General features: G+C 43.3%; 3 protein-coding genes and 1 pseudogene across 5 annotated transcripts in view; 2 read left to right on the top strand and 2 right to left on the bottom strand.

The window, feature by feature from the left end:
- Window positions 1-209: 209 nt before the first annotated feature.
- Window positions 210-60,168, top strand: LOC311143203 (glutamate receptor ionotropic, kainate 4-like; the record flags this gene model as incomplete). Its single annotated transcript, XM_084178995.1, has 19 exons — window positions 210-291; window positions 1,910-2,074; window positions 9,178-9,275; window positions 20,033-20,198; window positions 21,505-21,683; window positions 25,146-25,199; window positions 25,673-25,837; window positions 27,337-27,489; window positions 29,335-29,439; window positions 40,730-40,837; window positions 43,470-43,673; window positions 50,064-50,177; window positions 51,812-51,921; window positions 54,128-54,301; window positions 54,586-54,751; window positions 55,077-55,302; window positions 57,567-57,695; window positions 58,169-58,287; window positions 58,837-60,168. The coding sequence occupies 19 exons, from the start codon at window positions 210-212 to the stop codon at window positions 59,200-59,202; spliced, it is 2,883 nt and encodes a 960-aa protein (XP_084035121.1). The 3' UTR covers window positions 59,203-60,168.
- Window positions 60,169-60,256: 88 nt separating this feature from the next.
- cenatac (centrosomal AT-AC splicing factor) lies at window positions 60,257-68,101 on the bottom strand. 2 transcript variants are annotated; one of them, XM_084178996.1, is made up of 11 exons: window positions 67,685-68,101; window positions 67,365-67,531; window positions 67,059-67,157; window positions 66,893-66,959; window positions 66,460-66,522; window positions 64,962-65,026; window positions 64,022-64,139; window positions 63,877-63,907; window positions 63,666-63,764; window positions 60,793-60,925; window positions 60,257-60,622 (listed from the first exon to the last, which is right to left on the bottom strand). In XM_084178996.1, exons 1-11 carry the CDS (start codon window positions 67,799-67,801, stop codon window positions 60,520-60,522), a joined length of 1,062 nt encoding a protein of 353 aa, XP_084035122.1. In that variant the 5' UTR covers window positions 67,802-68,101; the 3' UTR covers window positions 60,257-60,519. The 2 variants fall into 2 exon arrangements, with proteins under 2 accessions (XP_084035122.1, XP_084035123.1); XM_084178997.1 differs by having other exon boundaries at window positions 64,022-64,136; window positions 67,685-68,092.
- Window positions 68,102-97,480: 29,379 nt separating this feature from the next.
- On the bottom strand, window positions 97,481-102,038 carry LOC311142709 (uroplakin-2-like; annotated as a pseudogene). The gene is made up of 6 exons: window positions 101,928-102,038; window positions 98,705-98,891; window positions 98,288-98,431; window positions 97,933-98,074; window positions 97,778-97,836; window positions 97,481-97,623 (listed from the first exon to the last, which is right to left on the bottom strand). The product of its transcript is annotated as a uroplakin-2-like (transcript).
- A 5,587-nt stretch (window positions 102,039-107,625) lies between these two features.
- The window catches only part of ncf1 (neutrophil cytosolic factor 1), a 15,895-nt gene continuing 1,624 nt past the window's right edge, over window positions 107,626-121,896 (top strand). The window contains exons 1-10 of the mRNA XM_084178365.1: window positions 107,626-107,730; window positions 108,055-108,135; window positions 108,357-108,432; window positions 110,814-110,979; window positions 111,623-111,681; window positions 111,840-111,962; window positions 114,243-114,350; window positions 114,971-115,088; window positions 115,276-115,389; window positions 115,561-115,736. Coding sequence (XP_084034491.1) covers window positions 107,659-107,730; window positions 108,055-108,135; window positions 108,357-108,432; window positions 110,814-110,979; window positions 111,623-111,681; window positions 111,840-111,962; window positions 114,243-114,350; window positions 114,971-115,088; window positions 115,276-115,389; window positions 115,561-115,736 — 1,093 coding nt within the window. The 5' untranslated portion in view covers window positions 107,626-107,658. The remainder of the gene's footprint in view (window positions 107,731-108,054; window positions 108,136-108,356; window positions 108,433-110,813; window positions 110,980-111,622; window positions 111,682-111,839; window positions 111,963-114,242; window positions 114,351-114,970; window positions 115,089-115,275; window positions 115,390-115,560; window positions 115,737-121,896) is intronic.

The following is a 121,896-nucleotide window of genomic DNA, read 5'->3' as shown; positions in this document are numbered from 1 at the left end:
TAAATGTAACCTTTTTTTGGGGGGGGGGGGCAGGATATAGTCCACTCAGTAACAATTGCCATTGCTTCTCAGGGAGTCCTGGGATACCGCAGCGTTGATGAGAACAGAATAGGTCTCTATTCTATCTATGTTGACGGTTTCTTCTTGTCGTGTGCAGCTGGCTGTGAGAGGGGCACCCCCAAGGTAAGCCCCATGAGGAGTCATAGAAGATGCACCCGGTGTGGGCCGCTCTGCTGCTCTTAGCCATGTGTGCAGGGAGCATATCCAGCAATCCATTCACCTTGAGACTGGGTAAGTAATGCACCATACTATCCCCCTGCCTGTGCAATTGCAGTGCACTATCATGCCAACACTCCTCTTAAGGATTTGGGATTGTATGAATGTGGAAAATACAAAATCGGTGAGAGAGGTATTTTTGCTTATACCACAGCTTGCTTGGCTGAATACTCAACATTGCTTTAAATTAGACATTTGCATACATTGGAAATCGTCCTATTTGGAGATGTGAGAACTGGCTTAATTGAACTTAATATGATTTAATACTAGTCTACTGCTTACTGTGCTGTATTAACTAATATAGTTTGTGATGGTGACAAAGGACTTGGCACCTTCTGCTACAATGTGGCTTGTGTTGCTTTTCTATTAGCAATCTCAACTTGAGCTCCTGTCAGTTCCTTGCATGCTCTAGTGACTGAATATATTTGTGAAGCAGAAAATTGCTTTTTATCTTAAAGGGAAAAAAATAGAAAAAAACAGGGCATTGTCTGACCCTGCATAACGTGTTTATTTAACAGCAACATTCACTATGACAAGCTTCTTCTCATACAGCTCAACATTTCACTGAAAGGTATATGAAAGATAACCAAAGGTTTTTCTGTGTATCCCTCACTCCTTGGCAGCCATCCAAGCATTGGCTTACCTTATGAAGTGAACCAAATCCCACTGTTGGGGGTCAAAGAATTTAACATTATTGGAGAGCAGTAAAGCCACCATTGCATTTCTGTTAGGTTGCACTACTTTTGAACTCCCTCACACTGGACTCAGAGTGTTATTTCATATTAACTACATGACATTTGGGGAAAGAGAGAAAACAAATATGTCAGAGACAGAAAATTATGACATTTAACATCAAATGTTTATTATCACAGACAACTGCAGTCTGTCTCTCTCCTTGGTTCTAGCGCTGCCTCTAGAGAAAATGCATAATGGGCGACATTTTGCATGAGCAAACAGCAGTGAGCAAAATAACCAATATTTCACATAGGCGGGAAGGGATTAATATCCATTTTGAGTTCCAAATACTGCAACTCACAAATGCATTGTGTGTATTGCATGCATATTTTAGTGATTACATAACCACATCCTTATAATGCACAGTTGAAGAACATTTTGATTAAATCATGCTGCAGATTATTATCATTTTGACAGTATATGGCTCTTTTGCCTGTCAAATACAGCCTGTGCCATAGAAATATAGCAATCAAAATGTCCACTCACTGATCATGCTTGGGAGAAATATAGCAAACAAAGTTGTTCATCAACAAAATAAAAATGTCAGCTCATTGCTAAATATTTTCCCAAATGTGTTTATTATACCAACAATCAACACAAATGGGAGAATACTATTGCAGTTCAACTGTAATGTTTGGCATGACAGTGACCATAGGAGTTGGCTATACAGCACAAACTGATCTAGCACCAGGCTGTGGCATTCATGGTGTAGTTAGGGATGAAAAATTCTGGTAACCTGGTTGGAGGATTCCTGATTTTGTGCTTATTCCCTCCTGATTCCAGGAATATTCCAACCAGAATTTCTGGAAAACGGAATTTGGGGAAAGTTACCAAAACTTTGCAACCCTAGGCGTAGTCCTCAAAATGGCAGAACCATAACACATCCTGTGTCTTGTAGCTGCTGTTCTGGATGACCCGATGGAGTGCAGTCGTGGTGAGCGCCTGGCTATCACCCTGGCCAAAGAGGGTATCAACCGTGTTAGTAACCTCTCTGTGATGGGCAAAGTGGAGGTGGACATCTTTGAACTCCTGAGGGACAGCGAGTACGAGACAGGGGACACCAGTAAGTCAGGATAATCATGTATAGTGCTAAAAGCTGAAGTATTTTCTATGTGGCAGGACACTTGGAGGGCAGTGATGAGAGACAATTCAGAGAGGCTCGACACAGAGGCAAAGCGGGTGTGTTTATTAAAGTAAAGGTTTTAACACAAAGGTTGAAACTGTAACTGGAACCAAGTTCCCTCAGGGCATAGGCTAATGAACTTGATATTTGTTACTTACTGCATACATTTTTACTAAACAGTACATTCTAAATAGTATGTAGTATGATTAGTACAGTATGTAGTTTTAGTAAGTAAACTAGACAGATTTCGGATATGGCAAAGTCTTACATGCTGACCAGACCACGTGCGTCCGCGTGAGCCATCGCGCGCATAGTGATTTTGTCCACCCACACCAGACGCGATCAGGACACGCAGGTTGAAATATCAAAACGAACTCTGAACTAACTATATTAATTTGGGGACAAGCATTAAACATTTATGGCAATTTAGCTAGCTTGCTGTTGCTAGCTAATTTGTCCTGCGATTTAAACATTGGGTTGTTATTTTACCTGAAATGCACAAGGTCCTCTACTCCGACAATTAATCCACAGATAAAAGGGTAAACAGAGTTTGTTTCTAGTCATCTCTCCTCCTTCACGCTGCTGCTTCTTCTTCTTCTTTGGACTTATATGGCGGTTGGCAACCAACTTTAAGGCACATTACCACCACCAACTGGACTGGAGTGTGGACCTCAATTCATCTTTCAATCACCCACCTGGGTATATGCTCCTAAAAACCAATGAGGAGATGGGAGAGGCGGGACTTGCAGCGCGTCAAGCGTCACAAATAGAACCAAGTTCAATTTTAGAGCCTGGCCACGCAAATGCTCGTTGACGCGCGTGAGCGGTGTGGTCATCATATTACAGCTAGAAACGAATCCCCTTGTCCTAACAGTCTCATGTCAGAATTAGATGTTCATCCATGTTTCTGAAACATCAAATTTCAAAGTTGTTCCAAACGTCAAATTTCAAAGTGTTACGTTTAGGCATTAACTCCAAAATCTTAAGGTTAGGCATTAACTCCGAATGGTTAAGGTTAGGCATTAACTCCGAATGGTTATGGTAATGGTTAAGGTTTGGGATAGGCTTAAAACAAAAATCTCAAAAACTACTTTCTATTGCTGAATTCGAACATTCAACCTTTGGCACTAAAGGCAGATGTTTACGCCCATCCGCCATCCCCATCCACAATGCCTTAGCAAAACTGAAACCTACATGAAGGTAACATCGCTCACTGTTGCCCCTAGTAGCCGGTTTCCACGTCATCGCCCGACGTCCTCAGACATGGATGGACGTCGAATACTGACTTGTAACACGGTGACCTGGCTGCAATTACATCCACTAGACTAGAGCAAGAGACAGCACTAGAAAGTTTTTTTTTTTTTATCTGAACATATTGGTTGGGTCCCAAATGGCACCCTACTCCCTATAGTATACTATTTATGCACTATGTAGGGAATAGGGTTCCATTTGGGATGCAGCCCTTTAGACAACCGGCAGGAAGGAAATGACAAATGCATTTCCCCAGTTCCGAAAAAGGCCCAGGCCAGTTTGGCCTCTCCACAGCTGGTTGGCTGTGGAAATGGATACCTCTGAAACAGGATTAGAAACGGACTGCTGACTCATTGCTGGATCCCAAACGGCACCCTATATAGTGCACTACTTTTGACCAGAGCCCTATGGGCCCTGGTTGGGACGAAGCCATTGCGGGAAATGTCAAGCGATTTTTAAAAGTGTAATTCTCCTTTTCAATACTTGATTCAGACAGTAGTGAAGTAGACGGGGAGATAGATGAGAAGGGAAGACAGTAGGAAGGGTGGACAGTGGACACACAGGGATTGAACCCTGGTCTCTGGTGGGGAGGTATATACCCTTCTAAATGGGAAAATAAATTGCAAACATGGTATTGATTTATCATTATCCAATTTGCACTACAATTTGAATTATGGAAGCTATATGCTTCCATAGACCACGGGCTCTGCACAGGGTTACACAATTCTATAAGAGTTCTCTCTCACATCATCCCTCAGTTTGGGTCGTCATAACATCCCTAACATGTCAACGTGTTAGCTACGGCAGGAAGAGACAACGATGGGACCCCTAGGGCTGGAGATACTGCCCTTTGATACGCCTCTCAAACCTAGACACGCTTGTCAGCCTGATATGCAAAAAATAAGTGTTTCTTCCGGAAGATGATTTGTTTTTTGCATAAGTGTTGTGATATCCCTCCATATTGAGCCAATGTAGGTGACACTACAGTATGTCTAGGCTGTGGTTTTTAGTATTCAATGGAAACCAATGGTAGATCACACTGGTAGGGTATACTGTTTATTAATGATACACAAACTGGAAAAACAAATCTAGTGCAAACAAATCCGAAAAGCAAATATACACATTGTGTGGGAAAAATATTTGTATATAATAATAATGTAGAAAATTTCTATAGCGCTTTTCAAAGCAATCTCAAAGCGCTTCAAAATAAAAAAAACAAGCAATACATCATGAGCAGCCTAGCTATAGTTAGCTACAGTTGAAGTCGGGAGTTTACATACACTTAGGTTGGAGTCATTAAAACTCGTTTTTCAACCACTCCACAATTTTCTTGTTAACAAACTATAGTTTTGGCAAGTCGGTTAGGACAGAAAGGTTCAGAACTTTTGTAAAACATCACAGTATGGTTGAAATATATATGGCAAATAGAAATCCTATATGGATGGTGTTAAGAGATAGATGGGAGGTATTGAATAGAGTTGAAGGATGGGACTAATAACAAATAACAACAAATAATAACAAAGATAGCTAATAATGTAAGCATACTGTGTCCATAATAAGTATATAGGTTGTATGTTGGGAGCTTTTGGGAAAGAGCACAGTTAGAAAGATATGGCATTTAGAAGCAAACCGGATGGACATCATGAAAATGATCGGAGAGGTTGAGAGTAGAAGAAGTTCAGGAGCAAAAAAATAAATAAATATATATATATATATATATATATATATATATAGATATATACAGTGGGGAAAAAAAGTATTTAGTCAGCCACCAATTGTGCAAGTTCTCCCACTTAAAAAGATGAGAGAGGCCTGTAATTTTCATCATAGGTACACGTCAACTATGACAGACATAATGAGGAAAAAAAATCCAGAAAATCACATTGTAGGATTTTTTATGAATTTATTTGCAAATTATGGTGGAAAATAAGTATTTGGTCACCTACAAACAAGCAAGATTTCTGGCTCTCACAGACCTGTATCTTCTCATTTGAGAGGCTCCTCTGTCCTCCACCTGTTACCTGTATTAATGGCACCTGTTTGAACTTGTTATCAGTATAAAAGACACCTGTCCACAACCTCAAACAGTCACACTCCAAACTCCACTATGGCCAAGACCAAAGAGCTGTCAAAGGACACCAGAAACAAAATTGTAGACCTGCACCAGGCTGGGAAGACTGAATCTGCAATAGGTAAGCAGCTTGGTTTGAAGAAATCAACTGTGGGAGCAATTATTAGGAAATGGAAGACATACAAGACCACTGATAATCTCCCTCGATCTGGGGCTCCACGCAAGATCTCACCCCGTGGGGTCAAAATGATTACAAGAACGGTGAGCAAAAATCCCAGAACCACACAGGGGGACCTAGTGAATGACCTACAGAGAGCTGGAACCAAAGTAACAAAGCCTACCATCAGTAACACACTACGCCGCCAGGGACTCAAATCCTGCAGTGCGAGATGTGTCCCCCTGCTTAAGCCAGTACATGTCCAGGCCCGTCTGAAGTTTGCTAGAGTGCATTTGGATGATCCAGAAGAGGATTGGGAGAATGTCATATGGTCAGATGAAACCAAAATAGAACTTTCTGGTAAAAACTCAACTCGTCGTGTTTGGAGGACAAAGAATGCTGAGTTGCATCCAAAGAACACCATACCTACTGTGAAGCATGGGGGTGGAAACATCATGCTTTGGGGCTGTTTTTCTGCAAAGGGACCAGGACGACTAATCCGTGTAAAGGAAAGAATGAATGGGGCCATGTATCGTGAGATTTTGATTGAAAACCTCCTTCCATCAGCAAGGGCATTGAAGATGAAATGTGGCTGGGTCTTTCAGCATGACAATGATCCCAAACACACCGCCCGGGCAACGAAGGAGTGGCTTCGTAAGAAGCATTTCAAGGTCCTGGAGTGGCTTAGCCAGTCTCCAGATCTCAACCCCATAGAAAATATTTGGAGGGAGTTGAAAGTCCGTGTTGCCCAGCGACAGCCCCAAAACATCACTGCTCTAGAGGAGATCTGCATGGAGGAATGGGCCAAAATACCAGCAACAGTGTGTGAAAACCTTGTGAACACTTACAGAAAACGTTTGACCTGTGTCATTGCCAACAAAGGGTATATAACAAAGTATTGAGAAATTTTTATTATTGACCAAATACTTATTTTCCACCATAATTTGCAAATAAATTCATTAAAAATCCTACAATGTGATTTTCTGGATTTTTTTTTCTCATTATGTCTGTCATAGTTGACGTGTACCTATGATGAAAATTACAGGCCTCTCTCATCTTTTTAAGTGGGAGAACTTGCACAATTGGTGGCTGACTAAATACTTTTTTTCCCCACTGTATATATATATAGATATATAGATATATAGATATATATATAGATATAGAATTATTGTAAAATTAACTCTGTCCATAAGGTGTAGATAGTAAGTATAGACCGGAAGTAGAGGCCTGGGCGTTGTTGTTCACTAATTTACTCCAAGTAGGGAAAGGATGGTGGGGTTGAAAAGTAATAAAGGGGAATATATATATAAAAAATAAAAAAAACATGGGGGATTGGAAGTGATGCAGACAATTACATTGATAGAAGATACAATCTATCTGCAATATTAAGCTGATCCATCCCCCCCCCAAAAAAAAAAAAAAAAAAAAAAAAAATAGTCGGTTAGGACATCTACTTTGTGCATGACACAAGTACATTTTCCAAAAATTGTTTACAGACAGATTATTTCACTTATAATTCACTGTATCACAATTCCAGTGGGTCAGAAGTTTACATACACTAAGTTGATTGTGCCTTTAAACAGCTTGGAAAATTCCAGAAAATGATGTCATGGCTTTAGAAGCTTCTGATAGGCTAATTGACATCATTTGAGTCAATTGGAGGTGTACCTGATGTATTTCAAGGCCTACCTTCAAACTCAGTGCCTCTTTGCTTGACATCATGGGAAAATCAAAATAAATCAGCCAAGACCTCAGAAAAGGAATTGTAGACCTCCACAAGTCTGGTTCATCCTTGGGAGCAATTTCCAAATGCCTGAAGGTACCATGTTCATCTGTACAAACAATAGTACACAAGTATAAACACCATGGGACCATGCAGCTGTCATACCGCTCAGGAAGGAGACGCGTTCTGTCTCCTACTTTTGTGCGAAAAGTGCAAATCAATCCCAGAACAACAGCAAAGGACCTTGTGAAGATGCTGAAGGAAACAGGTACAAAAGTATCTATATCCACAGTAAAACGAGTCCCATATCGACATAACCTGAAAGGCCACTCAGCAAGGAAGAAGCCACTGCTCCAAAACCGCCATAAAAAAGACAGACTACGGTTTGCAACTGCACATGGGGACAAAGATCGTACTTTTTGGAGAAATGTCCTCTGGTCTGATGAAACAAAAATAGCACGGTTTGGCCATAATGACCATCGTTATGTTTGGAGGAAAAAGGGGGTACTTCCAAGCCGAAGAACACCATCCCAACCGTGAAGCACGGGGGTGGCAGCATCATGCTGTGGGGGTGCTTTGCTACAGGAGGGACTGGTGCACTTCACAAAATAGATGGCATCATGAGGAAGGAAAATGATGTGGATATATTGACGCAACATCTCAAGACATCATTCAGGAAGTTAAAGCTTGGTCCCAAATGGGTCTTCCAAATGAACAATGACCCCAAGCATACTTCCAAAGTTGTGCCAAAAATGGCTTAAGGACAACAAAGTCAAGGTATTGGAGTGGCCATCACAAAGCCCTGACCTCAATCCTATAGAGAATTTGTGGGCAGAACTGAAAAAGCGTGTGTGAGCAAGGAGGCCTACAAACCTGACTCAGTTACACCAGCTCTGTCGGAACGAATGGGCCAAAATTCACCCAACTTATTGTGGGAAGCTTGTGGAAGGCTACCCGAAACGTTTGACCCAAGTTAAACAATTTAAAGGCAATGCTACCAAATACTAATTGAGTGTATGTAAACTTCTGACCCACTGGGAATGTGATTAAATAAATAAAATCTTAAATAAATAATTCTCTCTACTATTATTCTGACATTCTTAAAATAAAGTGGTGATCCTAACTGACCTTAGACAGTGAATTTTTACTAGGATTAAATGTCAGGAATTGTGAAAAACTGAGTTGAAATGTATTTGGCTAAGGTGTATGTAAACTTCCGACTTCAACTGTAGGTCAACCAATAGAGGCCAAGTCTTTGAGTGCATGCATCCTCCAAAGATGGAGAGGGACAGTTCATGGCTTGATCAGAGGAAGGCGGTCAGGGAGATGGTTGATGAAGTGTCTGGTGATGATCTTCTAGAGGGCTACTCTAGGAACCAACCTGAGACGTGTAGCCACTGGACTTCTCCTCCTTCACAATGTATGCCTCAGCAGCTCTAGGTGCCAGAAAGCTCACCACACACAGTTCAGAGTAGTAGCCAGTCATCCTCACTATGAGCCCTCTGCCTCAGCACTGCATTCCTCTACTGCATATCCCATTCCTCTCAAGCTTCAGGTGACTTTTCAATTGATGTTTTCAAAAGATCAGGAACCAACAAAAGATCAGGAACCAGGCCAAAAAGAGTTGACCTGCAAGTCTGTGGGTCAAAACTACCAGAAATATGCAATAAAACTCAATGTTATCAAAAACAGCTGATAAACAATACTTTTATATTGTATCAAATTACATTGTACTCTGTTCTTGTATCAATATGCAACCAGTGTGTAATTCTACGCCATTGTAAATTCTATGTTAATGCTCATTTGGTTCCCCCTATGTTTTCTCCTCTGCCTCCCGACAGTGTGCCAGATCATCTCTAAGGGAGTATTGGCAGTCCTGGGACCCTCTGCTAGCCCAGCTTCCGACGCCATCATCAGTAATATCTGTGGAGAGAAAGAGGTGTTTGTGTGCAACCAATACACTTCTGTGCACATGGGTGTACATGTACATGCAGATATCTGTCTGTGTATTGTTACGTTCCCCAGCAAGAAAACCAAATAATGTCGCTCAAACAGAAGGGGGAACTAACAAAGTGTCACTGACCACAACAAAAAACAAAACAGGTGGGGTTTTAGGAAGGGTTCTGAAAGACACTCATGGGGGTGTCCACTGAAAGTTCACTAGCAACAACAACTGGGACCTAAAAGACACCCACCATGAGCGCCCACAAAATGTGTCCAAAATTAAAACCCACACCAAACTTAAAGATAGGAAGCAAACCAAAAAGTAGAGCAAAATAAAAAAAGGGAGAATCAGATAAAGGGTTGTTTGTCTAGAACTCAAATAGGGAGCGCCAACTAAAAAGGTGTTAACCCTCTACATCTCTCAAGACAACTGGAGCACTAGGCCAGCCAGGTGAAACACTTTCCCACTAACGAGATGACAAACCAGCACAGGTGTAACACATACTGACTAACGATGTGACAACAATCGGTGCACCCCATGTGCTAACGTCCAACCTCGAAATATAAATGGAAAAACCAAAGCCTGTAACACGTTCCCCCTTAAGACATCAAATATATCCTATATTTTTGTTGGACAAGTTTGCTCACCACCAACAGAAAATTACTTCCATCTCACAACATGATCAACTTGGTGTCTGTCAACAATGAAATACAAGACAAAACAGCTAACTTTTTTATATACTGTATATATTATTTTTACAAACAAAATCGCGTACATTTCTATAACTCTCATCCACTTGGAACGAGCCCAACCAAGACAACTCATCTCCAAAAACTGCAAAACGTGCAGTCAAAATAAATTGTGAGCCAGGGCTAAACACAAAATGTATTGCCTGACCACCCTTGAAAGACAATCAGCAACCAAGTTGTCCTTACCACGGACATGTCTGATTTCAAGAGGAAATCTTAACTATTATAGACATGTTTGTCTTGTGCAAGTTTTAAAATGACACAATACTTGTTAGCAAAGGTGTCAGCTAGAGATGACGTGCATGTTCTTGCAGGGATTTGTAGTGTTCTACGTTGATGCTAATTAGCATTTTCGAATCTGAGAGTAAGTAGAGCCAAATATATTGATAAAAGTCACCTTGTCCTGGGCCTTCTGAGTGGCGCAGCGGTCTAAGGCACTGCATCTCAGTGCTAGAGGCATCACTACAGACCCGGGTTTAATCCCGGGCTGTATCACAACTGGCCGTGATCGGGAGTCCCATAGGGCGGCACACAATTGGCCCAGCGTCGTCCGGGTTAGGGGAGGATTTGGCCTGGGAGACTTTACTTGGCTCAATGCGCTCTTGTGGCGTGCCGGGTGCCTGCAGGCTGACCTCGATCGTCAGGTGAATGGTGTTTCCTTCGACACATTGGTGAGGCTGGCTTCCGGGTTAAGCGGGCAGGTGTTAAGAAGTGCGGTTTGGCGGGTTATGTTTTGGAGGATGCATGACTCGACCTTCGCCTCCCGAGCCCATTGGGGAGTTGCAGCAACGAGACAAGATCGAAATTGGGGTAAAAAAAAAATATATATATATATATATTTTTTTAAAGTCACCTTGTCCGGGAGAGATTTATATGGTTATCAAAACATCACGCCAGGGTAAGCCTACACGAAACACAGCCCTTATTTTAAGTGTTTCTAAAATTCCATATGGAAATATGTATGGTGGAAAAACGACAGGAACCATTTCCCTGTTTGACCGCTAGGTTTTATGGGTATTATGACCACTCCACTGTGGGTCTCTAAATAAGACCCACCAAAAGCTGGTCTTAGCTGTAACACAATTGGTTATGGCACTGATTTTGCCAGCGAAGGCCCACACAGTAGTCTTATGTACATCCCCAATGTTTTATTAAAATATCACGAGCAGCCATTCCCCTTTTTTATTTGTTTTGGACAGCTTCTGTGAAACGTTTGGACTCATTATGTGCGATGCCCATTGCATGAAAGATGTCAGTGACTGTAGGAAGCCTGTTTAGGAACATTAAGTTATTTTAAAATGACTGCCTATTGTTTTTCCTTTTTAATTTAGTAAAAAAATGCATCTTCCACTTTCCTCGCTGTCTGTGATGCTGAATCCGCTTGTAGGCTATATTTGCCTGTTTGTTTGTCTACCTTTCAGGTGGCAAAGTCACTGGCCATAGCAACAGCGATGGTAGGCTGTATACTGAACAAAAATATAAACGCAACATGCAATAATTTCAACGATTTTACTGAGTTACAGTTCATATAAGGAAATCAGACAATTGAAATAAATTAATTAGGCCCTAATCGGTATGAAAATGTATGCACTCACTAACTGTAAGTCGCTCCAGATAAGAGCGTCTGCTAAATGACTAAAATGTAAAATGTAATGGATGGAAAATGTATGGATTTCACATGACCGGGCAGGGGCGCAGCCATGGGTGGGCTTAGGCCCACCCACTGAGGAGCCAGGCCCAGCCAATCAGAATGTGTTTTCCCCCAAGGAAATGCTTTATTACAGACACAAATACACCTCAGTTTCATCAACTGTCCGGGAGGCTGGTCTCAGACGATCCCGCAGGTAAAGAAGCCAGATGTGGAGGTCCTGGGCAGGCGTGGTTACACGTGGTCTGCGGTTGTGAGGCCGGTTGGACATACTTCCAAATTCTCTAAAACGACGTTGGAGGCGACTTATGTTAGAGAAATGAACATTCAATTCTCTGACTACAGCTCTAGTGGACATTCTTGCAGTCAGCATGCCAATTGCACACTCCCTCAAAACTTGAGACATCTGTGGCATTGTGTTGTTTGACAAAACTGCACATTTTAGAGTGGCCTTTTATTGTCCCCAGCACAAGGTGCACCTGTGTAATAATCATGCGTTTATATTTTTGTTCAGTGTGTGTGTGTATATATATATATATATATATATAAAATGGGAATATCCACTTACTGTTACTGCTCCCAAATATATATTTGGGAGCAGTAACAGTGAGTGGATATTCCCATTTTCTCTTTATATTGGATATTTTCCTAACTCCTGTGAAAAGTTTGGATGTGTGTAAAACCCTCCATAGTCTGTGTTGTTTTAGGCCTAATATTATATGCCCACAGGGAGCAATTATGGTGCCTGTAACTGTATTTAGACATAGCCTACTTAAAGTAATACTTAAAAAAAAAAGTATGTCTTATCAACATTGAATCTCGCTTATTGACAACTTTTGGCATGTCCATGGTTCAGACAGTAGACCTAGGCCTATATCAGTGTGAATGCTATGTTAACAATATATTTCCATATTGAAGCCATGCAATTACTGTTAAAAAACAAGTTCAACCTATTTAGCAAATATGGGATAGGCCTATATTTAGTTGTTTTATTTCTGTAGGCCATTTAACAAACTAGACTATATTACGGACTGACATTCTAATTGGAGTTGATGACAATGCAATATATAAAAGACTGTAAATACACAACTTGAAGCAACCACATATTTAGCCATGGAGCACATTCTGATTGGCCAGTGAGAGGTCAAGCATCGAGACACCTTCAACTTGTTTATTCATCAAAACTCAGCCCTTTTGTGCCACCACCAGCTACTGCACCCATAATTCTGGTTGTGAAAATAGCAAAAAAAAAATCGGAAACGCCTCCGAACCTATAGACTACCACCAGTGCTTAAATGTACCATTGAGTTAGGTTTGTTAAAATAGAGCCATGAATCTCCAACAAGCCATTCTTGATTGCATTATATAATTAATATATGCATTTTCTCATGCCTAAACAAGAGATTGTTCTACGCAGCACACAATTATGAGATACAAAGGGGCAGAGGCAAACAATGTCACCCCAATGTTTGTCTTTGGTATTGTCTTTGCTATTTTGGCACCTGGAGCCCATTCAGGCTTGGTATATTCTTCTATAGCATGGACACAAATAAACATTACAGTATACTCTTACAGGCTTTGGTTTTTCCATTTATATTTTGAGGTTGGAAGTTAGCATGTGGGGCGCACCGAGTGGTGTCACCTCGTTAGTCTGTATGTGTTACAGCTGTGTTGGTTTGTCATCTCGTTAGTGGGAAAGTGTTTCACCTGTGCTGACCCAGGTGATATTTAAGAGTGCTCCAGTTGTCTTGAAAGATGTAGAGGGTTAACACCTTTAGTTAGCTTTCCCTATTTGAGTTCTAGACAAACAATCCTTTATCTGATTGTCCCTGTTTTTGTTTTGCTCCATGTTTTGATTTGCTTCCTGTCTTTAAGTTTGGTGTGGGTTTGAATTTTGTTTGCCTGTTCTTGGGGCCCAAGAAGACATGAGTAAATTTAGTGGGCGCTCATGGTGGGTGTCTTTTAGGTCGCAGTTGTTGTTGCTAGTCTTTCAGAACCCCTCCTAAAACCCCACTTGTTACACTTTGGATGTAGTCAATGATTCTATTTTTTTTTTTTTTGGGGGGGGGGGGGGTAGATCAGCTTTAATATTGCAGATAGATTGTAACTTCCATCAATGTCATTGTCTGCATCACTTCCAATCCCCCATGTTTTTTTTCTCGCATATATATATCCTTTAAAAAATATATTTCCCTTTATTACTTTCCAACCCCACCACCCCTTCCCTAATTGCCGTAAACTAGTGAACAACAACGCTTAGGCCTCTACTTCCAGCTTATACATACAGTGGGGGAAAAAAGTATTTAGTCAGCCACCAATTGTGCAAGTTCTCCCACTTAAAAAGATTAGAGAGGCCTGTAATTTTCATCATAGGTACACGTCAACTATGACAGACAAATTGAGATTTTTTTTCTCCAGAAAATCACATTGTAGGATTTTTTATGAATTTATTTGCAAATTATGGTGGAAAATAAGCATTTGGTCACCTACAAACAAGCAAGATTTCTGGCTCTCACAGACCTGTAACTTCTTCTTTAAGAGGCTCCTCTGTCCTCCACTCGTTACCTGTATTAATGGCACCTGTTTGAACTTGTTATCAGTATAAAAGACACCTGTCCACAGCCTCAAACAGTCACACTCCAAACTCCACTATGGCCAAGACCAAAGACCTGTCAAAGGACACCAGAAACAAAATTGTAGACCTGCACCAGGCTGGGAAGACTGAATCTGCAATAGGTAAGCAGCTTGGTTTGAAGAAATCAACTGTGGGAGCAATTATTAGGAAATGGAAGACATACAAGACCACTGATAATCTCCCTCGATCTGGGGCTCCACGCAAGATCTCACCCCGTGGGGTCAAAATGATCACAAGAACGGTGAGCAAAAATCCCAGAACCACACGGGGGGACCTAGTGAATGACCTGCAGAGAGCTGGGACCAAAGTAACAAAGCCTACCATCAGTAACACACTACGCCGCCAGGGACTCAAATCCTGCAGTGCCAGACGTGTCCCCCTGCTTAAGCCAGTACATGTCCAGGCCCGTCTGAAGTTTGCTAGAGTGCATTTGGATGATCCAGAAGAGGATTGGGAGAATGTCAGATGAAACCAAAATATAACTTTTTGGTAAAAACTCAACTCGTCGTGTTTGGAGGACAAAGAATGCTGAGTTGCATCCAAAGAACACCATACCTACTGTGAAGCATGGGGGTGGAAACATCATGCTTTGGGGCTGTTTTTCTGCAAAGGGACCAGGAAGACTGATCCGTGTAAAGGAAAGAATGAATGGGGCCATGTATCGTGAGATTTTGAGTGAAAATCTCCTTCCATCAGCAAGGGCATTGAAGATGAAACGTGGCTGGGTCTTTCAGCATGACAATGATCCCAAACACACCGCCCGGGCAACGAAGGAGTGGCTTTGTAAGAAGCATTTCAAGGTCCTGGAGTGGCCTAGCCAGTCTCCAGATCTCAACCCCATAGAAAATCTTTGGAGGGAGTTGAAAGTCTGTGTTGCCCAATCTAAATGTGCAACTATTACTTCCCATTGCAAAAACATTTCACATTTAGCACACAAAGTAACCTGTGACTTAAAGTTTAAAGTGGAACTGACAGCGGTTTAACTACTTTGGAGATATGAAACAGACAATCATAATATCAGTAAAAAATATCAAATTCCCAGTTCATGCTACAAAACCAGAGGTTTTAAAAATAGGTTATATTTGACTCAACGTTCCATGATGTACACAAATGCATTGTTGGCAGAATAGATAGATGCAGTTCAATGCATGATTAATATAATTCACCAATACATTTCTTGGTAGTCCACAAAATATTGATATCAGGTTGTAAATCACAGCTGGCCTGGTACATTGTTTGCTGCCTCCATTCGGGATGCACTGTTTCAGTTTCAATTACTCAATATTCTGGCCAAAAATGGACGAATGTAACTAACGCTGGGAATTTCAATACAATCAAACTAGCAAGGGCAATGATCACAAGTCAGTCATAACGTGGCTAATAGGCTAGCGTATATATTTATGTAGCAAGCTAAAAACACAGAACCTAACGTTAGCTAGCTAGCTGCTAGGAGGATGTCATGTCATGCCATTGGAGGAGTGGGTGAGTGACTGACTTTTTCCCCTCATATCGTTTTTCGGTTGTTATACACAGCTAGAGATGCAGGTATCATTTGGTTAGCTAGCAAGACCTTGAACGACTGTTATCCAGTTAGCATATCTCTTGCATTTGCAAATTCACTCTGGTTATCTACTCCGATTTCAGTGTGCCAGAGCGCAGAACAACTGATGAATTTACAAACGCGCAACACCCGCTGAATATGAACGTATGAATGTCAGTAAATATAGGCCAAAAAAGTAATAGTTAGTCAAGAACGCTCTAGATAACATGTAAACAGCCTAACCAGCTCTGCTACTGCAAGTAAAATAGTCAAGAGTGAGGTGTTCTCTCATTTGTGTCTGGATGTAGCTAGCTAGCAAGCTAGCCAACTTTAGCCAGTTAGCTTGGGTGCTTGGTTGGGACAAGCATGCATTGGCAGGCAAGCTGCAGAAGGATGAGGAAGCTACAATTCCCCATCGTTTATCAGTGCAATTTTGACGGCTAACTAGCTGAAAAAGTTAGAGGGTTTATCTAATATTCCTTCGTTAGATTTTAGCTCATCTTGCTCTGGCTAGCATTAGTTGTTGATCTTGTTGTTGTTGATGTGCATAACTGAGGGAGAGAGAGCTTACCTTTTCATGGTTGTTTGATCAATAGGACTGTAAAGTTCACAAATGTGAGAGAACTCCCGTGCTGTTTAGATATTTGCAGAAATCCATTCAGGTGTATTTTGTGGCTTTTGGCGAATGCGTTCTAATGATCTAAAGTCACGCTATTGCAACTGCCTGTAAACACAGTAAGGTTCAAGGTGAATGATGGCAGGCCCGTGTGGCAAATGGCTTGTTTGTATAAAGGCCTACTGTAGCTCTGTTTGCCTATAGCGCACCGGTCTGTGTAGACTCCGGCCCTGGACAAAACAGATGTTTCTGGTCTCGGTCTTGACTAGGTCTTGGACCCCTTGTTCACCTTCCGGTCTTGGTCTTGACTCGGACTCGATTTGCTCCGGTCTTGGTCTTGAATCGGTCTCGCTTTAGGTGGTCTCAAACACAACACTGGTTCTTTATGATAGCCACATTAGCAGCTAACTAGCATTTCATTTTTGGGGGGTAAATACAGGCGAATATATTGATAAAAGTCGACTTGTCCTAGAGAGATTTACACGGTTATCAAAACGTCACACCAGGGTAAGCCTACACGAAACACGGTCCTTATTTTAAGTGTTTCTAAAATCCCCTATGGGAAAAATGAATGATTGAAAAACCATTGGAACCATTTCTGTCACGCCCTGACTCTGGGGACTCGTATTTGTTGAGTCAGGGTGTGTATTTTCTATGTTGTATTTTCTATGTTTGGATCTAGTATGTTCTAGATCTATGTTGGCCTGTGTGGTTCCCAATCAGAGGCAGCTGTCGCTCGTTGTCTCTGATTGGGGACCATACTTAGGCAGCCTATTGGCACTAGTGGGTTGTGGGATCTTGTTCCGTGTTAAGGTATGTTGTGTTGTGCTGCCTTGGACTTGGACTTGGACTTGGACTTGGACTTGGACTTGGACTTGGACTTGGACTTGGACTTGGACTTGGACTTGGACTTGGACACACGTATCGTTTGTTTATTGTTTTGTCGTTGTGTTTATTCGTTAATAAACATGTATGCATATCACGCTGCGCCTTGGTCCGTCCCGTCTGTAAACGAACGTGACAATTTCCTTGCTTGACTGCTAGGTTTTATGGGTATTATGACTCATACTATGGTACTCTATATCCCTAGTTGGCCCTCACTGAAGTTGCCATATTGGCACACATTTTTAAGGACACACCTCAAATATTTCCCCCCCCCCTCCCACCTCAGCAGAAGCGAGCTGATGTTAGACAGGTAAATTATTGAACCTGGCGTAAGGGCTGGAAAATGCCAGTGCGCCAGTTTTTACATGACAAAATTGCTAACTAACATGTGTTTGATATTTGCGCCTCCTTACCGCCAGCCAAAAATAGAGCCCTCAATGAGATTCGGTAATAGCTGTTTTTCAGCTAATTCCCCCCCATTAGCCGTGTCTCACCTTGTTTCCTGGCCTAATGGCGGTTGGGATGTTTTATTCTTATTAAAGCAGAGCATTGTCCTGCTGAGAGGAGAGCTGAACAGATGTGGGAGCTCATCATGGTCTGTCTCTCTGTATGACAACACATTACCACTGGACCTCTGAGACAATTAAGGGCTAGGTAGAAACAGGCAGGCACGAAGTCAACTCTATACTTATACCATTTTGCCTATGGTGATGAGGTTTAACCAATGAGTGTAGCCTTCTAGCCGGCCACAGTGTTGTTAATTCACTTAGTCGGTTAATGCAGGAAACTATTGGTTCTACTCAAGTGGTTTTTCACCCAGAGCTGCAGTGGATATTAGCTCTGATTATTACAGCCGTGATTTCATATGTGATTAGCATGACTGTTTTAAGTAACAGCAAACTTTCCAGGACATAAGCATGTCTTATATTGTCAGAAAGCTTAAATTCTTATTAATCTAACTGTAGTGTCCAATTTACAGTAGCTATTACAGTGAGGAAATACCAGGCTATTGTTTGAGGAGAGTGCACAACAACAACAAAAAATTATCACGGCAACTGGTTAAATAATGGTAAATAATGTACTTACATTCAGTAATCTTGCTCTGATTTGTCATCCTAAGGGTCCCAGAGATAAAATGTAGCATAGTTTTGTTTGAACCCCTGCTGTCTCTGGCTCCACACCCACCCCGCCCGGCCATCTAGATGTGTGAAAATTGTATGACATTCCTGGGAGTGTGTAAACTTACATTTTGTATTACCATATCATTTTTGTATGTTCTCTATAGTTATGTACTTGAAAATGTATCAATTGACCAATTCGGCAGACTTGATACAAAATAGTCCAGTATTGCAATACTTCCCTGGATCAATCTGAAACTTTGCACACACACTGATGCCATCTAGTGGCCAAAATCTAAATTGCGCCTAAACTGCAAAATTATATTGTGGCCTTTCTCTTGCATTTCAAAGATGATGGAACAAAGAAATAAATAGAAAATACATGTTTTTTGGTTTGTATTATCTTTTACCAGATCTAATCTCCTACATTAATTTCCCATTTCCACAAACTTCAAAGTGTTTCCTTTCAAATGGTATCAAGAATATGCATATCCTTGCTTCAGGTCCTGAGCTACAGGCAGTTAGATTTGGGTATGTCATTTTAGGAGAAAATTGGTCCGATCCTTAAGAGGTTAAAGGGTGTGTGTGTCTGTCTCAGTCACCAGATCTCAACCCAATTGAACACTTATGGGAGATTCTGGAGCGGCGCCTGAGACAGTGTTTTCCATCACCATCAACAAAACACTAAATTATGGAATTCATCATGGAAGAAGGTTGTTGCATCCCCTCAATAGAGTTCCAGACACTTGTAGATTCTATGCCAAAGACCATTGAAGCTGTTCTGGCAGCTCAACTCCCTATAAAGACACTTTATGTTGGTGTTTCCTTTATTTTGGCAGTTACCTGTATATACAGTGTATGGCACTAGAAGGAGCTGGCAGCGTCGAAGGGAGAGGCACTGGTGGTCAAAACAACAGTTTCTGCTGTAGTATATTCTTACTGCACAGTACATCTCTTGTCTCCTGCAGCATACTGTATAGACTTTTGTACACATTTACATTTTAGTCATTTAGCAGACGCTCTTATCCAGAGCGATTTACAGTTAGCGAGTGCATACATTTTCATACTAGATTTCCCTGTGGGAATCGAACCCACAACCCTGGCATCGCAAACGCCATGCTCTACCAACTGAGCTACACGGGACTACACATCCTTTCTGTACTACTTATACTTATAAGGACTATAGTTCTCATTCACAAGGCATTAGTTTGTCAGCTGCTTAGAAATTGTATATTTTAAGTTACCCAGTTTATTGAAATACACTAACACATTTGATTACTGTGTTTTCCTAGAGTACATTTGATTCTAAAATCTAGTCTGCTTCAGTTAGTCCCCTGTAGCTCAGTTGGTAGAGCATGGTGCTTGCAACGCCAGGGTTGTGGGTTCGTTTCCCACGGGGGGCCAGTATGAAAAATGTATGCACTCACTAACTGTAAGTCGCTCTGGATAAGAGCAGCTGCGAAATGACTGTAAATGTAGTTAAGGGGCGAACCCTAACTTTTTTACTGAAGTAACATTTTTGACAATTGGAAATGTTGCTTTTCATTACACCCCCCCCAGGTGCCCTACGTGAGGGTGGCCCCCGAGGACCTCCTGAGTGCCCGCTTCCCGCGCTTCTCGCCCCTCGACCTGCGGCCCACCAGTGCACATGTCAGCCTAGCCGTGGTGGACCTGCTCTCCGTCTTCAACAGCACCAGTGCCTGTCTGCTCTGCGCCAGGGCTGACTGTGAGTTGCCAACCATAGAAATATAAATAACTAGATTGGACATTCCCATTCATGTAAACTATAGAAATATAATTACTCAATGAACTCAACTATGTTGTGATGGATGGACCCATAGAAATATAATTACTATAATGGAAATTCCACTGGGCTTTATATAATAATACATAGAGTCAACCCCTGATCAGTAGTACAGTTTAATTTTAGGACGTGCATGCAGTCATTGCATATACAGTAACAGGAGGCGATGTAGTGATATGGTAATTTAGCAGATGCATCTATCCAAGAGCCCCTACAGTTGTTAACACATACTGTACTGTATCAGTAATGTGGTCCATGGCGGGAATCAAATCCATAGCATTGGTGTTGACTGTTCTCTGACCAACTGAGCCGTTGGAACCACCAGTCTTCCTCTAGCAGGTCATTCGTCTCTGTCAGTCTGCCCCTCAAGCAGTCATCTGCCCAAAGCTGACTATTCTTTGTTTAATTCAAATCACACACTCAGCATTCATCTGTACATAGCAGGTCATTATTGATCCAATTTTCTGTCTTGACGTGCTCATTGGGACCTGTGTGTGTGAGTGCCACCATGCGTCTGTGTGACAGGCGTATGGAGCCAGGCCACCTCAGGGATATCACCCAGAGACGGGCAGGTGTGGAAAGCGTGAAATGATGAGTTGAGCTTTGCTTTGGTTCCCAATGCTTACATAGAACGTGGCCAAGTAGATAAGAAGATGAATCCCTCCAACCTAGGTCCTAAAAATCTACTTAGGCTAACAGCTGGTATTTTCTCTATAACAAGATGTTATCTTAACTTAAAATAGAATGCCTATTTCCTAGTGAAATGTGCTTTCAGTGTTAGTTGGGCACTGGAAAGATGATGTTGTTACAATTGCTTACTTATGACATAATGCATCAATTTTGTTATATTTTGAAGATGATACATTACATACTGCTGGTCTTTTTGGACTGACTTGAGATACACAGAAATCAAGCATTTAGAGTATATGTAAGGAAATACGGCCACCAAGGGAGTGATAGTATAAACCTACAATGGCTGTATGGATAAAACACTTCCTATGATTTACTTAAAGGCCTACCTGAGTTGTAAAATGTGGTACTTCTATCACCAAAGGCAGAATTCCTTGCAATATTCTCCTACTGGCCATTACTTAAAAAGACTATTAGACTTTAATGGAAGATATTCAGATGATATTGTAGCAACCTGACGTTCATAAGCAAGTTTATCAACGTTGTGGTCTGTGGGATACAATATTACTTTCATGGCCAATTGTTGCTGTTGTCCCAGGTTTGATGAACCTGGAGCAGTTATTGCGTCAGTTCCTTATCTCCAAGGAGACGCTGACTGTGCGTGTGCTGGATGACAGTCAGGACCCCATGCCTGTTCTAAAAGAGATCCGCAACGACCAGACTGACACCATCATAGTGGACGCCAACGCCACGGTGTCCCACCTCATCCTGGAACGGGTAAGCGTCCCAAATGGCCCCCTATTCCCTATATAGTGCACTACTTTTGTCAGAAAAATGCACTATAAAGGGAATAGATTGCCACATTTTGGGACCCATCCATACACTCCAGACCATTGCCCAATCCCAAATCTATCGCTATAGGTCTATGCCTTATGCACTTGTGGAGATCTTATTTGATAGGAGTAAAGTGTAATTCATAGTCAACAGACGCTAGTCCGGTGTCCCATTGTGACATAGCTATGCGGCTCTGAGCAGTATTGCCAACTTAGCGACTTTGTCGCTATATTTAGCGAGTTTTCAGACCCCTCTAGCGACACATTTTCAAAAAAGCGACTAGCGACAAATCTAGCGACTTTTTCTGGTGTTATTGGAGACTTTTGGAGACTCTGACGTGAAAGCACGTATCGTTCTTACTCTTCTAAACGAGCAGCGAGTGCTGCCGTGGGCCCCACCCCCGTCCCAAAGCACTCACCGTCCCCAGTCCTCGCGCAGCAGTCCCTCCCAGCTGCAGTCAGAGCAGGAGATGTTCACCCCTCCGTGTCCAGCCTGCAAATGAATTGCGCATGTGGGAAGCCGGCGCTGGCTGATCCCGCCCTGGCTTACAATCAGGGCGGGATGTAAATGTAGTGTGTTTTTTACTCACTTTTTGTCTCTCCCACAACGTTATTCCTCTCTCCTACAGCATCAATCACAATTACATGCACATGGCAAATTATGCAAATTAGGTGATGACGTCATTTAGTGACCTCTAGCGACTTTTAGGAATCCAATAGCTACTTTCCTTACTGAGGAGTTGGCAACACTGGCTCTCAGACCACCATCCGCGGGGACCCACAGCCCGAACGCGCACCTTCCCACAATTCCCAACCAATGCGTCTCCAGTACGCGTTTTCTATTCTTTTGAATATGTTGACAGTTGGTTGAAATTGCTTGAGCTGCGCTGAGATTTCGAAAAGTATGAAAGCCAACAGTCCAATATTCTAGAACACTGCTATGCCTTGCCCTCTGATAGGTTCGGTGGAATTTTCACCATGTTACTTACATCTATCAAATCCTCTCAAATCTCCACAGCTACATAGAGCGTTGGGTCTAGGAGGCAATTTGGGATTGGGAATACAGTATGACTAATAGTGGCTACATTCACTACACTAACGAGCTGGGTTCAAACAAACACATTCAGAGTATCATCCAATTCGGATTACCTCAAGGGATGTTCATCTAATGGTGTTGCTTGGTTGACCATTCCATAGACAAATTGTATAAATGTTCTTAATTTTCCCATTCAATATCTGTTTATATGACTCACTATGCTTGTTTGTATCCAATAATACCTACAAGGTAACGATTTACATGAAAATGTTTGTTGATTGTGCCTTATTGATTGTTTACCGGTGCATGCTTGTTAATAACATTACTAAAAGCATTACTAAATGAACACATGAATAGTAAGCACTAGTATTAGACGGCTTCTGTTATGCATCTAATTTAATAGAAGTTTCAAAGATCTGTGGAAAAGCTTTGGGTCATGTTCTTATGAATTTATAATAACCACATCGGCATGACTTATTTATTTGACTGCCTTTATGATTGGTTTGCAAAGTAAAAAGTTGTGTCAAGTAAAAATGTCATTCTGGTGATTGTCACATTGTTTTTGGAATTGTCTCTTCCTTTAAAGTAATCCCAAGGGACAGGAGGAAATATGAAACCATGATATATGTTTTCCTAGGCAAATTTCCCAACCCTCATAAAGAGAATACTAATGTCTGCTAACAACATGGAATACAGAGTTTAGGTAGATGTGTTTCCGACTGTGGCCTGGAGTGGTCTATTGGTTACTGCCGCGCCTTCAGCGCTCATATGTATATCAGTGCTGGCGTGGGTTCGAATTTGGCCCACTCCCCTCTAGTGCATCATCTCTCCTCCTTTCTTTCCTGTAATAATATATCAAATATAATATGCCATTTAGCAGACACTTTTTATCCAAAGCGACTTACAGTCATGCGTGCATACATATTTTGTGTATGGGTGGTCCCAGGGATCGAACCCACTACCTTGGCGTTACAAGCGCCGTGCTCTACCAGCTGAGCTACAGAGGACCACCTGTCTCTCTTCAATGTCTCTCTGTCCAATAAACTTGAAAAATCCCCCAAAAGAAAATATATCTTTCCAAGGGCAATAATTGAAGTGGTTTCTCTAAAACCACATGTTAGTGTGAAAATTCTTGATTATGTTACAGACAAGAAGCTGCTCGGGCTTGAGGCCTCATTATTTGTGAGCTAACCAATGATGTGGATTCAGGAAGCAGCAAATTGAAGTCAGGTGGATTATGTAGAGGAAATACACATTCAAATTGACACATTTCAGAAACCTTGACAGCTTTGAGGGTAATGTAAAAAGCATAGAGGCATGTGGCCTTGTAAATGGAACAGAACATAATACATTTCACAATCTCCATCCACATTGTATGGAGACAATGTATTGGCTGCAGATTCAGACTTTGAAGTGCTAGAAAAACATAATGCACAATAAAGTTTATCCCCCAAAAAATCTTTCCCTTTTCCCCCTTGAAAAACCTTTTCATTTTTTCTTTTTTTTAAAATAAGCAATTTCATTTATAAGATGGGCAAATAAAGTACTACTATAAAAGTCTGAAATATTCTAAAGCACAACTATGGTTTCTTACTCTTTGGCTGTGTCTGAAATGGCACCCTATTCCTTATATAGTGCACTACTTTCGACCAGGACCCATGATGACCAGATCCCTAAAGTTTGCCTTTAAGTTGTCGTTTCCCTCAGTGTTGACGGCAGGAGATGAAGCAGAGCAAACTTGACAACCTTTTGCTCAAAATGTGATTTTTGGCCAAGTCTGTCAGAAGCCGTTGCCAATTGACTTGTGTTTCTGCCAGTGCACCAGCTTGATTCGTACTAGTGCTCCACAAAAACTGGGCTAAAAGTCATATGGCTGCCAAATGATGCACTTTCATTCTGATCATGTATTATCTGTTGTTGAGGTTAAATGTTAGTGTTTTACGATTTTAGATTAGCAAGTTTAGCCATTTTTCATTATCAATTTGACAGCACAGTCTCTCACGGGAAATAGATTCTGGACACAGACAAAAATAGAACTCTCCTCCCTTTTCTTTGATCTTTGTTCAGTATGAAAAATAAATAAATATGTATGCACTCACTAACTGCAAGTCGCTCTGGATAAGAGTGTCTGCTAAATGACTAAAATGTCAAATGTAAAGTATGTTTCTCAGGCATACCACAAAAACTTCAGTCATACACTGACCCCAAGACAAATGATTTCCACTGTGTAGACTACTGCTGCTGAAAGAATATACCATTTTTGGGGGAGTAAAAGCAGACTGATTCTATAGCCCCCTTCCTCCCTCCCTCCCTCCTTCCATCCATCTCTCTCCTTCCCACTCCCTCCATCTCTGTTCCTCCCTCTCTCAGGCGTCAGAGTTGGGGATGCTGTCTGTCTACTACACCTACATCTTCACCACAATGGTAAGAGGCCAGATGTAAACGTTTTTTTACCACAGAATTAAGTCAATAAAACTGAGTTCTGTGCTACTCTGTAAGTAGTATGCAATGTGTCTCATGATTCTAAGTACAGCTTGTTTCAACACAAAACTGGGCTTGATTAGACTGGTACTTTATCTGTGCATGCATTTCAATAGTCTTGACTAGTTACCTATGCATGTCTCATTTCCTACATCTGCATTTATGTGAAAGCACTGAACAGGTGAAAGCAAAGCTCAGAGGGCGACTGCGTGTGGTATGCTTCTCCACAAGTTTTGCGTTTTCTTAAAATACATCACTCACTGCTTCGAGTCCCACCTAAAGATCTGTGTTCACACGGTCGCCACAACCACCAAACAGGGGAAAATATACCTCAAAGAATGTTGAAGAATGGTGCGTACCGTTTTGGGGATGTTTAACCAACTGAACACACCCCTGCTGTCTCCTCTGGCATACAGGAGTTCTCTCTGCTGCAGTTGGACGACATCCTTGTGGAGCGCTGGGTCAACATCCTTGGCTTCTCTGTCCTCAACCACAACCATCCTTACTTCCCCGACCTCCTCCTCAGCCTCAACCGCTCCTGGCAGGAAAACTGTGACCATGCCCCTTTCACTGGGGTCCCGGTGAGCAAAGCTTCATTTTGATTGTATTTTTATTCAACCATTATTTAACCAGGCAAGTCAATTGAGCACAAGTTCTATTTTATAATGACGGCCTGTCAAGTGGCGGGGGCAAGTACGGGCTGAATAAATAAAAGTAAAGGCACAATACGAGACATAGAAAGACATCACAACACAAGGTCAGAAAGACATTGCAACAACATAAGACATTAACAACAACACGTAAACAATCACCAATAATTGTGCTTTACATTTACTTGTTAGAATAACATGTAGGCCTGTCATAGCAAGTCCATTATTGTTTTTGTGTGGAATAACAAGTACATGGTTCACAAATGGTGTCCGTAATTGAGTCCTTGAAAGCAGAGATGGATACAAATTCACAGGTAGGGTTAGGAGTTATTCCTGACCACGTGACCTTCCAGGAAATACTATTACTAGGGCCCAGAGTTTTCCCTGAGCAGGTCACATGCCCCCTTACCATATATTATTAAGGGATCGATCCAAGAGGATGCAACATTTAGAAAGCTGCAGATAGAAATGTATTTTATAGAGCTGACATGATGATTCCCTAGCCTTGTTGACTTGACAGAAAATCTACTAAGCCACAGTTGCCTCACAACAACAGATGAAAAGCTGTGCGTTATTACCCTTATGACTGTGCACAACAACACTCTTCCCACGCAAGACGGATGTGCAATTAATACCCTGGGGTTTTGAGTTTTGCCTCAACACATTCTGATTAGTTAAGTGATTTCAAATGCTTTTTTAGTTAATGGACCTTTCATTGCATGGAAGATGCTGTGTTGTGCTTTCTGCCGTCAACATTAAGGAGACAAAGAATCCACATTGAACATTGAACCCCCCCTACAGTTTGGGCTTTGTTAATCAATGTTGTTATATTACAACAGAGCTAGCTCTCTTCCTACTGTAACATTTTTACACTGTCGAAGAATACAGACTCTATATTGTAGAATATGAATGTATTTATTTGCCTACTCTCTCTCCCCATTCTCTCTCTAACACTACACTGACTCTGAGTGCTTCCTTTGTATTCACTACCAGTAAGCGAGCTACCTTCCCTTATTCAGATGGGTATTGTTTTATCTTTCTGGAATCCATCCTGCCATTGTGCAGAGCATTTAAAGAGGATTATTTTCTCAGAGTTTCTCTCTAAGTCTGAAAGAGCTTCATTGTAGGAGTGGGAGGAAACTATCACTGGATGGAATATGTAAATATATAGCTTAGTATCGAGACTCTGATTTCCTAATCCAGCATTTGAGTGTGTGTCTTGCTCTCTGTCTCTCTCTCAACCCTGTACCTTGTCTCTCCTTCCTCCTCTCTCTCTCTCTCTCTCCTTTCACCCTCTACCCATCTCCTCTCTCCCCCCCTTCTCTATATATCTCTTTCAACCTTCTACCTATCTTTGTTTTCTGTCTCCCTCTCCTTCAACCATCTACCATCTCCTCTCTCTTTCTCTCCCCCCCCACTCTGTCCCCCAGCTCTCCCCAGCCCTGCTGTATGATGCCGTGCATGTGGCGGTGTCCGCTGTGAGGGAGCTCAACCGCAGTCAGAGCGTGGGCGCCACACAGCTCACCTGTCAATCATCCAAAATCTGGGAGCATGGCACCAGCCTGATGAACTACCTAAGGATGGTGAGCACTGACAACTCGCATGCACGTGTGCAAACACACACACCAGGGTTGGGCTCAATAAGAATTGAAGGCAGTAAATTCAGGAGGTAAACTGAAATTCCAATGATTCAATTATTGAAAAAAGGGCGTCAATTTTCGATGACTTCTCAATAAACTGAAAAGGAGAAGCTATCTATGTCAAACGTTTTTAAATTTGGGGATTTTAAATTCAAATCACTTCCTGAATTGACTGACTTCAATTCGAATTGAGTCTAACCCTGACACACACAACAACACGCGTGCAGACACACATAATATGCTCTGTCTCTCACACAAACACACACAGTCACACACACATACAGACACACACACACACTCAGTATGCACTCTATCAGCCCTGTTATCCAAGCCAGTAATTTGCCTGTCACCTAGTGACTCACCCTGCTCCTGGAGAAAAGGTATCCAAGCCAAGATTGAGCGTCGGCAACATGTTGACTTCGTCAGGTTCTTAGTCATCAACTGTAAAGAAATATTGCTAACAAAGACTTGGAATGCTCTCTCCAGAATAGCTCAGTACACACTGTCAACCATATGCACTCAAAGCAATGATTTCCCAACCAAAACATGATTCTCTGAAGTGCCTTTCTGTCCAGAGTGGCTACGGATACAGAATTTATGTATCTCAATTTGCCCACGCAAGAAATACAGATATTTCTGCGTATGTGCAAGATTTGTTTTTACGTAGCTGAGTGCCCACTCCGCTGCCTAAGTAGCTGCTGTGGTGAGTGCTCCCCCTCCTTGATTGCCTTTGTCTCGTCACTGGTGTAGGCTACAAACTTCATGTAGCACACAAAACTGTTCTAACTATAGCGTTCCATGCCTCAGTAAGCAAAAGCACAATTTAATGTTATTTTTTCAGGAGGGGAGTAGGCTACATACAGCTATTTTCAGTTTTTACACAAAATACATTATTGACGCGTTCGTACAAACTTTGTCAGTATTACAAACATAAGCATAACACATAGGCAGTCTAGCGATTTCATGTTCTTCTTAGCTGCTGAGTTACATGCAGCTATTTACTCTCGCCACGATTTCAGCATATATGGCATTTAACTATGGCACCTGGCGATGCAAAACGAACTTGCCCATCGCTGTCTAATTAGCGATTGAATGTTATTTTTTCATAATCATTGCAAACATTGGCTAAGCATGGGTGAGTAGAGAGCGAAACGTGAAGGGAGGGGGAGTGTGAGCAGCAGCTACGTTAGAAAGACAAATGTGTGTGTAAAATAACACATGTGCAGAACAGGATCCTTAGCTTTAAAAAGCCACTGCCTTTAAAAAGCAACAAATCCCTTTGAAAACAGCCTATGTGGCATCGATATGAGTCAGAAACAGTTATTCTAGTGTCAAAATTGACTACAAAGTGTAAATAGGATAATTTTGGTCATAAAGTCAGTCTCGTCTTAAACAGAGTTTGGAACATCCATTCGTCACATCGGGTAAATTAAGGTTGGGTTTTGATTTGATGATGTCCATTTGCCCACTAACATGGGGTGAACAGCTCCGGTGATTGCTCTCAACCCAATAGCATAGAGACAGACCTGCCCAGCAGTGCTGGCTGTTTACATAAGACAACACATCATGCATTTTTTTAACTTGAGAAATACTGCACCAATTACTGTATAGGAAATTATCCCTGCGGGAATTGAACCCAAAACCTTGGCATTGCTAGCAACACGCTTGTACCAACTGAGCCAGACAGACTATATACTGTACTGTGTGTGTTTTATTGTAATACCATTTGGAGCTCTCATTGAGATGCACAGCCCAGCACGCCCTCTCCTCTCTCTCTGTCTCTGACAGGTAGAATTGGAAGGTCTAACTGGGCACATAGAGTTCAACAGCAAAGGCCACCGCTTCAACTACGCCCTGAGGGTCGTGCAGAGCAGCTCAGAGGGGCTAAGGCAGGTAAAGCTACACTGCACACACAATAACCATTTACTTTGTAACAGGCTGGGATTTACTGTGTATAACTGTATATAAAGAGCTACAGTCTGATGCCGAGGTTTAGTATAAGTCCCAAATGGCACCCTATATCCTATGTAGTGCCCTACTTTTGACCATGGACCTGGACCATGGATAGTTTTTAAAAATGGATATTACTGTAGTATTTACAGTACAATAGTGTTTTTTCAGAATTACTGTATGTCACGTTTGTTGAGTACAGGATTGGACCAAGGTGCAGCGTGGTATGCGTACATGTTCGTTTATTAAATAAACACAGAACAAAACAACAAAAGCAACGTAACGTGAAGTTCTAAAGGCTAACATCAAACAAGCCAAACACACAGAAACAAGATCCCACAACATAGGTAGGCAACATGGCTGCCTAAGTATGATCCCCAATCAGAGACAACGATCGACAGCTGCCTCTGATTGGGAACCACACCCGGCCAACATAGATCTACAATATCTAGATCTTACACATAGAAATTCACACCCTGACCAAACCAACTAAAGAAAACCGGGCTCTCAAGGCCAGGGCGTGACACTGTAGTATACTATAGCATATACTATCGTGTTTTTTAAGACATTACCGTAGTATTTGCTATAGGGTTTTTGTTTTATTATCTTTGACATAGAATTGGGGGCTTTCCCCTTAAGGAAACCTACTGGACAAATACTAAAAGAGCACATTTTCCATAACCTGTAGGGAACACAATAATATGGTCTATACTTAGCATGTGGGTTTCTCACTCATGGTTGGCACAATTTGGTTTAGGACCTATTTAACCGGTCGAGAGTTTTTTGTCACCCTTAGTGAACATAACTCAGAGAAAATACATATCACATATGGTGTTCCACAAGGTTCAATTTTGGGTCCAGTACTGTTCAGTTTATAAACATCCCTTTTTCAGGACCCTGTCTTTCAAAGATAATTCATAAAAATCCAAATAACTTCACAGATCTTCATTGTAAAGGGTTTAAACACTGTTTCCCATGCTTGTTCAATGAACCATAAACAATTAATGAACATGCACCTGTGGAACGGTCGTTAAGACACTAACAGCTTACAGACAGTAGGCAATTAAGGTCACAGTTATGAAAACTTAGGACACTAAAGAGGCCTTTCTACTGACTCTGAAAAACACCAAAAGAAACATGCCTAGGGTCCCTGCTCATCTGCGTGAATGTGCCTTAGGCATGCTGCAAGGAGGCATGAGGACTGCAGATGTGCCCAGGGCAATAAATTGCAATGTCCGTACTGTGAGACGCCTAAGACAGCGCTACAGGGAGACAGGACGGACAGCTGATCGTCCTTACAGTGGCAGGCCACGTGTAACAACACCTGCACAGGATCGGTACATCCGAACATCACACCTGCGGGACAGGTATAGGATGATATAGGAACAACAACAAGAACTGCCCGAGTTACACCAGGAACGCACAATCCCCCCATCAGTGCTCAGACTGTCTGCAATAGGCTGAGAGCGGCTGGACTGAGGGCTTGTAGGCCTATTGTAAGGCAGGTCCTCACCAGACATCACCGGCAACAACGTCGCCTATGGGCACAAACCCACCGTCGTTGGACCATACACGACTGCTCTTCACTGACGAGTCGCAGTTTTGTCTCACCAGGGGTGATGGTCAGATTTGCGTTTATCGTCGAAGGAATGAGCGTTACACCGATGCCTGTACTCTGGAGCGGGATTGATTTGGAGGTGGAGGTCCGTCATGGTCTGGGGCGGTGTGTCACAGCATCATCGGACTGAGCTTGTTGTCATTGCAGGCAATCTCAACGCTGTGCGTTACAGGGAAGACATCCTCCTCCATCATGTGGTACCTTCCTGCAGGCTCATCCTGACATGACCCTCCAGCATGACAATGCCACCAGCCATACTGCTCGTTCTGTGCGTGATTTCCTGCAAGACAGGAATGTCAGTGTTCTGCCATGGCCAGCTAAGAGCCCGAATCTCAATCCCATTGAGCATGTCTGGGACCTGTTGGATCGGAGGGTGAGGGCTAGGGCCACCCCCCCCAGAAATGTCCGGGAACTTGCAGGTGCCTTGGTGGAAGAGTGGGGTAACATCTCACAGCAAGAACTGGCAAATCTGGTGCAGTCCATGAGGAGGAGATGCACTGCAGTACTTAATGCAGCTGGTGGTCACAACAGATACTGACTGTTACTTTTTGACCCCCCCCCCCTTTGTTCAGGGACACATTATTCAATTTATGTTAGTCACATGTCTGTGGAACTTGTTCAGTTTATGTCTCAGTTGTTGAATCTTGTTATGTTCATAAAAATATTTACACATGTTAAGTTTGCTGAAAATAAATGCAGTTGACAGTGAGAGGATGTTTCTTTTTTTGCTGAGTATATATGTTACCCCTTGGCAGCGTTATCAGAAAGCACAGCATTGATTTTCACTGTTACGCAGACATTACACAGCTTTACATTTCTGTGTCACCAGAGGATTTTAGCTCCACAGATAAATTATTAGACTGTTTAGTGATTTAAATACTTGCATGGCTCACAATTTCCTCCAGCTAAATCAAGACAAGACCGATGTACTTATTGTTGTAGCCAAAGCACAGAGAGAGAATCTAGCCGCACATTTTAATTCAGGGGCAATAAAGATAAAACAACAGGTAAAAAACCTAGGTGTTATTTTAGATTCTGAACTAAATTTTGAACCACACATTAGCAATGTGACCAAAATAGATTTTTGCCACCTGAGGAACATTGCCAAGGTGCGGCCATTTCTCTCTTAGGCTGATACAGAGAGACTCATCCATGGTTTTATTACAAGCAGGCTTGACTACTATAATGCTCTCCTGTCTGGTCTACCCAAGAAAGGCATTGGTCAACTGCAAACATACAGAATGCTGCAGCACGGGTACTGACCAAGACCAGACGGAGAGCACACATTACATTGGTTTTAAGGTCTCTGCACTGGCTGCCTGTGAGTTTTAGAATTCATTTGAAGATTCTTCTATTGGTTTTTTCATCAATCCACAATTGTTTACATTTACATTTACGTCATTTAGCAGACGCTCTTATCCAGAGCGACTTACAAATTGGTGCATTCACCCTATAGCCAGTGGGATAACCACTTTACAATTTTTTTTTTTTTTTTTTTAAATTTTTTTTTTTGGGGGGGGGGGGGTAGAAGGATTACTTTATCCTATCCCAGGTATTCCTTAAAGAGGTGGGGTTTCAAATGTCTCCGGAAGGTGGTGAGTGACTCCGCTGTCCTGGCGTCGTGAGGGAGCTTGTTCCACCATTGGGGTGCCAGAGCAGCGAACAGTTTTGACTGGGCTGAGCGGGAACTATGCTTCCGCAGAGGAAGGGGAGCCAGCAGGCCAGAGGTGGATGAACGCAATGCCCTCGTTTGGGTGTAGGGACTGATCAGAGCCTGAAGGTACGGAGGTGCCGTTCCCCTCACAGCTCCATAGGCAAGCACCATGGTCTTGTAACGGATGCGAGCTTCAACTGGAAGCCAGTGGAGTGTGCGGAGGAGGGGGGTGACGTGAGAGAACTTGGGAAGGTTGAACACCAGACGGGCTGCGGCATTCTGGATGAGTTGTAGGGGTTTAATGGCACAGGCAGGGAGCCCAGCCAACAGCGAGTTGCAGTAATCCAGACGGGAGATGACCAGTGCCTGGATTAGGACCTGTGCCGCTTCCTGTGTAAGGCAGGGTCGTACTCTCCGAATGTTGTAGAGCATGAACCTGCAGGATCGGGTCACCGCCTTGATGTTAGCGGAGAACGACAGGGTGTTGTCCAGGGTCACGCCAAGGCTCTTCGCACTCTGGGAGGAGGACACAACGGAGTTGTCAACCGTGATGGCGAGATCATGGAACGGGCAGTCCTTCCCCGGGAGGAAGAGCAGCTCCGTCTTGCCAGGGTTCAGCTTGAGGTGGTGATCCGTCATCCATACTGATATGTCTGCCAGACATGCAGAGATGCGATTCGCCACCTGGTTATCAGAAGGGGGAAAGGAGAAGATTAGTTGTGTATCGTCAGCGTAGCAATGATAGGAGAGGCCATGTGAGGATATGACAGAGCCAAGTGACTTGGTGTATAGGGAGAAAAGGAGAGGGCCTAGAGCCGAGATGCCCAGCTCGGAGAGGGTGGAGAGGAGGATCTGATGGTTCACAGTATCAAAGGCAGCAGACAGGTCTAGAAGGACAAGAGCAGAGGAGAGAGAGTTAGCTTTAGCAGTGCGGAGAGCCTCCGTGACACAGAGAAGAGCAGTCTCAGTTGAATGACCAGTCCTGAAACCTGACTGGTTTGGATCAAGAAGGTCATTCTGAGAGAGATAGCAAGAGAGTTGGCTAAAGACGGCACGCTCAATAGTTTTGGAAAGAAAAGAAAGAAGGGATACTGGTCTGTAGTTGTTGACATCAGTGGGATCGAGTGTTGGTTTTTTGAGAAGGGGTGCAACTCTCGCTCTCTTGAAGACGGAAGGGACATAGCCAGCGGTCAAGGATGAGTTGATCAGCGAGGTGAGGTAGGGGAGAAGGTCACCGGAGATGGTCTGGAGAAGAGAGGAGGGGATGGGGTCAAGCGGGCAGGTTGTTGGGCGGCCTGCAGTCACAAGTCGTAAGATTTTATCTGGAGAGAGAGGGGAGAAAGAAGTCAAAGCATAGGGTAGGGCAGTGTGAGCAGGACCAGCAGTGTCATTAGACTTAACAAACGAGGATCGGATGTCGTCAACCTTCTTTTCAAAGTGGTTGACGAAGTCATCCACAGAGAGGGAGGAGGGGGGGGGGGGGGGGGGGGAGGATTCAGCAGTGAGGAGAATGTGGCAAAGAGCTTCCTAGGGTTAGAGGCAGATGCTTGGAATTTAGAGTGGTAGAAAGTGGCCTTAGCAGCAGAAACAGATGAAGAAAATGTAGAGAGGAGGGAGTGAAAAGATGCCAGGTCGGCAGGGAGTTTAGTTTTCTTCCATTTCCGCTCAGCTGCCCGGAGCTCTGTTCTGTGAGCTCGCAATGAGTCATCAAGCCACGGAGCTGGAGGGGAGGACCGAGCCGGCCGGGAGGATAGGGGACACAGGGAGTCAAAGGATGCAGAAAGGGAGGAGAGGAGGGTTGAGGAGGCAGAATCAGGAGATTGGAGGGAGAAGGATTGAGCAGAGGGAAGAGATGATAGGATGGAAGAGGAGAGAGTAGTGGGAGAGAGAGAGCGAAGGTTGCGGCGGCGCGTTACCATCTGTGTAGGGGCAGAGTGAGTAGTGTTGGAGGAGAGCGAGAGAGAAAAGGATACAAAGTAGTGGTCGGAGACATGGAGGGGAGTTGCAGTGAGATTAGTAGAAGATCAACATCTAGTAAAGATGAAGTCAAGCGTATTGCCTGCCTTGTGAGTAGGGGGGGACGGTGAGAGGGTGAGGTCAAAAGAGGAGAGGAGTGGAAAGAAGGAGGCAGAGAGAAATGAGTCAAATGTAGACGTAGGGAGGTTGAAATCCCCCAAAACTGTGAGGGGTGAGCCATCCTCAGGAAAGGAACTTATCAAGGCGTCAAGCTCATTGATGAACTCTCCAAGGGAACCTGGAGGGCGATAGATGACAAGGATATTAAGCTTAAATGGGCTAGTGACTGTGACAGCGTGGAATTCAAATGAGGAGATAGACAGATGGGTTAGGGGAAAAATTGAGAATGACCACTTGGGAGAGATGAGGATTCCTGTGCCACCACCCCTCTGACCAGATGCTCTCGGGGTATGCGAGAACACATTGTCAGACGAGGAGAGAGCAGTAGGAGTAGCAGTGTTTTCAGTGGTAATCCATGTTTCCGTCAGCGCCAGGAAGTCGAGGGACTGGAGGGTAGCATAGGCTGGAATGAAGTCAGCCTTGTTGGCAGCAGAACGCCAGTTCCAGAGGCTGCCTGAGACCTGGAACTCCAGGTGTGTGGTGCGTGCAGGGACCACCAGGTTAGAGAGGCAGCAGCCACGCGGTGTGAGGCGTTTGTGTAGCCTGTGCGGAGAGGAGAGAACAGGGATAGGCAGAGGCATAGTTGACAGGCTGTAGCAGATGGCTACAATAATGCAGAGGAGATCGGAATGAAATGAACTAAACATCTGGGAAAGGAGAGAGCAGGGCCTCCCTCACCAAAAAAATATAACTCTCCCAACTTCCACCTCAGAAACTATAATTGTTTCACTGAACCACCCGAATAAAACTCTCCCAACTTCCACTTTAGAAATTAGAATTGTTGTAAACTACAGCGGTTCAATGTTTCAAGGAATAGACTCAACTTACTTTATTCAGCTAGCTAACTATGACGCCATAGCTAACTAGCATGCTAGCATCCAATAACACACAGTTTAGCACCAATACTTGGTTACAACAAACTACCAATAGTGTGTTAACACACTAAACAGATAATTCGTGTCCGTGTCTAGTTCTTTCATAACGCAGCAATAATTAAACGTTGGCTAGCTAGCACAAATATATTGTATTTAGCTACTACAGTACAGCTAGCTGGTAGTGTTGGCTAGCTAGCAATGGCTGCTGTGTTGACTTTGTTTGAAAAACGGCGTCGCTGCGAACGAATGTAGCTGGCTAAAAGGATATTGTATTTAGTTGCTACCGTTGCTAATAGCTACCCGCCAGCTAGTCCAGGAGGTGAGTTAGCTAGCTAGCTTCGTGCTACACCCGGCACCGCCGAATACAAAAGTAACCTACAATAACTACATACAACAACTACCCACAACAACCCACGATGCCTAGCTACAATACCCAACTACAATCTAAATACATAGTTTAAGCCTTACTCGACAAAGCCCAAGCTATGCATAAAGCCAAACTTACCCGACGCCAGCTGTCTGGGTGGTTTTCTGCAATCAGTAGCTGTAATTAAGTACACTAGCTACTAACTACCTAACGTTAATGCTTCAGATAATGAGGTTAGAAAAACAGCTGAATGGTAGGTAGCTAGCTGGCTTAATTACAGGTACTCTTAAGCGTGAAATAACATTGGAAACAACTATCCACCGTTGCTAAAAGTTACCAGTAGCTACCCGCTAGCTAGCTAGCTCTATCGGTTAATGCTTCAGATAATGAGGTTAGAAAAACAGCTGAATGGTAGGTAGCTAGCTGGCTTAATTACAGGTACTCTTAAGCGTGAAATAACATTGGAAACAACTATCCACCGTTGCTAAAAGTTACCAGTAGCTACCCGCTAGGTTAGCTAGCCGAGAGAGCGGAGGAGGACAGCGACAGTGCCACTCTGGTGGCACGAAGGGACAATCCACCACACGTCGTAGTCAACGTTCTTTTGGGCCTGGAGGCAGCAGGCAGGGCACTCACGCATCACCCTAGCTATCGAACACCCACACTCGTTCAGAGCCCTCTGCTGCGCACTGTAAAATACTTGTCTCCTTTCCTGAGCACATGGATGTTCCCCAGTGTAAGGCGCTAGTCGATTCAGGCACAGCTGGGAACTTTATGGACAGGGCATTCGCACACCGTATAGGCATTCCATTGATTCCCCTATCCATTCCACGCCCCATCAGAACACTTGATAGTCGACCATTAGGGTCCGGGTTGGTTAAGGAAGTTACTGCACCAGTCACCATGATTACCCAGGAGAATCATTGTGAACAGGTGATTTTTTCCATTATTGAGTCTCCTGCTTTCCCTGTGGTATTAGGTATCCCTTGGCTAGCACTCCACAACCCCACCTTTTCATGGCCGCACAGGGTTCTCACGGGGTGGTCGCGAGAGTGTCAGGGTAGGTGTCTAGGTGTTTCCGTTGGTGCAACCACGGTGGAAAGTCCAGACAGTACCTCCACTGTGCGCATTCCCCCTGAATACCTAGATCTGGCGCAAGCGTTCTCTAAAACGCAGGCTACTAAATTACCACCTCATCGGGCGGGGGATTGCGCGATAAACCTCCGGGTAGACGCTGTACCTCCCAGGAGACATATATACCCCCTGTCACAGGTTGAAACGGTGGCTATGGAAACATATGTCACGAGTCCCTGCGCCAGGGGTATATACGTCCCTCCACTTCACCCGCCTCCTCGAGTTTCTTCTTTGTGAAGAAGAAGGACGGAGGTCTGCGCCCGTGCATTGATTATCGACCACTGAACAGGGAGACAATAAGATTTAGCTATCCTCTCCCCCTCATTCCTTCAGTGATTGAATCAATGCATGGGGCGCGCTTCTTCACCAAATTAGATCTCAGGAGTGTGTACAACCTGGTGCGTATCCGAGAGGGAGATGAGTGGAAGACAGCATTCAGCACAACCACGGGGCATTATGAATACCTGGTGATGCCCAATGGTTTGATGAATGCTCCCTCAGTTTTCCAGTCCTTTGTGAATTAGGTGTTTCGGGACATGCTTGGTCGCGGTGTAGTGGTCTACATCGATGACATCCTGGTGTATTCCGCTACGCGCGCTGAGCATGTGTCCCTGGTTCACAAGGTGCTGGCCCGACTGTTGGAAAATAACCTTTATGCTAAGGCAGAGAAGTGTATGTTTTTCCAGCAGTCCGTCTCCTTCCACCTCAGGTGTGGAGATGGAGGGAGATCGCATTTCAGCCATGCGTAATTGGCCGACTCAAACCATGGTTAAGGAGGTGCCTTGGCTTTGCCAACTATTACCGGAGGTTTATCTGGGGCTTTGGCAAGGTCGCAGCTCCCATTACCTCCCTGTTGAAGGGTGGGCTGTCCCGGCTCCGCTGGTCTGCTGAGGCTGACCTGGCCTTCAGCAAACTGCGGGGTCTGTTCACCTCAGCCCCAGTACTGGCCCACCCCGATTCATCACTACCGTTCGTAGTGGAGGTGGATGCGTCCGAGGTTGGGATAGGAGCTGTCCTGTCTCATCGCTCGGGTACGCCACCCAAGCTCCGCCCCTGTGCGTTCTTTTCGAAGAAGCTCAGCCCGGCGGAGCAGAACTACAGCGTTGGTGATCGGGAGCTGTTGGCTGTTGTTCGAGCCTTGACCGTGTGGCGGCATTGGCTCGAGGGGACAAAACACCCTTTCCTCGTCTGGACGGACCACCGTAACCTGGAGTACATCCGGGCAGCGAGGAGGCTGAATCCTCGGCAGGCCAGGTGGGCCCTATTCTTCACCCGGTTTGATTTCACTCTATCATACATCCCGTGTACGAAGAATGTGAAGGCAGACGCGCTGTCCCGGCTGTATGACACAGAGGAGAGGCCCAGAGACAACACTCCCATACTGCCGGCCTCCTGCATTGTAGCGCCGGTAGTATGGGCGATGGACGCGGATATAGAGCAGGCATTACGCACAGATCCCTCTCCACCTCAGTGTCCAGATGGGCTGCAGTACGTGCCTGCTCTTATCCATGATCGTCTGATCTACTGGGCACACATGTCACCCTCCTCTGGTCACCCAGGTATCGGCCGTACAGTGCGCTGCCTGAGCGGAAAGTACTGGTGGCCTACCTTGGCTAAGGACGTGAGGGTGTACGTCTCCTCCTGCTCGGTGTGCGCCCAGAGTAAGGCACCTAGGCACCTCCCAGCGGGTAAGCTACAACCGTTACCAGTTCCACAACGACCATGGTCTCACCTTAGCATTGATTTTCTAACTGATCTTCCCCTCTCCCAAGGTAACACCACCATCCTGGTCGTTGTGGACCGCTTCTCCAAGTCCTGCCGCCTCCTTCCTCTGCCTGGTCTCCCCACGGCCCTGCAAACTGCGGAGGCCCTGTTTACTCATGTCTTCCGGCACTACGGGGTACCAGTGGATATAGTGTCTGACCGAGGTCCCCAGTTCACGTCCAAGGTCTGGAAGGCGTTCATGGAACGTCTGGGGGTCTCGGTCAGCCTGACCTCTGGGTTCCACCCCGTTAGTAATGGGCAGGTGGAACGGGTAAATCAGGACGAGGGTAGGTTCCTGCGGTCCTACTGCCAGGACTGGCCAGGGGAGTGGTCGGTGTTCTTGCCATGGGCAGAATATGCCCAGAACTCTCTCCGCCACTCCTCCACTAACCTAATGCCTTTCCAGTGTGTTCTAAGTTACCAACCGGTTCTGGCACCGTGGCACCAGAGCCAGACCGAGGCTCCTGCGGTGGATGACGGGTTTCGGCAAGCGGAGGAGATGTGGGATGCTGCCCACGTTCACCTCCAACGCGCCGTGCGTTGTCAGAAGGCCAACGCTGACCGCCACCGCAGTGAGGCCCCCGTCTTTGTACCGGTGGATCGGGTCTGGCTCTCGACCCGGAATCTGCCCCTCCGCCTGCCCTGCCGGAAGCTGAGCCCATGGTTTGTGGAGCTGTTCAAAGTCCTGAGGAGAGTCAACGAGGTCACATATAGGTTATTACTGCCCCCTGATAGGGCAGGCATCGTTTCATGTGTCTCTCCTCAGGCCGGTGGTAGCTGGTCCGCTCCAGGAGTCTGAGGTGCGGGAGGTTCCTCCACCTCCTCTGGATATCGAGGGGGCCCCGGCGTACTTGGTCCGTTCCATCCTGGATTCGAGCCGTCGGGTGGGGGGCCTTCAGTACCTCGTGGAGTGGGAGGGGTACGGTCCGGAGGAACGGTGCTGGGTCCCGGTGAGGGATATCCTCGATCCCTCCATTTTTACGGGATTTCCACCGTCGCCATCCGGCTCGCCCTGCTCCGCGTCCTCCTGGCCGTCCCCGAGGCCGGGGTCGGCGCACTGCTGGAGCCGCACGTCAAGGGGGAGGGGTACTGTCACGACTTCTGCCAAGGTTGCCTCCCCTCCTTGTTCGGGCAGGTTTCGGCGTTCGTCGTCACCGGCTTACTAGCTGCTGCCGATCCACTTGTCTTGTCTAATTAATCACACACACCTGGTCCTTATCCCCAATTAGTCATTGTATAAGTGTTCCCTCTGCTTCCTTGTCTGTGTGGGTGATAGTTTGTCGTGAGCTGTGTGTAGCTCGGTTGAGCTACGCTTACCTTGTTGTTGCCAGGGTAGTATTTTGCCCTGTGCCTGAGTTTTGTTGTCGCATGCTTGCGCAACTGTTTATCGACGGAATAAACTCTTTGGATACGTATTACTCTCTTGCGCCTGACTGCTTCTATCACACGCATCACAGGTATTTGCCGAAACACATTGGTTTTAACAATAACATATAGATTTTTCAAACAAACCTCAATTTGTACTACTGAGAGTTGCTGAATATGTTTTCATCTTCAGTTTCATGAACCTTGGTTTGAAAGCACAGCACCACCCTGTTTCTCTCTTAATCGCTCTCTCTCTCCCTCAACCCTCTACCCATCTCCTCTTTTCTTTCTGTCTCTCTCTTTCCCTCCCTCCCTCCCAGGTTGGTGAGTGGCATTCGGAGCATGGTCTGTCCATGGAGAGCGACATCAACCTCCACATCGTGGCCGGCACCATCTTCAACACCACCCTCACCATCACCACCATCTTGGTGAGCGCAGCTTCTCTTTTCGCCACACCATTTCACCGTGTGCAGGGGTGTATACATTAGTGCACACCGTAGAAAAAACAACAATTTCTTATTGGACAAGTTAATGTAGTCCCTCCTCGTTTCGGCCTGTTTGCTTCCGTTTTGCTCCTATTGAATACGACCCTGTTTTTGGCTCTACTACTTCTAGTACTCTTCTACTTGTTTTTAATCCATCTGCCAACTCAATTAAGCACAAGCATACCAAGTGTTCCAGACGCTTTCACTGTTGACCTCGGTAGATGAGAGACTGGCGTTTCTCATTTGAGGTACAACCTAATTGGTGCCCTTGAAAAAATTGAAATTCTGCAAGGCTCATTCTTCATGGACTCTGTCTCTTCTTCATTTGCGTTGGCTTGACCTGGTCCGCTGGGTATGAAATACCGGCGCATGACTAGAATTTTCTCATCATTTTCTTACATGGAGACAGAGAAATTATCAAAGAACCTCTACCCTTCAATCAACTGTAGATTCAGCCAGAATACTGTAGTTGGTAGCTACTGTTTTAATTGGTAGACAGTGTGTGTGGCGCATTGATTTTTGGTCACATACATAGGCTTACGGTACGGTACGTGGCCTTCAGCTTGCAGATTGATTGACTGGCACAATGGAACCAATAGAATAGTTGCAAAACTGCTGACCCCGCCCATCTGGCATCCCAGGCAGGCTAAAGCAAGCTGCGTCGTCATCTCAAGTCTCAAATGAACACAGGTGGGAAATGTCGAGTCATTATCTTAATGAAGTGAGATAAATATATTGTGAATTGTGTGTGGCTCATTAAGGGATAACTGAGAGAAAAACACATTGGCTCAGAGCTTTTAATAAAGCAGCCTAGTCAGAAACAGATGGAAGCACAGAGAAGAACTGAGGGAGGCCCAAGGGAGGGCATGAGTCATGGCGAGAGACAGACGAATCACCCTAGCACGGCTAGCCTAACACACACATACACACACAAACACTCCCACTCTCTCTCTCTCACAGACACACACGCACACACACACATACACATACACACTCTCCCACTCTCTTTCTCTCACAGACACGCATACGCGCACACACACACACTCCCACTCTCTCTCTCTCACAGACACAGGCACGCACACACACACACCAGGTTGTACCAGTTTGAAGCCTCTTGCAAGAGAGCTATTATTTGATGCTACGTCTGAACCATGCAAATTCACTCCAACACAATACACACATTCAGATTCAGAGTGTTAACATTCACATGTGCAGGTGTGATTGGAGGGTACAGTGAAAATATTAGACTTGGAGCTCCAACATGCAGGACTAGTGAAATAAAATAATGAAAATGGTAATAAGGGGAGTAGCAGGGGGAGGGGGGAACAGGTAGCTGACTAGTGGTGGCTATTCAGCAGCCTGATGGTCTGAGGGTAGAAACTATTGGCCAGTCTTTCAGTTTTTGCCATGATGCTCCTGTACTGCCCGCGTCTGAATGATTGAAGCGGGGATAACAGGGCATAGCTTGGGTGCTGGGGTCCCTGATGATCTTCTTGGCCTTCCTGCGACACCTGGTGTTGTAGCTGTCCTGTAGGGCTGGCATTGTGCACCCAATGATGCGTTCGGTTGCACGTATCACCCTCTGAAGAGCCTTGCGGTCCGCGGTGGTGGAATTGCTGAACCACACTGTGATGCAGCTCGATAGTATGCTCTCGAATGTGCTCCTGTAGAACACTGTGAGGGCTCTTGGGGACAGGCCGAATTTCTTCAGGATCCTGAGTTTTAAGAGTCGCTGTCAGGCCTTCTTCACTACGGTGTCCGTGTGGTTAGACCATTTCAGCTTCTCTGAGATGTGTACACTGAGGAATTTGAAGTTATTGACCATCTCCACGTTGATGAGGATGGGGGCGTGTCCAGCCTGGTTCCTCCGGAAGTCCACAATCAGCTCCTTTGTTTTGCTAACGTTGAGGGAGAGGTTGTTTACCTGGCACCACACCGTCAGAGTGCCTGCCTCCTCCCTGTAGACTGTCTTGTCATTGTTGGAGATCAGGCCTACTACTGTTGTGTCGTCAGTGAACTTGATGATGGGGTTGGAACTGTGTGAGGCCACGCAGTCATGGGTATACAGGGAATACAGGATGGGACTGAGGACGCACCCTTGTGGGGCCCCAGTGTTGAGGATCAGTGTCGAGGAAGTAATTTTGCCTACCTTCACCACCTGGGGGTGGCCCCTCAGGAATTCCAGGACCCGTCAGGATGTACAGGACACAGTTGCATAGGGAGGAGTTCAGACCCAGGGCTGTGAGCTTTGTAATGAGCTTATAGGGCACTATGGTATTGAAGGCCGAGCTGTAGTCGATGAACAGCATCCTCACATATGCATTCCTTTTGTCCAGGTGGGTAAGGGCAGTGTGCAGTGCAATGGCGATTGCATCATCCGTGGATCTGTCAGGGCGGTAGGCGAATTGGAGAGGGTTGAGTGTGTTGGGGAGGGAGGAGGTGATGTGGTCTTTGACTAGCCTCTCGAAGCACTTCATGATGATGGAAGCACTTCGTGATGACGCACGTGCATGCAAATTAACGCTAACACATGCACACGTCTCAGCTTGTACCAGTTTGATGCCCCTTCATGCAGGAGAACCCCTATGTGATGCTGAGGCCCAACCACCAGGCCCTGGAGGGCAACGAGCGCTACGAAGGATTTTGTGTGGACATGCTGCAAGAGCTGGCCGAGCTGCTGCACTTCAGCTACCGTCTGCGGCTGGTGGCAGATGGCGTGTACGGCGTGCCCGGCGCCAACGGCACCTGGACGGGCATGGTGGGCGAGCTCATCTCCAGGGTGAGCACTGAGTGAGTGAGTGCTGCTGAGTGTGAGTGTGGCCAAAAATCATCTCCCTCTCTATTGCCCTATGTTTGTATAGTTAGGGTATGGTGATGTCTTGGTGTCACAGGTACTGCAGTCACAAGTTATACCACCTGTAGGTAGGAGGAGATAAATGGTGTAAATACCCTGTTGTAGCGCTATTGTTTCATACCCAGCCATCACCTGTGTCTCAAGATGTCTCAAGACATGGTGATGGCTAGGTATGTTATTGCTGATTACACAAGATATGTTTACTTCTCATCCTCCTGAAATAGTCATTGGAATGGGATTGTCCTTCAAAGGTAACATTCCAGATAACAGATAATGAACATAAACGCATGTATTAGGATCCAAACTAGATAGATTAGGATCCAAACACGATATCTTGCTTTTTAATTTAATCTGAATGAAGAATCAAGATATCGTCAATTAGCTGTTGCAGTACAGTGCCTTTGACTTATTCCATATGTTTTTCAGAAAGATTGTAACTTCCATCAATGTATTTGTCTGCATCACTTCCAATCCCCCATATGTTTTTTTTTTATCGCAAATATACAGTGAGGGAGAAAAGTATTTGATCCCCTGCTGATTTTGTACGTTTGCCCACTGACAAAGACATGATCAGTCTATAATTTTAATGGTAGTTTTATTTGAACAGTGAGAGACAGAATAACAACAAATAAATCCAGAAAAATATATGTCAAAAATGTTATAAATTGATTTGCATTTTAATGAGGGAAATAAGTATTTGACCCCTCTGCAAAACATGACTTAGTACTTGGTGGCAAAACCCTTGTTGGCAATCACAGAGGTCAGACGTTTCTTGTAGTTGGCCACCAGGTTTGCACACATCTCAGGAGGGATTTTGTCCCACTCCTCTTTGCAGATCTTCTCCAAGTCATTAAGGTTTCGAGGTTGACGTTTGACAACTCGAATCTTCAGCTCCCTCCACAGATTTTCTATGGGATTAAGGTCTGGAGATTGGCTAGACCACTCCAGGACCTTAATGTGCTTCTTCTTGAGCCACTCTTTTGTTGCCTTGGCCGTGTGTTTTGGGTCATTGTCATGCTGGAATACCCATCCACGACCCATTTTCAATGCCCTGGCTGAGGGAAGGAGGTTCTCACCCAAGATTTGACGGTACATGGCCCCGTCCATCGTTCCTTTAATGCCGTGAAGTTGTCCCGTCCCCTTAGCAGAAAAACACCCCCAAAGCATAATGTTTCCACCTCCATGTTTGACGGTGAGGATGGTGTTCTTGGGGTCATAGGCAGCATTCCTCCTCCTCCAAACACGGCGAGTTGAGTTGATGCCAAAAGCTCCATTTTGGTCTCATCTGACCACAACACTTTCACCCAGTTCTCCTCTAAATCATTCAGATGTTCATTGGCAAACTTCAGATGGCCCTGTATATGTGCTTTCTTGAGCAGGGGGACCTTGCGGGCTCTGCAGGATTTCAGTCCTTCACGGCGTAGTGTGTTACCAATTGTTTTCTTGGTGACTATGGTCCCAGCTGCCTTGAGATCCCGTGTAGTTCTGGGATGATTCCACACCGTTCTCATGTCAGTGGGCAAACGTACAAAATCAGCAGGGGATCAAATACTTTTTTCCCTCACTGTGTGAGTGGCGCAGTGGTCTAAGGCACTGCATCGCAGTGCTAGCTGTGCCACTAGATATCCTGGTTCGAATCCAGGCTCTGTCGTAGCCGGCCGCGACCGGGAGACCCATGGGGCGGCGCACAATTGGCCCAGCGTCGTCCAGGGTAGGGGAGGGAATGGCCGGCAGGGATGTAGCTCAGTTGGTAGAGGATGGCGTTTGCAATGCCAGGGTTGTGGGTTTGATTCCCACGGGGGGCCAGTATGAAAAAAAAATACTAAAAATAATGTATGCACTCACTAACTGTACGTCGCTCTGGATAAGAGCGTCTGCTAAATGACTAAAATGTAAATATATATATTACACATTTCCTTTTTAAAAATATGTTTCCCTTTATTACTTTCCAACCCCACCACCCCTTCCCTAATTGGAGTAAACTAGTGAACAACAATGCTTAGGCCTCTACTTCCAGCTTATACGTACTATATACATTTTATGGACACAGTCAATTTTTCAATAATTCTATTTTGTTTGTTTTTACTCCTGAACTTCCTCTACCCTCAACCTCTCCGATCATTTTCATGATGTCCATCCGGTTTGCTTCTATATGCCATATCTTTCTAACTGTGCTCTTTCACAAAAGCTCTCAACCTATAACCTATATACTTATTATGGACACAGTATGCTTACATTATTAGTTATCTTGTTGTTAAAGTCCCATCCTTCAACTCCATTCAACACCACCATCTATGTCTTAACACCATCCATATTGGATTTCTATATGCCATATATTTTTCAACTATACTGTAATGTTTTACAAAAGTTCTGAACCTTTCTATTCTCATTCTTTCTACAGATTGTAAATTGAAAATAAACATTTTTGCTAAAAGTATTATTATATTATTGATCGATTGACTATGACTTTTCAGATCACCCAGTAATGCTATCTGCAGGGTTAGCTCCAGGTAAACATTGCAATCCTTTAGCCATTCCTGGACCTGTGTCCAAAAACAAGCTACAAATGGACAGTACCAAAACAAATGATCTAATGATTCTGTCTCTTCGCAGCAAAATCTGCAGAGCTGGGAAGATTGTATCCCCCATATAAATAACATTCTATTGGTAGCAAGAATTCTATATAATAATTTAAATTGAAAAATTCAAAGTTTTGAATCCGGCGTCGTTTTGCGTATCAGTTCATAAACATTATGCCATGGGATCGTTACGTCATATCTCAGACTGCCCATCTTAATCTTTTATTTTTATTGGCCAGTCTGAGATATGGCTTTTTCTTTGCAACTCTGCCTAGAAGGTCAGCATCCCGGAGTCACCTCTTCACTGTTGACGTTGAGACTGGTGTTTTGCGGGTACTATTTAATGAAGCTGCCAGTTGAGGACCTGTGAGGCATCTGTTTCTCAAACTAGACACCCTAATGTATTTGTCCTCTTGCTCAGTTGTGCACCGGGGCCTCCCACTCCTCTTTCTATTCTGGTTAGAGACAGTTTGCGCTGTTCTGTGAAGAGAGTAGTACACAGCGTTGTATGAGATCTTCAGTTTCTTGGCAATTTCTCGCATAGAATAGCCTTCATTTCTCAGAACAAGAATAGACTGACGAGTTTCAGAAGAAAGTTCTTTGTTTCTGGCCATTTTGAGCCTGTAATCGAACCCACAATTGCTGATGCTCCAGATACTCAACTAGTCTCAAGAAGGCCAGTTTTATTGCTTCTTTAATCAGCACAACAGTTTTCAGCTGTGCTAACATAATTGCAAAAGGGTTTTCTAAGGATCAATTAGCCTTTTAAAATGATAAACTTGGATTAGCAAACACAACGTGCCATTGGAGCACAGAACTGATGGTTGCTGATAATGGGCCTCTGTACGCCTATGTAGATATTCCATTAAAAATCAGCCGTTTCCAGCTACAATAGCCATTTACAACATTAACAATGTCTACACTGTATTTCTGATCAATTTGATGTTATTTTAATGGACAAAGAAATTGCTTTTCTTTTGAAAACAAGGACATTTCTAAGTTACCCCAAACTTTTGAATGGTAGTGTATATCTGGGGAAGGGTATAAAACAATTTCTAGAGTGTTAAAAGTTTCCAAGAGCTCAGTGGTCTCGATCATTGGGAAATTGAAAAAATATGGAACTACCCAGACTCTGTCTAGAGCTGGCTGTCCGACCAAACTGAGCAACCAGGCAAGAAGGACCTTGGTCAGGGAGGTGACCAAGAACCAAATGACCACTCTGGCAGAGCTACAGAGTTCCTTGGCTGAGATGGGAGAACCTGCAAGAAGGACAACAGTCTCTACAGCACTTCACCAATCTGGGCTTTATGAGAAAAAGGCACATGACAGCACGCCTGGAGTTTGCAAAAAGGCACGTGAAAGACTGAGATCATAAGGCAAAATATTATGTGGTCTGATGAGACAGAAATTTAACTCTTTGGCCTGAATGCAAAGCGTTATGTCTAGAGAGAACCAGGCACAGCTCATCACCCATCTAACACCATCCATACCGTGAAGCGTGGTTGTGGCAGCATCATGCTATGGGGATGCCTTTCGGCAGCATGGACTGGGAGACTGGTAAGGATAGAGGGAACAATGAATGGAGCCAAATACAGGCAAATCTTCATTGAGAACCTGCTTCAGAGTGCAAATTATATGCATTCCAACAGGACAATGACCCCAAGCATACAGCCAAAGCAATGCTGGAATGGCTTCAGAACAAGGATCTGAAAGCCCAGACTTGAATTCCCATTGAAAATCTGTGGAAAGACTTGAAGATTGCTGTTCACCGCTGCTCCCCATCTAACTTAACAGAGCTTGAGAAAATCTGCAAGGAAGAATGGGAGAAAATCCCCAAAGCTGATACAGACATACCCAAGACGGCTCAAAGCTGTAATTGCCACCAAAGGTGCTTCTACAAAGTATTGACTCAGGGGTGTGAATACTTATGTAAATTCGATATTTCTGTATTTCATTTTCAATAAATTTGTTAAAATTTCTAAAAACATGTTTTCACTTTGTCATTATAGGGTATTGTGTGTAGGTGGGTGAATAAAACACAAATTTAATTCATTTTGAATTAAGGCTGTAATAAGTCAAGGGGTATGAATAATTTCTGAAGGCACTGTATATATTACAGTATATAGGTGATACCGTCCACCGCTCCTTCCAATTTTTGTTGAGAAATTCAATTTTGGAGGGAAATTTCAGAGTTGAGTGAAAATTCAGAGTTGAGGAGGTGACGGAGGATGAAGAAGAGAAGGACGGGGACGTCAGGAGGAGTTTGTTCTCTCTCTGTCCTCTGCCTCAATCGCTCCACTTTATGGCCCAGGTCTCTGTAATATCGCTGTAGCCTTTATGGACACGTCCTTTACTGAGCAGACCTGGGTTCAAATACTATTTGAAATAATTTCAAATGCTTTATCTGTGCTTGATTGAGTTTGCCTGGTGCAATGGAACCAATAGAATATCCCAAAACTGTAAACCCTGCCCATCTGTCACTAGGCAGGCTAGAGCAAACTCTCAAAGTATATGAAAGATTTCAAATGGTATTTGAACCCAGGTCTGATACTAAGATCTCTTATGGGGGTCACTGCTGTGCCCTTTCATTTGCTGCCCACTGCACTGTGATGTGTGTTCTGTCAACTGGGATCCATTCCAAAGGGAGGCCATAGGAATGTTTGCTGCCCCATGGAAAAACTCCACTAGGGTAACAGTATGGCTATGTCCAAAATGGCACCCTATTCCCTATATAGTGCACTACTTTTGACCAGGGACCTATGGGGCCCTGGTCAAAAGTACTGCACTATATAGGGAATAGGGTGCCATTTTGGACACAACCTATGTATATACTGTATGTGTTCTATTTGGCACTTGTATAATGCTGCCACGGGAATGTAATGGATGGTCATGGTGGTTATGATGATGAACCTGATAATTGCGTTGGCTTTATTTATTTGAATGGTTTTAAGGATGAGCCAAGGAAACTTCGTTTGTAGTCCCGTGTAGCTCAGTTGGTAGAGCATGGCGTTTGCAACGCCAGGGTTGTGGGTTCGATTCCCACGGGGGGCCAGTATGAAAAATGTATGCACTCACTAACTGTAAGTCGCTCTGGATAAGAGCGTCTGCTAAATGAGTAAAATGTAAAAATGTAAAACCTTCTCTCAAATTAGGTGCATCGATGAATGGGTTGTTTAAATAAGATTTTGACGTCAGTCCAGGTGTCAGTAGAATATTTTTGAAATGTTTTGAAATATAAACCATGGCTCAAGGTCCACTACACTGCTGGGTTGTGTTTATTAGAGCATGCAACAGAAAATAAAAATTAGCGTTTCTTATTGGACAATTAGAGGTAGTCCCTCCCTGTTTTAGTCCATTTTCTTCCATTTGATGCCGAATGAACATAACCCTGGTTTTCATCTGTCCCCTGTAATCAGGGACTAATTCAGAATTTGGTCACCAAATGAATGAATTCTCTGGCCAATTAATGACATAAATCAACGGCTCTACTTAGATTCTTGAGGCCTGGATTTTGAATAACCTTCTACACACATTTAGCAGACACTTTTATCCAAAGCGACTTACGGTGGTGCATGCTTAATTTTTCTGTATGGGTCGCCCCAGCAGGAATCGAACCCACAATCCTGACGTTTCATGTGCCATGCTCTACTAACTGAGCCACACAAGACCAGTTTGCCATATTTACCTGTCGCTAACAGTAGGCTAACTGCAGTAGGCTAACTGTTATCTCTTCCAGAAAGCTGACCTGGCTGTAGCGGGGCTCACCATCACCTCAGAGAGAGAGAAGGTCATTGACTTCTCCAAACCCTTCATGACCCTGGGCATCAGCATCATGTACACAGCACACATGGTGAGACACACACACACACGCATGCACACACACACATACACACACACAACCATGCATAGAGAACCTGTTAAACAATGGTAACCAACTTTAGTCCAGGAGGAAATATAGGATGAAGTTGCCCCTAGACTCTGATCTTGGGTCAGTTTCGCATTTGGGGGATGCCAAGCTGATCCTAGATCTGATCCAGATCAGTGGTTCTCAAACTGTTCGCCAAACAATTTGCTATGAGACTCGAAATTGAGCTCAGGTGCATTCTGTTTCCATTGATCATCCTTGAGATGTTTCTACAACTTGATTAGAGTCCTAAATAACGTCCCACAGTTGACAGTGCATGTCAGAGCAAAAACCAAGCCATGAGGACGAAGGAATTGTCCGTTGAGCTCCGAGACAGGATTGTGTCGAGGCACAGATCTGGGGAAGGGTACCAAAAAATGTCTGCAGCATTGACGGTCCCCAAGAACACAGTGGCCTCCATCATTCTTAAATGGAAGAAGTTTGGAACCACCAAGACTCTTCCTAGAGCTGGCCACTCGGCCAAACTGAGCAATCGGGGGAGAAGGGCCTTGGTCTGGGAGGTGACCAAGAATCTGATGGTCACTCTGACAGCGCTCCAGAGTTCCTCTGTGGAGATGGGAGAACCTTCCAGTAGGACAACCATCTCTGCAGCACTTCACCAATCAGGCCTTTATGGTAGAGTGGCCAGACGAAAGCACTCCTCAGTAAAAGGCACATGACAGCCCGCTTGGAGTTTGCCAAAAGGCACCTAAAGGACTCTGACCATGAGAAACAAGATTCTCTGGTCTGATGAAACCAAGATTGAACTCTTTGGCCTGAATGCCAAGCGTCACGTCTGGAGGAAACCTGGCACCATCCCTACAGTGAAGCATGGAGGTGGCAGCAACATGCTGTGGGAATGTTTTTCAGTGGCAGGGAGACTAGTCAGGGTCGAGGGAAAGATGAACGGAGCAAAGTACAGAGAGAGAACCTGCTCCACAGTTTGTCTTGAACAGTGCTTGTGCCCAAAGAAATAGATGTGGCGAGGGATGTTCCCCAATGCTGGAAGGGGGACCCCGAGTGAAAAGTTATATATACTGAATAGGCAACTTCTACCCGGAGCATCCTGGAGAGCTACAGGTAGTGCAGCCTTTTCTTCTAGCCTAGTGCTAACACACCAGATTTGAATCATCAACTAATTCTCAAGACCTTGATCGGGTGAATCCAGTGTGTGAGTGCTGAGGTGGAACACAACCCTGCACACCCTGAAGCTCTCCAGGACCAGGGTTGGTGACAACTGGGCTCCCCAGGACCAGGGTTGGTGGCATCTGTTGTAAGAGATGCTAGATCATAACAGACAGATTCATGAATTGAATATATGACTATGCTGAAACCTCGTGAGTGTACCCCAATTCATTGTTTCTCATCAACCACATCAATGAGTGAATAGCACTTTCCTGGCAACTACTGAATCTCCATGGTATTGCTTTATAGCCTGGTGGATCCAGAATTAACACTACTTTCATTATTTGTTTCACTCCGCTTATCAGTCTGGCTTCAAACCAATAGATGGGCGAAGTGAAAACACAGTGAACGTTGGTAGTGTCTAAGCTAAATTCTTTATGCTCTTGCTTCTTTAGACCCGTCGACCAGGCTACTGGTCCTTCCTAAACCCCTTCTCTCCAGGCGTATGGCTTTTCATGCTGCTGGCCTACCTGATTGTCAGCTGTGTGCTCTTCCTAGTGGCCAGGTAAGTGTGCAGCTCAACACTGACACCTACAGATGAGGTCATACAGTGCATTCAAAGTATTCAGACCCCTTGACTTTTTCCACGTTACAGCCTTATTCTAAAATGTATAAAATAAAATCCTTATCAATCTACACACAATGCCCCATAATGACAAAGCGCAAAAAGGTTTTTAGAAATTTTTGCAAATGTATTACAAATTAAAAAACAGAAATACCATATTTACATAAGTAAATAAGTATTCAGACCCTTTGCTATGAGACTCGAAATTGAGCTCAAGTGCATTCTGTTTCGATTGATCATCCTTGAGATGTTTCTACAACTTCATTGGAGTCCACCTGCGGTAAATTCAATTGATTGGACATGATTTGGAAAGGCACACACCTGTCTATATAAGGACTCACAGTTGACAGTGCATGTCAGAGCAAAAACCAAGCCATGAGGTCGAAGGAATTGTCCGTAGAGCTCCGAGACAGGATTGTGTCGAGCCACAGATCTGGGTAAGGGTACCAAAACATTTCTGCAGCATTGAAGGTCCCCAAGAACACAGTGGCCTCCATCATTCTTAAATGGAAGAAGTTTGGAACCACCAAGACTCTTCCTAGAGCTGGCCGCCCGGCCAAACTGAGCAATCGTGGGAGAAGGGCCTTGGTCAGGGAGGTGACCAAGAACGAGATGGTTGCTCTGACAGAGCTCCAGAGTTCCTCTGTGGAGATGGGAGAACCTTCCAGAAGGACAACCATCTCTGCAGCACTCCACCAATCAGACCGTTATGGTAGTGGCCAGACAGAAGCACCTCCTCAGTAAAAGGCACATGACAGCCCGCTTGGAATTTGCCAAAACACACCTAAAGGACTCTCAGACCATGAGAAACAAGATTCTCTGGTCTGATGAAACCAAGATTGAACTCTTTGGCCTAAATGCCAAGCATCAGGTCTGGAGGAGACCTGGCACCATCCCTACAGTGAAGCGTGGTGGTAGCATCATGCTGTGGGGATGTTTTTCAGCTGCAGGGACTGGGAGACTAGTCAGGATCGAGGGAAAGATGAGCAGAGCAAAGTACAGAGAGATCCTTGATGAAAGCATGATCCGGAGCGCTCAGGACCTCAGACTAGGATGAAGGTGAATCTTTAAACAGGACAACAACCCTAAGCACACAGCCAAGACAACGCAGGAGTGGCTTCGGGACAAGTCTCTGAATGTCCTTGTGTGGCCCAGCCAGAACCCGGACTTGAACCAAATCGAACATCTTGAGAGGATCTGCAGAGAAGAATGGGAGAAACTCCCCAAATACAGGTGTGCCAAGCTTGTAGCATCATATCCAAGACGACTTGAGGCTGTAATCGCTGCAACAAAGTACTGAGTAAAGGGTCTGAATATTTATTATTTTTAATACATTTGAAAACATTTCTAAAAACCTGTTTTTGCTTTGTCATTATGAAGTATTTTGATGAGGGGGAAAAAATGATTTAATCAATGTTAGAATAAGGCTGTTACGTAACAAAATGTGGAAAAAGTCAAGGGGTCTGAATACTTTCCGAATGCACTGTATATACTGGCACCCTTGCATGATTCACTATTTCTTCTAAAATAGATTGAAATTGAAAAAACTTTGGGTGTTTACACGTGTATTTGTTTGTTTCACAACTACGCAGGACACACACAAAATTAATCTATATTGAAATTTAGATTTTTCACTTCAAAGTCAAATGGCCTGGACTAAATTATTCAACATTTTAATTAACTTGGTTAGAGGCAATGATTCTCGTTTACTCTGTAATTTATCTCAACTGTGGTAAATAACAGGTGCCTACAGGGTAAAAATAGCTATTCAACCAGTTTTTAAAAAAATAATTAAAAGAACATTCTGCACCATTCCACTCCATTGTAAAGTGCAAGGGTGCCAATATATTTGACCACATCTGTACTTGCAGTGCTGTGGAAGTGCAACAAGCGTTCTATTATGAAACTGCTGTCCACTTTCCACTCAATTTTTCCTCATCACATTTTGCGACCTGTCTGGTAGGCACAAAAGGGAGGAAATAATTTGAAAATGGCAAATTAAAATTAGCACACTTATTGGTCAAGTTCAGGTTGCAGCTTACCTCCCGTTTTTAAATATTTTCCTTCTATTGTGTGCCTATTCAACACGATCCTAGATGTAGGCTTTAATTTTCCGTATAATGACAACCCGTTTTATATTCCCCAGGCTAACGCCGTATGAGTGGTGTAGTACTGAGCCATGCTTGCGGGGGCGCTGTAAGCTGGTGCTGAACCAGTACACTCTGGGAAACAGTCTGTGGTTCCCTGTAGGGGGGTTCATGCAGCAAGGCTCAGCCATCACCCCCCATGCCCTGTCCACACGCTGCCTCAGCGCTGTCTGGTGAGTAGACCACAAGAAACCCCTACATAGGGATTGACCCATAGGCACGCAAATACACACACAGACGTTTAACATTTGCCAACGCAAAAATAACCATTTGCCATTCACATTAACTCACTAACATTGATACACACACACACACACAGGTATTGATGCACTCCATGCTTAACACACTGTATGAACCAATTTGACTGTCTCGCGCTAAGCAAGTAAATGGGTCTTGCACTTAACGGGGAGCCTTCCTGTGTACTAAGAACAGCTTGTGCTGTTCCTTCCTGCTGCAGGTGGTTATTCACCCTGATCATAGTGTCCTCCTACACAGCCAACCTGGCTGCCTTCCTCACCGTTCAGAGGATGGAGGTGCCCATCGAGTCTGTGGATGACCTGGCAGACCAGACCATCATAGAGTATGGCACCATGCAGGGAGGCTCCACCATGACCTTCTTCCAGGTAGAGAGAGAGAGAGAGAGTGTGCGTGAGATTGAGAGATTGTGTGTGAGATGGAGGGAGAGAGCGTGTGAGATGGAGGGAGAGAGCGTGTGAGATGGAGGGAGAGAGCGTGTGAGATGGAGGGAGAGAGCGTGTGAGATGGAGGGAGAGAGCGTGTGAGGGCAAGAGTGAGAGAGAAAGGAGTCATAATGCTTGCCATCTCACAGTTTCCCAGCAGACACAACTGCTTGAAATTACATCACAGTAACATTGTTTCAACCAGTTTTCCCTCTGGGCACACTGATTTTTTTACAGACTTGTCTTTATCTCTCTTGCTTGCCCACAGAACTCACAGTACCAGACCTACCAGCGCATGTGGAACTTCATGCATGCCAAGCAAACCAGTGTGTTTGTGAAGAGCACGGAGGAAGGCATCGACCGGGTGCTCAACTCCAACTACGCCTACCTGTTGGAGAGCACCATGAACGAGTACTACCGCCAGCGCAACTGTAACCTCACACAGATAGGAGGACTGCTGGACACCAAGGGCTACGGCATCGGCATGCCACTGGGTAAGACCTGTTCAGAAGTGCACAATGTATCTTTTAATCGGACTCTCTTAAAATGGTTTCAATCTTTGAACCTTCTGGATCGTCCAGTGTTTGCTGCATAGAGAGAATAAAGTGTCGTATCTGCAAATACAAAGAACTGAGAGGCTGGGATTCCATACTTCTTCTGTAGTTGGTCAAACGAGAGCAGTGACCCCTTGTCATAAAGATATGAAAAATAAATGATTCCCTTTTCTGCCCAAGACTTCAATATGCTGTCTTTGAAGGGAGAGGTGGATTATTGCAAATGTGTTTACAGTGAGGGAAAAAGTATTTGATCCCTTGCTGATTTTGTACGTTTGCCCACTGACAAAGAAATGATCAGTCTATAATTTTAATGGTAGGTTTATTTGAACAGTCAGAGACAGAATAACAACAAAAATATCCAGAAAAACGCATGTCAAAATGTTATAAATTGATTTGCATTTTAATGAGGGAAATAAGTATTTGACCCCCTCTCAATCAGAAAGATTTCTGGCTCCCAGGTGTCTTTTATACAGGTAACGAGCTGAGATCAGGAGCACACTCTTAAAGGGAGTGCTCCTAATCTCAGCTTGTTACCTGTATAAAAGACACCTGTCCACAGAAGCAATCAATCAGATTCCAAACTCTCTACCATGGCCAAGACCAAAGAGCTCTCCAAGGATGTCAGGGACAAGATTGTAGACCTACACAAGGCTGGAATGGGCTACAAGACCATCGCCAAGCAGCTTGGTGAGAAGGTGACAACAGTTGGTGCAATTATTCGCAAATGGAAGAAACACAAAAGAACTGTCAATCTCCCTCGGCCTGGGGCTCCATGCAAGATCTCACCTTGTGGAGTTCATGAGAACGGTGAGGAATCAGCCCAGAACTACACGGGAGGATCTTGTTAATGATCTCAAGGCACCTGGGACCATAGTCACCAAGAAAACAATTGGTAACACACTACGCCGTGAAGGACTGAAATCCTGCAGCACCCGCAAGGTCCCCCTGCTCAAGAAAGCACATACACAGGGCCGTCTGAAGTTTGCCAATGAACATCTGAATGATTCAGAGGAGAACTGGGTGAAAGTTTTGTGGTCAGATGAGACCAAAATCGAGCTCTTTGGTATCAACTCAACTCGTCGTGTTTGGAGGAGGAGGAATGCTGCCTATGACCCCAAGAACACCATCCCCACCGTCAAACATGGAGGTGGAAACATTATGGTTTGGGGGTGTTTTTCTGCTAAGGGGACAGGACAACTTCACCGCATCAAAGGGACGATGGACGAGGCCATGTACCGTCAAATCTTGGGTGAGAACCTCCTTCCCTCAGCCAGGGCACTGAAAATGGGTCGTGGATGGGTATTCCAGCATGACAATGACCCAAAACACACAGCCAAGTCAACAAAGGAGTGGCTCAAGAAGAGGCACATTAAGGTCCTGGAGTGGTCTAGCCAGTCTCCAGACCTTAATCCCATAGAAAATCTGTGGAGGGAGCTGAAGGTTTGAGTTGCCAAACGTCAGCCTCGAAACCTTAATGACTTGGAGAAGATCTGCAAAGAGGAGTGGAACAAAATCCCTCCTGAGATGTGTGCAAACCTGGTGGCCAACTACAAGAAACGTCTGACCTCTGTGATTGCCAACAAGGGTTTTGCCACCAAGTACTAAGTCATGTTTTGAAGAGGGGTCAAATACTTATTTCCCTCATTAAAATGCTAATCAATTTATAACATTTTTGACATGCGTTTTTCTGGATTTTTTGTTGTTGTTATACTGTCTCTCACTGTTCAAATAAACCTACCATTAAAATTATAGACTGATCATGTCTTTGTCAGTGGGCAAACGTACAAAATCAGCAGGGGATCAAATACTTTTTTCTCTCACTGTATAAGGGGATAGAGGCTTATTCCATTTCATAAATCTGTGCAGTTTCTCATTTTCTTATTGAGTCTATTATAATACAATAATCAGACACCGGTTGTGTAGCTTTTTGAGACAGAAAACATCTGAAAGTTGGCTTTAGTGTTCTTATTGGAGAAGTTCAGATAGTACCTCCTTTGTTTCAAAATGTTTCTCCTGTTTTGTGCCCACTGAACACAACCCTGAGGATAGAATGTCTAGAATTAGGTGATCCGAAGTCACTTACATTTGATTGCAAGGTTTATTCGTAGTTTAGAGTAAACTGTATTGTATTGTAAACTGTACTGTATTGTAAACTGTATTGTAAACTGTACTGAACTGTAAACTGTATTCTATGTTATCAGGCTCAGTGTACCGGGACGAGATCGACCTGGCCGTACTCAAACTCCAAGAGGACAACAGGCTGGAGATCCTTAAGCGGAAGTGGTGGCAGGGAGACAAGTGTTCCAAAGAGGAGGACCATCGAGCACAGGGTACACTTTCATACACTACCTTAACTACTGTCCATAGACAGGAAAATATACAGTATCAGTGCAACTTGTCTCTAAACTGAAGTTATAGAACTGCTGGAATTGGAACCACAATCTGCTGACTCAAAGTCAAGTATATATTTTTGTTTATCACAAGTTATTTATCATAGCACACAACAGAAGACGACACTGTGGGGAAAATCTCCCAGCATTCAACAACTATATTATTTATACAGCAATGCAACATCAATGGTGATGCACAGAGTAAGGCTGGGATTCAATCTGATCGTGGGTTATAGGCATTGCAGCTTTTAAAGGCCATGTTCCTGCGTCTGTGGAGATCCCATTCACGGTAAACGCTGCGTATGTTGGCTCAATTGGAAATTGCCTTCAAAAGCCGCAATGCCTTTAACCCAGTGGTCATATGGTGATAAACTTCCCTAAGACCTCTATGTTTCTCTTTCTCTCTGGGGTAGGTCTGGGCATGGAGAATATAGGTGGGGTCTTTGTTGTCCTGTTGTCTGGTCTACTGCTGGCTGTGTTCATGGCGGGGCTGGAGTTCGCCTGGGTGCAGCAACATTCGCCGAGGTCAGAGGTAAGGGGTCATCTGTAGCTGCTCTCCCAACTTAGTAGCCAGCTGCCCTCTTAGGGTCAAATCATAACTTCCACTTAAGTCAAAATCTTCACTCAGGCTGGGATTCAACCCTAGGGGCGTTATAGAGCAGCGCACTATACAGCCAACAACGCGTCTTTTAAAGGCATTTTCCCTGGCGTTCGCAGAGATCGCATTCATGGTAAAAGCTGCGCATGTCGGCTCAAATGTAAATGACCTTTAAAAGATGGTGAAGGCTAGTCTTCCTGGGGTCCAACATAACGAAAAAGACATTACAGACAAAAATACTTTACAATTTGCATACATTTATGCATTTGTTCTTCAGTATGTAAGGTTTCATACCTGATTGACAATGCAACTTTACATCTGAAGTTAAATAAACAAATTAGAACCTAGACATCACGAAGAATGTAAAGCGGAGGAAAAAAAGCTTTAACCCAAAGCACTGAAAACCAGCAATCCTTCTCCTGTTTCAAAAGATGACTGTGCCAAAGTTGGACTTATTGTTGTACCCTTTCCATTATTTCCTAGTTCTCCATGTGTACAGAGATGCTGAGGGCTCTCCATGGGATCCTGCTGTGCGAGGAGAGTATGGCACTGCATGTTTTAGGAGGCCCAGGGACATTACTACAGACACACACTCCACTCCCAGAGGAGCGTGGCGGGCCCAGGACAGCCACTTGCACCCTCAGTAATGGCATGGTGTGCAGGATGGACAACAGTAGCAGCGGTCCTATAGAGTCACTGTCTCATAGACTGGCACAGGAAGTCATTTTGGGTCCACGGGGCTGCACTCACGTCCGCATCTGCCCAGAGTGCAGGGGATATAAAGGACTGCGGGTGCAAACACTGCCGCCCAGAGAACACTCACCAGACCTCAGAGAGGAGAATGTTTAGTGCAGCGTTGCCCAACTGGCGGTCCTCGGATGATTTTATTTGGCCCTGAAGTTTCTGAGCAAAAATACATGTATTATTTATTGTTGGACATAAGACTGAAAACACCAGCAAATCAGCTCCAAGTGATTTTAATGTTGGAAACCTGTTCCAAAGTATTCCCACGCGTAATAGCGATATGTGATCATATACAAATGTAAAAGCACGGTTTGAAATGATGTTTGAGTCAAATATATTTGTTTGGGCTTCTTGCAGTTTACAAATGATTTGTAATTATGTTCTGGCCCCCTGACCATCCGCTCAACATAAAATCAGCCCATGGCTGAATCTAGTTGATGATCCCTGGTTTAGTGATCCCTGACCACTGAGGTGTATATGTTTGAACTAGAGACAGCGTCCATTGTTTTAAATATAATCTACTCACGTTCACATATGCCGTTTCGTGATTGTCTAGATCGGGTTTTATAGAGCCAATTACGCCTGCGCATTAGCACTGTGCGCACTGGAGCAGTGACGATGTCATCACGTCATCCAGAAACAGACAGTGGATGACTATAAAATGAGTCTTTGGCTGTGATTGATAAAATAAAATAAATACTTTCATAATTTAATGGATGTTTTGTGTACAACGGTGATGACTAAAGTGTCTTACTTGCAATTTTCAAATTTGACTTCTCCATGGCTCTTTTTGGACTTGACTTCAGCTAAACTGCAATACCGAATGTGTCCTCTGGGTTCAGTGGAAAGCGTGCTTCCAGACTGGAACCCTGGGGCCTTAGTACTGACCCTGAGCCACTTGTCGGTCTTTGCACTTTATTTCATTAGATGAGACATCAGGTCTGAAATTGACACACCTGCGTTTCGCCATCCTCAATCTTTGGGTTCAGGGGTTATTAACCGCTCTGAAATGAAGCCTCTGTCCTGGGGAGGAAAAAGCATGACTGGTGGCCTGGTCATACCAGTACGGCTGTACTTCAAAGACCCAGCTCCAACTAATGGCTAATGCCGCTCCCCACATTGCACTACATCTGTGAGAGACAAAGGAGTGTGGCTGTAGTCCAGTTCATGCTTTTATTTGAAAACACGTGCCAAAAACATTGGCCAGGATTCAAATCTGAAAAACAGGCTATATATAGTGAGCTTGACATTTAAAAGGTAATTTACAATTGAGCCCAGTTCATTATATCCTGAAATAAAGACTTTTCATGGTTTCCAAACAAATGTCATGTTTGTTTTTTAACTACTCAATCCATTTGATTCTGTAACATTTCTCTGTGTACAATGCATACTATATTTACAATCCAAATCAATGGTGTTCATTCACTGTTGTTCAGGCGGTTTGGGTTTCTTTGTTCCCTCTGCACCCTGATCCCTCTTTCTCTTTCGTCTGTTGGTCTGTCCCTCTTCCTCTCTGAACTGGTGCCTAGTAGAGCAAACAGAAAGTTAACTTCACACAATAAATACCCTAATTTGCTATCCACAAGTACTCCTTGGGGCTGAGATGATTTCACTTCCATCCATGCAAGTGCTATGCAAATTAAAACTCTGTATAGTCCGTTTTTGCAGCTGGCTGCCGCAGGACAAGTACATCACCTGGATTGCCAGCGGCGTCCGCTGTTCCACACGCGGCCGAAAGAGGGCAGCCAGTTGGCGTCGGTCTGGGAGCTGTGGTCAAAGTTGGCCCCCACCCGGTTAGGGGGGAGTTTCTTCAGCTTCTCCTGCTCCTCTGTGTGGAGAGAGATGGCAACGTGAGTGTCAGGGGTCGTATTCATTTGGCACCAAATGGAAGAAAACACACTGAAATAAAGAGGGACTACCTGGACTTGTCCAATAAGAAATGCTCATTGTTATTTTTGCATTGCAAAACATTCAGTCGAATCTCCAGGGGCGTATTCATTTTGCCGAGTCTGTTGCAAAACATTTAATAAACGGAAGCAAACGAAACGGGGAGGGAACTACCTGAATTTATTCTATAGACTTGTTTTAGTTGCAAATCATTCCGTTTTGCAACTGTTTGGACTAATAATTACACCCCTGGGCCCGGTTTCTCAAAAGCATCTTAAGGCCAAGTTCGTTAGAACCTTCACAGGAGCATCGTTAAATCTCAGAGCTGTTTCCCAAAACCATCATTCATTTTGCACTTTAAAATGCTCGTAATCTAATGCCTGCTAAGTGCGTCGTTAGATGCTTTATTTGCCCTCCCACGTCACTTTATCGGGAATCCGGGCCCAGGTCTATGCATGCATGAGAGCACCAGCTGTTCCGGATGACTATGTGATCACGCTCTCCGTAGCCGATGTGAGTAAGACTTTTAAGCAGGTCAACATTCACAAGGCCGCAGGGCCAGACGGATTACCAGGACGTGTACTCCGAGCATGTGCTGACCAACTGGCAAGTGTCTTCACTGACATTTTCAACATGTCCCTGACTGAGTCTGTAATACCAACATGTTTCAAGCAGACCACCATAGTCCCCGTGCCCAAGGACTCTAAGATAACCTGCCTAAATGACTACCGACCCGTAGCACTGACGTCTGTAGCCATGAATTGCTTTGAAAGGCTGGTCATGGCTCACATCAACAGCATTATCCCAGAAACCCTAGACCCACTCCAATTTGCATACCGCCCCAACAGATCCACAGATGATGCAATCTCTATTGCACTCCACACTGCCCTTTCCCACCTGGACAAGAGGAACACCTACGTGAGAATGCTATTCATTGACTACAGCTCAGCATTCAACACCATAGTGCCCTCTAAGCTCATCACTAAGCTAAGGATCCTGGGACTAAACACCTCCCTCTGCAACTGGATCCTGGACTTCCTGACGGGCCGCCCCCAGGTGGTAAGGGTAGGTAACAACACATCTGCCACACTGATCCTCAACACGGGGGCCCCTCAGGGGTGCGTGCTCAGTCCCCTCCTGTACTCTCTGTTCACCCATGACTGCATGGCCAGGCACGACTCCAACACCATCATTAAGTTTGCTGACGACACAACAGTGGTAGGCCTGATCACCGACAACGATGAGACAGCCTATAGGGAGGAGGTCAGAGACCTGGCCGTGTGGTGCCAGGACAACAACCTCTCCCGCAACGTGACCAAGACAAAGGAGATGATTGTGGACTACAGGAAAAAAAAGAGGACTGAGCACTCCCCCATTCTCATCGACGGGGCTGTAGTGGAACAGGTTGAGAGCTTCAAGTTCCTTGGTGTCCACATCACCAACGAACTATCATGGTCCAAACACACCAAGACAGTCGTGAAGAGGGCACGACAAAGCCTATTCCCCCTCAGGAGACTGAAAAGATTTGGCATGGGTCCTCAGATCCTCAAAAAATTATACAGCTGCACCATCGAGAGCATCCTGACTGGTTGCATCACCGCCTGGTATGGCAACTGCTTGGCCTCCGACCGCAAGGCACTACAGAGGGTAGTGCGTACGGCCCAGTACATCACTGGGGCCAAGCTTCCTGCCATCCAGGACCTCTATACCAGGCGGTGTCAGAGGAAGGCCCTCAAAATTGTCAAAGACTCCAGCCACCCTAGTCATAGACTGTTCTCTCTGCTACCGCACGGCAAGCGGTACCGGAGTGCCAAGTCTAGGTCCAAAAGACTTCTCAACAGCTTCTACCCCCAAGCCATAAGACTCCTGAACAGCTAATCATGGCTACCCGGACTATTTGCACTGCCCCCCCACCCCATCCTTTTTACGCTGCTGCTACTCTGTTAATTATTTATGCATAGTCACTTTAACTCTACCCACATGTACATATTACCTCAACTACCTCAACTAGCCGGTGCCCCCGCACATTGACTCTGCAACGGTACCCCCCTGTATATATAGCCTCCCTACTGTCACTTTATTTTACTTCTGCTCTTTTTTCTCTCAACACTTTTTTTGTTGTCGTTTTTATTTTTACTTTTTTTGTAAAAAATAAATGCACTGTTGGTTAAGGGCTGTAAGTAAGCATTTCACTGTAATGTCTGCACCTGTTGTATTCGGCGCATGTGACCAATAAAATTTTATTTGATTTGATGTCTACTGATTGAACACGACCCTGATCTACAAATAACTAAATGGGCTGTGGTCAAAACCAAACCTAGTATGAACTGAATTTATAGAGCTCTTTTCACCAGGTGGTCCCAGAACTCCTCCAGTAGACAGTTAATTTGAGTAATTACTGTGTGTGGATTTGGAAAATGGTTACAAGGTAGTTTGATTAAGGCCGTGGCCACATTGGGATTTTGTGTCAAGAGTATTTCGGATGGAGCCAATGCTTTTTCAATGGGAGTCATCCGTTGCTGGATGAATGACAACGGAAATGACTGAACGACACAAAAAGGCAAAAACGGTCTGTCTTTTCACGTATGCAACTCGTCCGAAAAAGAGTTGACAATGATGTACGTCATACACTATTTCATCCGTGTTCATGTGTCTCAGTGTCTGAACCCTAAAAGACCTACTCTGTTTGAGGAAGTCCTGGAGTGATGGGCCGATCTCCTGCTCTATTGTCCCAGATCTGCCCTCCTGGGGGTCCTCCTGTAACCATGGAGGGATGGCTCCTACAACACAGTCATCATCACAACCTATTCACCTAGTTATCTACTTACACATATAGACAACAACAATATAGTGACTAATGGACATTGAAGTATCGGTATCATTTTCAATTACCTGTGTGAACGTTTCCACTGTTGGAAGAATCCTGCCGTCCAAAAGGAAAAAATATTAGTAAAGTATTTTATTATTTATTGACAGGTCACTTACTCATTAAGAGAAAATATAGTTGTCATGATTGACGCGCAACGTGTCGGCGTACCTGGTAGCCAATGAAGGTCAGGCCCTGTCCAGGGCCCACCCACTGCCTGGCCACCATTCGGTCTACCCGGCCAGACCTGGCCTGCTCATCAGATCCAGGGGCCCTGAAGTGAGAGCTACTGCCAAAATTCAAATTAACAGCGTCACACCAATGTATACACACACCACAGGTGATACAGAACTCACACAAAGACACAGAGATTACTTGAATAACATTACATACAGCCCATTTACAGGTGCATTCTGTAAGCTTTACAAATGCAAGGAGACCCTGATGTCTATAATATATCTGCCCTGGTCCAATGTGTACCAACAGCAGCTTCTTCCTGATTCACTTAATTTACATTTTACAGTATGTAACAATATCCATGCAAATAATGTTAAATGAGTTTACTAAGCCAGTAAGCTAAGTTAGACATTCATATGTTGTATTCTGCAAAACATACAGGGGTGTATTTCAGCCATTTGGAAAGACCATTGAGTAGTGGGATTTACAGGTCATAGGTTCAATTTGGGAATACATCTGGGTCGTGTTTATTAGGGACTAAACGGAAGAACACGGGCCAAATCGCAAATCGACCACTACACCCTTTTCACTTTTGGAGATCAGAGGATTTGACAGGTGTAAGCAATATGGAAATAGCTCCACTTGCTCACTGATAGGCTAGATGGAAGTTTAACCATATTGCTTATACTTATCAAATCCTGTTAGATCTCCACAAGTGCATAGGGTGGGGTTTAGGGGTCGATTTGGGATTGGGTAATCGACAAACAGATAGGGACTACCTGGACTTGTTCAATAAGAAAAAAAAAATTGTTCACCGCTTCAAAACATTCTGCTACGGTGTGCGGTGCCCTACTGAACAACCCCCAGTATATCATTAGGCCTACCGTCCAATAACATTAACACCCTCTTATAGGAGAACACAACAACTTCTTACCTGGAAGCCTCCTCCACTGAGTTGCAAGGGCCCTGTGCGTTCGATAGCTCCAGCTCTGCCTTAGGCTGAGGTTGATTCAGGAAAAGCCAACAGTGGTTCATACACCAGTTGTTTCATCATCACACTATGGGGCCATGACTCCCACAACATGAAGTGACTTTTTTCCTCATAGCTTTCAATAATGTGACAAAATGTGAACTTACATCAGAGCATCTATACTGAACAAAAATATAAACGCAACAATTTTACTGAGTTACAGTTCATATCCAGGCTCTGTCGCAGCCGGCCGCGACCGGGAGACTCATGGGCAGCGCACAATTGGCCCAGCGTCGTCCAGGGTAGGGGAGGGAATGGCCGGCAGGGATGTAGCTCAGTTGATAGAGCATGGCGTTTGCAACGCCAGGGTTGGGGGTTCAATTCCCACGGGGGACCAGTATGAAAAAAAAAAATATGTATTCACTAACTGTAAGTCGCTCTGGATAAGAGCGTCTGCTAAATGACTAAAATGTAAAATGTAATATAAGGAAATCAGTCAATTTAAATAAATTCATAAGGCCCTAATCTATGGATTTCACATGACTGGGAATACAGATATGCATCTGCTGGTCACAGATACCTTAAAAATGGGCCTCAGGATCTCGTCACAGTATCTGTGTATTCATGCCATCAGTAAAATGCAATTGTGTTCGTTGTCCGTAGCTTATGCCTGCCCATACCATAACCCCACCGCCACCATAGGGCACTCTGTTCACAACGTTGACATCAGCAAACCGCTCGCCCACACAACGCCATACACGTGGTCTGCGGTTGTGAGGCCGGTTGGACGTACTGCCAAATTCTCAAATACGATGTTGGAGGCGGCTTATGGTAGAGACAGTAACATTAAATTATCTGGCAACAGCTCTGGTGGACATTCCTGCAGTCAGCATGCCAATTGCACGCTCCCTCAAAACTTGAGACATCTGTGGCATTGTGCAGTTGTCACACAACACAATTGGCCTTTTACTGTCCCCAGCACAAGGTGCACCTGTGTAATGATCATGCTGTTTAATTAGCTTCTTGATATGCCACACCCGTCAGGTGGATGGATTATTTTAGCAAAGGAGAAATGCTCACTAACAGGGATGTAAACAAATTTGTGCATAACTTTTGAGAGGAATAAGCTTTTTGTGCGTATGGAACATTTCTGGGATCTTTTATTTCAGCTCATGAAACATGGGACCAACACTTTACATGTTGAGTTTATATTTTTGTTCAGTGTATGTACAAAACATGAATGAATATAAAAAGTAGATTACATTTTGTCTATGTCCCAAATGGCACCCTATACATAGTGCTCTACTTTTGACCAGAGCCCTATGAGCCCTAGTCAAAAGTAGTGCACCATATAGGGAATACAGTGCAATTTTGATACCATCTCACTACAAATATCACACATGATCAAACTGGGAAGGTCACAGTGATATGGATACTGTTGTTGCATCCTGGGTAAACAAACCTCTATGAGAGACTGAAGGACCTCCTGGCGATTTTGTTCCTGAGCTCGGATATGAGTGGCTTGCTAGGGGATAGACAACACTCACAGTCAGACATCACCATGGCTAGAACCAAGTTCTCACATTCACAGTCTGGACCGGTATTAATAAATGCATCTCAGAGTCACTAAAAAAGAGTATTACGTGATTGCATTGCATGTCTTCTAGAGGAAAACGTCAGGGCCCGTATTCACAAAGCGTCTCAGTCGGAGTGCCTTTCCGGGGTCCGTTTTTACTTTTAAATCAGAATGAATAAGAGGCGAGACCTGATCCTAGGTGAGCACACCTACTTCGAGATGCTTTGTGAATATGGCCCTGACTTTTTCCTCTAGAAAGACATACAATGCAATTATGTTATATTCTTTAGAAATAACTCTGAGTTATTTCATGTCCTACCTCCTTGATAAACTCATCCTCCTTCTCCTCAAATGAGTCCAAAGCTTTTGCCACCTCTGTTTTAAATCTAAAATTAAAACAAAAGGTTTAGAGGCATATTACACATTTTTCAAAGCACACTTGTAGGCTAATACAACTTTTTAGCAAACGGTAGAGGAGCTCTTACCTCTCCATTTCCTTTTCTGTGACTATAACCTTGTCCCTCAGTTTGGGGTCAGCTTTGTTCTCCCACCAGAATGTGTGGGTGCCCTTCCTGTGTTCAGGCCTGAAATGACAAGGTGATGTTGATCCATGAGAAATATACACACAGTGCCGAACCACATCTTTACAAGCACATTGGTCAATAATAGTGCCAGCCATCAGAAAAGTCTGTGTTATGCCATTAATACAGAAAAGCAAAAACACTGGGTGAAAGCGTCCCTGCTATATATTAACATGAAAATGAATTACATTAGTTAGTACTGTATCTTACCTGGCCATGTGTTCCAACAAGCCCCCGAACAACACCGTGATATCGCCATCAGTGACGTCTCTCTCCACTTCGAGGCCGCAGCAGTAACACCAACATTTGCGCTTGTGCTGAGTGCAATCAAACTTCTCCACCTGGGGATTTTTTATCGTTCGACGCGCCTCTTTCACCTGTAAAACACAGGCATGTCTTTCAGGAATAGTTAATATGATTGGCATCTCATTGAGCGGGATACAAACATTGCTTCTGTAGTAGCTAGGCCTAGCTAACATTCGCTAGCTGGCTATGTCGGTATTGATAAGGCAGGCAGTTGCTTATTTTACCTTCTCAAGGAATTTAACAAGGACCACTTTGAGTTTGCTCTGGTGACTTTTCCCGAAGATGTGTGCTTTTCCGGAGAAAGATGTTTGCCTACATATCGCACAGTAAAATTCACCCATTTTCCGCACGTCCCTTTGTTTTCTAGACGTTAGACCAACTCCATCCCCAAAAGATGCATTGATCTGATCATGCAGGCTTGTTTATCTGGCTGGCTAGCTAGCTTACGTTACCGTAGCTTACTTGCTAACCGAGCTCTTCCTGCACTGTCTCGTGGAAGATGTTGCGTCTATTTATCATACATTGATCGGTAAGGTGCAATTGCACATCCTGCTCTCACTAAAATATATAGTTACAACAGCTTTAGTAATAACTAGTGTGTACACAAAATGCTCATATTGACCTCGTTTAGACCGTTGTGTATCACTTCCGGGTCAGGTTGTCATTGAACTGTCAATTTTCTTATTCGATGAGGTTTAACGGCGGTTGGCATCCATTAAATGTTAAATTACCGCCACCTACTAGACTGGAGTATACCTCCCTTATACTTTGGTAAAAAAAGTAATAATAATTCAACAAACACCCTACCATCTAACCCTACACTCACTAAAAACCCAGCACCCTACTCCACTATTTAAATATATCTAGTCTAACCTCAGGCCAACAGCCTGAAAGGACGGGACACCACCACTCAATACACCCTATAACTCTTCTGATGTCAAGTCTCGTACACCCAAATACCTCTCTGCAGCTGCCACCACAACCTCAATTTTCTGTGACTTTGTTCCATCCTTGTAGTATGTTGTAGAAAAATGTCCTTATTCTCAGTAAAACACAAAGTACTTGCAGAGTTTTTGTAGAATTAAGATATACTTTATTACACAAGCAAAAGAGTCGAGATGGTCTGCAGAGCAACTCCCTTTCCAACTCTCAGCTCTCAGTTTATATACATTTTCATCCTTCCTCATATTACTCACCTTTTTAGCTTAATCCCTCCCTGTTTAGTTCCTCCACCATTGTTTCCAGTTTTCACATCTTGACCGCCCGCCTACTTCCTTATTTTATAATACTGGCGCAATCTGACTTATTTTCCTTCTATTCAGTCTGTTTTTTGAAACAATGGTGGCGGGACCAAGCCCTGTCATGTAAAAAATAACAGAGCCATTTCCTGGCTCTGTTCTGACCCTTTAATTGATTCTTAAACATAGCAGGTCAATTTTTCTGAGCCTCAATTAATCCTCAAAAATTGTAGGTCCATTCCCTGTGCCATTTCCTGGCTCTGTTTCAGGCCTCTTCCTTTTGCACCATACTTAGCTTGTCATGATGTGATCAACAATGCATTGTTAGCTTGTCATGTTGTGATTAACTATGCTTAACTATGTTCAACTGAAAAATCTCCAATAAGTACAGTTGATAACCATTGCTATTATTGGAGATTGTTCAGTTTAACATAGTAAAGCATAGATAATCACATCATGACAAGCTAACAATGCATAGTTAATCTCAACATGACAAGCTGACAATGCATAGTTAATCACAACATGTCCATAAACTTGACACCTGTAACAACGTAATGTATTCGGCACAAAAGCTCGTACAGGAAAACTTATATACCCTAACATCACTTTCTTGGGCAAAGACTCAACATCAAAACTCAAAAGAACAGACAATGACTCTTGTTTCACCACTCAGGCCCATAGAACTTAAAAATAAAAGGTCCCCATGCTATAATAGAAAATCATCAAAACACATTTCTTCATCATTATATGCAAAAGTATTTTCATATGTATTGATAATATCTATATCGGCCAACTGAGAAGATATTGGATATGGAGGGGCAACTTATGTCTAATGGCAAAATTATTATTTGATTGCGTTTGTATTTTCAAAACAAACATATAAAGGCAACATTTAAAGTGTTGGTCCCTTGTTTCATGAGCTGAAATAAAAGATCCCAGACATTTTCCATACACACAAAAAGCTTATTTCTCTCAAATTATGTGCACAAATTTGTTTACATCCATGTTAGTGAGCATTTCTCCTTTGCCAAAATAACCCATCCACCTGACAGGTGTGGCATATCAAGAAGCTGATTAAACAGCATGATCATTACGCAGGTGCACCTTGTGCTGGGGACAATAAAAGGCCACTCTAAAAATGTGCAGTTTTGTCACACAACACAATGCCACAGATGTCTCAAGTTTTGAGGGCGGGTGCAATTGGCATGCTGACTGCAGGAATGCCACTAGAGCTGTTGCCAGATAATTTAATGTTAGTCTCTACCATAAGCCGACTTCAACATCGTTTTAGAGAATTTGGCAGTACGTCCAACCAGCCTCACAACCGCAGACCACGTGTAACCACGCTAGACCAGGACCTCCACATCCGGCTTCTTCACCAGCGGGATCATCTGAAACCAGCCAATTATTTCAATTGGCTGATTTCCTTATATGAACTGTAACTCAGTAAAATCTTGGAAATTGTTGCATGTTGTGTTTATATTTTTGTTCAGTATATATTGTGTTTAATGTGTATATTATATTGTATTATACAGGGCGCATTTGGAAAAGTGACCTAGGTGTCTATGTGTCTTCCCTGTCAAAATAAAGGTTACATTTTATTTATTTATTATAGCAACTATTTTACAACCAATATATTTGATATGGCTTTGAGTGGCGCAGTGGTCTAAGGCACTGCATCACAGTGCTAGCTGTGCCACTAGAGGTCCTGGTTCGAATCCAGGCTCTGTCGTAGCCAGCCGTGACCGGGAGACCCATGGGGTGGCGCACAATTCGTCCAGGGTAGGGTAGGGAATGGCCGGCAGGGATGTAGCTCAGTTGGTAGAGCATGGTGTTTGCAACGCCAGGGTTGTGGGTTTGATTCCCACGGGGGGACAGCATAAAAAATAAAAAATAAAGAATGTATGGACTCACTAACTGTAAGTCGCTCTGGATAAGAGCGTCTGCTAAAATGACTAAAATGTAAAAATGTAGAGGTTGTGGGTTCGATTCCCACGGGGGGCCAGTATGAAAAAGAAAAAAATTATGTATGCACTCACTAACTATAAGAGCGTCTGCTAAATGACTAAAATGTAAAAAATGAGATATGGAGCAGCGTTGCGCTAAATGTGCACCGGCCATTGCGAGTGATGTGAGCTGTTGTGGATAAAATACCAGGGTCGAATTCTTGGCCCAGTCTGTCCTTGCCAACAGTGTTGCCATGTTCGTGGTTTTTATTGGAGATTTTTCAGTTAAACATAGTTAATCAGAGTTAACCACTCTATCTCATACAAGTATAGAAGGAATGACAAGCTAAGTATGGTGCAAAGGAAGAGGCCTCCAACAAAGACAGGAAATGATTATCAGGAAGAAGCCTTATTTTTTACATAATAAGGTTTGGTTGCGCCACAATTGTTTCCAAAAACTGAATGAATAGAAGGAGGAGAAGCCAGATTGCGCCAGTATTCAAGAATAAACATGATTGGCGGGGCGGTCAATATGTTAAGATTGGAAACAATGGTGGAGGAACTAAATAGGGAGGGATTAAGCTAAAAAGGTGTGTACTATGAGCAATAATGAAACTGTATATAAACTGAGAATATTGGGGATTTTTCAGTAGACTAAGTTAAACTATAAGTTAAACATAGTTAAATATTTTTAGACTATAAGTTAAACATAGTTAATCACAACATGACAAGCGTTAAGACTAAGTGGTACAGAAGGAAGAGGTGCCAGGAAATGGACCTGGGAATGGGCCTGCTATGTGTGGGAATTGTACTGCTATGCATGGGAACTGTATATGGTTGAGAATTGTTTATGGCTCAGAAAATGGACCTGCCATGTTAAAACCATGTTTAAGTATTGATTGATATGTTTAAGAATCAACAGAACAGAGCCAGGAAATGGCTCTGTTATTTTTACATGACAGAGCTTGGTCCCGCCACTATTGTTTCCAGAAACTGAATACATAGAAGGAAGAGAAGTCAGATTTCTCCACTATTATAAAATAAGGAAGTGGGCTGAGCGGTCAAAAGGTGAAAACTTGGAAACAATGGTGGAGGAACTAAACAGGGAGGGATTCAGCTAAAAAGTATGAAAAATTAGCAAGTATGGAACTGTATATAAACTGAGAGCAGAGTGTTGGAAAGTGAGTTGCTCTGCAGACCACCTCGGCTCTAGTGGTTATGTAATAAAGTCTATATTAATTCTACAAAAACTCTGAAAGTACTTTGTTTGTTTTAATAAGTATAGAGATAATTTTCGACATCATAACTAGTTGTTGAGGAGGAGGAGGTCGTCGGGTAAGCTTGGCGTCGGGTAAGCTTGGCTTTATACATAGCTTGGGCTTTGTTGAGTAAGGCTTAAACTATGTATTTAGATTGTAGTTAGGTATTGTAGGTAGTTATCGTGGGTTGTTGTATGTAATTATTGTAGGTTAGTATTGTATTTGGCTGTGCCCGGTGTAGCACGAAGCTAGCTAGCTAACCCACCACCTGGACTAGCTGGCGAGTAGCTATTAGCAACGGTATAGTTGTTTCACGCCCGAGAGTGCCTGTAATTACGCCAGCTGGCTGCCTACAATAATTACATACAATAATTGCCTACCATTCAGCTGTTTTCTAACCTCATTGTCTGAACCGTTAACGTTAGGTAGCAAGTGGCTACTGTGCTTGAAATTTAGCTAGCTTGTTGCTACCTGGATAGCTACTAGTAAACAATAGCTGGAACGACCTAGCGAACAGACGCGAACTGACTGAGTCAATTCAGTGGCTAGCTTTGCACTTGGCTAGCTAACAGTAGCTGCTAGGGGTAAGTCATAACCTACATTTGTGTTTTGTTTTTTACATATTGGTAGCCCGAGTCGTTCAAGGAATTCGGGACATGGGTGACTAGTTAACGTTAGTTTGGCTCTCTCTGTGTGTTCGTGCCGTGAAAGGAGGGGTTTCTTCTTTGTCTGAAAGCAATGGCTAGCTAGTTTGCTAACTATTCTAGCTAACTAACTGGCTGAATAAGTTGACGACGGACTCGCTCAAGCTGTCGGGACTAACCCACAACGTTAGACACGGACACGAACGATCTGCTTGCGTGTTGACACACTGGTGGTTTGTTGTGGCCGAGTATTGGCGCTAAACCGTGTTGTTGGAGTCCGGCATGCTAGCTGGCTGTGGCGTCTTATGACTAGGTGCCCGGACGATTTTCACGGAATAATACTGTACCTAGTTAGTTAGCTGAATAAACTAAGTTAGTCTATTCCTAGAAAACATTGAACCGCTGTAGTTTACAACAATTATAGTTTCTGAGGTGGAAGTTGGGAGAGTTATATTTGGGAGTTGTGGTGAGGGAGGCCCCGCTCTCTCCTTTCCCAGATGTTTAGTTCATTTCATTCCGATCTCCTCTGCATTATTGTAGCCATTTGCTGCAGCCTGTCAACTATGCCTCTGCCTATCCCTGTTCTCTCCTCTCCGCACAGGCTATACAAACGCCTCACACCGCGTGGCTGCTGCCTCTCTAACCTGGTGGTCCCTGCACGCACCACCCACGTGGAGTTCCAGGTCTCAGGCAGCCTCTGGAACTGCCGTTCTGCTGCCAACAAGGCAGAGTTAATCTCAGCCTATGCTACCCTCCAGTCCCTCGACTTCTTGGCGCTGACGGAAACATGGATTACCACTGAAAACACTGCTACTCCTTCTGCTCTCTCCTCGTCTGACCATGTGTTCTCGCATACCCCGAGAGCATCTGGTCAGCGGGGTGGTGGCACAGGAATCCTCATCTCTCCCAAGTGGACATTCTACATTTTTCCCCTGACCCATCTGTCTATCTCCTCATTTGAATTCCATGCTGTCACAGTCACTAGCCCATTTAAGCTTAATATCCTTGTCATCTATCGCCCTCCAGGTTCCCTTGGAGAGTTCATCAATGAGCTTGACAAGTTCCTTTCCTGAGGATGGCTCACCCCTCACAGTTCTGGGGGATTTCAACCTCCCTACGTCTACATTTGACTCATTTCTCTCTGCCTCCTTCTTTCCACTCCTCTCCTCTTTTGACCTCACCCTCTCACCGTCCCCCCCTACTCACAAGGCAGGCAATACGCTTGACCTCATCTTTACTAGATGCTGTTGTTCTACTAATCTCACTGCAACTCCCCTCCATGTCTCCGACCACTACTTTGTATCCTTTTCTCTCTCGCTCTCCTCCAACACTACTCACTCTGCCCCTACACAGATGGTAATGCGCCGTCGCAACCTTCGCTCTCTCTCTCCCGCTACTCTCTCCTCTTCCATCCTATCATCTCTTCCCTCTGCTCAATCCTTCTCCCTCCAATCTCCTGATTCTGACTCCTCAACCCTCCTCTCCTCCCTTTCTGCATCCTTTGACTCTCTATGTCCCCTATCCTCCCGGCCGGCTCGGTCCTCCCCTCCAGCTCCATGGCTTGATGACTCATTGAGAGCTCACAGAACAGAGCTCCGGGCAGCTGAGCGGAAATGGAAGAAATCTAGACTCCCTGCGGACCTGGCATCTTTTCACTCCCTCCTCTCTACATTTTCTTCATCTGTTTCTGCTGCTAAGGCCACTTTCTACCACTCCAAATTCCAAGCATCTGCCTCTAACCCTAGGAAGCTCTTTGCCACATTCTCCTCCCTGCTGAATCCCCCCCCCCTCCCCCTCCCTCCCTCTCTGTGGATGGCTTCGTCAACCATTTTGAAAAAAAGGTTGACGACATCCGATCCTCGTTTGTTAAGTCAAATGACACTGCTGGTCTTGCTCACACTGCCCTACCCTATGCTTTGACTTCTTTCTCCCCTCTCTCTCCAGATAAAATATTGCGACTTGTGACGGCCGGCCACCCAACAACCTGCCCGCTTGACCCTATCCCCTCCTCTCTTCTCCAGACCATCTCCGGTAACCTTCTCCCTTACCTCACCTCGCTGATCAACTCATCCTTGACCGCTGGCTATGTCCCTTCCGTCTTCAAGAGAGCGAGAGTTGCACCCCTTCTCAAAAAACCAACACTCGATCCCTCTGATGTCAACAACTACAGACCAGTATCCCTTCTTTCTTTTCTCTCCAAAACTATTGAGCGTGTCGTCTTTAGCCAACTCTCTTGCTATCTCTCTCAGAATGACCTTCTTGATCCAAACCAGTCAGGTTTCAAGACTGGTCATTCAACTGAGACTGCTCTTCTCTGTGTCACGGAGGCTCTCCACACTGCTAAAGCTAACTCTCTCTCCTCTGCTCTTGTCCTTCTAGACCTGTCTGCTGCCTTTGATACTGTGAACCATCAGATCCTCCTCTCCACCCTCTCCGAGCTGGGCATCTCGGCGCGGCTCACTCTTGGATTGCGTCCTACCTGACCGGTCGCTCCTACCAAGTGGCGTGGCGAGAAGCTGTCTCCGCACCACGTGCTCTCACCACTGGTGTCCCCCAGGGCTCAGTTCTAGGCCCTCTCCTATTCTCGCTATACACCAAGTCACTTGGCTCTGTCATATCCTCACATGGCCTCTCCTATCATTGCTACGCAGACGACACACAACTAATCTTCTCCTTTCCCCCTTCTGATAACCAGGTGGCGAATCGCATCTCTGCATGTCTGGCAGACATATCAGTATGGATGACGGATCACCACCTCAAGCTGAACCTTGGCAAGACGGAGCTGCTCTTCCTCCCGGGGAAGGACTGCCTGTTCCATGATCTCGCCATCACGGTTGACAACTCCGTTGTGTCCTCCTCCCAGAGTGCGAAGAGCCTTGGCGTGACCCTGGACAACACCCTGTCGTTCTCCGCTAACATCAAGGCGGTGACCCGATCCTGTAGGTTCATGCTCTACAACATTCGGAGAGTACGACCCTGCCTTACACAGGAAGCGGCACAGGTCCTAATCCAGGCACTTGTCATCTCCCGTCTGGATTACTGCAACTCGCTGTTGGCTGGGCTCCCTGCCTGTGCCATTAAACCCCTACAACTCATCCAGAATGCTGCAGCCCGTCTGGTGTTCAACCTTCCCAAGTTCTCTCACGTCACCCCGCTCCTCCGCACACTCCACTGGCTTCCAGTTGAAGCTCGCATCTGCTACAAGACCATGGTGCTTGCCTACGGAGCTGTGAGGGGAACGGCACCTCCGTACCTTCAGGCTCTGATCAGTCCCTACACCCAAACGAGGGCATTGCGTTCATCCACCTCTGGCCTGCTGGCTCCCCTACCTCTGCGGAAGCATAGTTCCCGCTCAGCCCAGTCAAAACTGTTCGCTGCTCTGGCACCCCAATGGTGGAACAAGCTCCCTCACGACGCCAGGACAGCGGAGTCACTCACCACCTTCCGGAGACATTTGAAACCCCACCTCTTTAAGGAATACCTGGGATAGGATAAAGTAATCATTCTACCCCCCCCTTACCCCAACCCACCCCCCCCAAAAAATGTTTTTCATAAAAAATAAAATTATAATAATACAAAAAATACAAAAAACATTGTAAAGTGGTTATCCCACTGGCTATAAGGTGAATGCACCAATTTGTAAGTCGCTCTGGATAAGAGCGTCTGCTAAATGACGTACATTTAAATGTAAATGCAATAACTGGCGACCACAAAGGGACTGAAAAAAGGGACCAGACAAGTTTTATTTATTTATTTTATTTCAACTTTATTTAACCAGGTAAGCCAGTTGAGAACAAGTTCTCATTTACAACTGCGACCTGGCCAAGATAAAGCAAAGCAGTGCGATAAAAACAACAACACAGAGTTACAAATAGGGGGTAAACAAAACATAAAGTCAAAAATACAGTGTGTGCAAATGTAGCAAGTTATGGAGGTAAGGCAATAAATAGGCCATAGTGCAAAATAATTACAATTTAGTATTAACACTGGAATGATAGATGTGCAAGAGATGATGTGCAAATAAAGATACTGTGATGCAAATGAGCAAAATGAATAACAATATGGGGATGAGGTAGTTGGGTGGGCTAATTTCAGATGGGCTGTGTACAGGTGCAGTGATCGGTAAGGTGCTCTGACAACTGATGCTTAAAGTTAGTGAGGGAGATAAGAGTCTCCAGCTTCAGAGATTTTTGCAGTTTGTTCCAGTCATTGGCAACAGAGAACTGGAAGGAATGGCAGCCAAAGGAGGTGTTGGCTTTGGGGATGACCAGTGAGATATACAGTGGGGGGGGGAAGTATTTAGTCAGCCACCAATTGTGCAAGTTCTCCCACTTAAAAAGATGAGAGAGGCCTGTAATTTTCATCATAGGTACACGTCAACTATGACAGACAAATTGACTTTTTTTTTTCTCCAGAAAATCACATTGTAGGATTTTTAATGAATGAATTTGCAAATTATGGTGGAAAATAAGTATTTGGTAACCTACAAACAAGCAAGATTTCTGGCTCTCACAGACCTGTAACTTCTTCTTTAAGAGGCTCCTCTGTCCTCCACTCGTTACCTGTATTAATGGCACCTGTTTGAACTTGTTATCAGTATAAAAGACACCTGTCCACAACCTCAAACAGTCACACTCCAAACTCCACTATGGCCAAGACCAAAGAGCTGTCAAAGGACACCAGAAACAAAATTGTAGACCTGCACCAGGCTGGGAAGACTGAATCTGCAATAGGTAAGCAGCTTGGTTTGAAGAAATCAACTGTGGGAGCAATTATTAGGAAATGGAAGACATACAAGACCACTGATCATCTCCCTCGATCTGGGGCTCCACGCAAGATCTCACCCCGTGGGGTCAAAATGATCACAAGAACGGTGAGCAAAAATCCCAGAACCACACGGGGGGACCTAGTGAATGACCTGCAGAGAGCTGGGACCAAAGTAACAAAGCCTACCATCAGTAACACACTACGCCGCCAGGGACTCAAATTCTGCAGTGCCAGACATTTACGACGTGTCCCCCTGCTTAAGCCAGTACATGTCCAGGCCCGTCTGAAGTTTGCTAGAGTGCATTTGGATGATCCAGAAGAGGATTGGGAGAATGTCATATGGTCAGATGAAACCAAAATAGAACTTTTTGGTAAAAACTCAACTCGTCGTGTTTGGAGGACAAAGAATGCTGAGTTGCATCCAAAGAACACCATACCTACTGTGAAGCATGGGGGTGGAAACATCATGCTTTGGGGCTGTTTTTCTGCAAAGGGACCAGGACGACTGATCCGTGTAAAGGAAAGAATGAATGGGGCCATGTATCGTGAGATTTTGAGTGAAAACCTCCTTCCATCAGCAAGGGCATTGAAGATGAAACGTGGCTGGGTCTTTCAGCATGACAATGATCCCAAACACACCGCCCGGGCAATGAAGGAGTGGCTTCGTAAGAAGCATTTCAAGGTCCTGGAGTGGCCTAGCCAGTCTCCAGATCTCAACCCCATAGAAAATCTTTGGAGGGAGTTGAAAGTCCGTTTTGCCCAGCGACAGCCCCAAAACATCACTGCTCTAGAGGAGATCTGCATGGAGGAATGGGCCTAAATACCAGCAACAGTGTGTGAAAACCTTGTGAAGACTTACAGAAAACGTTTGACCTGTGTCATTGCCAACAAAGGGTATATAACAAAGTATTGAGAAACTTTTGTTATTGACCAAATACTTATTTTCCACCATAATTTGCAAATAAATTCATAAAAAATCCTACAATGTGATTTTCTGGATTTATTTTTCTCATTTTGTCTGTCATAGTTGACGTGTACCTATGATGAAAATTACAGGCCTCTCTTATATTTTTAAGTGGGAGAACTTGCACAATTGGTGGCTGACTAAATACTTTTTTTCCCCACTGTATGTCATGCAATAAAATGCAAATTAATTACTTAAAAATCATACAATGTGATTTTTTGGATTTTTGTTTTAGAATCCGTCTCTCACAATTGAATTGTACCTATGATACAAATTACAGACCTCTGCATGCTTTGTAAGTAGGAAAACCTGCAAAATCGGCAGTGTATCAAATACTTGTTCTCCCCACTGTATATAAATGCCTGGAGCATTTCAATTTTGGAGAATCTCTTATAAAATGGGTCAAAATCATGTATAGTAACCCTAGGTGTAAAATAGTAAATAATGGCTATTTCTCAGAAAGTTTTAAACTGTCAAGAGGAGTGAAACAAGGTTGTCCACTATCAGCATATCTATTTATTGTGGCCATCGAGATGTTAGCTATTAAAATCAGATCCAATAATAATATCAGAGGATTAGAAATCCAGGGCTTAAAAACAAAGGTGTCATTGTACGCTGATGATTCATGTTTTCTTTTAAATCCACAACTAGAATCCCTCCACAGCCTCATAGAGGATCTAGATACATTTTCTAACCTCTCTGGATTACAACCAAATTATGACAAATGTACTATATTACGTATTGGATCAATAAAAAATACAATTTTTACATTACCATGTAGTTTATCAATAAAATGGTCTGATGGTGATGTGGATATACTCGGAATACATATCCCAAAGGAAATAAATGATCTCACTTCAATAAATTTGAATAGAAAGTTAGCAAAAATAGATAAGATCTTACTACCATGGAAAGGAAAATACCTGTCAATTTGTGGAAAAATCACCCTGATTAACTCTGTAGTATTATCCCAGTTTACCTATTTGCTTATGGTCTTGCCTACGCCTAGCGAACAGTTTTTTAAATTATATGAGAAAGATATGTTCAATTTTATTTGGAACGGCAAGCCAGACAAAATTAAAAGGGCCTATTTATATAATGAATATGAATTCGGAGGACAGAAATTATTAAATATTAAAGCATTAGACCTATCACTAAAAGCTTCAGTCATCCAAAAGTTATACTTAAATCCGAACTGGTTCTCAAGCAAATTAGTAAGATTGTCTCACCCAATGTTCAAGAATGGCCTTTTTCCCTTTATTCAGATTACAACAACTCATTTTCAGTTATTTGAAAAGGAAATAATCTCCCAACTATCACTATTTCTAAAACAAGCCATAGAAAGTTGGTTGCAATTTCAATTGAATCCTCCAGAAACGACAGAACAAATAATGCAACAAATATTGTGGTTAAATTCAAATATACTAATTGACAAAAAAACCTTTCTTTTTTGACAGAATGTTTAAAAAATGTATAATCTTCGTAAATGATATCATCGGTAGGACTGGTGGAGTTATGTCGCACATGCAGCTAACAAAAACATATGGAAATGTCTGCTCTACCCAAAATTACAACCAAATAATTGCAGCCTTACCGCAAAAGTGGAAGAGGAAAGTGGAAGGGGGAGAAAGTAAGGAACTTGTCTGTCGGCCTTGCATTAAAGAACATAATTGGTTAAGGAAAAATGTGATAAATAAAAAAGTATATCAGTTTCACTTAAGGACCAAAGGATTGACAGCCGTCCCATATAGATTGCAAAATATTTGGGAAGAGATTTTAAAATTGACTGTGTCCATAAGGTGTAGATAGTAAGTATAGGCTGGAAGTAGAGGCCTGGGCATTGTTGTTCACTAATTTACCCCAAGTAGGGAAAGGATGGCGGGGTTGAAAAGTAATAAAGGGGAGTATATACAGTGGGGAGAACAAGTATTTGATACACTGCCGATTTTTCAGGTTTTCCTACTTACAAAGCATGTAGAGGTCTGTAATTTTTATCATAGGTACACTTCAACTGTGAGAGACGGAATCTAAAACAAAAATCCAGAAAATCACATTGTATGATTTTTAAGTAATTAATTTGCATTTTATTGCATGACATACAGTGGGGAAAAAAAGTATTTAGTCAGCCACCAATTGTGCAAGTTCTCCCACTTAAAAAGATGAGAGAGGCCTGTAATTTTCATCATAGGTACACGTCAACTATGACAGACAAAATGAGGGAAAAAAATCCAGAAAATCACATTGTAGGATTTTTTATGAATTTATTTGCAAATTATGGTGGAAAATAAGTATTTGGTCAATAACAAAAGTTTCTCAATACTTTGTTATATACCCTTTGTTGGCAATGACACAGGTCAAACGTTTTCTGTAAGTCTTCACAAGGTTTTCACACACTGTTGCTGGTATTTTGGCCCATTCCTCCATGCAGATCTCCTCTAGAGCAGTGATGTTTTGGGGCTGTCGCTGGGCAACACAGACTTTCAACTCCCTCCAAAGATTTTCTATGGGGTTGAGATCTGGAGACTGGCTAGGCCACTCCAGGACCTTGAAATGCTTCTTACGAAGCCACTCCTTTGTTGCCCGGGCGGTGTGTTTGGGATCATTGTCATGCTGAAAGACCCAGCCACGTTTCATCTTCAATGCCCTTGCTGATGGAAGGAGGTTTTCACTCAAAATCTCATGATACATGGCCCCATTCATTCTTTCCTTTACACGGATCAGTCGTCCTGGTCCCTTTGCAGAAAAACAGCCCCAAAGCATGATGTTTCCACCCCCATGCTTCACAGTAGGTATGGTGTTCTTGGATGCAACTCAGCTTTCTTTGTCCTCCAAACACGACGAGTTGAGTTTTTACCAAAAAGTTCTATTTTGGTTTCATCTGACCATATGACATTCTCCCAATCCTCTTCTGGATCATCCAAATGCACTCTAGCAAACTTCAGATGGGCCTGGACATGTACTGGCTTAAGCAGGGGGACACGTCTTGCACTGCAGGATTTGAGTCCCTGGCGGCGTAGTGTGTTACTGATGGTAGGCTTTGTTACTTTGGTCCCAGCTCTCTGCAGGTCATTCACTAGGTCCCCCCGTGTGGTTCTGGGATTTTTGCTCACCGTTCTTGTGATCATTTTGACCCCACGGGGTGAGATCTTGCGTGGAGCCCCAGATCGAGGGAGATGATCAGTGGTCTTGTATGTCTTCCATTTCCTAATAATTGCTCCCACAGATGATATCTTCAAACCAAGCTGCTTACCTATTGCAGATTCAGTCTTCCCAGCCTGGTGCAGGTCTACAATTTTGTTTCTGGTGTCCTTTGACAGCTCTTTGGTCTTGGCCATAGTGGAGTTTGGAGTGTGACTGTTTGAGGTTGTGGACAGGTGTCTTTTATACTGATAACAAGTTCAAACAGGTGCCATTAATACAGGTAACGAGTGGAGGACAGAGGAGCCTCTTAAAGAAGAAGTTACAGGTCTGTGAGAGCCAGAAATCTTGCTTGTTTGTAGGTGACCAAATACTTTTTTTCCACCATAATTTGCAAATAAATTTTCTGGATTTTTTTTCCTCAATTTGTCTGTCATAGTTGACGTGTACCTATGATGAAAATTACAGGCCTCTCTCATCTTTTTAAGTGGGAGAACTTGCACAATTGGTGGCTGACTAAATACTTTTTTCCCCCACTGTAAGTATTTGATACATCAGAAAAGCAGAACTTAATATTTGGTACAGAAACCTTTGTTTGCAATTACAGAGATCATACGTTTCCTGTAGGTCTTGACCAGGTTTGCACACACTGCAGCAGGGATTTTGGCCCACTCCTCCATACAGACCTTCTCCAGATCCTTCAGGTTTTGGGGCTGTCGCTGGGCAATACGAACTTTCAGCTCCCTCCAAAGATTTTCTATTGGGTTCAGGTCTGGAGACTGGCTAGGCCACTCCAGGACCTTGAGATGCTTCTTACGGAGCCACTCCTTAGTTGCCCTGGCTGTGTGTTTCGGGTCGTTGTCAAGCTGGAAGACCCAGCCACGACCCATCTTCAATGCTCTTACTGAGGGAAGGAGGTTGTTGGCCAAGATCTCGCAATACATGGCCCCATCCATCCTCACCTCAATACGGTGCAGTTGTCCTGTCCCCTTTGCAGAAAAGTATCCCCAAAGAATGATGTTTCCACCTCCATGCTTCACGGTTGGGATGGTGTTCTTGGGGTTGTACTCATCCTTCTTCTTCCTCCAAACACGGCGAGTGGAATTTAGACCAAAAAGCTATATTTTTGTCTCATCAGACCACATGACCTTCTCCCATTCCTCCTCTGGATCATCCAGATGGTCATTGGCAAACTTCAGATGGGCCTGGACATGCGCTGGCTTGAGCAGGGGGACCTTGCGTGCGCTGCAGGATTTTAATCCATGACGGCGTAGTGTGTTACTAATGGTTTTCTTTGAGACTGTGGTCCCAGCTCTCTACAGGTCATTGACCAGGTCCTGCCGTGTAGTTCTGGGCTGATCCCTCACCTTCCTCATGATCATTGATGCCCCACGAGGTGAGATCTTGCATGGAGCCCCAGACCGAGGGTGATTGACCGTCATCTTGAACATCTTCCATTTTCTAATAATTGCGCCAACAGTTGTTGCCTTCTCACCAAGCTGCTTGCCTATTGTCCTGTAACCCATCCCAGCCTTGTGCAGGTCTACAATTTTATCCCTGATGTCCTTACACAGCTCTCTGGTATTGGCCATTGTGGAGAGGTTGGAGTCTGTTTGATTGAGTGTGTGGATAGGTGTCTTTTATACAGGTAAAGAGTTCAAACAGGTGCAGTTAATACAGGTAATGACTGGAGAACAGGAGGGCTTCTTAAAGAAAAACTAACAGGTCTGTGAGAGCCGGAATTCTTACTGGTTGGTAGGTGATCAAATACTTATGTCATGCAATAAAATGCAAATTAATTACTTAAAAATCATACAATGTGATTTTCTGGATTTTTGTTTTAGATTCCGTCTCTCACAGTTGAAGTGTACCTATGATAAAAATTACAGACCTCTACATGCTTTGTAAGTAGGAAAACCTGCAAAATCGGCAGTGTATCAAATAATTGTTCTCCCCACTGTATATAAAAAAACATGGGGGATTGGAAGTGATGCAGACAATTACATTGATAGAAGCTACAATCTATCTGCAATATTAAGCTGATCTACCCCCCCCCGCCCCCCCCCCCCCCCCCCCCCCCAAAAAAAAAAATCCTATGGAAACCGCTCTAGTGTGTTGAGGAAGTGTATCACTAGAGGACTGCATGTATAGGCGTTGTAGATAAGCAAAGTCCTATGGATACTGCTCTAGTATGTTGAGGAAGTGTATCACTAGAGAACTGCACGGATAGGCGTTGTAGATAAGAAAAGTCCTATGGATACCGGTCTTTTGTGTTGAGGAAGTGTATCAATAGTGGCCTGCACGGATAGGCGTTGTATATAAGACAAGAAATCCTGTGGATACCGCTCTGGGTGTATTAAGAAAATATAGCACTAGAGGACTGCACAGACAGGTGCCTGTGGATACCGCTTTGGAGAGCATAAGATAGAGCTCCAGAGGACTGAATGGACAGGTTGGTTAGATAGTACCATGGATACTGCTTTGGTGTAAAAACTGAAGGTCTGAACGGACGGGAATAGTTAGAAATAAAATAGCCTCAAGGGCTGCAATACATAGAGGAAGCGCTAGGTAGAGTCGTTCTGCTCAGCCCATGCGGATGGATAGTTTGCGTGGGCGGCTGAGGTTCATCAAGTTTGGTTAAGTTGGATGGTTCATCTGTCTCATTCAGGTTGTTCATTTGATCAGTTTGATCAATCTGTTTGATTCGATTGTTTTGTCTGATTTGTTTTGTACAAGACTGGTTTTATTCGACCCGTTCGAGTTTGCGAAAGCAATCCATTAATCTTGGTCAATCGGTCTGACTCAATTCGTGCATTCAATTCTTCGGGGTCACTCAGTTGTTCAGCTGGTGTATTTGTTCAATTCGTCTGATTAATTTTTTCATCCTGCTGACCGTTCTGTTCGATTCATTTCGGCACGGGCGGCTGCTCATCTGTGTGGGTGATCAGAAAAGAAATAAAAAGCTCTACGGATATCGTTTTTTTTGTGTTGAGGAAGTGAATCAGGAAAGAAAAGGGTTGAAATACAGGTCACATAAAGAGAGTGTAAGGAAGAGTGTGAATGTGTGTAGGATTAAAATACTAGAAAATAAGAAGTGTGAAAGCTTCTGTCTCTGGTGGGGAGGGGGCAGCGCACCTCTCCTGGATCGTTGCTTAAGTGCAACCTGGTAGAGAGGATGCTCCCAATCTTGCATTAGGAGGAGAAGTATGAACTGTGTGTGAATGTTTATTGAAACACTAGGTGTGGAAAAATTCACATTACCAGGAGGATTATAATTAAGAGTAAGGTGGGCACAAATAAAATTACCCCAACTGGTACACAAAATTCGAAGGTGGGGGCGTAGACCGGGAGAAAAGACAACATTCAAACCACGATTATTAAAACAGTGGTGGGCGCAGGAAATAGTAATAATAGAAATCTGGGTAGGAGAATATAGGATATGGACTAGCCGTCCAGATTTAAACAAGTATATAAACAAGTAAAACAAGTTAGGGAATAAATGCCCAAACGAAGATTAGAACTAGAACCAGCCGCATTCAGGTATAGGATAAGGGGATGTACAATAGTGGAATACACAGAGACAGCAAACATAAAAATAATAACAAATGATGTGGACATACTGAAAGAAAAGCAGGTATAGGAATATAGATACGAAAAACCTAGATTACGAAAATGGAAGTGTAGGAATATTTGAGAAAATAGTGAAGGGATATTAATAGGGGAAAATAGGGTGTGGTCTAGTGACCCAAGACTAAATAGACCACTGGGAAAATACCTAAGTACAGGAGAGTGAGAAAAGTTTTATGAATTTGAGAAGGGAACAAAGAGTAAAAATAATATTAAAAGAGACACAAGGAATAAAAATGCATTTTTGGAAAGAAGCAGAGTATGAAGATATATTATTGAGAAGGATACCATTAACTGAGGAATATAAAAACTTTCAACTGAGATTACTAACAGAAAAAAATACAAATTGCAGAGACAAGAGAAGAGTGGCCATATGTGGATTGGGCTGGGATAATAGGAAGAAATTGGACAGTTCAGAACATTGGAGAAACTCTTGAAGAGTTAGCAGATCAAAAAAGGTTGTATTTTTACCACCCATACACAAAAAAAAAAAAAATGTATGCACCCATGACTGTAAGTCGCTTTGGATAAAAGCGTCTGCTAAATGGCATATTATTATTATTATTATTAATAATCCCAATAGACGAACAGGTTGAACCTTGGCTGACACTAGGGGAAGAACAAGGTGTTGAAAGAGGACAACACTGTTCAGGACATCATTGATGGAAGCAATGCCAATGCCTGTCAGAAGCAGACTGGAAGATGTGGTGGGACTAACGTCAAAGTCATACAAAGAGCTCTGCGACCATGTTATCCACGCAGTGGAAAAATACAGGAAGGACGAACAGAAACTGACAGTGCAGGGGAGAGACAAACTGACACAGATGCAGCTGGAAGAGTTGACAAGAAAGAACAAAAAGAAAACACAAGCCCCAGTGATCACTCCGGCATCGCCAGAGGAGGGCACCATGGCACCTGTCATCCAGGGAGGTCCACAACCGCCGCCTCAACAGCAAGGCCAAAGAGCTCCTACCATACCAGTAGTGAATGTGTACACACAGCAATCCCCTGGACAGTGGCAAAACAAAAATAATGGAAACAGACCCAGGAATCAAGGGCACCGACCACAGCAGCAGACATACAAATGGTGGACTAAGAAGACCTCCAGGTGTCTGCTGGGGGTGTAATCAATCAGGACATACAAGAAGGGATTGTTCTACCAACCCAAGGCTGCCTAGGCAACCACAACAGGGTAATTGGCAAAGAAATGACACCAGCTCAGATGCATGGCAGCAGTCTCAGACACAGGCTCCACAGGGCCCAGTGAACCCGTGGGGAGGACCAGGGATGTCCAGGGAATCCTAAAGGGGAGGGTCAGCTAGTGGCAGTAACTATGCAGGCTGATGAAGAACCTATGCTGCAGGTTCAGGGGAATAATAGAGGCACACCCATTATGATAGATACTGGAGCAACTTACTCATGTGTAAGTCCAAATTATGCCTCTCACCATGTCAGGCAAATATGCAAAGACAGTAGGATTTTCGGGACAAAAGCAGCTAATGCCTATGACAGTTCCAGTAAAACTAGAAGCAGGAGGAAAAGTTACCAGCATACCTACAGTGGGGAGAACAAGTATTTGATACACTGCCGATTTTGCAGGTTTTCCTACTTACATTTTACATTTACATTTTTAGTCATTTAGCAGACGCTCTTATCCAGAGCGACTTACAGGCGCAATTAGGGTTAAGTGCCTTGCTTAAGGGCACAGACAGATTTTTCACCTAGTCGGCTCGGGGATTAGAACCAGCGACCTTTCGGTTACTGGCACAACGCTCTTACCCACTAAGCTACCTTTAGAAAAAGAAAATCTTCAAACTCCAATAAAATAACAGTTATTGTTCAGCATACAGAGACAAAATGCTTCAGAACTAACTACTTGGCAGTATACAGTTCCCTACAATAAATGGGGAGAATTTCACAGGTTCCATAGCAAGGCTCTCATCTGTGATAATGATAGATTTGAAGAGCAGAGCCAGTGAATGCAGCAGGGACTATGGAGGATGAGAGCAGAGTAAATAATCTGGCACAAACAAATGTGTTTATAAGTCTCTCGGAGCTACTCAGGGGAAACGTCTGAATTCCACAGCAACAATTAAGAGAGCTATGGGTAAATGTTAGATAACATGATTACTATCAGAATGACTAATCACTGTCATTTAGTCTTCGCAATCCATGTTGATTATGTCCTTGTTTACAAATTGGAGTCCTAAACCACATAATCTGGGTGTACTTCTTTGGTAAGAAATTCCCTCAGAGTAAAACACTGATGGAAAACAAATGGAAAATACATTATATTCAGAGCCACCTGAAAAACTGGTTAGATGCATGCATAATGGCTATATCATAAAGGGTCACTCTAGACATCCCAGTATAACAGTGCTGGGTCCAGCAAACTGTTTAGGCCTAACTACAGAGATATTCCCCATGCATCCCCCAAAAGCGTATGAAAAGTCACCAAAGCATGTAGAGGTCTGTCATTTTTATCATACGTACAATTCAACGGTGAGAGACGGAATATAAAACAAAAATCCAGAAAATCACATTGTATGATTTTTAAGTAATTCATTTGCATTTTATTGCATGACATAAGTATTTGATCACCTACCAACCAGTAAGAATTCCGGCTCTCACAGACCTGTTCGTTTTTCTTTAAGAAGCCCTCCTGTTCTCCACTCATTACCTGTGTTAACTGCACCTGTTTGACCTCGTTACCTGTCTAAAAGACACCTGTCCACAAACTCAATCAAACAGACTCCAACCTCTCCACAATGGCCAAGACCAGAGAGCTGTGTAAGGACATCAGGGATAAAATTGTAGACCTGCACAAGGCTGGGATGGGCTACAGGACAATAGGCAAGCAGCTTTGTGAGAAGGCAACAACTGTTGGCGCAATTATTAGAAAATGGAAGAAGTTCAAGATGACGGTCAATCACCCTCGGTCTGGGGCTCCATGCAAGATCTCACCTCGTGGGGCATCAATGACCATGAGGAAGGTGAGGGATCAGCCCAGAACTACACGGCAGGACCTGGTCAATGACCTGAAGAGAGCTGGGACCACAGTCTCAAAGAAAACCATTAGTAACACACTACGCCGTCATGGATTAAAATCCTGCAGCGCACGCAAGGTCCCCCTGCTCATGCCAGCGCATGTCCAGGCCCGTCTGAAGTTTGCCAATGACCATCTGGATGATCCAGAGGAGGAATGGGAGAAGGTCATGTGGTCTGATGAGACAAAAATAGAGCTTTTTGGTCTAAACTCCACTCGCCGTGTTTGGAGGAAGAAGAAGGATGAGTACAAGCCCAAGAACACCATCCCAACCGTGAAGCATGGAGGTGGAAACATCATTCTTTGGGGATGCTTTTCTGCAAAGGGGACAGGACGACTGCACCATATTGAGGGGAGGATGGATGGGGCCATGTATCGCGAGATCTTGGCCAACAACCTCCTTCCCTCAGTAAGAGCATTGAAGATGGGTCGTTGCTGGGTCTTCCAGCATGACAACGACCCGAAACACACAACCAGGGCAACTAAGGAGTGGCTCCGTAAGAAGCATCTCAAGGTCCTGGAGTGGCTTAGCCAGTCTCCAGATCTGAACCCAATAGAACATCTTTGGAGGGAGCTGAAAGTCTGTATTGCCCAGCGAGAGCCCCGAAACCTGAAGGATCTGGCGAAGGTCTGTATGGAGGAGTGGGTCAAAATCCCTGCTGCAGTGTGTGCAAACCTGGTCAAGACCTACAGGAAACGTATGATCTCTGTAATTGCAAACAAAGGTTTCTGTACCAAATATTAAAGTTCTGCTTTTCTGATGTATCAAATACTTATGTCATGCAATAAAATGCAAATTAATTACTTTAAAATCATACAATGTGATTTTCTGGATTTTTGTTTTAGATTCCGTCTCTCACAGTTGAAGTGTACCTATGATAAAAATTACAGAACTCTACATGCTTTGTAAGTAGGAAAACCTGCAAAATCGGCAGTGTATCAAATACTTGTTCTCCCCACTGTATATTAGTATCAGAACAAACTCCAGTTCATCTATTAGGGAGAGATGCACTGTGTAGAATGGGCATCCAAATGAAATGCACATCAGAGGGACTAATAATAGATCAGGAAGGTGTACGTCCACAGATGATGATGGCTACAGACAAAACAGCAAATGTATACTGGATAGGGAACATAGAAGCACCAGTACAGGAGGTACTAAAGAAGTGGGGAAAGTTTATCAGGGCTCAAGTTCAAGAAATGAATTAGGCTATAATTCTACACTGCAATATGACCCATATCAAAATAATTTGCTAGAACAACTATGATTGAGGAAGGCATGGGGTAAACCGGCCTCCATGAGATCGCAATATTTTGTAATAGGGAAACAAGGGGCAGCAATGGAAGCACATCGTATCATACAGACCTGGTTTGAGATACCAGGAACAGAACCTCACATAACACTTTTAGTGGCTGAGGGATATCAGGCAAAAGACCTAGGACCAATAATGAAAAAGGCTAAAAATACACAGTGGTTAAATACAGAGAATCCATTGATTTTCCAGTCTGCTGACAAAAACCTGATTAAAGTCCTATGCTTTGCAGAACTGATGGGGAACCACAGAAAGTGGAAATATCTGAGGAAAGACAAATGCCAGTAGTTAAAGAAGAAACAAAACAAGAAAAGTTAAGGAAACAAATGGAAAGTATGATCACAGAACACCTATGGGCAACCCCCATGGAAACAGCAATACCCAATGAAAACGGAAGCAGAGGCAGGAATCCAACCTACAATAGAGGGATTGTTAGAAGCAGGAGTACTGATTAAAACCAAGAGTGACTGTAACATGTCACTTCTACCAGTACTAAAAGCAGACAAACAGAAGTGGAGACTGGTCCATGACCTGAGAGCAGTGAATGAAGTAACTCAAGACTACCAAGCAGAGGTGCGCAATCTACACACACTGCTAACAAACATTCCACCAGATGCAAAATGGTTGTCAGTGACAGACTTATGTGGTGCGTTTTTCAGTGTACCTTTAGCGGAAGAAAGTAGGCACTTGTTCGCATTAACTTACAAAGGTCAGCAATTTACGTACACGAGGATGCCTCAGGGATTTAAGTATTCTCCTCATTTGTTTAATCAAGTGTTAAGAGCTGACTTAGAAGACCTAACATTGGAAGGGACACTAATACAGTATGTAGATGACTTACTGGTTTGTGCAACCACGATAGAACAATGCCATCAGGATACTGTAAAAATATTGGAAAGGCTTGCAGAAGGACGACATAAAGTGTCAAAGAAAAAGCTTCAATATTGCCAGGAACAGGTTGAGTACCTAGGAAGGACTATAGCTCAGCAGACTAAAGCAATTGCACCCTCACAGTTGGAAGGGTTGAGTAAGGCTCCAATGCCACAAACAGTGGGACAGATGCTAACATTTTTAGGAATGACAGGATTGAGTTCAGATTGGGTAGAGGAGTATGCAGTAAAAACAGCCCCTTTGAGAGAAATAATGAAGAATGCAGGAGTAACATCTAAACCACTGCACCCGAGTACCGCATGGAAACCGACGACCGAGAGATGAGGAAGCTGAGCATGCCGAAATACCCAGTAGGGACGAAAATGAAACAGAAACAGAAGAAGAATGAGAAGGGATGGAAGCTCAAGCAGAATCACCACTCTCTGCTAGAGCTGACCAAAGTCAGGAGATGGGGGAGGATGGCGCTAGGAATGCTACTGATGAGCTACAGATCTCCAAGACATCCCAGATCTCCGAGACCTCCAAGACCTCAAAGACCTCCAAGACCTTCCAGACCTCCAAGACTCACCTAATTTCCCCACCATTGATTTCTCTGTCTTTGATGGGTTCCCCTAACATAAGTGGGAAACCAGAACAGTTGAATAAGGAAAATGGCACACTGACAATAGTAAAAAGCACAAGAACAAGACAAAGAGGAACAGACAGGATTAGAATGTATATTCCTGCACAAGTAAGAACCAAGACAGAAGTACACAAGGGGATTGCTGTTAAGGAACACAGATCAGATTATTATTGGGGTGGAACCAGCACAGGGATTATGGGGGAATCTCATGTGATCTCAAGATAATAAAAGAAGAAGACAGGTGGATCATAGACATAAGAGTAACAGCCAAAGACCTAGATAAACAGTATGATGTAGTGTTTACAAGTACTACATTTCCAGGGGGCAGTGTTGGGGAAGTAATCATTCCTTGGGTACGTGCACCAGACCCCTCACCAATTAAAGCCCAAACAGAAGCAGAAAGAAAGGAATGGGAGGAGGCGCTAAGCAATGACTGGTATAAATGGGCACAATATACTACATTAAAGCTGAAGAAAGAAAATTGTTTAGTATGCACTTCCTCTCCTTTAAGATAATTGATGGTAGTACCAAATCCCCATAGCTACAAGGACTGTGCTAAATTTAACCATGACTTCTGTCATCTAAATAAAAGGTAAAGACCGTATTGCCCGTATATTTACGAAATCCTAAATATAAACAATTTTATAATCAACCAGGATGGGGAGAGAAGTGTAAGCAATTAGATGTTAGAATAGAAACCAGGAAAAGGGAAGCACCAGAGAAATATCAAATAGACTATGAGCAGAAATATGAGTGTTACAACAAAACAATCGGGTATATAATTTGGGAGAATTCAAGGGAGAATGTGGAACTACATGGCATCTAGATACAGATAGCTTTTGGAATGCAGACACCCCTCAAAGAAAAATTTATCAGGCAGCAGGGTCAAGTACTGGGATAATCGTTACCCCGGAAGTATGCGAAAATCAGACACTGGCATTACCGCTGATAACTCCTTATGAGGATCAGTCAGTGGCAATTGCAGATTTCTTCTGGGTCTGTCAGGGGCAACTAAGGACATTATTGCCAAAAGGATGGAAAGGGATCTGTGCCAGAGTACAGCTAATACAAAAAGTTGTAATAGTTGAATGGAAGGCCTTAAAGGTTGATATGCAAGATACTAAATTAAAAAGATCAAAAAGGACATATGAAGCCGATCCAAACATACAAATAGATGCTATAGGCCAACCTAGGGGAATTCCTAATGAATTTAAAGCGAGAAGTGAGATTAAATCAGGATTTGAATCAATACTTGTATGGATAACTCCCAACAAGAACTTAGAATGGATCAATTACATATATTACAATCAGCAGAGGTTCATAAATTATACTGACTCAGCATTGTCAGCTCTGGGAGAACAAGTACAGGCAACAAGTAGGATGACCTGGCAGAATAGACAGGCTATAGATTGGCTCCTAGCAGAGAAAGGTGGAGTATGTGTTATGTTTGGAAGCGAGTGTTGCACTTTTATTCCCAATAACACTGCCCCAGGAGGAACATTCACTATAGCAATGACCAAGCTTAAAGTACTGAGACAAGAAGTCAAGAACAATGCTGGACAGGATGCTCAGGCTTGGGGCTGGTTGGACTTAACATTTGGAAAATGGGGAGCAATGTTCACAAAGATGGCAATAATGATAGGCATAGCACTGGTAGTAATGGGTATAGTCTTTTGCTGTGTATTGCCATTGCTGAAATCTCTTTTGATCAAAACCACGGTGAAACAAAAGACTATGAGGAAAACGACCATAAGGACCAAAACCGAATGGGACATGGATTTGACAGAGGTGATCCCAGTTCAAGGAAAACCAGGACACTACATGAATGCTAATGGGAAGCCCTGTAACATCAAAGGAGGACCACTTGACTGCCCTTATGGAAACCCAGAATGTCTGTATAGGGTAGTGGCAAGAGGAGGTTGGGCTTGTCATGACTACAAGGACAAGCAAAAGCTGGAGAAACCAGGACTTGGAGATATTAGTCTCCCACACTTACAGTTGAAGTTGGAGGTTTACATACACCTTAGCCAAATACATTTAAACTCAGTTTTTCACAATTCCTGACATTTAATCCTAGTAAAAATTCCCTGTTTTAGGTCAGTTAGGATCACCACTTTATTTTAAGAATGTGAAATGTCAGAATAATAGTTGAGAAAATGATTTATTTCAGGTTTTATTTATTTCATCACATTCCCAGTGGGTCAGAAGTTTACATACACTCAATTAGTATTTGGTAGCATTGCCTTTAAATTGTTTAACTTGGGTCAAACGTTTCGGGTAGCCTTCCACAAGCTTCCCACAACAATAAGTTGGGTGAATTTTGGCCCATTCCTCCTGACAGAGCTGGTGTAACTGAGTCAGGTTTGTAGGCCTCCTTGCTCGCACACGCTTTTTCAGTTCTTCCCATACATTTTCTATAGGATTGAGGTCAGGGCTTTGTGATGGCCACTCCAATACCTTGCCTTTGTTGTCCTTAAGCCATTTTGCCACAACTTTGGAAGTATGCTTGTGGTCATTGTCCATTTGGAAGAACCATTTGCGACCAACCTTTAACTTCCTGACTGATGTCTTGAGATGTTGCTTCAATATGTCCACATAATTTTCCTTCCTCATGATGCCATCTATTTTGTTTAGTGCACCAGTCCCTCCTGCAGCAAAGCACCCCCACAGCATGATGCTGCCACCCCCGTGCTTCACGGTTGGGATGGTGCTCTTCGGCTTGCAAGCCTTCCCCTTTTTCCTCCAAACATAACGATGGTCATTATGGCCAAACAGTTCTATTTTTGTTTCATCAGACCAGAGGACATTTCTCCAAAAACTACGATCTTTGTCCCCATGTGCAGTTGCAAACCGTAGTCTGGCTTTTTATGGCGGTTTTGGAGCAGTGGCTTCTTCCTTGCTGAGCGGCCTTTCAGGTTATGCCGATATAGGACTCGTTTTACTTTGGATATAGATTCATTTGTACCTGTTTCCTCCAGCATCTTCACAAGGTCCTTTGCTGTTGTTCTGGGATTGATTTGCACTTTTCGCACCAAAGTACGTTCATCTCTAGGGAGACGGAACGCGTCTCCTTCCTGAGCGGTATGACGGCTGCGTGGTCCCATGGTGTTTATACTTGCATACTATTGTTTGTACAGATGAACGTGGTACCTTTAGGCATTTGGAAATTGCTCCCAAGGATGAACCAGACTTGTGGAGGTCTACAATATTTTGAAGTCTTTTTTCTGACCTACTGGAATTGTGATACAGTGAATTATAAGTGAAATAATCTGTCTGTAAACAATTGTTGGAAAAATAACTTGTGTCATACACAAAGTAGATGTCCTAACCGACTTGCCAAAACTATAGTTTGTTACCAAGAAATTTGTGGAGTGGTTGAAAAACGAGTTTTAATGACTCCAACCTAAGTGTATGTAAACTTCCGATTTCAACTGTAAATATGTCACTGTTACCTTCTGCTGACTTTCAGGCAGTGAGAGGCTGTTGCTGAGTGAGTGAGTGAGTGAGTGAGTGAGTGAGTGAGTGGTGGGGAGTGCAGGATGTGTGTGTGTGTGTGTATGTGTGTGTGTGTGTGTGTGTGTGTGTGTGTGTGTGTGTGTGTGTGTGTGTGTGTGTGTGTGTGTGTGTGTGTGTTGAGAGAGCACTACAGTTATTGGCTGAGTCACGTGAGCGAGAGGCGAGAGAGCAGCACGCGTGCACGTTGTGTCAACTTTTTACCAGTTGTAGGTAGGCTATTTAGATTGTCATTATGGAGACACCTATTTCCATAAAACATAATAATACGCTAGAACTGATGCACATCAATAAATAATGGAGACAAAGCACTGGAATCGCTCGGAGGTGGTTTAAACTGCAAATCAAATTGTGCCACTTGTGTAGCCTAACTGGAGCTGGCAAACCAATGTAATAAATAGCCTATGACTTCATTTTGTTGTTGTAGCCTTGTGTTATTATGAACGCATTAGATTGGCGGTAACAGTAGTCATATTAGGCTACAGGTAAAACAAATTCTACAAAAATAAACACTGACTGTTGTTGACAAGCATATTCAGTTCATATACATATTATTAAGATTTCATTCAGTGATTTAAATTATGACCCCATCCTCAGTAGCCAACACAAGCACTTCTTATTGCGAAATCGCCTCGCTACCTATTAATAAATTAGTCTGTTAATTTGAACTAAGCAAGCTGCTAAATAGTTCAGTTTACATCTTGCCTACATCTTGTCTAGGCTACTGTACACTATCTGAAATTAGATGTAGGCCTATCAGGGGCTATCGGCTACCTGCCTTTAGTTAAGCAAACTATGGCAAAATGTAATTTCAATCATAAACCCAGATCTTAGTCTGTAGCCTATGTCTATTGACATGACAAGTCAATGTCGCAAATGGGCCATTTATAACGGTTTGTAGTCTTAACATCTGCCACATAATAACAGCACAATAGCCAGAAAATAGACTAACATTCGTTTTTTTATGTTCAGCCAAATGTTTCTTGCTCAGAGATTTCGAGATCCTCAGTTCAACTTTCATCACTCAAACTCTCCTGTCGGATTTCTCTATAGTTATGCACATTCGCAAAGGGGATTTATTTACATTTATAAACGTGGTTCGAGCCCTGAATGCTGATTGGCTGAAAGCCATGGTATACTTTTTACTGTTCTAATTACAGTGTTAACCAGTTTATAATAGCAGTAAGGTACCCCGAGGGTATGCTGTATATGGCCAATATACCATGGCTAACGGCTGTATCCAGGCATTCTGCGTTGCATCGTGCTTAATAACAGCCCTTAGCCGTAGTATATTGGCCATATACCATACCCCTTGTGCCTTATGACGTAATAAAGGAATTTGAATATGTGGCAAGAGAAAAGATCATTAGCCCTTATTAAACTCGCCAGATCATTTTCCATCAATGGATGTCGATTTAACTCATTTGACTGCTATTATTAAGGAAACCCACATTTTGCTTCTAACGTCGTTACAAGTTACTATGATATTCCTTCTTAATTGGCTCGATAACGTAATGGAAAAAGGGTTTATTGTATAGATATGGCAACTCCCCTCTTTCTGTGCACATTTTCTTTTGCCTAGTTTCAGGCATTTTGGGTGGGTTTTGAGTGGTCATTGGGCAAGAAATTGAGCTTGACTTGGCAACCCTGCTTGCCAATGACTGTATAGAATGACCTGTGCAATGGTGTATTGAGGTGCATCCCACTATTGCAGCATCACATGTCGCTGGCGGCTTTGGATTTAGACTCTTAAGGCGAACTAACCAATTAGAACCTATGGTAATATCAACTATACTAAACAACTCACCAGCCCACGGGTGTTTGCAAGAAGGAGATGAGGTGGTGACTGTGAACAACGTGCCAGTGGGATATTATGATTTGTTTGAGCTCCAAGATGTGCTTGAAAGGGCTGATCATTGTGGTCTGCTGACCCTGACCGTGTGGAGAAAGGACTAGTTAGCAAGTCCTGCTATATTCTGTAGTCTCCACCTGGGCTGGCTCTATACTCTGACCCCTTTGACTGTGAGGGGACGCCTGCTCAGTGCACTTATGTTACGAGAATTTCTATCTCTAATTCAACCTAAGCTTGAATCATTACCAGAGGTTGTAAGGCTCTGGTTTTAATCATAAATGATTCAAGGTCCACAACCAGCAAGAATGATCTGTATTTTTATTCATGGAGAGCTCTGGCGCCAAAACCCATACACTCCTGTTTTATACCCCTTGACACACAAAGGCACTTTGCTCCGCCCACCTTTAGGAGGCTTTCTTAAACAGTTTCCACCTTTCTCCTTCACCCTGGAATGTTTAGTCCCGCCCCCCTCTGTTAGTGGGTTGACACTACATTATAATTCTAACACAGTTTACACATTTATACTGTATTTGGGGTGAAATCCTTTAGTCATTATTCTTAAAATACAAATTAATCTAACAACTTCGCAAGGTGGTAGAGTAGAACAAGGGCTCGGATATGACAAATCATAAGAATTTATGAAAGTTTGTTTATTTTTATAAAACATTTTACAATGCTATGAAGTTGATGTAGGCTGACTAATGATGTTTGTTACTATTAAAAATAATGTAACGTTGGAATGTTGTTAAATCTTTGCTTCCACATAGATATCATATATAATTTGTCAAAACTAAGCGCCGCAGTAAAACAAATAACATGTAATATTTAACATGTGAATGGTGTTATAATAATCCATCAGCCTTTGTAATTTATGACAATCAATTAACAATTAAGTGGGATTCTTAGTATGATTAACAAAAAATACAATTAACTTTTCAAATCATTTTAATTCAGTCATACTCCAAATAAGCGAACGATAGACAGCAGTTGAAACTGCATAAAACACTATAATTCAAGGTTTTAAATGTACTAGAAAGTTCTGGAAACAGATACCTCATAGAATATTGTTCAAAGCTATCATTAAAGAAGTACTTCAGCAATGTGCAGTACTGATGCGTGTTTGCATATGAAGTATAATTGTATAAATGTATCCAGATAAAATCTATATTAAATGTGAAATTCAGACTTTAGAAATGTGTTTTAATCCCCACCAAGGGAATAGGCAACAGTGACAATGAGGGCTACCAGCAAAACGAACATGGACACAGACAGTATGACGGTGATGACCACCATGGCTCCACTGCGTGCTGGCAGGCCAGAGTCTATTTGGTTGTGGTCTTTGACTGAAATAAAGAGCATACAAAAAATATGTATCAGGTTTTGTTTACTTACAACTGGAGTCAGAAACCTGTATGTGATGGTGGTGAATATAGACTCCAGATATAAAGGTTAATAGAATGACATAGAAAGACAATGGGTACGACTGTCTTCAAATACCTTGTCTTGTAGAGCCCTCCAGAATGTTGCTCTTCTCTGCCCCTACCACATACTGAAGCCTGGAAATAAATAGAACGGCTATTTAACTGTGGTCGAACATCTTGAAGAAAAAAAAGAAGATAAATACAGGACAATTAAAAAATAGCTCTATCTACCTGTATGTTGAGCCAGTGGTGAGATTTGTCACTTGATAACCCAGGTTTCTGCTGGTAGTGAACTGGCCATTATTCTCAATGGTTGAGAGGATGTCCCTTCTGAGCTGACAGGGGAGCACTTTGAATATATTGACCAAAGTTTCTGTGGAATGAGACATTCATACCCCAGTACCATAAATATTACAAATGACCACAATAAAAAAACATCACTGGTTTAGCATTTCGAATTGACCATGGTTACCATTGTCTTGTCAGAATAAAATTATTGGTTTTAGCAATTGAATGGAAAGTTATGCAAGATTCCTCCCATAATCATATTGATATTAGAAGACAAAAGGCCAAATCGAACACTCACTGCTCTCGTTGGTGTCAGTGTTGTTGTACTCCAAAGTCACACTCTTTGTTGCCAAATAACATGGAGGCAGACTCAAAAGTAAAGAGTCAGCAAACCTGCCTGTTACAAGTCCATCTGACTCTTTCAGAAGGCTCACTTGGAGTTCTAGAGTAAAGCAACAATTTGGAGAAGGAATAACCACATGTTATGAATAATGAATCATCAGCATAGCTTTAAAAAAAACGTATCTCAAAAGATACACTACTGCATTGTGTTTTTCAAATGTTTAAGATAGGCTTATGAGGATATGTTCGATCAAATTCTGACACAGTTGTTTCTTTGTGTGTTACAATTTCTAAGTCAGAAAGGTATTGACAAACTGAATATTCAATCTTACAGAAATGTAAATGTTTTTCTTAGATCAATATCATAACATACCTGCATTTGAAAGGGTGAAAAGCATTCCAAAGAAGATTAACATTGTCCTCATTGTTGTTGATAGATATCAAGCCGTGCTGAGTAGGTGAGACTCGTGTGAACACAACAACATTATATGGAATGGGAGCGCAGAGAAAGCTGGAATAACTAGAATTGACCTGGACATCAGCGAATCAGGGACAAGGTGCTGCCTGGGAACAATAGAGGGAAACCGGTTTGACCAGGTTTATCTGTGTACGGTCAGAACTTTTGTTTATCCTATCGTGTTTTCTTCAGCCTAATGGTCCACATAGTGTCAAATGTCCCAGTCTTATATATAGTATAGTCCACAGGAGTTTGGTGGCACCTTAATTGGGGAGGACGAGCTCATGGTAATGGCTGGAGTGGAGTTAGTGGAATGGTATTGAAAACATCAAACACATGGTTTTTTGATGCCATTCCATTGACTCCATTTCAGCCATTATTATGAGCCGTCCTCCCCTCAGCAGCCTCCACTGTTATAGTCAGGTACTGATGAAGGGCCAATGGCTCCTGCCTTATTCATATTCAATGGAGGACTAGTCATTTTGTGAGATGATACAATTAAAAGTCCTCCTAACTTCACTACATTGATGAGAGAGTTGGGATGGCCCCCGCTTATTGCCATCGACGTGTCCGAAGGTTGCAGGCATGAGCAACTTTCAGGAGTGAAGCGTGCGGACGTGCTTTATCCAACGTGTTAGCCCAACACATGAGACTGTACATTTCTGAAATCCTCAAGATGTTTCCTAATCAAACAAAAAACTAATGTTGATAAAATATTCAAAGGATGCATGACACACCCATTTGTGTACACTGAGTCAAGACCATATTTTCAGTTTGCATTTTGGTAAACTGGTACAGCAGTTTAGATAAACTGGGACACCATTATTATAGTCCTAATTGTACCCCAATGACAATTGAATTACATTTTGTGTGATTAGGAAACATCTGAGGATTTCTGAAATGTATAGTGTTGGGCTAATATGTTGGATAGATGTCTGAAGAGGTTACAGAAGACGGAAATGCTCAAATGTACCACTTTTTCTGAATTCACTTTAATAACAGTACTAACAACAGTAGTCAGTGCTTGACTTGGACTGAAATAGGTTCCGGTACTCATTTTGGGTGTGGGTACTGTTTATATTTAAGTGCAGGAGCTCCACAATACTTTTGACCTAATAAGAGGAACAGGAGCTCAAGCAGTAGAACATTTGAGGTGCCGGTACTCAGCGACGGTGAGTTCCTGTCCAAGTCAAGCACTGACAGTACTACAAGAAAAAATTAACAGGATATAGTACTACAAGAACCAGAGCCCTGCCTAACCTATGTTCCGGGGGTTTCCCTAATGTAAACTGGATCTCTTTCCTCCATTGGAAAAGACTGTCCCACTTTAGCTACTCCATGCTGTCCTTCTTTAGCTAGCTATGGTTGGTAAAGCGGGACAACAACAAAAAATGACGACAATGACAAAATTGAAATATAATATTCGCACCTTTTTTATGTATTGTGATGCACCAGTACATAGTACGCACATTTACATCACAATTTGGCACAGTGCATTATTTATGACAGTTTTATAACCTTAACATCAAAACAGAAAAAAGCTATGTCACTGATCATACTGTGTGCTTCGTGGGGTGAGCTTCCTGTTTGAAGCTTGCTCTGCCCTATGATGTCACACCAATGAAGTGATGTAATTTTGATCATGTGGTTTCTCTGCAGGGGCTTATACTGCGTTCAAAACAACTAGGAACTTGGAAAACAGACTTCAGTGCGTTCAAAACAACTGGAAACTCAGAAAAAAACTAGCTCAGACTGGGAAAAATATTTATTTTGTCATCCAACTTAGAATTCCAAGTCGTAAATGCGGCATCTTTCTAGAGCTCCGACTTTCCGACCTGAAGATCACTGACATCATGATTTGACCTTGTTTTTTGTTTTGTTCCTAGTTGTCTTGAAAGCACTATTAGTAACAATAGTTTGAATTTTCTCTTGTCAGACCAAGAAATAAAAGTGTCAGGACATAGCCGCGGGATGTAGGGGTGCTAAAATAATTATTCACAAAAGTAGTGCACTGGGCCTTTACTAGTCCTGTATTAGTGGACCGATATAGCTGTCTGTAGCAAGGCAAAAAAATAAACCCCAAAAAACACACCCAAACATCTTCCCGTGGCTATGCATCAGGATTAAGCTGTCCCAGTTTATATGATGTCCCACTCTTGCCGAAATAGTGACCTTAAACCAACTACTAGTAACCTTGTAAAGTGGTTTGGCTATCTTGGCAAAACACCTACTGTTGAGACAGTCACAAGGGGGCTCGGTCGGCCCCTGACTTTGCTACAATGTTTTGAAACTATACATTGTTTGTTTCTAAAGACATTGTTCACAAATAATGTAGTAAAATATCCTTTCATATTGGGTTATGATGGGGTTAGGTTAGTTGAACTAAGCACTGCAGTCATGGTTTTATATTCAATCAATGGGTAGGCATATATTATTTTAAAATGATTTTAAAAAACGGCTGTAAATATCACAGAGTGAGTAATTATACAACACATTTTTATGCTCTTAAAAGTTCATTTGACTACCGTTTGCCAGTAATGATTTATTTTAGTTTCAATAATATTATCAGGACTTTTGACGTTCAGAAGAACATTTCGGACCGGAAGTCCTCCAACCAACAGGGATACGGAAGCAGAGTGTGCAGGTTTATGGCGCGTGTTGGTTGATGTTTAAGGTCTATTTAGACGAGCGATTGATAACTCATATGTTTACCTCATTTTAATTTAATGTTAATGAAACACGTACACCTAGCTAGTATGCAATACCCTGACAATGGATTCGGTGAGTAACTAGGCAAGCTATCTAAATTAAACAACAAAAGGACAGCTGAGCTAACGTTAACCTACTGAAACAGACAGTGGATTTCAAAGAATCCCAAATCAATCCCTTGCCCTTTAGGTACTTATGGAGGTCTGAGTTTGTATAGATATGGCAACAATTCCACCTGGCCTATTAGAGCAAGATGAAACTAGTTAGCTAGCTCCCACATTACATCGATCCAATCGTCTCAAATCCACACAGAAACAATGTTAGGCGTAACTGTAGGGGATGCTTTGGGATTAGCTAACTAGGTAGCTAGCTCAGAAATCATTATCGAAGCTAATTATCAGGCTAGCATAAATTGCACACAGAGTAAGACATGCCTTGTTTGATTTTCAGACCAGGTCAACTGCTGTGGTGCAGCCCAGGGCACACTGACGAAAGAATCTTTGACACTATTGGACTGTTGCAAAACCCAAGGGGGGTGCATTGAGGCTCTGCATGCCCTTAACATGGGGACTGTGAGGCCGGAAGATTGCCACCAAACAGAATCGACAAGCATGACTGTCAAACAAGTGGAGACTGTTGAACCAGTGCATGATGAGTTTATCGTCATATTTCCACGTAAGTGCCAGTTTTGAGAAAGACACTTGCAAAAACACTTTGCTGTACATTTTTCAACTCTTAGTTACATTGTCCAGTCAGTTGATGTGTTGTTCCATTTCTACTAGCTGTTACTACTGTAGCTGTTGATGTGGCGAGGAAGGTGGAGGTTGGAGACACATCCACTCTTGGTAAGTAACTTCTCAGAGAGTGTTTCGTCATCTATTGTTGTGCCACATCAAGGCTGTGTTTATTCCAGAAACAAATAGTTGGACAACTTTGTGTATAGCTGTAGCCTACATGTTTTCTCTAGTGTCAGTCAGAGCATATTGGTTTTTGTATCTAAACAGTAGCGCAAATGATCAGTGGATGCCAGGCGCCATTTTGCATGATGTTGGTTACACTGCGTCCGGTTTATTTGAACACAACCTTGTACTTCTTACACAGGAGAACACCTATCCAATATTTACATGGGGGATTATGCCTCAGCGTCAATTGACTTCATACAAGAGGTTTCTGAAGCAACAAAGTTAATATCCGAGTGTGGAAAGGATTCTGTTCAGTCAAATTACATGGAACCACAACAGGAAGAACAGACTGGAGAGGGTCCTTACTCAGATGGAAAGATTTCTTCTCAGTCTGAGGCACAGGGAAATTGTGGGAGAGGGAGAGGTTGTCCAAATGGGCCTCCTGGCACTGGACGAGGAAGAGGTCGTCCAAATGGGCCTCCCGGCCCTCATCCGTGCATGATCTGTCCAATGACTTTCGCTCAGTTGGCACACTTGAGGGCCCACGAGAGAACACACACTGGGGAGAGGCCTTATGACTGCTCTGAGTGTGGGAAGCGTTTCACTCAGATAGCTCACCTAAAAGTACACCAGAGAATCCATACCGGTGAGAAGCCTTACAACTGCTCCGCGTGTGGGAAAAGGTTTGCTCAATTGGCATCCTTGCAAGTTCACCAAAGGCGGCACACCGGAGAGAAACCTTTCCAGTGCAATCAATGTGGCGCGAGTTTCTCTCAGTTAGCAAACTTGCTAGCTCATAAGGCAAAACATATTGGCGGAGTACCTTACCCGTGCTCTGACTGTGGGAAGGTTTTCTCTACTGCAGGGAGTCTGAAGGTGCACCAGAGAGTACACACTGGTGACAAACCTTTTCAGTGCGGTTTCTGTTGTAAATGTTTTACTCAATTAGGAAACTTGAAAGCTCACATAGAAAGACATGAAAGAAAGGGGGAGACTTTGGCTCAGTCTGACTGAAAACAGAGGAGTAGAAATCCTGAAAATACACCAGTAGAAAATACTGGACAAATACTTAAAAGTTTGTGTGGACAGAGGTCTGAATTAGGACGCCTAAATCATGTCAATACAAAAATAAGGGGTGTTATATCCCATTAAATACTTGTGTGTCGTGTCAGCATTTATTTGTGGATCATTTTGGATTGCAAAAGTCACAACTAATTAAGTAATCTTGCATCAGCAAATCACTGCATTCTCTGAATGTAATACAAATTCATTTTTAAATCAGTTCCACTTCAAATACCAGAATTTTAATATTTATTGGAGGCAAGATTGGACAGATCTTGGGAGAACCAGAACACGGCATAGTCTGTTATGGGAAAGATTAGAAAATACATTAAGAAAAAGGTTTGCAGTTTATTTTAGAAGTAGTGGAGCTCACTGTGATGTTGTTGGAGTGATGTTGAATGGCCACCAGGGGGCTCTTGTCACTCTGGTCAAAGGGAATCCCAAGGCCCCAGAGCAGTGACCGGGACACTGTGCATTGTCTTAAGGCAGATACGGCTCCTGGAGACACTTGTTGCATTAGAATAACACCATCTGACGGAAGACAATGGGACCCTGTGTTCAAATTAATTTTCTACACTTCAATGCCTCAATCTATAGACCCCTCAAACTCAACTCTGGACCTCAAAGCCAGTGTTTTCTTTCTCCCATTATTCCCCTCTAATCAGGGACTGATTTAGACCTGGGACACCAGATGTGTGTAGTTAAGTATCAGGTAGAACAGAACCAGCAGGCTCCGGACCTTGTAGGGTAAGAGTTGAATACCCTTGCTATAGACTATACACAGTATACAAAACAGAGGAACACCTTCCTTATATTGAGTTGCACCCCCTTTTGCCCTCAGAACAGCCTCAATTTGTCGGGGCATGGACTACAAGGTGTCGAAAGAGTTCCACATGGTTGCTGACCCATGTTGACTCCAATGCTTCCCACAGTTGTCAAGTTGGCTGGATGTCCTTTGGGTGGTGGATCATTCTTGATACACACAGGAAACGGTTTAGCATGAAAAACCCAGCAGCGTTACAGTTCTTGACACACTCAAACCGGTGCCCCTGGCACCTACTACCATACCCCGTTCAAAGGCACTTACATCTTTTGTCTTGCCCATTCACCTTCTGAATGGCACACAAACCATGTCTCAAGGCTTAAAAATCATTATTTAACCTGTCTCATCCCCTTCATCTACACTGATTTAACAGGTGACATCAATAAATAAAGGATTATACCATTCACCTGTGTCAAACTCGTTCCATGGAGGGCCAAGTGTCTGCGGTTTTTGCTCCACCCTTTTACTTGATTGATAAATGAAGGTCACTGATTAGTAAGGAACTCCCCTCACCTGGTTGTCTAGGGCTTAAGTCAAAGGAAAAACCGAAAACCACAGACACTAGGCCCTCCATGGAATGCGTTTGACACCACTTGTAAAGGAAAGAGCAGGTGTTCTTAATGTTTTGTACACTTAGTGTAGATTAGACCAGACGGACGGGGGGGGGAGATTGGGAAACCCTGGATTAGACCAGGGATGGGCAACTCCAGTCCTTTGGGTCCTGATTGGTGTCACACTTTTGCCCCAGCTAACACACCTGACTCCAATAATCAACTAATCATGATCTTTATTTAAGAATGCAATTAGTTTTATCAGCTGTGTTTGCTAGGGATTTGGAAAAAGTGTGTCACTATTACGGCCCTCAAGGACTGGAATTGACCATCCCTGGATTAGACAATATATCCAATGATCTACAGCAGGGCTTCCCAATCCTCTTCCTGGAGAGCTACTGTCCTGTAGGTTTTCAGTCCAACCCTAATTTAGCGTATCTGATTCAGCTAGTTAAGGTCTTGTTGAGCAGCTAATATGTAGAATCAGGTGTGTTAAATTAGGGTTGGACTGAAAACCCACAGGATGGTAGATCTCCAGGAAGAGGGTTGGGCAGCCCTGATCTACAGAGTATACCTGTTGATTCTTGTAGAGTGACTTATAAATGCCTTGTTATCAGCCAAGTACAGGGATGGGCAACTTTGATGGGGGTGGGAGTCACAAAAAATCGGAACTCATTATAAGGGGCCAGTGGCTCGCGGGTCTATTGCACCATGTGTATGTTTTCATTCTACTATTCTAACTCGCAACAGTAAGTTGAGACCCCGACTGAGTTCCTAAAAAACAGGAAAATGTTTTTTTTGGGGGGGGTGTGAATTGATCCGAATGCCTACACGCGGGCCACCAGTTGCCCATTCCTGGCCTAGTACAACTGGTGTCAGAATCATGCTTACATTTTGTTGCAATTTGTCGTTATTTCGGTTTTGATATGCTTTGCTTTTTGCAATGTTTAAGATGCTTTGTTTATTCCAAGTTAATAGGAGCTCACAATAATTTTCCTTTCTCCACTTTTCTTAATCTGGTTAAGCCGCTTTAGATCTTGATTTTGCTTTATTCATTGAAAGTGTATTGTTTTTAATGTGCAATCATGTCATACTTCACACCAAACAAAGCTGTTTGGTTTGTCTTTTGTGCGTTGTGGACCGCTGGTGACTAATTCATAATAGTTATGTGTCACAGGTAGCCCATGGGTCTTAGGGGTGGGAGAGAGTGATGGCTTGGCAATTGATTTCACAACGTGGTCATCACAGGAATGAGGTTGCATTGAGCGTTTTAGTTTTTTCTTCATCCAGTGGTCTAAGGCACTGCATCTCAGTGCTTGAGGCGTCACTGCAGACCCCCTGGTTCGATTCCAGGCTGTATCACAACCGGCCGTGATTGGGAGTCCCAGCGTCGTCCGGGTTTGGCCGGTGTAGGCCATCATTGTAAATAAAAATGTGTTCTTAACTGACTTGCCTAGTTAAATAAATAAAAAATGTGGTTCACCAGCTAGTACTCCTCATTGTTATTTTGTTGTGTGTGTGTTACTGTCCTTGTGGGTACTGTAAATCCCCCAAAGTCCCCACAAGGATAGTAAAACAAGGGAAATTCTCCCTCGTGGGGACATTTCCCACATCCCCATGAGGACAAAGGCTATTTTAAACTTAGGGTTTAGGATTATGGGGTTAGGGAAAATAGGATTTTGAATGGAAATCAATTTTAGGTCCCCACAAGGATAGTAAAACATGCTGTGTTTGTGTCTTTGTTTTGAAGTTACCTCCCCAAACATTCTGCTGCATCCTGTGTAAACCGTTTTTGTTTACAGTTAATCTCTACAGAAATCCAGCCTAGGCTATCATTAACTGAACTACAAAACTATTACTGGAAAGAGGAAGCACACAGCCAATATGAGTTCGCTTGGGTTTTCAAACTGTTTTTTGTTCCTTTTTCCCAAATTATGAAACTTTTTGAAATCATAAGCCTTGCTGACATTCTGTGTTGCAAAAGTCCCAGTGAAACCCAACATTTGTGTGGCAGGAAGGTTGCTGTGAACAACACTAAGGAAAATAAAAGTAATGTCTGTGTTACTCTGACCCTCTGATTAATTCATCATTGTTATATCTTCCTCTGCATTTGGTTCAATGATCTGAATTGGACTCTCCCCCCAGCCTCTCCCATGGCATAGTCAGCTATGATGTATTAACTGTTCTTTTTAGATTGAATGTCATTTTAACATTGATCTGAAGCACATATATTTGTTTAGCGCCAAGAGTCAGTCACCGCTTTATATTCATTTGCCATGTATCTATATCATGAAAATCCTTGTTAGTGTTAAATGTATGTACATTACCCCAATAAGTGAGGCATGTAACTTAATTTCTACTGAGTAGATCTATAACAACAACAAGATCTTCAGGGATCTCATCTGTTTATTTCTTTGAATCCACATTTGTTATCTATGTGAGATAAATCAATAAAAAGCTGTTGTTAAATGCACTGTATTCTTGACTATAACATCTTTATAACTTAAAGAAAATATGTTTGAGATGATCGCCTTTGAATGAACTCTAAACTCACGGATGATGCATAAAAAAAATGACTGAAATTATTGACCCAATGAACTCATGGATGATGGCAGTTGAAAGGATCAATGCAATCAAAGTTATTACCGTTTCTCAGTAAATGACCAGAGTGAAAGCTATGTGAGGATCCCAAGGTATCTGTTGAGGGACCTCCTCCTACAGGGGCTGGCTGCTTTCTGAGCTCACACTGTTGCTATAAAAAGCCATCTTCCCATTTCACCCAGCACACTTGTGGACTTGATCATCACTCTTCTGCATCTCACAATGGAGGAAACCTATGTCAGGCATGTGGAGTTGCTGGGCTTTGAGAAACGTTTCTTCCCCAGCCAGCACTATGTGAGTTTGAGACTGCCATTGTTGACCAAAATACACAATGGTTCAGTGGAGGTTAATGCAGTACTTGTGGTTTGTTTCCCAGACACAGATTAAGCCTAGTCATAGACTAAAAAAGCATGCTCAATGGAGATTCTCTATTAAAAGTACTTCTTAGTCCGATTCACTTCTTGTTAATAGTGAAGAGAAATGCTTAAAAATCTTTAATGTCCAGGTATATTAGTTAACATTAAATTGCTTTGATAACATTTTCATTCAGCAAGAGCCATTTCTGTTGAGCATTTGATTGGAGTTCTTCACTTATCTTTTTGACTACTTTCTCTGAAGGTCTACATGCTGATGGTAAAATGGAACGACCTGTCTGAGAAGTTGATCTATAGAGGGTATCCGGAGATCTACACCTTTCACGTGAGTAGCTGCCTCACACAACTTAATAACCTGAATGCAAAAAGTAGGAAAGATGGACAGCTGTGTACGTGTAGTGTTTGTCTGTATGCAAATAGCAGTCGAAGGGATTTCATTGCTACCTCTGTAAATGAAGCTTGTAATATGGATAAATGCTGTTGAATGCCTGCCTTCCTACTACCCCCACTGATCTGCAGTCAGTTGATAATGTGTCTGGGTTATAGAAATCCCTGAAGGAGATGTTCCCCATTGAGGCGGGTGACATTGATAAGAAAGACAGGATCATCCCTGCACTACCAGGTGAGGACATGTATCTGCTCCAAGGCTTACCTCTCCACCATGATAGCCGATGTGTGGTTAGCGTTCTTGCACTGGTTGCCTGCAACACATTGGTGGTGGATGAGGTGAGTTTCCACCTTACCATGTCAAGCGCTTTGAGCACCTAGGTGGAAAATCATGGATAAAGAAAGTATTGATCACTCGACAATTTACTATAGAAGTGATGTTGTAATTCTAGTGTCCTTTGAGTGATTCCTCACGAAACCCAGACAAAATAAATCATGATTTAGTCCTTTGGAGAAAGGATTGTTGACATTTGCATCTAAAAGCATAATTGAGAAATAATGGATCAAAGTTGGCATATGTATGACATTTTGGCCTTACCCAGGCCTTCTTTTAAGATTCCCTAGTGTTTCATAGGTAGGTGCTATAATGCAAACATTGGTGTCATATGAAGTTTTACCGCTTGCTCTGTAATATAAGTAGTATTTCAATAAAATAAAATAAAATATATATAAATATGAACATGGTTAATTTTGGAGGGGGGCTAATTTTTCAATATATTGTTGAAAATTCTACGATGCCAATTTCTCTGGAAATAAATGGGCCTTAACTTTAAAACTAGCAGTGATCCCACTCTGGAACTTTGATATGCCCGTTGAGCATATTATGTTCAACAATATATTGACAAATTAGCCAAATCAAAAATGGTATATTTTCAATATTCATACATTTATTTAAAAATACAAACTTATTCTACTCATATTACAGAGCAAGTGTGGTAACATTTACATTTTAGTAATTTAGCAGACGCTCTTATCCAGAGCGACTTACAGTTAGTGAATGCATACATTTTCATACTGGCCCCCCATAACCCTGGCGTTGCAAGCGCCATGCTCTACCAACTGAGCTACAGGGGACTAAAGCTTCATATGACACCCATTTTTGTTTTGTAGCATTATGGAGTCTTAAAGGAGGCCTGGGTAAGGCCAAAATGTCATAAATATGGCAACTTTGATTAAAGTTGATTAATTATTTCTCAGTTATGCTTTTAGAATCAAATGTCAAATATATGTCAACAATCCTTCCTCCAAAAGGACTATTCTATGGGTTACATTTCGTGAAGATCCCCAAAATTATGGTCCTTTTTTGTCTGGGTTTCGTGAGGAAACTCCTTTGCCTTTTTGCTTGATTTGAAAACATAAAAAAGTATACAGGTAGGTGTTGAATGCGCTTGGGTGAACAGACAAAAAATAGTCAATGCTTTGTATAAGGAAACACCTGCTGCTGCAATCCAGATGTGACAAATGTACTTCTCTTTTTTAATACAATGCTAATCAGTAAACCATAACTAAATCATGGTTCTGGGTCGGATCTGATAGCGCGAGTCGGCTTGGTTTCTGTCTCTCCCTGCTCTCAATGTCACTCGCTCACAGTACGCCCCCCCCCCCCCCCGCCTGCTAGAGCGGCACCTCTCCATCCTCTCACGCTTTATCAGCTCTGGTTAATAAAAGAGCTTAAAAAATGAATTTTCTGCTGCTTCCCTCATTCGGATCAGACTGGGTCTGGATACGACCAGGTCTATACGGAACGGGTCTAGTTGTCCTTGGGTCCGTTTGGAACGGGTCTCTATTTAAAAATGTTATTTATGCATATAGGGTCTGGGTGGGAAAGCCCCAGGTCCATTTTGGAACAGGTCCAACTTTTTGGACCCGTGAAGACCTCTACTTTACAGTTAAACTGATGGGTAGGGATTCTGTATGTTTAAGACAGGCATATTACGTATTTTACACATTTGAATTTTTGTCAAACAGTTTGCACTTTCATTTCTCCCTAAAGGCAGCATGTTTTTAATCCAAAGGTTGTGACCACTTGTGATCCAAACCATATTATTTAGCACAAAAACAAAACTAACTAACACAAGGACTTTCCCTCAACAGGGCTCAAGTGGTTATTAAGGTTCTGTTGATGCAACATGGGAAAGCAGAAGTTCCAGACAAACCTCATAAATTGTAGACAAACCGCATGAGATTTGTCTGCAACTTCTGCTTCCCCATGTTGCATCAACACAACCTTAAACTTGAGCCTTATTGAGGGAAAGTCCTTGTGTTAGTTTTGTATTCGTGCATAAATGCAAATTCATTACTTAAAGATCATAGTGTGATTTTCTGGATTATTGTTTTAGATTCCACCTCTCACAGTTGAAGTGTACCTATGATCAAAATTACAGACCTCTACATGCTTTGTAAGTAGGAAAACCTGCAAAATCGGCAGTGTATCAAATACTTGTTCTCCCCACTGTACCACTGTAGTATACCATTTAGAATATTCCATGTTAAGGAATGGGGGTTCTCTGTTTTCAATTGCCCTGCTCATATTCTCCCTTTCCTTCCTATCGTCAGCGCCAAAGTGGTTGGACAACCAAAAGAGCACAGAGACCAGGCAGAGCACTCTGGCTGATTACTGCGGTTCTCTCATCAACCTGCCCCCCAAGATCTCCCGTAGCCAGCTGGTACGCAACCTCTTCAAGGTCCGACCGGAGGACGAGAACCCACCCGCTCAACACCCGTCAGTACAACTACAAGCACTGTCTCACTACTGATCTGTAAACACTGTGGCTACATTCTGATTCTCTACCCTTGTCCTTACATTTTAGTCATTTTGCAGACGCTCTTATTCAAAGCGACTTACAGTAGTGAGTGCATACATTTTAATACTTTTTTCGTACTGGTCCCCCGTGGGAATCGAACCCAAAACCCTGGCGCTTGCAGCAATGCTCTACCAACTGAGGAATATGGTGGAAACTACCTCCAGCCATGTACGCACCAATCCATTGCTTTTAAATGCATGAGGGGGAGTGAACCAGAGGAGGCTGGTGTGAGGAGCTATAGGAGGATGGGCTAATTGTAATAGCTGGAATGGAGTCAATGGAATAGGATCAAACACATGGAAACAATGTGTTTGACTCCATTCCAGGAAGATGTTCCCTTCCCTCTTCTCTTGTTCACCCCCTTCCCAGATCTGATAGGACTGGATGGGTGAAAAGCAATATGGCGAAAACTAGGTGAAGTTATTGCTTACTCCTACCCAGTTGTATCAGATCCATTAATGGAAATGAACTAGGGAAGTGGACGGCTTCCTGGAATGAAACTCAGCCTGTATTACCTTTGCTTCTGGATTGATGAGTGAGTTCTCCATGTTTCCCCTGTAGATTAAAAAGAAATGAGACCTTTGTGGTGTCCAATGACAAGCCAAGAGACAACACTTCTGGTAAGACCTTGTCTCTAGTCTTTACCCTTTTATTAACCCACTAATAGATACACTTTTCTTGCCAAATGTGAGGGAATATGGGCTCTAGTGTACTATAGTCCTGTTATAAAGAGATCTACCATAGAGATTTAAGAGTGTCATTTTTGTGGTCTGTTCAGAGATCTCTGGCCCCATCATATTGGAAAGCTACCGGGTGATTGCTGACTACAGCCACACCTCCAAGTATGAGATCACCCTGCATACTGGAGACTTGGTGGAGATTGTGGAGAAAAGCCCAAACGGTGAGTGACGATAAGAGATAACATCACTGACCCAATGAATGGTCCCAGTCAGAGCAGAAGCCATCTGAAAATGGAGTTGCTGTAAATCGGGGTGTTGTATTCAGTGTACACTAGATTACAGCACCAAGCATGAACCATGAACATTTTGCATGAAATGATAGGCACAAAAGTGTGCATGTGACAATGTGCACTGAATGCAACATACAGTTGAAGTCGGAAGTTTACATACACCTTAGCCAAATACATTTAAACTCAGTTTTTCGCAATTCCTGACATTTAATCCTAGTAATAATTCCCTGTCTTAGGTCAGGAGACTCATGGGCGGCGCACAATTGGCCCAGCGTCGTCCAGGGTAGGGGAGGGAATGGCCGGCAGGGATGTAGCTCAGTTGATAGAGCATGGCGTTTGCAACGCCAGGGTTGTGGGTTTGTTTCCCACGGGGGGCCAGTATTTTAAAAAAATATATGTATTCACTAACTGTAAGTCGCTCTGGATAAGAGCGTCTGCTAAATGACTAAAATGTAAATGTAAAATGTCAGTTAGGATCACTTTATTTTAAGAATGTGAAATGTCAGAATATTAGTAGAGTGAATGATTTACTTCAGCTTTTATTTATTTCATCACATTCCCAGTGGGTCAGAAGTTTACATACACTCAATTAGTATTGCCTTTAAATTGTTTAACTTGGGTCAAACGTTTCGGGTAGCCTTCCACAAGCTTCCCACAATAAGTTGGGTGACTTTTGGCCCGTTCCTCCTGACAGAGCTGGTGTAACTGAGTCAGGTTTGTAGGCCTCCTTGCTCGCACACGCTTTTTCAGTTCTGCCCATACATTTTCTATAGGATTGAGGTCAGGGCTTTGTGATGGCCACTCCAATACCTTGCCTTTGTTGTCCTTAAGCCATTTTGCCACAACTTTGGAAGTATAATTGAGGTCATTGTCCATTTGGAAGACCCATTTGCGACCAAGCTTTAACTTCCTGACTGATGTCTTGAGATGTTGCTTCAATACATCCACATAATTTTCCTTCCTCATTATGCCATCTATTTTGTGAAGTGCACCAGTCCCTCACGCAGCAAAGCACCCCCACAGCATGATGCTGCCACCCCCGTGCTTCACGGTTGGGATGGTGTTCTTCGGCTTGCAAGCCTTCCCCTTTTTCCTCCAAACATAACGATGGTCATTATGGCCAAACAGTTCTATTTTCCTTTCATCAGACCAGAGGACATTTCTCCAAAAAGTACGATCTTTGTCCCCATGTGCAGTTGCAAACCGTAGTCTGGCTTTTTTTATGGCGGTTTTGGAGCAGTGGCTTCTTCCTTGCTGAGCGGCCTTTCAGGTTATGCTGATATAGGACTCGTTTTACTGTGGATATATATACTTTTGTTCCTGTTTCCTCCAGCATCTTCACAAGGTCCTTTGCTGTTGTTCTGAGATTGATTTGCACTTTTCACACCAAAGTACGTTCATCTCTAGGGAGACAGAACGCGTCTCCTTCCTGAGCGGTATGACGGCTGCGTGGTCCCATGGTGTTTATACTTGGGTACTATTGTTTGTACAGATGAAAGTGGTACCTTAAGGCGTTTGGAAATTGCTCCCAAGGATGAACCAGACTTGTGGAGGTCTACAAAAAAAAAATCTGAGGTCTTGGCTGATTTTCTTTTGATTTTCCCATGATGTCAAGCAAAGAGGCACTGAGTTTGAAGGTAGGCCTTGAAATACATCCACAGGTACACCTCCAATTGACTCAAATTATGTCAATTAGCCTATCAGAAGCTTCTAAAGCCATGACATCATTTTCTGGAATTTTCCAAGCTGTTTAAAGGCGCAGTCAACTTAGTGTATGTAAACTTCTGACCTACTGGAATTGTGATACAGTGAAATAATCTGTCTGTAAACAATTGTTGGAAAAATTACTTGTGTCATGCACAAAGTAGATGTCCTAACCGACTTGCCAAAACTATAGTTTGTTAACAAGATATTTGTGGAGTGGTTAAAAAGCTAGTTTCAATGACTCCAACCTAAGTGTATGTAAACTTCCGACTTCAACTGTACATGGTGATCCCTAAGGTGTCCCTGATTAACCAACTGCTGCTCCTGGGTGGTGTTCAGTAGGCACAAAACAGAAGACAACAGACTGAAACAGGGAGAGAGTACCTGGACCTACCCAATAAGAAACGCACATTTTCATTTTGAAACATTTTAAAACGTTTACCATTGCATGCCCTACTGAACATGACCTTAGCGCTCACTTGACCTTTGACCCCTCTACCATGGCAGGTTGGTGGTTCTGCCAGTGTGAGGCCAAGCGAGGCTGGGTGCCCGCCTCTTACCTGGAAGCCCTGGATGGACCAGAGGAGTCTGAAGAAGCCGATCCCAACTACGCAGGCAAGTCTCACCACTTGCCAGGGCTCCATCTAAAATAAGAGCCAGGGAGGCTAGTGGTGTCACTATCTACTAGTGATTATATTTTTGACAATATCGCAATATTATTTTTGCGCTAGTTGGCTGTACCTGCACCAAAACTTATTTCAAAGCTTGTTCTCCATCTTCTTTTTTAAATAGGGGGCAAATGTTGTTTTCAGCACTTTTATTTCCATAACTAATCAAAATGTATTTTCTCATGGCTCTCTCTTGTCCCTCTGCAGCAGACATATGGTGACAATATGTTTGGAACATCGAATCGCAATAAAATCACAGTATCGAATCACAATACAAATTATATCTGCACCTAAGTTTCGTGGTAATATCTTATCGTGAGGTCCCTGGCAATTCCCAGCCCTACTATCTACATTAGTCATTTACATTTTTATCTAATATCTATTGATACGTGACACTGTTTTCAGTGAGGTCTCAGGAGATTTGTTACGTTTTGTGTTGGCAGTATACATAGTATAATATCAACCTAATCTGAAACAAACTTTAAGAAGTTAGGGAAGCCATTCCTCTAGGTGGTACACAAGCGTTGACTTAGAGCTCATAATTACATTGTGTGTTGGTCCCCACAGGAGAACTCTACATCACCACCAAAGCCTACAAGGCAGCACAAGATGATGAGCTGACTCTTGAGACGGGGGAAACTATTGAGGTCATTCACAAGCTCCTGGATGGATGGTGGGTGGTCAGGTATGTAGGCTGATTCTGTACTCTTCTACTCTTCCCTCTCTCTATGTGTCTCTCTATGAACGTCGGTCCACAGTCAGGCAGCTGTTTGGATCAGTAGTAGCTTCTATATTTGCTACTGTTGTATCATGTAGCCACACACACACACTGTGTTTCTAAGTGCTTGTTGGGTGCATATTGTCTTGGATAGGAAAGGAGAGGAGACAGGACACTTCCCCTCGATGTTTCTCTACAGAACTGGAGAAAAGAAGGAGATGGAGTCGGAAGAGCATGTGATTAGAAGACAGACACCTCCACCCAGACGGTAGGCCTACAAACTTCAGGAAATGAGTTCCTCTACGGATAAAGAAAGTTATGAAAGAATAGAAACTCTGACAAAGACGTCTACCTGGTCTTTCGTCAATTGATACTTCTCTTTTTAACGGTTGGTTTTAACTTCTCATTTCTTCTTTCCACATTTCCTCTTGGCTTTCAGTTCTACAATCCGCAATGCACAAAGTATTCACAGCAAAGGACGGCAGCGCATCAGCCAGGACACGTACCGCAGGAACAGTCGCCGCTTCCTGCAGCAGAAGGGTGGCCGGCCCAATCAGCCCAGGAAGACGTCCAAGGCCTCCACACAGTCCCCGCTGCAGGAGAGGAATAACAGAGGTAAACCTAGAGGTGCAAAGGGAGGGTATATTACTGAAAACGTTCAAAGTTTACCAGTAAACTACCAGAATTTTGTTATCAGTTTTTATGTAATCTATCACAAGACATCTAGTGGCCCTTTTGGGTACTTCAGATTATCACAGGTGTCTAATAATCTCTGGCCCTCTGTGTGGCTTTATCGCATGTAAAGATTTAAAAAATAGAATGACAAAGTTGTAAAACATTATCCTAAATAAAAACCATCAACTTAGTGAATACCACTGGTGTTTAATATGAGGGTTTCAGCATGAAATATCCTTTACATTTTCATTTACATTAAACAAAAATATAAACGCAACATGTAAAGTGTTGGTCCCATTTTTCATGAGCTAAAATAAAACATCCCAGAAATGTTGCATATGCACAAAAAGCTTATTCCTCTCAAATTGTGTGCACAAATGTGTTTACATCCCTGTTAGTGAGCATATCTCCTTTGCCAAGATAATCCATCCACTTGACAGGTGTGGCATATCAAGTAGCAGATTAAAGAGCATGATCATTACACCGGTGCACCTTGTGCTGGGGACAATAAAAGGCCACTCTAAAATGTACAGTTTTGTTGCGTTTATTTTTGTTCAGTATATTTGTTGTCAATATATACAGGCAAGCTCAGCTCTAGGCACTCCTTTACAGCTCAGCTGTAAGGAACTTTGTGACAACTTCTGATGTAAAAAGGGCTTTATAAAATAAATTGAGCTCAATCATATACTCCCAAGTGTTTGAAAGATAGATACTATTTGAAACTGGGTCTCCGGTGGGGTAGTATCGGCTATGGCTTGCTCCCATAGTAAAGGCCTTCAATCAGAGAGCACAGATGTACACTGAGTATACCAAACATTAGGAACACAGTTGTGTCAAGTTGGCTGGATGTCCTTTGGGTGGTGGACCATTCTTGATACACACAGGAAACTGTTGAACGTGAAAAACCCAGCAGCGTTGCAGTTCTTGACACAAACCGGTGCATCTGGCACCTACTACCATACCCCGTTCAAAGGCACTTAAATATTTTGTCTTGCCCATTCACCCTCTGAATGGCACACATACACAATCCATGTCTCAATTGTCTCAAGGCTTACAAATCCTCCTTTAACCTGTCTCCTCCCCTTCATCTACACTGATTGAAGCGGACTTAACAAGTGACATCAATAAGGGATCATAGCTTTCACCTGAAATTACCTGGTCAGTCTATGTCATGGAAAGAGCAAGTGTTCTTAATGTTTTGTATACTCTGTGTGTATTGCCATCTCCATAAAAGTAGCAATGCGTATGCCCAGTGTTGCCTACTTAGCAACTGTCGCTATATTTAGCGAGTTTTCAGACCCCTCTATCCACACATTTTCAAAAAAGCAACTAGCGACAAATCTAGCGACTTTTTCTGGTGTTATTGGAGACTTTTGGAGACTGACGTGAAAGCACGTATCGTTCTTACTCTTCTAAACGAGCAGTGGGTGCCCCCGTGGGCCCCACCCCCGTGCCAAAGCACTCACAAGCGGCCCAGTCCTCGTGCAGCAGTCCCTCCCAGCTGCAGTCAGAGCAGGAGATGTTCACCCCTTCACATCCAGACTGCAAATGAATCGGGCATGTGGGAAGCCGGCGCTGGCTGATCCCTCCCGTGCTTACGTTCAGGGCAGGATGTAAATGTAGTGTGTTTTTTACTCACTAGAGACTTTTTGTCTCTCCCACAACGTTATTCCTCTCTCCTACAGAGATTATGCAAATTAGGTGATAAAGTTTTTTTTACCATTAACATTATGAATGCAGAAACGTTTAATGACCTGTCACACACTCTGGTAATGACTGAAATGCATCTATAAGGGGACACTACTCATCCAGGGTTTTCTATCCTCATTGAAAACAGTTTAACTTTGCCTGAATTCAAGCTAAAACGACACAGTTGATATATTTTTTTTGTTGGGGGGGGGTGTTATAACCGGATTATAGCTCCCATCCAAATGTCATGATGAATATATATATATATTAATGTCGTAGTAACCAGTCAACTCCATTACACTCAAAAGTTACTTAAACATCAACCAGTGAATGCTAGCCATCGTTAGCTATGCTACCAGTCTGTCTTAATGAGTGTTAGCATGCTAACAGCATACCCTGCACACAAAAATAATATTTCTAAGGGGTATGAAGTAGGTTAACGATATCAGCCAAATAATGTTGTATCGGACATTTCAAACAACATTCCCAGCTAATGAGAAACAGTCATGGTATTTAGTTTAAGAGAATTAACGAGATTGAGCAAAGAAAATTTGGGCTAATTTGAATGCCCGCCAACGGCAGATATTTACATCCGTACCCCAGTAGACCCCGCGTGACTGCTCCGAAACTTCTTGCTGTGTATCCCTATAAGAACTCCAACTCTTAGTCGGGGACTTAACGCACCGTCTCGATACTTACATTACAAAAAATAGACGAAAGATAACTTTATTTTGGTGAGTGTTAATTTTTTTGTGTAGTTGAAAAAAGTTATACTTTAATACAGTTGAAATGTTAACAAATGAGATGTGCTGAAATGAAAGCAACTTCCGTAAAAGTGAACACTCGGATTATAGTGATATTATGTCTGGCCTCAAACACTGTAAAGGATGCATAGATAGGTACAGTATAACCTAGAGCAAGGCATGTTGGTTTTAAATTGGGTGTGTATCCTTCTCTTGAAACACTTGTTGAATTATGCAAGCGAACGTGACAACAACAGTAATGAATAATTAATGAGGCAGTCTAGACTAGCCATATTCAACAGGTAGACCACGGTCCGCATCCGGACCCATTAAGCGGTCAATACGGACCGCGGGTCCCGAATAAATACAATAAAACATTTTTATTTTGGTTTTGGGAACTCAGTCGGGCTTTCAACTTACTGCTGTTGAGAGTTGTAATAGTAGAATGCACAAGGTGCAATTTCGAAATTTGGTAGTACATGGGCAGTTTTCCTCTTGGTATGTCATTCGCTGACAGATGTAGAGCTATTTATTACCTGTCAGAAATGTCCAGTTGATCAACTACTAGCCAATGTAAACTAGATAGGTAAATTAGGCTAACCAGATATTTAAATCTTGTTTTTATCTTGGCCAGCTTACGTGCGCAGGGGCCTCAACCCCCAGGGGACCCCCATTTGATTTTGTTGAGTCACTCCGGTATCTTATAAACACACATTGCAAAATGTGAACAGATTGAACAGTTTGGGGTTCCATGGGTTGCGAGGTGGGAGTTTATTACTACTACGCCGATAAATTACAATATCCATTCGGATCTTTGCCACCTAGGAAATTTGTGTGATGGGACCTTCTCAAATAGTAGTTTTTTAATTTTTTATTTAACCAGGTAAGCCAGTTGAGAACAAGTTCTCATTTACAACTGCGACCTGGCCAAGATAAAGCAAAGCAGTGCGATAAAAACAACAACACAGAGTTACATATGGGGTAAAACAAAACAACAGAAAATATATATACAGTGTGTGCAAATGTAGCAAGTTATGGAGGTAAGGCAATAAATAGGCCATAGTGCAAAATAATTACAATTAGTATTAACACTGGAATGATAGATGTGCAAGAGATGATGTGCAAATAGAGATACTGTGGTGCAAATGAGCAAAATAAATAACAATATAGGGATGAGGTAGTTGGGTGGGCTAATTTCAGATGGGCTGTGTACAGGTGCAGTGATCGGTAAGGTGCTCTGACAACTGATGCTTAAAGTTAGTGAGGGAGATAAGAGTCTCCAGCTTCAGAGATTTTTGCAATTCGTTCCAGTCATTGGCAGCAGAGAACTGGAAGGAATGGCGGCCAAAGGAGGTGTTGGCTTTGGGGATGACCTTTGAGATATACCTGCTGGAGCGCATACTACGGGTGGGTGTTGCTATGGTGACCAATGAGCTAAGATAAGGCAGGGATTTGCCTAGCAGTGATTTATAGATGGCCTCGAGCCAGTGGGTTTGACGACGAACATGTAATGAGGACCAGCCAACAAGAGCGTACAGGTCACAGTGGTGGGTAGTATATGGGGCTTTGGTGACAAAACGGATGGCACTGTGATAGACTACATCCAATTTGCTGAGTAGAGTGTTGGAGACTATTTTGTAAATGACATCGCCAAAGTCAAGGATCGGTAGGATAGTTAGTTTTACGAGGGCATGTTTGGCAGCATGAGTGAAGGAGGCTTTGTTGCGAAATAGGAAGCCGATTCTAGATTTAACTTTGGATTGGAGATGCTTAATGTGAGTCTGGAAGGAGAGTTTACAGTCTAACCAGACACCTAGGTATTTGTAGTTGTCCACATACTCTAGGTCAGACCCGTCGAGAGTAGTGATTCTAGTCGGGTGGGAGGGTGCCAGCAGCGTTCGATTGAAGAGCATGCATTTAGTTTTACTAGTGTTTAAGAGCAGTTGGAGGCTACTGAAGGAGTGTTGTATGGCATTGAAGCTCGTTTGGAGGTTTGTTAACACAGTGTCCAATGAAGGGCCAGATGTATACAGTAGGGAAAAAAAGTATTTAGTCAGCCACCAATTGTGCAAGTTCTCCCACTTAAAAAGATGAGAGAGGCCTGTAATTTTCATCATAGGTACACGTCAACTATGACAGACAAAATTAGGAAAAAAAATCCAGAAAAGCTAGGCTAGACAATCTGGACCCTTTCTTTCTAAAACTAGCCGCCGAAATTGTCGCAACCCCTATTACTAGCCTGTTCAACCTCTCTTTCGTAACGTCTGAGATCCCCAGAGATTGGAAAGCTGCCGCGGTCATCCCCCTCTTCAAAGGGGGTGACACTCTAGATCCAAACTGTTACAGACCTATATCCATCCTGCCCTGCCTTTCGAAAGTTTTTGAAAGCCAAGTTAACAAACAGCTCACCGACCATTTCGAATCCCACCGTACCTTCTCCGCTATGCAATCTGGTTTCCGAGCTGGTCATGGGTGCACTTCAGCCACACTCAAGGTCCTAAACGATATTATAACCGCGATCGATAATAGACAGTACTGTGCAGCCGTCTTCATCGACCTGGCCAAGGCTTTCGACCCTGTCAACCACCGCATTCTTATTGGCAGACTAAATAGCCTTGGTTTCTCAAATGACTGCCTCGCCTGGTTCACCAACTACTTCTCAGATAGAGTTCAATGTGTCAAATCGGAGGGCCTGTTGTCTGGACCTATGGCAGTCTCTATGGGGGTGCCACAGGGTTCAATTCTTGGGCCGACTCTTTTCTCCGTGTATATCAATGATGTCGCTCTTGCTGCTGGTGACTCTCAGATCCACCTCTACGCAGACGACACCATATTGTACAGTGGGGGAAAAAAGTATTTAGTCAGCCACCAATTGTGCAAGTTCTCCCACTTAAAAAGATGAGAGAGACCTGTAATTTTCATCATAGGTACACGTCAACTATGACAGACAAAATGAGATTATTTTTTTTCCAGAAAATCACATTGTAGGATTTTTAATGAATTTATTTGCAAATTATGGTGGAAAATAAGTATTTGGTCAATAACAAAAGTTTCTCAATACTTTGTTATATACCCTTTGTTGGCAATGACACAGGTCAAACGTTTTCTGTAAGTCTTCACAAGGTTTTCACACACTGTTGCTGGTATTTTGGCCCATTCCTCCATGCAGATCTCCTCTAGAGCAGTGATGTTTTGGGGCTGTCGCTGGGCAACATGGATTCAGACACTGCTAGAACATCAGGGTTGGCGGAGTGTGCTAACGCAGTGAATAACTCAAACTTAGGAAGGAGACTTCTGATATTAACATGCAAGAAACCAAGGTTTTTACGGTTACAGAAGTCAACAAATGATAGCGCCTGGGGAGTAGGAGTGATACTGGGGGCTGCAGGGCCTGGGTTAGCCTCTACATCACCAGAGAAACAGAGGAGGACTAGAATAAGGATACGGCTAAAGGCTTTAAGAACTGGTCTTCTAGTGCGTTGGGGACAGAGAATAAAGGGGGCAGATTTCCGGGCGTTGTAGAAAAGATTCAGGGCATTATGTACAGACAAGGATATGGAAGGATAAGAGTACAGTGGAGGTAAACCTAAGCGTTGGGTAACAATGAAAGAGATAGCATCACTGGAGGCACCGATTGAGTCGGTCTCTGCGTGTATGGGAGGTGGGAC

The sequence above is a fragment of the Coregonus lavaretus genome, assembly GCF_964263955.1.
Source record: "Coregonus lavaretus genome assembly, chromosome: 15".
Lineage (NCBI taxonomy): Eukaryota > Metazoa > Chordata > Actinopteri > Salmoniformes > Salmonidae > Coregonus > Coregonus lavaretus.
Note: the sequence above shows the minus strand (reverse complement) of the source record. Positions and strands in the feature narration are given on the sequence as shown.

What these genes read in the sequence shown, in the direction of transcription:
- cenatac (XM_084178996.1), bottom strand. Translation starts at nt 67,801, where the DNA reads ATGGGTGAATTTTACTGTGCGATATGTAGGCAAACATCTTTCTCCGGA. An exon ending in TTGTTGGAACACATGGCCAG is followed by an intron (nt 67,158 to 67,364) that starts GTAAGATACAGT and finishes TTGTCATTTCAG; the next exon opens with GCCTGAACACAGGAAGGGCA. An exon ending in TCCTTCAGTCTCTCATAGAG is followed by an intron (nt 65,027 to 66,459) that starts GTTTGTTTACCC and finishes AATCAACCTCAG; the next exon opens with CCTAAGGCAGAGCTGGAGCT.